Source organism: Papio anubis, chromosome 1 (assembly GCF_008728515.1).
Source record: "Papio anubis isolate 15944 chromosome 1, Panubis1.0, whole genome shotgun sequence".
Lineage (NCBI taxonomy): Eukaryota > Metazoa > Chordata > Mammalia > Primates > Cercopithecidae > Papio > Papio anubis.
Window position 1 is genome coordinate 26,105,359 of NC_044976.1, and position 121,896 is coordinate 26,227,254.

Here is a 121,896-nt window from a genome sequence, read left to right on the forward strand (position 1 = left end):
ATAAGTAAACTGTAAGTATATTCATATGAGGAAATACTAATCAGTAATAAAAAAAGACCAAACTACTGATATATGCAACATCATGGATAAATCTCAAAAACATTATCTTAATTGAAAAAAGCCAAAACTAAAGAATATAAAAAATATGAAGTCCAAGAGCAAACAAAGCTAATCTGTAGTGACAAAAATCAGGAAGTAAAGGCCGGGTGCAGTGGCTCACGCCTGTAATCCCAGCACTGAGAGGCTGAGGCAGGCGGATCATTTGAGAGGCCGAGGCAGGCGGATCATTCGAGACCAGCCTGACCACGGTGAAACCCTGTCTCTACTAAAAATACAAAAAAATTTTGTATTTTTACAAAAAACATGGTGGCGCATGCTTGTATTCCTTAGCTACTCGGGAGGCTGAGGCAGGAGAATCGCTTGAACCCAGAAGGTGGAGGTTGCAGTGAGCCGAGATCGTGCCACTGCACTCCAGCCTGGGTGACAAAGTGAGACTCCATCTCAAAAAAAAAAAAAAAAAAAATCAGTAAGTAACTTCCAGTGATGAGGGAAATGGATTAGAAAGGAGCATAAGTCAAGGAAACTTTCTGGGGTGATGATGAAAATGTTCTATCTCTTGGTTTGGGTGTGGAAGTAACATGGGTGTGTCAAAATCCATTGAGCTGAACACTTAATATCTGTGCATTTGATTGTATATCAATTATAACTCAATAACAATCAAATGTAAGGGCTGGGTGTCATAGCTCACTCCTGTAATCCCAGCACTTTGGGAGGCCGAGGTGGATGAATCGCTTGAGCCCAGGAGTTTGAGACTAGCCTGGGCAACATGGCAAGACCACATCTCTACCAAAAAAAAAAAATGAAAATTAGCCAAGTGTAGTGGTGCGTGCCTGTAGTCCCAGCTACTTGGAGGCCTGAGGTAGGAAGATGGCTTGAACTAGAGAGATTGAGTCTGCAGTGAGTTGAGATCATGCCACTGCACTCCAGCCTGTCTCAAAACAAACAAACAAACAAAAAAAGTAAATAAGTATAGAAAAATGCTGCTTGGTCCTAAAAATGCTCCTGTGGACTATACCTGGTTTTTGGAACACATATAGTTGGGTATATAGTTAGGAGTAGAATTGCTGGGTCATAAGGTGCATGGGAATCCTGGCTCTGTCACTTAACAGCTGTATGACATTAGGCAAGTACCCAGAATCTCCAGTTTCTTTATCTATACCAAGGAGCTAATATCACCTTGATGGGTGCAAACCCATGAAGACTATCTTCGTTAATTAACAAAAGTATGTAGTGCTAAGAGACATTTTCTCTAAAGCCATAGATTTTTAGAAAATTTGTTGCTCAAATTATCAAGAAGAATGGAATATACCACTCTTACCTGGAGGATCAGTTACTTTGATGCAGAAGAGCAGCCTCAATTTCTAACGCAGGTGCAGAGCTTCAGATAAGGCGTTTCCAGACACAACATTCCACATTTATCTTGGCATCATGGTTTCCAAGGAAACAGGATCTTGTTAGCTAGGGCCTGATGATAATCCCTTTACACATAGCCTGGTGTGTTTAGGGGCTATCAAAACACTGCTTCTTTAAAAATTTATCTACATTTCTTTCCCCCAAATCCTGGAATAACTCACTGTCTTCCTGTGTTTTGTGACACACTGCATGATTCCTTTGGCGTGCAGTTTCCCTTGCAGCAGCAAGTTAATAAACTTAACTTTTTCTGACTACAAGTGGTCTTTATCAGATGGGTTTTATCTTGGAGATTACTGATAATGTACACAAAATGTGTTCATACTGCCTGGCACCTAAGAAGCATTTAAGAAATGATAAAATTATTATTTTTATTATTCATGTGTTAATCCAACAAATGTTTGTTTGACATCCAGTATTTGCAAGGCACAGATTTACTGCTATGAGAGATGATCGCTACAACCTCCGCCTCCCAGGCTTAAGCTACACTCCTGCCTCAGGCTCCGGAGTAGCTGGGACTATAGGCTCAGGCCACTGTGCCCAGCTAATTTTTGCATTTTTGGTAGAGACATGCTTTCGCCATTTTGCCCAGGCTGGTCTCGAACTCCCGAGCTCAAGCAACAATCAGCCTGCCTCAGCCTCCCAAAGTGCTGGGATTCCAGTAGTGAGCCACCGCACCCAGCCTTAAAACGATTTTTATTGTACATGGAGAAAGAAAACAATATTTTTAATTCCTATAATTCCTTTACTGAACTTCACTTTAAATAGTGTGAAATGTAAATTTAAAAATTATCAGGACTATCATATAGGTTAAAAAGTGCAATTTACATGACTTGCTATAAGATTTGACATGAAACTACAGATTCTAAGAAACAGTAAGGTTGTATAATAATAACCAAAACAGGCCGGTGCGGTGGCTCACGCCTGTAATCCCAACACTTTGGGAGGCCGAGGCGGGTGGATCACCTGAGGTCAGGAATTCAAGACCAGCCTGACCAACATGGTGAAACCCCATCTCTACTGAAAATACAAAAATTAGCCAGGCTGTGGTGGTGCATGCCTGTAATCCCAGCTACTTGGGAGGCTGAGGCAGGAGAATTGCTTGAACCCAGGAAGCAGAAATTGCAGTGAGCCAAGACTGCGCCATTCGACTCCAGCCTGGGCAACACAGCAAGACTCCATTTCAAAAATAAAATAAAATAACCAAAACAAGAGCCCCCAGATGTCATCCATCTCTTTCTAGAGAGAGGGAAAAAAATGCTCTCAAATTCTCCAACGAAAAATAGAGATAGCCACCCTTAAAAAATCCTAAGGCTGGTGGGTGGATCACTTGAGCCCAGGAGTTCGAGACCAGCCTGGACAACATGGCCAAACCCCATCACTACAAAAAATATAAAAATTAGCTGGGCGTGGTGGCGCACGCCTGTAATCCCAACTACTCGGAGGCTGAGGTGGGAGGATCTCTTGAGCCCAGGAGAAGGAGGTTGCAGTGAGCGGAGATCGTGCCACTGCACTCCAACCTGTGTGACAGAGCGAAACCCTGTCTCAAAAAAAAAAAAATAAAATAAAGAAAAAACCCTAAGGCCAGATACAGGCTCATTCACTTGGGGTCTCCTTTCACCCAGGCAAGCAGCTTTCTGTCTTTGCATTTTCCAAAGACTGCAAAGCAGGCTGGGGTGGGGTGGGGTGGGGTGTAGAACACAGGAAACGCAGCCAGTTCCCCTTCACTTCTCACTATCTTGATCTCCTCCCAAACCAAAACCCTATGTCTTTCCTTTTAACATACGCTTACAGAAATGCAGTCTTCTGTAGGAAAATTGAGGTCATGCATTCCAAAGTATTTAAGGGTATGATTTTTAAATTTTAGGAATCTAGTTCTCCAAGAAATCCCGGTTTGGGATATAGATGAACGAGCTATTTGGGAGAGATTTCGATGAGAATGAATTTTAGAGAAGTAGCGAGGTGAGGAGAGAGTCAGCTTAGCGTTTGGGTTTTGCAGTCAAACTTCAGCAAGGCGAAGTAACCTCGCTGGTCTTAATTTTCTCATCGGTAATAGGGAAAATAATAATGCTAACATTGATGAGTTACTTTACTTCAATATTTAAAAAACCGACTCTCCGTTATCTATTCTAATGATAAAAATGTAGATAGAGCATCGTCCCTTGCTGTGAAAAATCTTATGAACAAGTGAATTGCGGTGAGGATTCACACATAGTATGTGCTTAATAAACATTATTATTTTATTGTTTAGATTAGAAGAGGGGTGGAGGGAGAAATGAAAGCGGTTTGGAAACCCCAAATACTACCAAAGCCCTGGGGATGGAAGTAGAGAGGAATTTCGGGTTACGATTTGGTTCCTGGTCTGAGTTTCAACGTTGAATACTCCCATATTTGGGCCTGAATTCTCAAAACAGAATAGGATGTAAGGGCTGAGATCATCTGGTACAGTTTTATGCAAATCGAAAATTCTTGCCTCTTGTCAATGTGCCCTGGCGAGAAACAACACCTCCACCCAAGCTCATCCAATCTCAGCCCCAACTAGGTGACGTCATCTCTCCGCCCCGCAACCCCCAAGCCCGCGGCAGTCCTGTCTCTAAACTACAGTCCCAGCCCCAGTCCCAGCGGCGCCTGCGCACTTTGAACCGGGGCGGGGAGGACGCGTGCGCGCTGCGTGGGGGCGGGACTAGTGCGCACGCAGCCTTAGCTTCTTCCCCGCCCTTGCTCTTCCCAGTTTCTCCGTCAGCCTGCGGGTCCCAGCTGGCGGCTGCTTCCGGTGGGAGAGTGGTGTAGGGCGAGCAGGTCTCAGCTCCTCGTCATGTCATACGGTCCCTTAGATATGTACCGGAACCCGGGGCCCTCGGGGCCCCAGCTCCGGGACTTCAGCAGCATCATCCAGACGTGCAGCAGCAACATCCAGCGGATCAGCCAAGCCAGTGAGCCGGGGTACCGAGCTGGGGGGCGGGAGCTGTCCCCGGGACAGGCCTGGGTGAGACTGCCGGGTCGCGGAGCCTGGCTGGGGCTACGGCCGAGGCCACACCTGGGGCTGTCTCGGGCTGTCCACCCTGGGGGCGGTGGGCTTGCCTCCCCCAGTCTGTCAGGCCCGTGCTGCCCGAGGGTCCCCGGCCCCAGCTGAAGCTTGAGCTGCTTCTCTGGAGTTCTGCCCCCACGGTGCTGGGACCAAAACAGCCCGAGGGTGGGAAGGGGAGTGTGTGTCATCTCGAGAGCTGTGAGTGCGTTGACTTGGCGCAGTGGTCAGCCGAGTTTCTCCTGTCATCCACCTTCCTCCCCACCCACCTCGCTTTCCTCTTAGGCCAGTTTGGATGGGGTTGTTTACTGATTTAGGCTTTAGGTTTACATTCTGCTCAGCCCCTGGCTCCTCGGAAATCAGCAACTTTCAATTAAGGGAAGTGGAGAGTGCATGTGTTTGGATGACTTCATACACAGTTCTTCCTGTAATGAATTCGGAAATCAGACACAATGACTGGTATTTGAGAGGTGGGAGGACTTCTGTTTTAATAAAGATAATTCACCAGCAACATTTCAACTTACATTATTTTGTCTTTTGTAACAAAGCATTGGGGTGTATTTTTGGATTTCAGGCAGATGAGGCTTTTGTTTTCCTTCCCTACTTAGCTGCTCTTGAACAAATCTGGTACACAGGGAAGCTAAGAGACTTAGCCACAACCACAGAGCAAGTAATGCATGGTAGAGTTGTTGGTGGAATTCAGAATGGTATTGCTTGTCTTAAAACTCCCTCCTCCCCATTAGGGTCTGAGTGAAACTGTAGCTGAATGAGTCAAATACAGGGTGTTTCTTGGGCTTGAAAATCATCTTGGAGCCTTATAAACAGGAGATCAGCAACAGCTTTACTTGGAAAGAATAGTGGTCATCATCCTTATTGTTTACTATTGTGTTTTGTGAGCTTGGTGTACTCTGTTAATAGGTAGAACTAGTTAGTCCTGAATTACAATTCTGTATTTTAAATAATATCACTTTGCTTTAGTTTTTAAACTTTAAAAAATTTTTCTTTTTTGTAGAGATGAAGTCTTGCTGTGTTGGCCAGGCTGGTCTCAAACCCCTGGGCACAAGCACTTCTCCCACCTCAGCCTCCCAAAGTGCTGGGATTACAGGCGTGAGCCACTGTGCCCAGCCTAATTTTTTTAATTTTAAAAAATTAAATATTTTAAATTTGTTTTTAAGAGACAGAGTCTAGCTCTGTCACCCAGGCAGAGTGCAGTGATCTGAGTGAAGTAGAGCGATCCTAGCTCACTATAACCTTGAATTCCTGATCAGCTTGCTGAGTCGCGAGGACTACAAGGATGCATCTACCATGCCAGGCTAATTTTTAAATTTTTTGTAGGAATGGGGTCTCACTATGTTGCCCAGGCTCACTTTGCTTTTAAATCTAAATGTATATTGTAGAGTTTGAGAAGTTTCTGATCAAAAGCAATTGAGACTCTGGAAGTGAAAGGAAGGGTATGTGACCTCTTAAAATCCAGAACTAAAAAAAAATAATATGACCACTGGTTAGAAAGTGTAGTACTTTTTGTTCCAGTTTCCTTTTGTGAAGGAGCTGTAATACAGGTTAGATCAGAAAATTCTAGTTCAAGGCTGAAATTTTCTTGTTGAAGCTAAATCTGATTTTAATATCTATTTGCAAAATATTCATTCAACATGTATTCAATGTTATATATATCATATATATTTAATATATAATATACACATGAAGATGGATAGATGGATACATGTTGAATGAATATTATATACATGCTGATATATATATGTATATAAAAAATCAGAATACTCCCAAAGGTAGATCCGACATACATTTTTAAATTTACATTTAAATTTTTATTTTGAGACAGGGTCTCACTCTATCACCCAGGCTGGAGTGCAGTGGCATGATCTCAGCTCACTGCAGCCTCAACTTCCCTGGCTCAAGCAGTCCTCCTGTCTCAGCCCTACAAGTAGCTGGGACTACAGGTGTGCACCACCATGCCCGGCTAATTTTTTTTTTTTTTTTTGAAATGGAGTCTTGCTGTGTCGCCCAGGCTGGAGTGCAGTGGCACAATCTCCGCTCACTGCAAGCCCCGCCTCCTGGATTCACACCATTCTCCTGCCTCAGCCTCCTGAGTAGCTGGGACTACAGGCGCCCACCACCACACCCGGCTAATTTTTTGTATTTTTAGTGGAGACGGGGTTTCACCGTATTAGCCAGGATGGTCTCGATCTCCTGACCTCGTGATTCGCCTGCCTTGGCCTCCCAAAGTGCTGGGAATACAGGCATGAGCCACTGCGCCTGGCCCATGCCTGGCTAATTTTTATATTTTTTGTAGAGATGGAGTTTCACCATGTTGTCCAGGCTGGTCCTGAACTCCTGTTCTCAAGTGATCCACCCACCTTGGCCTCCCAATAGGCCAGGATTACACATATGAGCCCCAATGCCTAGCCTTCAACATACATTTATTTGAGTATGTAGTAAGTGTAAGAACTGGCATGGATCTTTCAACAGAGAACCTGCAGAGTACATAAACAAAATATAAAGTTAAAAGGGATTGGTGCTATAAAAGACATATAAATAACATGAAGGTATTCTGGGGAGAGAGAGATTGTTTTTAATTGAGAAGGCATTATGGCATTTCAGTTATGTCTGGAAAGAGGATGGAAAGATTTGGACCTTTGAAGGTAAAGAGAAGAGCATTCCAGGAGGGAATAAAATGAACAGGCATCATAGTGGGGAAGCATAGGGTATATCTAGAAGAGTAGTTTAATTTGGCTAGAGTGGTGGATTCCAGAAAGTAGTGGGAAAAAAAGGATTGAAAGGTAAATTGGGGCCCAAACATGAAGGACGTTAAATGCTAAGCTAAGGGGCTTGGATTTAATTCTTTAGGAAAGTGTGAGTTGAATTCAAAGGGAGAGAGACTGGAATCAGAGATACCAGTTAGGGCTGTGAACATGAAGAGAAAGGAAACGATAGGAGAGGTTTCCTTGGTGATAGAATTGGTAAGATTTAGCTATTGATTGGGCATTGGCCCCAAGGGGATCATTTAAGTCAACTGTTAGTAATATTAATAGCTAACGTTTGAGTACATACTGTGTTCCAGGCAGTATGAAAAGTGCTTTATATGCATTATCTTATAACAACTCTGAAGCACCAGGATCATTTCCATGTTATGTATTAGGAAACAAACTATAAAGGTTAAGTAATTGCCCTGCTAACAAATGACAATATCTGAATTTGAAACTAGGTCTGTCTCTTATGACCAGCAATTTGTCTTTTATAACTTTTTATTAATATTACAGTTCTGGGCTGTGCTCAGTGGCTCACACCTGTAATCCCAGCACTTTAGGAGGCCGAGGAGGGAGGATTACTTGAGGCCAGGAGTTTGAGATTAGCTTGGACAATATAGCGAGACCTCATCTCTAAAAAAAAATTTTTTTAATTAGCCAGATGTGGTAGCATGTGCCTGTAGTCCTAGCTACTTAGGAGGCTGAGGCTGGAGACTCTCTTGAGCCCAGGATTTGGAGGCTGCAGTGAGCTGTGATTATGCCACTGTACTCCAGCCTGGGTGACAGAGTAATATTTTGTCTCTAAATAAATAAATAAAATTAAAAATAAATAAATCAATAACAGTGCTATAGCAGTTAACACTTCAGGTTTACAAGTATGCAAATAACTTGTTTTTTCACTCTCCAGAGGACACTCTGTGAGGGAAATAGCTGAAGCCGTGGTGCTTTCTCTTCTTGTGGTGTGTTCATCTCCTCCATCAGTTTGTTAGCTCCTTTGAGTCAAGGGGCATGACTTATTCATCTTTGTATTTCCAGTACTTATCTCAGTCCCAAACATATGAAAGATTCATTGATCCACTATGCAACAAATATTCCTGGAACTCCTGCTATGTGCTGGGGTAAAGCAATGAACAAGAGGTAAAATCCCTTCCCTCATTGCATATGTATGTGTATTTGTGTGTGGAGGGGTATGTATACACACATATGTACACACACATATAAATAATGTCAAGTAATAATAAATGCTATGAAGAAAAAGCAGGGTAAGTAGATAGAGAGTCAGGGAAGAGGGAGGGTGGGTGCACTATTTTAGTTGATCAAGGAAGACCTCTCTGAGGAGGTAACATTTGACTGAGTAGACATGTGAATGAAGTGAGCGAGAGAGCTGTGTGAGTAGTTGGGAAAGGCGTTCTAGGTATAGGGCAAGAGCAAATACTTTGATGTGTTCAAAGAAGAGCAAGGAGGCTCGTGTGGCTGGAGCACAGTTAGAAAAAGGAGGCAGAATAGGGAAAGAGGCCAGAAAGGTAACCAGGGATCATATTTTATAGGATCTTGATGCACAATAAATTGTATCAAATTGATTTGAATGAATGAGGCATTTCTACCATTTTGGAACTCTTCCTGCCTCTTTCCCCTTGTACTGTGTGGTACATACCATATCGTGTGACCCTAGGCAGTGTGAGCTGAAATTCTTCCAGGCCAAGCATGGTGGCTCACGCCTGTAATCCCAGCACTTTGGGAGACTGAGGCAGGCGGATCACAAGGAGTTTGAGGCCAGCCTGGCCAACATTGTGAAACCCTGTTTCTATTAAAAATACAAAAAAATTAGCCAGGCGTGGTGATGCATGCCTGTAATCCCAGCTACTCGGGAGGCTGAAGCTGGAGAATTGCTTGAAGCCAGGAGGCGGAGGTTGCAGTGAGCCAAGATCGTGCCACTGCACTCAGGTCTGGATGACAGAGCAAGACTCCCGTCTCAAAAAAAAAAAAAAGGAATTCTTCCCTTGGAATTGTTTGGGGAGAAATGGGATGTCCGAAATTGATGGGATGACATTGCATCTACTCAGTTATCAAGCTAGTACCTATCCCCAAACCTTGCCAAGAGACCAGCACACCCAAATATACCCTTAGAATGTGAGCTCACAGACATACATATACCCACACCCCCTTACAGTCCTGCAAGGACTTGTACCCATTAAAAGTTTGAGAGAACAGTTATTCTTTTTTCTAAACTGTTGAGCCACAGATGTGGGGTTGGAATTGCTGAGCACCTCCAGCCTGAGATAAGGCAGCTCACTGCGTGGGTTGTTACAGGTACAGCTAAGGGTGGCTGCCTGGTACAAGTGGTGGTTATCAGTATGCGTTGGGTACAGAGGAAAAATACTTGACTTACTGTGGAACGAAGTGTCTGGGCGAGTATTGCTGAGGCAGATATAGCTAAAAACCTATTAACCTCAAAGTTAACTCTGAAGGGATTGAAGAACAGCATTTCTGGCCGGGCGCGGTGTCTCACGCCTGTAATCCCAGCACTTTGGGAGGCCGAGGCAGTCGGATCACCTGAGGTCGGGCATTCGAGACCGGCCTGGCCAACATGACAAAACCCCGCCTCTACTAAAAATCAAAAGGTTAGCCGGGCGTGATGGTGGGCGCCTGTAGTCCCAGCTACCCGGGAGGCCCAGGCAGGAGAATTGCTTGAACCGGGGAGGCAGAGGTTGCAGTGAGCCAAGACCAAGATCGCTCTATTGCACTCCAGCCTGGGCGACAGAGTGAGATTCCATCTCAGAAAAAAACAAAACAACAACAACAACAAAAAACCCAGCAGCATTTCTGTTGTTTATGTTGCTATCGATGTGATCTTGTTTACTAACAGAATAAGAAGAGTGGAGGTCTCACCGTGTCACCCAGGCTGGAATGCAGTGGTGCAGTCGTAGCCCACTGTAACCTCAAACTCTTGGGCTTCAGCGATCCGCCTACTTGAGTCTCCCAAGTAGCTAGGACTACAGGCATGTGGCACTGCGCCTGACAAGTTGTAAAAGTTTTTTAGAGACAGGGGTCTCGCTCTGTTGCCCAGGCTGGTCTTGAATTCCTGACCTCAAGCCATCCTCCTACCTCAGTCTCCCAAAGCAAGAAGAGTTTAACTTTTAAATTGATTATTATGAAATCCTTGGGGTTCTACTTTCAAAGTTATTTTCATGTTTGCCCCTTACTTTTTATGTTTCTTTGCCGTCCTCGTAAGTCTTCATCAGCTCAACATCTGTATTTCAGCAGCATATTCATAGTGTCTCTGATTATGGTCTCGCCCCATTCTAGTTTATACTGATAATGCTATCAGCACTATGTCTAAAGTCCTGTTTTTATTATACTGCTCACTTCCTCAAGAGCCTGAGGTGGCTCTCTGTTGTCTACTGAATCAGATGTTTTGTTTTGTGGTTTTTTTTTTTTTGAGCCAGAGTCTCACTTTGTCACCCAGGCTGGAGTGCCATGGTGTGATCTTGGCTCACTGTAACCTCCACCTCCTGGGTTCAAGCATTTCTCCTGCTTCAGCCTCCTGAGTAACTGGGATTACAGGCGCCTGCCACCACACCCAGCTAATTTTTGTATTTTTAGTAGAGACAGGGTTTCACCATGTTGGCCAGGCTGGTCTTGAACTCCTGACCTCAGGTGATCTGCCCATCTCGGCCTCCCAAAGTACTGGGATTACAGGTATGAACCACCACGCTCGGCCTGAATCAGATCTTAATATTCCACTTTGCTTTCACTCCCTGCGATCTTAACCCAAATTAGCCATATTTTCTACTCTTCCTTACTCTTTGCTAGGAAGGCTATTGTCTTTACGTCCTCAACTCTATCTTTCGGTTTATATTTTGCTCATTTGGTTCCTCCTTTTTTTTTTTTTTTTGAGATGGAGTTTAGCTGTTGTTAACAGCCGAGGCTGAAGTGCAGTGGTGCAATCTTGGCTCACCACAACCTCCGCCTCCCAGGTTCAAGCGATTCTCCTACCTCAGCCTCCCTAGTAGCTGGGATTATAGGAATGTGCCACGACGCCCAGCTAATTTTATATTTTTAGTAGAGACCAGGTTTCTCCATGTTGATCAGGCTGGTCTCGAACTCCCAACCTCAGGTGATCCGCCCACCTCAGCCACCCAAAGTGCTGGGATTACAGGCGTGAGCCACTGTGCCTGGCCTTTGGTTCCTCCTTTTTTTAGTATATTTTCTCTCCCTACCTCATTGGCTATCTAAATTATATAAATCCTCTCAGTTGTGCATAAGTCCTGCTCATAGCAACTAAGTTTTTCTTTGCATTTTTTTTTGAGATGGAGTCTTGCTCTGTTTCCCAGGCTCGAGTGCAGTGGGACGATCTTGGCTCACTGCAACTTCCGCCTCCTGGATTCAAGTGATTCTCCTGCCTCAGCCTCCCCAGTAGCTGGGATTATAGGCGTGCACTACCACGCCTGACTAATTTTGGTATTTTTAGTAGAGACAGGGTTTCACCATGTTGGCCAGGCTGGTCTTGAACTCCTGACCTCAGGTGATCTACCCGCCTTGGCCTCCCAGAGTGCTGGGATTACAGGCACCCAGCCTTCCTTTGCTTTTGAAAGATAAAGTGAAGTCAGAAAGATCATGGACTCTGCAGGGTGAGCACATCTGTGACTGAATCCCTCCTCTTCCGTGTATTAACCTCGAGCAGGTTATTTTCCCTTTCCGTGTCCGTGTGTAACACCATTTATAAAATGAGTGAAATTATTAAAAAGGGATGTTTGAGGCTGGGTGTAGTGGCTCACACCTGTAATCCCTGCACTTTGGGAGGCTGAGGCGAGTGGATCTCTTGAGCTCAGAAGTTTGAGACGAGCCTGGGTAACTTGGCGAAACCCTGGCTCTACCAAAAAGAAAAAATTAGCTGGGTCTGGTGGTGCACACCTGTAGTCACAGCTACTTGGGAGGGTGAGGTGGGCAGATCGCTTGAGCCTGGGAAGCAGAGGTAGCAGAGAGCCGAGATCACGTCACTGCGGAGGTTGCAGTGAGCTGAGATTGCGCCACTGCACTGCAGCCTGGGTGACAGAGTGAGACCCTGTCTCAGAAAAAAAAAGGGGGGGATGTTTGAAAGTGTCTAGTATACTACCTGGCACATAGTAGGCATTCAGTAAATGGTGACGTTATTATTTTTATTATTTTGAGATGGAGTCTCACTCTGTCGCCCAGGCTGGAGTGCAGTGGTGCAATCTCAGCTCACTGCAACCTCCGCCTCCCTGGGTTAAGCAATTCTCATGCCTCAGCCTCCTGAGTAGCTGGGATTACAGGCTCGTGCCACCACACCCAGCTAATTTTTGTCTTTTTAGTAGAGACAAGGTTTCACCATGTTGACCAAGCTGGTCTCGAACTCCTGACCTCAGGTGATTTGCCCACAGCAGCCTCCCAAAGTGCTGGGGTTACAGGTGTGAGCCACCATGCCCAGCCCCAATGGCGACATTATTAATACTTGTTGAATTCCTTGCCCCACTATAGTTTAATAGTTAGGTAGGCAGACTCAGGAGTCATATTGCCAGGATTTGAATCCTAGATCTGCTTCTTACTAGCTGTGTAAACACATTGCTTTACCTATTTCTGAGTTTCCTCATTGTTAAAATGGAGTTAATAATACCTATTTCATAGGGTTGTGATGATTAAATGAGATAATTCATGTACAGTACCTGCTACATAGTAAGTGCTTAAGAAATGTTAGCTCTCATTTTGGTGTTTTTCCTTTGAATCTATATTACAAGCAATTTTCCCTCACAGTTTAGCACTTATGTTATATATTTTTTAATTAATTCAAGCTTTTTGACATTGTCACCCCAAGCAGAGAGATCACAGTTAGTTTTGTGGAGACCGTGCATTATACATTTATCTTTTTTTTTTTTTTTTTTTTTTTTGAGACGGAGTCTCGCTCTGTCGCCCAGGCTGGAGTGCAGTGGCCGGATCTCAGCTCACTGCAAGCTCCGCCTCCTGGGTTTACGCCATTCTCCTGCCTCAGCCTCCCAAGTAGCTGGGACTACAGGCGCCCGCCACCTCGCCCGGCTAGTTTTTTTGTATTTTTTAGTAGAGACGGGGTTTCACCGTGTTAGCCAGGATGGTCTCGATCTCCTGACCTCGTGATCCGCCCGTCTCGGCCTCCCAAAGTGCTGGGATTACAGGCTTGAGCCACCGCGCCCGGCCCTATACATTTATCTTTAGCCACAGTGCCTGGAACAACATTGGATATATAGTTGGCATTCAATATGTACTTAATTGATTTTATCACTGCTAAGTACATTTTTCTTGGTCTTGCGTTTGATAATAATAGCTATCTTTAATTGAGTGCTTTTATGTGCAAGACATTGTTCTAAATTTAGCTTCGTATCATCTCATTTCATCCTCACAATGACCATATGAAGATTCTCTTATTATTTTCATTTTTTAGGCAAGGAAACTAAGGCATAGAGGAATGGAGCCTTTTACTCAAGATCACTCTGCCAGGAAGTAGCGGGACCAGGACAAGCATAGACATAAGCAGTGTTTTTGTTTGTTTGTTTGCTTTTTGTTTTTTGTTTTTTGTTTTTTGAGACAGGGTCTTGCTCTGTCACCCAGGATGTGCCAGTAGTACAGTGGTGCCATCATAGGTCACTGCAACCTTGAACTCAAGGGATCCCCCCACCTCCACCTTCCAAGTAGCTAGGACTACAGGCATGCACCACCACATCCAAGTAATTTTTAAATTTTTTATAGAGACTGGCTCACTTTGTTGCCCAGGCTGGTGTCAAACTCCTGGGTTCAAGTGATCCTCCCACCTTGGCCTCCCAAAGTGCTGGGATTACAGGCATGAACCACCATGCCTGGCCATATAGGCAGTCTTAATTCAGAGCTATGCTGTTAACCGTTGAATATTCTGAAACTGGTATGATTAAAGGGAAATTATACCTTTGATATTTAGTATCCATTTTCACTTTAGTCTAGAACTTTACTGTTATAGTACAGTGGCTATTTTTTTTTTTTTTTTTTTTTTTGAGACGGAGTCTTGCTCTGTCGCCCAGGCTGGAGTGCAGTGGCGCGATCTCGGCTCACTGCAAGCTCCACCTCCCGGGTTCACGCCATTCTCCCGCCTCAGCCTCCGAGTAGCTGGGACTACAGGCGCCCGCCACCACGCCCGGCTAGTTTTTTGTATTTTTAGTAGAGATGGGGTTTCACCATGTTAGCCAGGATGGTCTCGATCTCCTGACCTCGTGATCCACCCGCCTCGGCCTCCCAAAGTGCTGGGATTACAGGCTTGAGCCACCGCGCCCGGCACAGTGGCTATTTTTTAAAGTCAGGTTGAGGGACACGGTGACTCACACCTGTAATTCCAGCACTTTGGGAGGCCAAGGTGGGCGGATCACCTGAGGTCAGGAGATTGAGACCAGCCTGACCAACATGGTGAAACCCTGTCTCCACTAAGAATACAAAAATTAGCAGGGCATGGTGGTGGGCATCTGTAATCCCAGCTACTTGGGAGGCTGAGACAGGAGAATCGCTTGAACCCGGGAGGCGGAGGTTGCAGTGAGCTGAGACTGCACCATTGTACTCCAGCCTGGGCAACAACAGCAAAACTCTGTCTCAAAAAAACAAAACATTTTTTTAAAAAGGTAATTTTCACTGTAGTGATATAAAAGCAGAATGTAGGCTGGGCACGGTGGCTCAAGCCTGTAATCCCAGCACTTTGGGAGGCCAAGACAGGCAGATCACGAGGTTAGGAGATTGAGACCATCCTGGCTAACACGGTGAAACCACATCTCTATTAAAAAATACAAAAAACTAGCCGGGCGAGGTGGCGGGCGCCTGTAGTCCCAGCTACTTGGGAGGCTGAGGCAGGAGAATGGCGTAAACCTGGGAGGCAGAGTTTGCAGTGAGCTGAGATCTGGCCACTGCACTCCAGCCTGGGCGACAGAGCGAGACTCCATCTCAAAAAAAAAAAAAAAAAAAAAACAGAATGTAAACACAATTTTCAGAGTAAAACACCGAGATGACTTCATTTTATAATCACCACATCGGCTATCGTTTTCTCATTTGGTGTAAATAATGTTTTTTTGTTGTTGAATTTGTTTGTTTTTTAAAATACTGAATTAGAGCATTAGATCCTGTTAAATGAAGAGAAATCTTTTTCCAACCTCTGATGATAGTTACTTTCAATATAATTTGACTTTGCTTTGACTTTGCTTTGGATGAAGGTTCATTTGGAGATTCAGATTCTCCCAATATCAGCTAAAAGCAATAAGGAGTTTTCAGTTTAGAGTAGTTCCTAGTGTGGATGTTAGCTGTAATGTATAACAAATTGATTTGCTTCATACTCTTTTAAAAGTTTTAGCCAGGATATGCTTTTTTAAAATGAGAGGTCAGTGATAGGAGAAATTGAGTCCTAGTTGTTTTTTTGTTTTATTTTGTTTTGTTTTTGAGATGTCACGCTCTGTTACCAAGGCTGGAGTGCAGTGGCATGATCTCAGCTTAGTGCAACCTCCGCTCCCGGGTTCAAGCGATTCTCCTGCCTCAGCCTCCTGAGTAGCTGAGACTACAGGCATGTGCCACCATGCCTGGCTAATTTTTGCATTTGTAGTAAAGACAGGGTTTTGCCACGTTGGCCAGCCTGGTCTCAAAACTCCTGACCTCAGGTGATCTGCCCACCTTGACCTCCCAAAGTGCTGGAATTACAGGCGTGAGCCACCATGCCCAGCAGAGTCCTAGTTTTATAAAGAACAAAATTGCTTACACAGAACTGAAGGACTTGTCTTTACCTTTGGCCTAGTCATCTGGTTTCTAGGATTATGTAACATTTCATAGGAAAAAACCAATTATTTTCCTCCAAAAAGTTATAGCACATCGATCTAACATAAAACCTTCATTTACTAGGATGCTTGGAAAAGGAGTTTTCTCATTAACCAAGTTAGCCAGAAGATTCAACTCATCCTGGTAAAAATATTTCCAAAAAGCATCACTTGACCAAGCACAGTGGCCTATAATCCCAGCACTTTGGGAGGCTGAGGCAGGTGGATCACCTGAGGTCAGGAGTTTGAGACTAGGCTGACCAACAAGGAGAAACCCCATCTCTACTAAAAATACAAAAAGTTAGCCAGGCGTCGTGGCACATACCTCTAATCCCAGCTACTCGGGAAGGTGAGGCAGGAGAATCACTTGAACCTGGGAGGCAGAGGTTGTGGTGAGCTGAGATCGCACCATTGCACTCCAGCCTGGGCAACAAGAGCGAAACTCTGTCTCAAAAGAAAAAAATGTCACTTTACTTTTTAAATTTTTATTCATTTGTCTATTTTTTGAGACAGAGTCTTGCTCTGTCACTTAGGCTGGAGTGCAGAGGCATGATCATAGCTCACTGCAGCCTCAAACTCCTGGGCTAGAGTGATCCTCCTCTCTCAGCCTCTTGAGTAACCAGGACTACAGGCATGCGCCACCATGCTTGGCTAATTTTTAAATTTTTTGTAGAGGCAGTTCTCACTATGTTGCCTAGGTTGGTCTTGAACCCCTGGCCTCAAGTGATCTGCCCACCTTGGCCTCCCAAAGTGTTGGGATTGTAAGTGTGAGCCACTTTGCCTGGCCTCACTTTTCTTTTGATATTTTAAGTATGCTCAAGGGCAAATAAATGTATGTGTAAACATATTATTCCTTTGTGTACTTTAGGTTTACTGAAGGATACATCTCTTAGATGTACAATACATGAGTCACTGAGTTACTAGTTTTGAACAAATCCCTGGTGTTGGTGATTATAGAGGGCAATATACAAAAAGGTCTGCTTCTCTGGGTTCCAGTAAACTATGACACTGTTGTCCTTATGATTTGAGTTTTTTAGGGTGTCTGATACCTGAGTCTTGCTCAAAAATTTAAAGAAAATATCTTAATATTTAGGAATTTAGAAAGTGTTAAGGCTTAGATTCGTTCTGGTGCTTAGCTAGCAAATGACCCTATAATGTCCCCAACACCCCCACTTCCTCAACCCCTCCCTATCTCTACCCCCCAAATTCAGGTCATCCCAACAAAGGAAATCAGAAAAGTCTAGATGAAGAAGAGTTCTCCACTGAGATACACACAGAACAGCTGATTATTAATTGATTTTTTTCATATTCTATAAAATTCCCATAGCTCTGTAGCTTATTTAATAAATTTTGATAGATGATTAATAACTTTAGCATACTTCTAAAGTTTCCAAGGAATGCTCTACTTTTTAAAGACAGTCAGTAAGACGAGACCTATTTCCTTGACTTTTTTTGTCAGGTCTACCTTTATGTGTCATCATATATTCAACTATTTTCTGGATGGGTGTGTGTGTGTTGGGAGGAGTTATACATACACAAAAATGAGTAGAATGCGGTCCCTGCCTTCTAGAGGCATATAGTCAGTCCAGTCCTGTTTGTACCTTGCATTTACAAAGTTAAGAAAGTCACAGGTGGAACCTTTCTAAGCCAAACCTCTGGGTTGCAAAAGTACTCATTGGTTACACAGCATAATTCTGCGACTGGAGCTATTTCACTGTTACTGAATTTTGGAATTGAGCAGTGGTGGGAGTACTTAGAGATCATTTAGTTCTCACATAGTTGTAAGGATTTAATGAGAGAAAATAAAAACCTTACACAAATGGTTTAAGTATTCAGTAAATGTCAGTGAAATCTGAATATCATCTATAATTGGTGAAAAAGAGACCCAGTCAAAAGAAATGACTTGCTTAGTGACATGCATCTAGTTAGTCGTCAAGTCTGGCTTAGATTTCAGGCCTCATTATTCCTAGCTTATATTCTTCATTCATATCTTCTGCCTCAAAGAGCTTGCCAGAATGTAAAAGGGAGGCTAATTCAATTAATCAATAATTAATTATGTATCACCTGGGTGCCTGGCACTCTGCTGGACTCTAGTGAGTACGGAGGAGTATTCCCATAGGTACCAGGGAGCTGGAGAAGGGAGCAGGTTAGATGAAGGACATCAGCCTATCTGGAGCAGAGAGCTATTAAGTTAGGGAGGTATCAGATAAGTAGGGTGGGGCTAAGTGGAACACTGGGAAATCTATGACTGCCCTGTGTGACTACATTCTTTTTCCTGTAAGAGTCAGCCTTTTGAGAGAATGTAATGTGGCACATTCCACTGGAGTTAGCCCTGGGTTTGAATTCTGCTTGTAATGACACTCTGCTCAAAACTTACCAGTGATTTCCCATTTCATTAAAATTCAAAGTCCTCATAATTGTTTGCAAGGCCCTATACAATCTGGGTCCCTACTACCTTCTTGGCCACCTCTTTACTGTCTCTTGCTTACTCTACTCTAGCCACCCTGGCCTCCATCACATCAAGCACCCTTGCTTTGGGGACTTTGTACTGATTACTCTCTTCTCCTAGAATGCTTCTCCCCAAGATAGCTGTGTGGCTTGATCTTTCACTTTGGATCTCTGCTCAGTGTCACCTTATCAGAGAGGTCTCTCTGACCACCGTATATAACTAGTATCCTCTACTCACCACTGTCACTTCAACCCTTACCTGAATTTATTTCTCTTTATACTCTGACCACTCTGTATAACTAGTATGCCCACCGCTGTCACTTCAGCCCTTACCTGAATTTATTTCTCTTTATATAACTTATCACTACCTGATATGTTTATTGCCTATCTCTTTTCCTTAGAAGACTCTCGAAGGCAAGTGTCTTCTAGGACATGGAATAGCGTAGAGTAGGTCCTCTACTCTGAATGAATGACTGACTGAATGAGTTCTGTTAACTCTCACGAGCCTCATTGTGCTCATAAGCAACGATGGAATAATAATGCTTACTTAAAGGATTGTTGGAGTCAAATAAGTTAATGCTTGTCAAACCCAGTGTCTAGTACATCATAGTAGATGCTCAGTAAATGAAAATCCATGCCCTCTTTCATACATTATTTTTATGGCTGTCCAGTTAATAGCTTTAGTGGTATCCTGATTCCTATTTGACTTAGATAGGAAGGACATACCACATGTTAGTGATGAAGAAAAGTGGTTGTCACACATAATGCTATCTTAGCAGAATGCAATAATTATAGTGCTTATAATTAGAACCATGGAACCACTGAGCTATAGGTAACCCTCACTTAGTAAAACAGATATCTTTTAGAGAAGTCTTGTCAAAAGGCAAATTTTGAATTAAGTGAATCCTATATTTCTGTTATAAAATGGGAATTACATTTTTGTTAGGAAAACATGGTCTCAAAATAAGATGAAATCATAATCTGAAGTGCTACCACCCTATATATACTTGACTCTGGAAATGTTTGCTTTGTATCTCCAACAATGCAGTAATTTTGGCTAGGGAGAAATAGCTTGTATTTACTACTAAGGACTGAGTTGTTCCATTTCTGTTTAGGAATAGAAGCACCCATCAATCAGTTAGAAGATTTTTGCCTAATCGTTGCTTCTTATCAGATTTAGGGACTATTAGCATGTCATTAGTATTGTAAGGTAACTGGTACTTAATAAATTTTAGCTTACTTTTTTACTAATCTTGGTGACCAAATTGGGGACAAGATTATGACTGTGTCCCCCAAATATTTTTAAAGAGTACCATTACCAAAAAGTGAATTTGGAACAATTAATTTTTAAATTTCAAAATTCTAGTAAGTGAGGGTTCTTTCTTGTTGGACATGGGAGCATTATATGTATACTGTTTCTATAATATTCACAAATTATACAATATACATCGGTTTCCTCATTTTCTTCCACTGACCGAGTCATTTAGCAGGCTGATGTTTCACAAGTGAAACTGGCATTAATCCAGAGAGGATAGAAAGGGCTCTCACAAAGAAGGCTGAATGGCTGGAAGAGCCATTATGTTATGTTATTTCTTGAAGTTCTATTGAAACTTGATGGTAAGTGTGTTACTTCTGGGCAGTGAGTACTCTATTCCTATGTTCTGTACTCCAGTTACTTGTAATAGAAGACAGTGAATGCTCTTGGAAAGCAAGGAAGCAAACAAGAAATCATGTAACAAACTTCCAACCTCTGTGAATGAATAAATCTCCCCATCCTCACCAGCAACCAGAAAAAGCAAATAGAAAGTAAGGCATAAAAGAAATGAAGGGCTCTATTGTTGTTGCAGAAATCAGTAAGGGACAGGAGTGTTCAGAGTCCCAGGTAGGCTGGTATTAGAGTATTCCTCCTTTTTGATAGATGATCAGTTCCTCTGGACCTCTGCTTTCTTGGTTTAGGATAGGAGTTAAACATCCAGGATTCAAACATTACCATTCCTAGTCTTAGCAAATATCTAGGAAAAGGTAGAGAAGGCTGAACAAAACCATATATTTGACCGTATGATGGATAGACAGCACAGTTGAAAGAACATAACCATTGGAATCTGATGTACTGGGCACTGAATTTTTGCTCTGCTACTTATTAATTGTATATACTTGTATAAGGTACTCAACCTCTCTAAATACACTTCCTTACCTGCAAAATGAAAGTATATCTATTAAGGGTGGCTCACGCCTATAATCCCAGGACTTTGGGAGGCCGAGGCGGGTGGATCACAAGGTCAGGAGATCGAGACCATCCTGGCTAACATGGTGAAACCCCGTCTCTACTAAAAATAAAAAAAAAATTAGCCGGGCGTGGTGGCGGGCGCCTGTAGTCCCAACTACTCAGGAGGCCGAGGCAGGAGAATAGCATGAACCCCAGAGGTGGAGCTTACAGTGAGCCAAGATCGTGCCACTGCACTCCAGCCTGGGTGACAGAGCGAGATTCTGTCTCAGGAAAGAAAAAAAAAAAAAAAAAAAAGTATATCTACTTGAGATTGCTGTTGTGAAAATTAAAAACAGAATGTATACAAAGCTCTTAGTATATAGTGCCTGGCACTTAGAGGTGCTCAATTGGTGGCAACCCATTATTAGTAATAAGTATACATTGTCTTTCCAAAAATATTTGCTATAGAAAAATTATTGTATTTGATTTGATTTTTTTTTTATTGTTGCAAATTGATATCTGGCCTAGAGGCCCTGCTAAAGGTGTTGAAATTTTTAACCATTGCAATAGGAGATCTAGGAAAACAACAAATTTTGGGGGGATGATAAACAAAACCACCACCTTCTACTTAGTGACATAGTTACTCTATAGGAGAAAGGTGAACCTTATAATTAGTTTTTGGAGGAATGTGTGTGTCAAGGTTTTGATCATAGTGTGGTCTCTGTTAGTTGCATGTATTAATACTTATTCTGAATGTGAAGAGACCAGGGATCTTAGAAGTAGGGTACTCATGATGAATGTATTTTTCTTTTAAATAAATCTTTTTCTTCCTATCTCCCCAGCTGCTCAGATAAAGAATTTGATGAGCCAGCTAGGAACTAAGCAGGACTCAAGCAAGCTACAGGAAAATCTGTGAGTAACTTCCTGACAAGGTTGGGTTTTGTGAGGGCCATTTGAGGACACAGCATCCTTGCTGCACGGCAGCTTAGGTTTCACGTCTGGGAAGTCAGAATGAGAGGCGGTGGGTCATGAGATAATAGTTGGATCTAAAAGAGGGGCAACAAAGTATATTAATGGATTGTGATTTCCACTGCCTTTCAAAGTCCTTGAACTCTGGTTCTTTCTCCTCTTGGGCAGTTTAGCAGAACAATTTAAGGAAGTAGAAAAGGGAATTTGTACCGCTATTAAACTATATTCTGCTCACAACTCTGCCTAAATGAGCTTCCTCGTTGGCGTAGGACTCCGCATGATCTAGTCTAACTGGATTTCCAACTACAGTCAGCCTTCCATATCCGTAGGTTCTGCACCTGTGGGTTCAACCAACCACAGATAGAAAATATTCAGAAAAAAGGTCTCTACTGAAGATGTACAGACTTTTTTCCTTGTCATTACTGAAACAGTATAGTATAGCAATTATTTACCTCGTATTTACATTGTATTGTGTCCAGAGGTGGTTCCTTCTGGTGGGTGTTTGGTCTTGCTGACTTCAACAATGAAGCCGCAGACCTTCGCAGTGAGTGTTACAGCTCTTAAAGGTGGTGTGGACCCAAAGACTGAGCAGCAGCAAGATTTATTGTAAAAAGCAAAACACAGCTTCCACAAGATGGAAGGGGATCTGAGCAGGTTGCTGCTGCTGGCTGGTGTGGCCAGCTTTTATTCCCTTATTTGTTCCCACCCATGTCCTGCTGATTGGTCCATTTTACAGAGTGCTGATTGGTCCATTTTGCAGAGGGCTAATTGGTCCATTTTACAAACCTCTAGCTAGCCACAGAGAGCTGATTGGTGCATTTTACAGTCCTAGCTGCAGAGTGCTGATTGGTGCATTTTACAGTCCTCTTGTAAGACAGAAAATTTCTCAGAGTTCCCACAATCCAGAAGTCCAACTGGCTTCACCTCTCAGTATTAGGTAGTGTAATCTAGAGATGATTTAAAGTATATGGAAGGGGGTGCCAGGTGCAGTGGCTCACGCCTGTAATCCCAGCACTTTGGGAGGCTGAGGAAGGTCAGGAGTTCAAGACCAGCCTGGCCAACATGATGAAACCCCGTTTCTACTAATAATACAAAAATCAGCTGCTCGTGGTGGCAGGCACCTGTAATCCCAGCTACTCAGGAGGCTGAGGCAGGAAAATAGCTTGAACCCAGGAGGCAGAGGTTGCAGTGAGCCGAGATTGCACCATTGCACTCCAGCCTGGGCAACAAGAGTGAAACTCTGTCTCAAAAAAATAAAAAATAAAGTATACAGGCCGGGTGTGGTGGCTCATACCTGTAATTCTAGCACTCTGGGAGGCCGAGGTGGGTAGATCAACCAAGGTTGGAAGTTCAAGACCAGCCTGACGAACATGGTGAAACCCCATCTCTACTAAAAATACAAAAATTAGCTTGGCATGGTGGCACATGCCTGTAATCCCAGCTACTCAGGAGGCTGAGGTAGGAGAATCACTTGAACCTGGGAGGCAGAGGTTGCAGTGAGCTGATATCGCGCCATTGCACTCCCAGCCTGGGTGACAAGAGTGAAACTCCGTCTCAAATAAATAAATAAATAAATAAATAAAGTATATGGAAGGGTATAGGTTCTATGCAAATGTTTTGCAATTTTATATCAAGGATTTGGCGGGAGGAGGCCCTGGAACCTGTCCCCCATGGATACTGAGGGACTACTGCATATATATTATTAGCAAAATGTAATCAGAATGGCCCAAGGGGAGCCTGAGGGAGAGAATAGTAGACTGATAGTAGGGACTCCTGATTCTTTTTATCACATCCTCTTCTGCACCATTTCTGCTTTTAGTGCTGTTCTTCATCTTTAAAATGTACTGAGCAAGCTGGGAGCAGTGACTCACACCTGTAATCCCAGCACTTTGGGAGGCCGAGGCGCGTGGATCACGAGGTCAGGTGATCGAGACCATCCTGGCTAACATGGTGAAACCCCATCTCTACTAAAAATACAAAAAATTAGCCGGGCATGGTGGCACGTGCCTGTAGTCCCAGCTACTTGGGAGGCTAAGGCAGGGGAATCGCTTGAACCTGGGAGGCGGAGGTTGCAGTGAGCTAAGATCACGTCACTACACTCCAGCCTGGGTGACAGAGCAAGACTCTGTCTCAAAAAAAATATATACAAAAATTAGCTGGGTGTGGTGGTACGCACCTGTAGTCACAGCTGCTTAGGAGGCTGAGGCAGGAGAATTGCTTGAACCCGGGAGGCAGAGGTTGGAGTGAGCCAAGATCGTGCCACCGCCCTCCAGCCTGGCGACAGAGCAAGACTCCGTCTCAAAAAAAAAAAAAAAAAAATATATATATATATATATATGTATAAAAAATATACATATAAAATAATATATATAAATGTATACATATATAAATATAAAATATATATCTATGTATATATCTATATATGTATGTATCTATATATGTATGTACATATATATGTGTATATATATATCGAGCATTATTTTTTGTTTCCTACCCTAGACAATGTGAGGTGAGAGAATGACTATTATTTGTGAGCTTTTTCCAGGGAAATGTGAAATATCTCTGGGTATTTTAGCACTACCTGGGATATTCAAGCCACTGATTGAGTCCCTCTTGCTTTTGACTCCTTTTTTTTAAATCCTAGAGGCCCATTTGCAGTACAGAAAAAACATTAATAATTAGTAGTGTGGTGTGTTAGCCCATTTGCGCTACTATAACAAAACACCATAAACTGAGTAGTTTAGAAACAACAACTTTGTTTCTCATAGTTCTGGAGGCTGGGAAATCCAATGTCAAGGTGCTGGCAGATACAGTCAGGTGAGAGCCCACCTTTTCATAGGTGGTGCCTTCCTCTTGTGTCCTCACTTGGTGGAAGAGGCAGGGCAGCTCTTTGGGGCCTTTTTCGTAAGGACACCAATTCTGTTCATGGGGGCACCACTCATGATCTAATCACCCTCCAAAGGACCCCATCTCCTAATATTATCACCTTGGGAATTAGGATTTCAACATATGAATTTTGCAGGGACACTAACATTCAGATCATAGCATGTGGTTTCACTGTTGTCCCAGAAAGCCTTTGTAGAAATGGCTGGATACTAGAGGAAACCACAAATGAAAGGAGTACTTTTTGTATTTCTACTACTTTCAGTTCCACTTAATGTATTACATATTCTTTCCTCTTCAATTCCTCTTCCTCCTTACTCCTTTTGTATTTTTAACAGGTAGGGCTTCTTTGTTTTGGAGGGAAGAGCCAGAAAGTTAGGTATAAAGAGCAGGTAGGAAGCCAAGGATAAGGCTAGAAAAGAGCCAGCTTTTTAAAGCAAGACCATGGGATTAGCTCTTTGGAGGTTGTTCCCTAGGGTAGGTAGGAAGCTATGCTTTTAATACACATTTCATCTAATTGTCTGTGCCTAGATTCTAGCCAGCGGACTATGGCAATAATAAGAGAGTTCAGTATGTTTAAACTACTTGATGTAGGTGTGGGCGGCAATTGTTCTTTTTATATTTTTATGAGAACTGCTGATAGCTTTTCTTCTCTTCCCAAAGAGTTAAAATTCCTAATCTGTGCTTTCTTCAGCAGGTTATTAAAGCAGGTTGTTTCTGCTCAGTGAAGGTACCTTGAAGTGGGTTTGCCTGGGTAATATTTCTGGAATTTTGTTGTGAACCTGGGCATCTAGGGACTCATTTCTTCAAATGGCCCTTCATTCCCTACATTATGAGACACTTTGAGAACAAAGTGGTTCTGAGTATAACCCTCTCAAGAAGTGACAACATCCTGAAACATATCTTTTCTCTCTTAGGCAACAGTTACAACACTCTACAAATCAGCTCGCCAAGGAAACAAATGAATTGCTGAAAGAATTAGGGTCCTTGCCCCTTCCCTTATCTACTTCAGAACAGGTTGGTATTTTCTGTTTTGTTTATTAATAGGAAAGGACTTTGTGTTAGTAGAAAGGCAGTATGTAGAACAACAACAACAACAAAAAAGTTGGCCTTTGGTGCTAGATTGATAGATGTCCTCTGCACCTTAGTTTCTTATCCATAAAGTGGGGGATATGTGACTGTTGGGGCAATAGAAAGAATGTATGCACCATATGTGGCAAAGTGCCTGCGTTTAGTAGGTAATCAATATGTGGTGGCTGCTGCTATTATTAATAACATATTATTAATATATTAATAAAATAGAGTTAACTGAAGAGGAATCTCAACGTTTACATCTCTTTGGGGTTTGGCTAGCAGTTTTATGTTTGTAGGCTTGCTCCTTTCTCCTAGGTTTTTTTTTTTTTAATTATTATTTTTATGTTGTTGTTGTTGTTTTAGAAACAGGGTCTCCCTCTGTCACCCAGGCTAGAGCGCAGTGGTGCAATCATAGCTCACTGCAGCCTCCCACTTCTGGGCTCAAGCAATCCCGTCCCCTCAGCCTCCTGAGTAGCTGTGACTACAGGCATGTGGCAATGTGCCACCACACCCAGCTAATTTTAACAATATTTTTGTACAGACAGCATCTTTGTTTCCCAGGGTAACTTGTGGTTTCAAGCAATCCTCCCGCCTCTGCCTCCCAAAGTGTTGAGATTACAGGCGTGAGCCACCATGCCTAGCCTTCCTAGTTTGTTTTGTATCCATTATCTATAAATTTTAATGAAACATCTTTCTTTCATGTTTTGCAGTTACCTTCAGGTTCTGTCATGAGTTATTCACAGGTCTCACTCAGGTTAAGGAACTGCTCAGGGAAAAAGGGTTCTCTTTTCAAGTCATTTTCTTCAGTGGCCATTTAAATCCTTTAGAAACACACAATTTTTACTGAGATTTATTGTTCCCTAAATATGCCACATTCCTGAAGTCAGATGTGTCCCTTCTTCATCATGGCTTGACTTGTCATTCATGATGTACCTCAGGTCTCCAGTAAAAAAAAACTTTCTGCATCTACCTTCCTATTATGATTCTGTTTTGTTTTTAGCTTCTATACCATTTGTGGTGGCACTTAACTTTTATTGCTTTTTTAGTTTTATTTTATTTTTGAGATAGGGTATTACTGTGTCACCCGGGCTGAGTGCAGTGGCAATCGTAGCTCACTGCAACCTTGAACTCCTGGGCTCAAGGGTTCCTCCCACCTCAGCCTCCTGAGTAGCTGGAACCACAAGTGTGCACCACCACACCTAGCTAAATTTTTAAATTTTTTGTAGAGATGGGGTCTTGCTATGTTTTCCAGGCTAGTCTCAAACTCCTGAGCTCAAGTGATCCTCCTGCCTTGGCCTTCCAAAGTACTGGGATTACAGACATGAGCCACTGTGCTTGGCCTTTATATTGCTTTTTATTACTGAACTTTTAAAATGATAATGCCATATATCTGATGGCTCTGAAGACAAAGCCTTTCAACTTCCCTGTCCTGGGTTGTTTTTCAAAGTATGGGTTGTGGGTAGTGGAACATGAAGTCATTTTAGTGTATTGAGATGAGCATTTAAAAAAACTTAAATGGAGTAGAAGTATCAGAGTCTATACTATGTACTAATGGTAAATATTGTTATATGAGACTTTTGTTTCATACATACATATGTGTATGTATGTATGGATCATGATGTCAAATTCTTTTTTTTCTTTTGAGACGGAGTCTTGCTCTGTTGCCCAGGCTGGAATGCAGTAGCACAATCTTGGCTTACTGCAACCTTCGCCTCCCAGGTTCAAGTGATTCTCCTGCCTCAGCTTCCCAAGTAGCTGGGATTGCAGGCACCCACCACCACGCCTGGCTAATTTTTGTATTTTTAATAGAGACAGGGTTTTGCCATGTTGGTCAGGCTGATTTCGAACTCCTGACCTCAGGTGATCGGCCCAGCTAGGCCTCCCAAAGTGCTGGGATTACAGGCGTGAGCCACCATGCCTGGCCCATGATGTCAAATTCTTATTGTAAATCTCTAAAAAAAAATTGAAAATCACTAATTTAACCTAATAAACTGTTCCATGTAGCATATCTGGAGTTTTGGCCCCAACTTGCAGAAAAGAGAGGAGGACAAGATGCTTTGTCATCCTGCTACAAAGTAGTTACCCTTTGGTTGTCTATATATATTATTCTAATTGTTACTCATGCTGATGTTTCAGTTATGGGCCATTTCTCCCTTGCCATCCGATATCTCCAAACTGCTGCCAGGTTACCCATTTCTTCCTCCTAACCATGCACTTAGGGAATACACACTTGTAGATAGTTTTCATAGTAACAAAAAAGGAATCGAAGGGTCTAATGCAGAGTAGTGGAAGTATTTAAGAGTTAAGTAGTAGCCTAAGCAAAATATAAATAGAAAATCAAATATGCTACCAAAACAAAATTCATCAAATGTCTTCCAAAACCAAATAGAAGTTATTTTTGGATTATGCATGCTGTTGTTCCTTTCCATTATCTTGGATCGTTAAGAACATGAAATAGATCTACAGACATACTCTCCTGGTGAAATATAATTCCTTGATTCCCCTCTTGTTACGCTCAGTATCCTTTTGTTTTTCTTCTCTTTTCTCATCTAATTAATCTTAGTCCCATCACCCATCTTTTCACTACTGTTTTATACATCAAACCATACTCCTACTTTCAGTTTTTTTCCATACTTATATACTTTCATCAGTGATCGAGTTACCCAGTCCCGTGGCTTTTTAGGTTTTTTGTTTGTTTGTTTGAGACAGGATTTCACTCAGTTATCTGGGCTGAGGCGCAGTGGAGTGGCACAGTCATGGCTCACTGTATCACTATAGCCTCAACCTCCCAGGCTCAAGTGATCCTCCCACCTTAGCTTCCCGAGTAGCTAGGACCACAGGCATGTGCCACCACACCCAGCTGCTTTTTAAATGTTTTATAGAGACAGGGTCTTGCTATATTGCCCAGGCTGGTCTCAAACTCCTGGGCTCAAGCAATCCTCCCTCCTTGTCCTCCGGAAGTGCTGGAATTATAGGCATGAACTACCACACCTGGCCCTTTGTAGAGTTTTTTTTTGTTTTTTTTTTTTTTGGAGACGGAGTTTTACTCTTGTTGCCCAGGCTGGAGTGCAAATGGCGCAATCTCAGCTCACCACAACCTCCACCTCCCGGGTTCAAGTGATTCTCCTGCCTCAGCCTCCCAAGTAGCTGGGATTATAGGCATGCGCCTCCACGCCCAGCTAATTTTGTATTTTTAGTAGAGATGGGGTTTCTCCATGTTGGTCAGGCTGGTCTCGAACTCCCGACCTCAGGTGATCTGCCCGCCTTGGCCTCCCAAAGTGCTGGGATTACAGGCATGAGACACCGCACCTGGCCATAAAGAGTTTTTATTCACTTTTTTTTTGAGACACAGTTTCACTGTGTCACCCAGGCTGGAGTGCAGTGGCGTGATCTTGGCTCACTGAAACCTCTGCCTCCCATGTTAGAGCGATTCTCCTGACTCAGACTCCCAAGTAGCAGGGACTAGAGGTGCACACTACTACGCTAATTTTTGTATTATTAGTAGAGACAGGGTTTCGCCATGTTGGCCAGGTTGGTCTTGAACTGCTGACCTCAAGTGATCTGCCTGCCTCGGCCTTCCAAAGTTCTGGGATTACAGGCGTGAGCTACCGTGCCTGGCCTGTTCACTTTTTTTCTGTTTCCTTTGATCCTCTTGCCGATCCCATCTGCCTTGAAACTTTCCTCTTGCCATGACTGTCTTTCATTCTGTCCCCCAACTCTGGAGATCCCCAAGTTGAGTCAGCCTCCTTCCTGGACTCCATATCCTCCTAAGAGTGGGCATGCCCCAAGGTTGTGCCATTGATCCTCGAATTATTTCACTCTATGCTTTCTCCTTAGCAGTCACCTGCTTTTATGACCTCCCTTTCAACTTTGTGATCATGACCTCCAGATCTTTTTCCAGTCTAACCCTTTCACCTCTGAGTGCTTGGCCCATATCTTCAATTCATGTTCTGACATCTCCTCTTGAAATAAACTACCTTCATATAAAACTTGTCTTATACTGAGTTTCTCATGTTTCACCCAAACCCCTTAACTAAGTTCATTGACAATACTTAACATCACAGAAAAGTTTGTGCCTTTTGACTTAATATTCTCAGTCATGCTAATTAGCCCTAAGGGAAAAAAAAAATCTGAAGGTAAACACACACACACACGTGCGCACGCGCACACACACACACAGTCTATATACTCTGGAGCCAAATTTCCTGAATTTAAATCCATCTTTGTCACTTACTGTGTGATCCTGGGCAAATTACATAGCTTCTGTGGTGCTTTGGTTTTCTGAAGTGTAAAGTTGGGACTATAATAATGCCTAATTTATAGGTCATTGTATAGATAAATGAATTATTATGTAAAGCACTTACAGTAGTACTGGTACAATGTAAGCACTATATAAATACTAGCTATTACATTGGAGCTCACTTTAACTTTATAATATTTAATAACTGTGAAAAATCTAGAAGGAATATTTACATAAAATATAGGTCAACTTGATGGAATATATGAAAGCGATTAAAGATCATGGCCAGGCACAGTGGTTCACACCTGTAATCCCAGCACTTTGGGAGGCTAATGCGGGTGGATTGCTTGAGTACAGGAGTTTGAGACCCAGCCTGGGCAACATCTCTACAAAAATTAGCTGGGCATGGTGGCTCATGCCTGTAATCCCAGCACTTTGGGAGGCCGAGGCGGGCGGATCACCTGAGGTCAGGAGTTCGAGACCAGCCTGACCAACATGGCAAAACCCCATCTCTACTAAAAATACAAAAATTAGGTGGGCGTGGTAGTGGGCACCTATAATCCCAACTACTCAGGAGACTGAGGCAGGAGAATCGCTGGAACCCAGGAGGCAGAGTTTGCAGTGAGCTAAGATTGTGCCATTGCACTCCAGCCTGGGTGACAGAGCGAGACTCCATCTCAAAAAAAAAAAAAAAAAAAAAAAAAATTAGCCAGGCATCGTGGTACACATCTGTAGTCCCAGCTAGTCAGGTGGCTGAGGTGAGAGGATCATTTGAGTCTGGAAGGTCGAGGCTGCAGTGAGCTGAGATCACATCACTGCACCCCAGCTTGGGTGACAGAGCAAGACCCTGTCTCAAAAACAAACAAACAAAACATAATTGTAAAGTGTATGGTAACATGGAAAATGTTTATGGTGTACTTAAAAGTTATGATAATATTTTGCATGGTGAGGTTAGGGAATGATATCCTCCCTGTTATTGTTAAAATTTTGTTTATGCAAAAATAAAAATCTCAGAAAAAAAGGTTGCTCATCTAAATTTGCTTTTAATATTACCATCACTCTTCCAGGTTTGAAATTTCAGTTGTTCTTGACATTATCTCTCTTTCCCCACCACCAGTCAAAATGTTTCTTAAATTCGTTTCTTTATGATTTTATTACTGATACTGTGTCCTCCTAACCTTCAACCTAGACTATTGAATTAGTGATCTGTTTGACTTGTTTCTTTTTTCCATTCCACCTTTTACACCATCACAGACTAATTTTTTTAAGTTACTATTTTGTACCCATGATGTTTCTTGCTCAAAAATCTTCATTGCTCTTTGTTCTTTAGAGGTTGAACCCCAAACTTATTAGCTTGACTTTTTTTTTTTTTTTTTCCCCCTGAGAGGGAGCCTGGGTCTTTCACTCAGTCTGGAGTGCAGTGACGCGATCTCAGCTCACTGCAACCTCCACCTTCCAGGTTTAAGCAGTTCTCCTGCCTCAACCTCCCACGTGGCTGGGACTACAGGTGTGCACCACCACGCCCGGCTAATTTTTTGTATTTTCAGTAGAGACACAGTTTCACCATGTTACACAGACGGTCTCCATCTCCTGACCTCATGATCTGCCCACCTCAGCCTCCCAATAGCTTGGCGTTTTGTTTCGTTTTTTGAGACCGAGTTTCGCACGTGTTGCCCAGGCTGGAGTGCAATGGTGCGATCTCAGCTCACTGCAACCTCCACCTCCTGGTTCAAGCAATTCTCCTGCCTCAGCCTCCCAAGTAGCTGGGATGACAGGTGCCTGCCACCATGTCCAGGTAATTTTTTCTATTTTTAGTAGAGACGAGGTTTCACCATGTTGGCCAGGATGGTCTTGAACTCCTGCCCTCAAGTGATCCACCCACCTTGGCCTCCCAGAGTGCTGGGATTACAGGCGCGAGCTACTGTGCCTGGCCTAGCTTGGCATTTAAAACCTGCTACAGTTGGCCCCTTTCTTACCTTTCCAATTTTGTATTTTAGCTACTCTCATTACTAAACCTGTAGTTCCAACCAAACGGTCTGCCTAGAGATCCTCTTCAAGTTCTGCCACCATGCCTTTGCTCACACTATTCTCTTGCTTGGATTTGCCTTACCCCTTCTTTCTGCTGATTCATTCCTTCCTCTTACTTCACTGTCCACCTTCTCTTGAGGCCTTTCTTGAGTTCTTACTGAGTATTCCTGCCTCTGAACTCCTGTAGTAGTAATTGGATATAGCAGTTATTTATAAATGACTTTGTTACATGTCTGTCTATATCCTTTATTTACAAATAGATGGTAAGCTGTTTGACGTCAGGGGTGAGTTTTCACTTCTGTGTTCTTAGAACAGGACAGTGCTGTCAGTATATGGTGTATGTGTGTGTGTTTTGTTTTGTTTTGTTTTGTTTTGAGACAGGGTTTCACTCTGTTGCTCAGGCTGGAGTACCTGGCATGATTTCAGCTCACTGCAGCCTCAACCTTCCAGGCTCAAAAGATCCTCCTGCCCCAGCCTTCTGAGTAGCTGATGTGTACCACCACAACTGGCTATTTTTTTTTATTTTTTGTAGAGATAGGATTTTGTCATGTTGCTCAGGCTGGTCTTGAACTCCTGGGCTCAAGTGATCCTCCTGCCTTAGCCTCCCAAAATACTAGGACTACAGGTATAAGCCACTGTGCCCAATCTCAGTATATGTTTTTTGAGACACAGAAGTAACAAGTTTAGTAGAGGTAGTCTGTAGATAAACAAAGTATTTATCAAGTCTCAAAGATTTTAAACCTCACTAAAACCTGTGAAATCCTTCTATAGTTTACGGGGAAGCTGTGAATTCATTATAGATGGATAGGGTTTTAACATTTTAGCTAAAACCCATCTCTATTTGGGTTCAATTGTAGTCCAGAGGTATTTATTCTCTTTTATATTCTCCAGGGCACCAAAATTCTGAATTGCAGTTCTTTGGAGATTACTTTAGAAGTTAAATATGGGCTGGGCACAGTGACTCACACCTGTAATCCCGGCACTTTGAGAGGCCAGGGCAGGCAGATCACCTGAGGTCAGGAGTTCTACAATAGCCTGGCCAACATGGCAAAATCCCATCTGTACTAAAAATACAATAAAAAAATTAGCCGGGCATGGTGGCGGACACCTGTAATCCCAGCTCCTCAGGAGGCTGAGGCACAAGAATCGCTTGAACACGGGCGGCAGAGGTTGGCAGTGAGCTGAGATCACGCCACTGCACTCCAGCCGGGGCGACAGAGCGAGACTCCGTCTCAATAAAAAGGAAAGAAAGAAAAAAAAGAGGAAGAAGTTAAATGCAACCCAGTTCCCAGGTTTGTCAGAATGAAAGAAGAAAAATTCTGACTTGGTCTATAAGTATTAATGAGGGACTTGAGCTAGCAAAGAGCACATTTATTAATTTAAAGAAGAGACTATTTCATAATAATGTTCCTAGTTGGAAATCTTTAAGGGGTATAATTTTGCTTTTAAGGTAAATTAAAACCAAATGATTCTGGGTTAATATGAAATCTCAAGTTCTTGCTTGATTTCCTTAGCGCCAGCAGAGACTTCAGAAGGAACGCCTCATGAATGACTTCTCTGCAGCCTTAAACAATTTCCAGGCTGTGCAGAGAAGGGTATCCGAAAAGGAAAAGGAGAGTATTGCCAGAGCAAGAGCTGGATCTCGTCTTTCTGTAAGTTGATTCCCAAAAGACCTTTGCAATATCAGAATGTTCTTTCCCAAGTTTGTGTTTTTTTTTTCTTTTTCTCTTAGACCAATAAACATATAAGTTAACTGCTGTGAAAATGGCAGGTTGGTGTAACCTATGTAAAAAATATGTATGCTTGTGATCAAAGCCTAGACAGGAATCTGAATGAGGGTTAAGAGATATAGGAGGAAGAACTATGTCTAATTTTCTTTTTTATTTTGATATGTTGGTTTTAACGTTAAAAACTTGAAAATAAAAATAATGAATCTGTGGCCGGGCGCGGTGGCTCAAGCCTGTAATCCCAGCACTTTGGGAGGCCGAGGAGCGAGTGAGGATCGAGGTCAAGTGAGACCATCCTGGCTAATGCAGGGAGGTGAAACCCACGTCTCTACTAAAAATAAAAAAATTAGCCCAGGCGAGGTGGTGGGCGTAGCCTGTAGTCCCAGCTACTCGGGAGGCTAGAGGCAGAAGAATGGCCCGGGAACCGGAAGCGGAGCTTGCGGTGAGCTGAGATCGGCCACACACTCCAGCCAGGCTGACAGAGAAAGAGACTCCGTCTCAAAACAAAAAAAAAAAAATAATGAATCCTTGTCCCTGGAATATAATGAGCCCAGTTTATTTGGACTAGCCCTCTGTTTTTGAAAGGGACTGATCCAAGGCGGTAGCGGTGGCTCCAAGCCTGTAATCCCAGCACTTTGGGGAGGCGAGGCGGAGGAGGCCGAATCCGCGAGATCCAGGAGATCAAGACCATGTCCTGGCTGTGGCCACGGGTGAAACCCGTCTACTAAAAAATACAAAAAAAAACTTAGCCGGGGCCCGAGGTGGGGAAAGCCTGTAGTCAGCTACTGGGAGGCTGAGGGGCAGAGAATGAAACAAACCCAGGAGGTGGAGCTTGCAGTGAGCTGAGATCCAGCCACTGCACTCCAGCCTGGGCAACAGAGCGAGACTCCATCTCAAAAAAAAAAAAAAAAGAAAAGGATGATCAAATACTGGATTTTAAAATCCGAAAGCTTCACAAGAAAAAGTATATCAAAGATTTATACTTAAATATTAAGATAAAGCCTGAGGTGTAGAACTTGAAACTGCTACTTTTTTGCATTGAGTGTCTTTACTGAAGGCAAACTTGAACTTCAGTTTTGATATCCTCATGGCATGAGGAGGATAAAAGTCAAAGCCAAAGGTCCATGCAAGATGGAGAATATAAAAGAAGGTACAACTCAAATTGAACTGGGCCATAAGAGACTATATCCTTAGAATATTAAGTCAAAAGTAAGCTCTCCTATCCCCCAGCAGGTTGCAAAAAGATTGCATTAGCACTGAACTGAGCAGATGGAGGAAGAGGGCATGAGGGAGGAGAAATCCAGACAAGATTACCACAAAGTAACCTTCTTCAGGCAGATTTTCTGCTCAAATTAATCCTACCTGAATGGTTCAGTGGTCCTGGACTGGTACAGTCACCTATGTGCAGGGTAGAAGCAAACACAAATTCCTTCTGTAGAAAGACGCCTCTATCCTAGCCCTGAAATAATATTCTCAAATAATTTTTCTAGGGCAGTAAGTACCAGTCACTAGAAATAACCATGTGTGCAAAGAAACAAATTACTCTGAACAAGAATTAGTAGAAACAACAGTGAAGTGAAATATACCTACAAAGACTTTGTATATTAGAATTATAAGACAACTATACTTACTGTGTTTAGAGACATAAAAAGCTGAAAACCTCTGCAGGAAACTACACAAAGCTTTGAAAAAGTGTCAAAAGAATTTCTAAAATGGAAAGATATAATACAGAAATTTAAAAACTTAGTGGATGGGTGGTTTAACTAGAAAATTGGTTAGAAGATATTATCCAGCATGTAGCATAGGGGGTTAAGAGGTTAAATATGGAAGAAAGATTATAAGAAATGGAGAATGGAGAGAAAAGATCTAGTGTAGTTTTAACTGGAGTTATAGAATGAGAATAGGGCAAATATAGAACAGAGGTGATATCTGAAGAAATAATTACTGATAATATTCCAGAACTGATTAAAAACACTAGCCTACAGTTTCAAGAAGACTGACAAATCCCAAGCAGGATAAATAAAATCTCCAATGTAGATACATCAAAGACAAACTTCAAACCAGAGACAAAGAGAAAAGTCACAAAGATAGCTGGAGAAACATTAGAATACCTTCAGAGATACAACAGTTAGATTGACAGTTGACTTCTCAACAACAGTGGAAGCCAGTAGAGTGCTATCTTGAATGTTGATGAAGGACAATAACTGCCAACCTAGGATTCTAAATCCAGTGAAAATATATGTCAAGAATGAGGGCTAATTAAAGACATTTTCAATCAAAAGAGAGTTTTCTATCAGCACCTTATTGAAGGAAATTCTAAAGAATGTATTTCAGGTGGAAGGAAAGTGATCACAGATGGAAAGTCTGAAACAAGCAGAAAGAAATGAACAAAAAAAGTGGTAAATATGTGAAAAGACAAGTCACAGACAGGAAGAAGACATTGCTGTATGTTTAATAGCAAAGGACTAGCATTTAGAATATATAAAGAATTCGGCCAGGCGTGGTGGCTCACGCCTGTAATCCTAGCACTTTGGGAGGCCGAGGCGGGCAGATCACGAGGTCAGGAGTTCAAGACCAGCCTGGCCAACATGGTGAAACCCTGTCTCTACTAAAAATACAAAATTATCTGGGCGTGGTGGTGCATGCCTGTAATCCCAGCTACTCTGGAGGCTGAGGCAGGAGAATCGCTTGAACCCGGGAGACAGAGGTTGCAGTGAGCTGAGATTGTGCCACTGCGCTCCAGCCTGGGGGACAGAACAAGACTGCATCTCAAAAAAACAAAAAACAAAAAACAGAATTCCCATGAATCAATATGAAAAAGAAAGATACAACTCAATAGAACAAAAGTTATCAAACTTTTGATCTCAGGAACCCATTACACTATTAAAAATCATTAAATTCTCTGGCCGGGTGCAGTGGCTCACACCTGTAATCCGGCAGTTTGGGAGGCCGAGGCGGGTGGATCACCTGAGGTCAGGGGTTCGAGACCAGCCTGGCCAACATGGTGAAACCCTGTCTCTACTAAAAAATACAAAATTAGCTGGACGTGGTGGCCAGTGCCTGTAATCCCAGCTACTCGGGAGGCTGAGGCAGGAGAATCGCTTGAACCCAGGAGGCGGAGGTTGCCGTGAGCTGAGACCACGCCGCTGCACTCCAGCCTGGGCAACAGAGTGAGATTCCATCTCAAAAAAAGAGAATGAGTGCTGAGAGAAGGGTGAAGCCCTTTATAAAACCATCAGATATTGTGAGAACTCACTCACTATCACGAGAACAACATGGGGAAAACTGTCCCTATGCTTCAGTTTTCTCCATCTGGTCTCACCCTTGACCATTGACCATCTCACCTTGGATTATTACAATTCAAGGTAAGATTTGGGTGGGGACACAGAGCCAAACCATATCAGACCCCAAAGAAATTTTGTTTATATGAGTCATATCTATTGATGTATACTGTATTAGAAATTAAAACTGATAAAAATTTTAGATGTTTATTCATTTACAAATAATATACTTATTATGTATTAACATGAATATAAATTAGATTTTTTTATGCACATGGGGAAAGAAGGAATTAGATTTTTAATTAAAAACAAATTGTTTTTCCAAGAAAAATATTAGTGGGCATAGTAGCATTGTTTTCATTTTTGCAAATTTTTTTTTTTAATGTCTGACTTACCAGAAGGCAGCTAGATATTCATAGCTGCTTTTGTTTTTTAACCTCCATACTAAAGATGTAAGTGATTTATATACCACCATTATAGTATTAGAATATTCTGAATTTGACTATTTACTTATTTTTACCAGTGAATGTTATACTTTCATATGTTCTCATGTTACTAATTATTACGCTTTTCATTCAGCTTGAAGAACTCCCTTTAGCATTTCTTATGAGGCAGGTCTAGTGGTGATGAACTGTCTCAGCTTTTTTCGTCTAGGATTATATCTGCTTCTATATTCAGTTTATTGTGATAGGTTGTTCTGGTTGAAGTATCTGAAGAAAATACAAGCTGGCAGAAATATACAATTGAAAAAGGAATATTTTTATAACCTTTTCAGATCATTTTTGATACTCTTCGTTGATACTACATCAAAACTTGACAAAAGTTAGTTGCATTGTAGAATCTAAAACCATTATACTGACTTCATACTCTGTTACATTAACATCTGTTGGTCTATGTTATACTTTGATTGGATCTTTTATCCAGGCATGATTTTTATAGCATCATGCATTTATCATTTGGATAGTATTGGTTCCCTGAGTTAGGCAGCTCTTCCAAATATCGATACATTTCATTTTACAATGTTAAAAAAAAATACACATTTCCATCAGTTTCTCCAGAAAAGTCTTTAAATATTCGGAAACTCTTACAGTGGTAGATACAAGTCTTCCAAAATTCTATTTTTATTTTTACTTGAAAGCTACATTTTTATCATTGGCAACAAACACCCTCTGTTGTTTTCCTTGAAGTGACAGGCTCATGTTATTTTCAACAAGTTGTCTGCCAAATACCCATCTGAAAAGTTTATATGTTTACATTTATAAAAGTTATAAAGCGTTTAAATAAGTTTTTAGTAAGTTCTTATAAAACTATATTGAATAAGTAAAAATGGTATTCCCTAAAAAAAGTGGCTAGTTCAGCCTGCAGTTCCATTACACAAGTGCTTTTCCTAGAGACAAACATTGTATTTCTTTATGCAGCAGAAGTACTTTATGTGCACTTCCCATTTCACAATATAGAATAGTAGAAAGATGTGTATTGAGGGGTCAAGGTTTAATTAATAATTTGTATGGCTTCGAGGACACATTGACTTTTAAAATACTGTGTGTGGTGATGAAGAATACAATAATACTAGGCAATTCGGTGCCACTGCCTTGAGCCATTTTATCTACGTGTAGTAGGCCATTTTCACACTGCTGTAAAGGTACTACCTGAGACTGGATACTTTGTAAATAAAAGAGGTTTAATTGACTCACAGTTCTGCATGGCTGGATAGGCCTCAGGAATCTTACAACCATGGTAGAAAGCCAAGGGGAAGCAAGGCATGTCTTACATGGTGGCAGGAGAGAGAGAAAGAGAGTGCAGGGGAAATACCAGACACTTAACAAACAACCGGATTTCATGAGAACTCCCTCACTATCATGTGAACAGCATGGGAGAACCACCCCCATGATCCAGTCACTTCCCACCAGGTCCCTCCCTCTGCACAGATTACAATTTGAGACAAGATTTGGGTGGGGACATAGAGCCAAACCACATTACTACCATTGCCTTTTTTTAATTTTTAATTTTTGTGGGCACATGGTAGGTGTATATATTTATGAGGTATATGAGATACTTTCATACAGTCATGTAATGTATAATAATTACACCATGATAAATGGGGTATCTGTCCCGTCAAGCATTTATCCTTTATGTTACAGACAATTAAATTATACTCTTTTAGTTATTTTTGAATATATAATGAATTATTATTGACTATAGTCACCCTGTTGTGCTATCAAATACTAGGTCTTATTCATTCTTCCTATTTTTTGTGCCCATTAACCATCCCCACTTCCCCGCCACCAGTCCCCCACCATTGCTTTTGCTCCATCCTGTTGATATTTACACTCATGGAGCAAATAAACACATTAGTATTATTTTGAGTAATGGTCAAATGAAAAGGTACTCAGCTTCTTTAGTAATGGTGAAATTACAGATTAAAATAACAATGAAATACTATTTCATGCCCACAAGGAGGGCAGAAGTTTAAAATTCTGTGAACACTGGGAGTTGTCGTTATGGATATGATGCAACGGGAACTTTTTTATCTGGCCAGTGGTATAAATTAGAACAACTACTTTGGAAAACATTTTGGCTGTTTTTGGCTGTATCTTCAGAACACATGCAGACTTTGTGATCCAGCAATTCTACCCTAGAAAAACCTGTATGTGTTATACCAGGATGTATGTACAAGAATGTGCATAGCAGCATTGTTTGTAGTAGTCAAAAATTGGAAACATCCAGATGTCTGTCAACAGTTGAATGGATAAATTGTGATATGTTCATACACTGTAATATCATACAGCAAAGAAAATGATTGAACCACAGTTACATTCAGTATCAGAGATGGATCTGGTATAATCTGAAATGATTCAAAAAAAGCACTAAAGAATATAAACAGTATAATTCCATTTATGTAAAGTTCAAAAACAGGCAAAATGATACTGAATAAGGATATATCTCACTATTCTTAAAATGCAAGAAGATGATTTTCACAAAGTCAGGATAATAGATACTTTAAAAGGGAGGGATGGAGTTGTGATTGGAGAAGGGCACATGGGTGGGCTTTTAGGACTCTGGCAGTGTTATTTCTTGATCTGGGGAAAAGGTAAAGTAAAAAGAAAAAAAAAAACCCAAAAACCCACAGTGTTCCTCTGAGTGGATAGAAATTTGAAATTCTCTTCATTTTGCTTGTCCTGTATTGCTATTATAAAAGGGGTAAGCTTTTTAAAAATGAAAATACGTTGATTTTTACCATTTTTGCTTTGTTTTATTTTAATTTTATTTATTTATTTTTTCTTAGAGGGAGTCTCGCTCTGTCGCTCAGGCTGGAGTGCGGTGGCATGATCTTGGCTCACTGCAGTGTCTGCCTTCTAGGTTCAAGCAGTTCTCCTGCCTTAGCCTCCTGAGTAGCTGGGATTACAGGCACCTGCCATCATGCCTGGCTAATTTTTGTATTTTAGTAGAGATGGGGTTTCACCATGTTGGCCAGGCTGGTCACAAACTCCTGACCTCAAAGTGATCTGCCCACCTCGGCCCCCCAAAGTGCTGGGGTTGGGATTACAGGTGTGAGCTACCACATCTGGCCTGTTTTTAAAGTATAAAAGTAATACATTCATTAGACTGGTTTTTTAATAATAATGATATTTATTCTTATAGCTTGATTAGAAAGCATACTTTTTCCTCATCAAACAGTAACACCTGAAAGACTCTATTGCTAGTCTTTCACCAAATGCCAAAAATCCTGGTAAATTCCCTTTTAAAGTAACATTATGTGCTTGCCTAACTTTCTTAATTCAATAGTATTAGATAAATTACCATTGGAAAGACTATTTTTCAAAAAATGTTATTATGTGCCAAAGAGGAGACTATGATAAATCAGAGTTATTGTAAGAATTAAACAAAATAATGTACAGAATAATAAGTTCTCAATAAATTCTGTTAAGTCAAAATCTGCCACGATTTGAAGCAGCCTTCTTGAAAATAAAGGTTAGTGGGCTGGGCACTGTGGCTCATGCCTGTAATCCCAACACTTTGGGAGGCCGAGGTGGGCAGATCATGAGGTCAGGAGTTTGAGACCAGCCTGGTCAATACGGCGAAACCCCGTCTCTACTAAAAATACAAAAATCGCCAGGCATGGGGGCATGCACCTGTAGTCCCAGCTACTCAGAAGGCTGAGGCAGAAGAATCACTTGAAGCTGGGAGGCAGAGGTTGCAGTGAGCCAAGATTGCACCACTGCACTCCAGTCTGGGTGACAGAGTAAGATTCCGTCTCAAAAAAAGAAAAGAAAAGAAAGGTTAGTTTATGTGTGTTTATGCCAAATCCCATGTCTTCAGAGTTTAATATATATTGATGATAGATTGATTAGCAACTTTCTCAAAGATCTCATATACTCTTTTTGTTTTCTTTTTTTTTTTTTTGAGACAGTCTTGTTCTGTTGTCCAGGCCGGAGTGCAGTGGCGCAGTCTCAGCTCACTGCAACCTCTGCCTCCCGGATTCAATTTTCCTACCTCAGCCTCCTGAGTAGCTGGGACTACAGGTGCCCGCCACCATGCCCGGCTAATTTTTTTGGTATTTTTAGTAGAGATGGGGTTTCACCATGTTGGCCAGGCTGGTCTTGAACTCCTGACCTTGTGATCTGCCCGCCTCGGCCTCCCAAAGTGCTGGGATTACAGGTGTGAGCCACTGTGCCTGGCCAGATCTCATATACTCTAGACCACACATCAGTAAAAATCAAAAAACCTTAGGAGAAAAAAAGGTAACACCATTTACATTAGACTGATTTTTGAGGTGAGTCTGCTTTAGTGCCTAATATGCTCTGTCCATTTAAAAAATTTTTACATGTTCTGAAATTTTGTTTTCTTGCAACTTTTCAACTTCTCTTAATCTACCTCCCCCCAAATTTTAAAATATTTTGTTGTTATTTTTATTGTTAGCCCTCTCTCCTACCCTTAGTATTCTCTACCTTGTTCAGTATGGTTTCTGTTCAGGACTCAAACTGGAATGCAGATTTTCTTCAACCACTTTACACCCACTTCTTAGTTGAGACAGATTGCCAGAGTCCTATGTAATCTTACAGATTCTGTGGGTGTCAAAGGATATTGCTTCTTTATACTATGCTAAGGAAGCCCTTGTTTTGTGTGTCTGTGACGTGTTTCTGGATGACAGCAGCAATAATGCCATCTACTTTCTAGGCAGAAGAGAGGCAAAGAGAGGAGCAGCTGGTCTCATTTGACAGGTAATAGAATTATTTATACAACATGCTGGATAGTTGAAATGGGACTCTTACCTTGTTATATTTCTTTTAATTGTAAAAATCAATGAAAAAAAATAGAGGACAAAAATAAGGGGGTACCTGGGGTAGATAACATAATCCGCAGAATAAAATTAAAAAGTCAAAACCATGGGCTTTTCCAAGTTTTTTGAGTTATGGAAGGAATAATTTCAAGATGAATAAAAAATTCCAAGAAACCATTGATGTCTGTGTGTTAAGCAGAGAGCTTGACTCCCTAGTAATAAGTATGAACCCACATGTCTACAGATTAGGAGGTCTAAGTCATCTTACCTCTAATTCAGATTTAAACCTATCAGAGTTCTTGGGTCTCTGTTTACTCATTTATAAAATGGAAGCAACTCATCCTTCTAGGAGTATTAAGAGGGAAACCAGACAATTTGCATCTGAATGATGTTCTTAACTTCTCCAGAGTAATCCCATGGAGGTGTATTTGTGGTATTAGTACAGAACTTGATATGTTTTAGCATAGATACACATCCATTCCTCCCCACAACACTATGAGCACCTCAAAGGCCTGGGGACTCTGTCTTACTTAGTTTTGTATCTCTAGCATGTAGAGGACGTTAGTTAAACATTGTAGAGGTGAAGTATGATTTATGATACTGTTGGGGAAATGTATAAAAATGGAATTTCAAAGTCTTTTATATCTAGTATAATAAGTAATATGTTTTCCTTTTAAATGCTTGAAAATAAAGAGGCGGTGGGTCATGGTGGCTCAAGCCTATAATCCCAGCGCTTTGGGAGGCTGAGGCGGGTGGATCACCTGAGGTTCAAGGAGTTCAAGACCAGCCTAGCCAACGTGGCGAAACCCCATCTCTACTAAAAATACAAAAATTAGCTGGGCATAGAGGCAGGCGCCTATAATCCCAGCTGCTCTTGAGGCTGAGGCAGGAGAATCGCTTGAACCCAGGGGCCGGAGTGAAGTGAGCGCCACTTCACTCCGGCCTGGACGAAAAAGCGAAACTCCATCTCAAAAAAAAAAAAAAAAAAGAGGGCAGGCATGGTAGCTCAAGCCTGTAATCACAGCATTTTGGTAGGTTGAGGGAGGAGGATAGCTTGAGGCCAGGAGTTTGAGACCACCCTGGGCAACAAAGCAAGACCCCTGTTTCTAAAAAAAATAAAAAGAAAAAAAGAGTTATAACATTTCACTAGCTTTCTGTTAAGAAGGTTTTTTTAGGCCGGGCGCGGTGGCTCACGCCTGTAATCCCAGCACTTTGGGAGGCCGAGGCGGGTGGATCACAAGGTCAGGAGATCGAGACCATGGTGAAACCCCGTCTCTACTAAAAATAGAAAAAATTAGCCAGGCGCAGCGGCGGGCGCCTGTAGTCCCAGCTACTCGGGAGGCTGAGGCAGGAGAATGGCGTGAACCCGGGAGGCGGAGCTTGCAGTGAGCCGAGATTGCGCCACTGCACTCCAGCCTGGGCAACAGAGCAAGACTCCGTCTCAAAAAAAAAAAAAAAAAAAAAAAAGAAGGTTTTTTTATGGGTTTTTTTTTTTAATAGAGATGAGGTTTGTGCTATATTAGCCAGGTTGGTCTTGAACTCCTGGCCTCAAGGAGTCCTCCTGCCTCAGCCTTCCAGAGTGCTAGGATTATAGGCAGGAGCCTCCATGCCTGGCCTGTTAAGAGGTATTTAGCCGAAAGCATAACCTCAAGGAAGTTTCTGAAAACCAGGAGATGTGATTCTGTTGAACTAACTGGCAAAGCACTGATAGGTCACTTAGCTTGCTCTTCTCCACCCACTTGGTACTGAAGGTACCAATGCAGCTTGCACTTTGAGAGTGCTCTGGAAGATGATGGGGCAACATAATTCAATGAGTTCAAATCTCTGGCTACTTTCCTTGTCTGGCAAGCCCCAGTGAGATTACAGAGTATACCCCTAAATGGAAGCAGCCAGGAGTCCCATCCCTGATAATTCTGCTACATGTCAGCTTTGTCCATGGAAGCTGAGTCTTTGTTTTCCTGGTATAATCAGTTCTTTGCTTCCGGATACGAAGAATGTGGCCCTCCAGTACTTTATTGATAGCAGAGGAGTGAAGCCCTGGTAATGTCTTTGCATAGGTTCTGCTGGCAGTAGAGATGCTGGCAGTAGAGATGTCTTGTTATGCCTTTGAGAGGAGAAATCACCTAGTGTGCTTGTCTCCCTGCAGCCATGAGGAGTGGAACCAGATGCAGAGCCAGGAGGATGAGGTGGCCATCACTGAGCAGGATTTGGAACTTATTAAAGAAAGAGAGACGGCAATTCGGCAGCTGGAGGTGAGAGCCAGGTCATGTTTTTTGTTTGACTCAGTGTATCTGCAGGTATCTGGACTCGTTAGTTCACTTTAATTCTCTTAGTGATTATGAAAAAGCATAAAATGTGTCATTGTGTGATTTGTATTTTTTCTGTCTCTGTGTAATCATGGTGGGTTTCAACTACTGTTTTTTTGTTTTGTTTTGTTTTGTTTTGTTTTGTTTTCTTGGACGGAATTTCGCTCATCGCCCAGGCTGGAGTGCAATGGTGCAATCTTGGCTCACCGCAACCTCTGCCTCCTGGGTTCAAGCGATTCTCCTGCCTCAGCCTCCTGAGTAGCTGGGATTACAGGCATGCGCCACCACGCCCAGCTAATTTTGTATTTTTAGTAGAGATGGGGTTTCTCCAGGTTGGTCAGGCTGGTCTCGAACTCCCGACCTCAGATGATCCACCCACATCAGCCTCCCAAAGTGCTGGGATTACAGGCGTGAGCCACTGCACCCGGCATGAACTACTGTTATAACGGTATTGGCTTTGGTGCCCAGGAGTACTCAAATCCTTTCTTCAATCACCACGTCTTATATGGATCACCACATCTTATTTCTCCTGGAGAGATGTACATGGAGAACAGAACAAGGCAGACAGATATTTTATTGCTCATTAGAACTTTGACCTCAAATCTCAGTGCCAACCTCCGGTTTAGGCAGGACTCCATGGAGAGCCCCTTTGCTTAGTCTGAAGAGCCCAGAATAAAGGCAGGCCAAAAGTCTTGCTCCATTTTTATGTATCCTAAAGTCTAATCCCAAGTTGTAAATCTTATCCCTTCAGTGGGTCAGAGAAATAGGAACAGTTTTTGAGGTGGAGGTTGAGGGAGAAGTCTGTAGGCCTTTCTTACCTAACTGAGCTTTCAACTTTAATTTTGCACAGTGACTAATAAAATATCCTTTTTTTTTTTCCAAACTGAGTCTCGCTCTGTCACCCAGGCAGGAGTGCAGTGGCGCTATCTCAGCTCACTGCAGCCTCCCCCTCCTGGGTTCAAGCGATTCTCCTGCCTCAGCCTTCTGAATAGCTGAGACTACAAGTACGCGCCACCACACCCAGCTAGTTTTTGTATTTTTAGTAGAGACAGGGTTTTGCCGTGTTGACCAGGCTGGTCTTGAACTTCTGACCTCAAGTGATCTGCCTGCTTCAGCCTCCCAAAGTGCTGGGATTACTGGCATGAACCACTGTGCCCAGCTAAAATATCCTTAACCCTGAGTTTTCTCCAGTTTAGTTTTCTCTGAAGGTAGAAGGCTGCCATTGCTGGGATTGGGGGAGGAGAAAAGGAGAGAGGGAAATTTTGAGCAGTGGTTCTGAATGGTGACTGCATGTGAGGATCACCTGGAGAAGATTTTTTTTTAATGCCCAGCTCTCATCTAGCACTAATTATTTGATGGAATAATGTGAAATTCCTGTTTATTATATGTTAAACATGGGCAAATATCCATTATTTTATATGGTTCAAACTAATAAATCATAATTTCTGGGCATGAGGCCCTGGGCATGGGTGTTTTTTTAAAAAGTTCCCCCAGGTGATTATAATGTGCAGCCAGGGTTGAGACCCACTGTCCTAGAGGCCATCAATGTCTGTTTTAATTTATTTATTATTTATTTTTTGAGTCAGAGTCTTACTCTGTCACCCAGGCTAGAGTACGGTGGCGCATTCTTGGCTCACTGCAACCTCTGCCTCCTGGGTTCAAGCGATTCTCCTGCCTCAGCCTCCCAAGTAGCAGGGATTATAAGTGCCTGCCACCATGCCTGGCTAATTTTTGTATTTTTAGTAGAGATGGGGTTTTGCCATTTTGGCCAGGTTGGTCGTGTCTGTTTTTAGATGGGATAGTTTATCCTTAAGTTATGATTATTTTATTGCCTTCAAAAATGTCATATCTTTACTCTTTTTCACCTGCTGCTACTACTAATTGAATTAATTGTCTAACATTAGAAATATGGCTAAGTGCAATGGCTCATGCCTGTAATCCCAGCAAGTTGGAGGCTGAGGCAGGATGATTGCTTGAGCCCAGGAATTCAAGACCAGCCTGGGCAATGTAGCAAGACCTTACCGCTACATAAAATAAAAAATTAACTGGGTGCTGTAACATGTACCTGTGGTCCCAGCTACTCAGGAGCCTGAGGTAGAAGGATCACTTGAGCCCAGGAGATCAAGGCTGCAGTGAGCCACGATCATGCCACTGCAATCCAGCCTGGGCAACAGAGCAAGACTCTGTCTCAAATAATAATAATAATCCTTCCTTTAAAAAAAAATTACTGGCTAGGTGCAGTGGCTCATGCCTGTAATCCCAGCACTTTGGGAGGCTGAGGTGGGTGGATCACTTGAGGTCAGGAGTTCAAGACCAGCCTGACCAACATGGTGAAACCCCATCTCTACTAAAAATACAAAAAATTAGCCGGGTGTGATGGTGCATGCCTGTAATCCCAACTACTTGGGAGGCTGAGGCAGGAGAATCGCTTGAACCCGGGAGGCAGAGGTTGCAGTGAGCAATTGCACTCCAGCCTGGCAACAGAGCGAGACTCTATCTCAAAAAAAAAAGAAAAAATACAGTCAGCCCCTCGATATATGCAGGTTTTGCATCCTCAGACTCAAGCAGCCTTGGATAGAAAATATTTTTTTTAAAAAAGTAAACTAAATAACAATACAACAATAAAAAATAATACAAATGTAAAAATACAGTGTAACAGTATTTTACATAACACATTGTATTAGTTCAGCACATTACTAATACAATGTAAGCGCTATGTAAAATAGTAATATAATATAGTAATGTAACATTATGTAAGTAATATAGAGATGATTTAGAATATAGGAGAGAATGGGCATAAGTTATATGCAAATACTATGCCATTTTGTATCAGGGACTTAGAGGGAGGGAGTCCTGGAACTAATCCCCTGTGAATACCAACGGATGAATGTACTGTTATAGCAGAGTGGAGTGAGACATATGGAGCTAAGGAAAGAAATGTAATGGATACCAGGGTATAACGGATCACTTCATATTCAGCAGAGGAAAGTCCAAATTTCTTAGCCTAGGTTCAATTTTCATATCTAGTAATTTCCAAACTCTGACATACAAATTCTACGTTATGGCAAAGCTAGGTTATTTCTCTTTAACTGAGTTGCCTTTCTGTTTATATGACCTCTCCTTTGCTTCACGGCACGACTCATATCCTACCTCTTCTGCAAAGTCTTCCTTTACTCCACACCTTTCTATACCATTAATTCAGTAATTTCCTATACAGTACTCTTTCTTCTTATTTTATTGTGCACTTATTCCCCACCTCCACCCCAGTTAGCTGTATTCACAGCAACTAGTGGACTGCCTCAACTATGGTAGACTCTTAGCAAGTGACTGAAATGCTGACAAGACTTGCTTTAGCAGATAGTCCACTATAGTAGACTCTTAGCAAGTGATTGAAATGCTTGCCAAGTTATGATTCCAATTACCCTTCAAACTTGGAAGGGAATTGCCCTCAAATTTCCATAGGGTCATGCCCCATATGAGCATCCCTTTAATAAGACAGGTTTCCATTGTCTTTCCTTTTTTTTTTTTTTTTGAGATGGAGTCTCGCTCTGTTGCCCAGGCTGGAGTGCAGTGGCCGGATCTCAGCTCACTGCAAGCTCCGCCTCCCGGGTTTATGCCATTCTCCCGCCTCAGCCTCCCGAGTAGCTGGGACTACAGGCGCCCACCACCTTGCCCGGCTAGTTTTTTTTTTTTGTATTTTTTTTTTTTAGTAGAGACGGGGTTTCACCGTGTTAGCCAGGGTGGTCTCGATCTCCTGACCTCGTGATCCGCCCATCTCTGCCTCCCAAAGTGCTGGGATTACAGGCTTGAGCCACGGCGCCCGGCCTCCATTGTCTTTCTTCTGCCTGATGATGAGTCAGAAAAACTCAAATATAGGCCAGACGTGGTGGCTCACACCTGTAATCCCAGCACTTTGGGAGGCCAAGGCAGGCAGATCAGTTGAGGTCAGGAGTTCGAGACCAGCCTGGCCAACATGGTGAAACCCCATCTCTACCAAAAATACAAAAATTAGGGCTGGGCACAGTGGCTCACGCCTGTAATCCCAGCACTTTGGGAGGCCAAAGCAGGTGGATCACTTGAGGTCAGGAGTTCGAGACCAGCCTGACCAACATGGTGAAACCCCATCTCTATTAAATATAAAAACTTAGCCAGGCATGGTGCTGCATCCTGTAATCCCAGGTACCTGGGAGGCTGAGGCAGGAGAATTGCTTGAACCCAGGAGGCGGAGGTTGCAGTGAGCCGAGATTGCACCATTGTACTCCAACCTAGCAACAAGAACGAAACTTCACCTCAAAAACAAAAAAAAAATAGCCGGGCGTGGTGGTGCATGCCTGTAATCCCAGCTACTGGGGAGGCCAAGGTAGGAGAATCACTCAAACCCAGGAGTTGGAGGTTGCAGGGAGCTGAGATTGTGCCACTGCATTCCAGCCTGGATGACAGAGTAAGACTCTGTCTCAAAAAAACAAGTAAAAAATAAAAATAAATTAAGAAAAGAAAAGGAAGGAAGGAAAGAGGGAGGGAGGGAAGGAGGGAGGGAGGGAGGAAGGGAGGGAGGGAGGGAGGAAGGAAGGGAGGAAGGGAGAGATAGAGAAGAGAGGGAAGGGAGGAGGCAGTGGCTCATGCCTATAATCCCAGCACTTTGGGAGGCTGAGGTGGGAGATAAGGAAGGAATGGAGGAAGGGAGGGAGGGAGGGAAGCTGGGCATGGTGGATCATGCCTGTAATCCCAGCACTTTGGGAGGCCAGGGTGGTGGATCACAATGTCAGGAGATCAGCCTGGCCAACATGGTGAAACCTTGTCTCTACTAAAAATACAAAACTTATCTGGGCGTGGTGGCACGCGCCTATAATCCCAGCTACTCAGGAGGCTGAGGCAGGTGAATTGCTTGAATCTGGGAGGTGGAGATTGCAGTGAGATGAGATTGCGCCACTGCACTGCAGCCTGGGTGACAGAGTAAAACTCCACCTCAAAAAAAAAAAAGAGAGAAAAGGAAAGAAGGAAGGAAAGAAAGAGAGAAAGGAAGGAAGGAAAGAAGAGAAAGAAGGAAGGGAAGGAGGGAGGGAAAAAAGGAAGGAAGGGAAGGAGGGAGGGAAGGAAAGGGAAGGGAGAGGGAGAGAAGGAAGGAAAGAGAGGGAGGGGGGAAGGAAGAAAAGAAGAGGAAGAAAAAAGGAAGGGAGGGAGAGAGGGAGGGAAAGAAGGAAGGAGGGAGGGAGGGAGAAAGACCCAAATATAGGGGATTTTGCCAATGTTAAATTCTTTCACTGCTGTTAGGAAAATAAGCTGCAGTTCAGCCCACCGAGCTGATTTGTTTTTCCCTTCTTTGATCACAGTAGTAAATAGGATGTAGTCCATTCACTTTGGAAATGCTATCCACAAACCATCAGCTTTTTGTCAGTCAGCTGGGAGTTACTATAGAGCATTGTCCAGTGATGATAGAATCCAGCAGCTCCTCACACAGTTCCAGAGACAATCCCAGGGGAAAAGAGGCTCCTTGCATTCCTTAGATAGCATGATCTTGTATAAACATTTAAATTCTGTAGTCCAAAGTCCCAGTGGTTGTCGTCAGGAGGCACTCACAGGCTTTTGTCACAAGGCCTAGCAGTCTCCGCATAGGGCTGTCACACCAAGAATTTGTCCATATCAGCACTCCAGCCTTCTGCTGTACTGTTTCGACTTGGGCACTCTTACTGGTTCCCATGTAGCATGTCTAATTAATGTTGCTTGAAGGGTGAGTTTATGTGCCTTCTGTTTTACAATATTGGGTAGGCAGCAATAGATTATTTTTTGTTTATGGAGAAAGCATGCTTTATACAGCCTTAAAAACACACATGTGAATAGATAAAACTAGGTATGTAAGGGAAACAAATCTTCTAACATGTTGCTTAATGTTAGTTAATTGTTTTTTGTCTTCCTTAGGCTGACATTTTGGATGTCAATCAGATATTTAAAGATTTGGCCATGATGATCCATGACCAGGGTGATCTGATTGGTATGTATTATTGATACCTTTAACCTCAAGGTGAGTGGATAGTATTTGGCATGCATCTGTAATCCCAGCTACTCAGAACGCTGAGGCTCAAGCACCGTCTAGGAGTTTGAGGCCAACCTGGGCAACATAATGAGAATTTGTCTCTTTAAAAAAAAAAAAAAGAAAAGAAAGAGAAAGGAGTTCGGCTGGGCGTGGTGGCTCACACCTGTAATCCCAGCACTTTGGGAGGCCAAGGCGGGCAGATCACGAGGTCAGGAGATTGAGACCATCCTGACTAACACTTGGTGAAACCCGTCTCTACTAAAAATACAAAAAATTAGCTGGGCCTGGTGGCACGCACCTGTAGTCCCAGCTACTCGGGAGGCTGAGGCAGGAGAATTGCTTGAACCTGGGAGGCGGAGGTTGCAGTGAGCCGAGATCGCGCCACTGTACTCCAGCCTGGGTGACAGAGTGAGACATCGTCTCAATAAAAAAAAAAAAAAGGAGTTAGTCATATCAGCTATAGAATTAAAGTACATTTAGGAATGCCATTTTTAAAATTACCAACTTTATTTTTCTTAGCAATATTCTTATGTTATCAAATATAGAAATTAAATGAGGCCTCATGAATACTCAGTCCCACTGACTTCTCTGTAAGTCTTTGTTTAGAGAAATAGCTCTCAGCTTCTCAGCTCTTATCTCTATAAACTTGCAAAATTATGGGGTTAGTAACTCTTTTTTTTTTTTTTTTGAGACAGAGTTTTGCTGTTGTTGCCCAGGCTGGAATGCAATGGTGCGATCTTGGCTCACCACAACCTCCGCCTCTTGGGTTCAAATGATTCTGCAGCCTCAGCCTCCCAAGTAGCTGGGATTACAGGCATGTGCCACCACACCTGGTTAATTTTGTATTTTTAGTAGACAGGGTTTCTCCATGTTGGTCAGGCTGGTCTTGAACTCTTGACCTCAGGTGATCTGCCCACCTTGGCCTCCCAGGTGCTGGGATTACAGGCGTGAGCCACCACGCCCGGCCAGCAACTCTTTTTTTAAAGCTTTCTATATGGAAATAATTTCAAGTTTATTAAAAGTTGCAAAAATAGGCTGGGCATGGTCGCTTACACCTGTAATCCCAGCACTTTGGGAGTCTGAGGTGGGAGGATCACTTGAAGCCAGGAGTTCAAGACTAGCCTGGGCAACATAGTGAGACCCTGTCTTTGCAAAAAAAATTAGCCAGGAATAGTAACATGCACCTGTAGTCCTAGCTACTCAGGAGGCTGAGGTGGGAAGATCACTTGAGCCCAGGAGTTGGAGGCTACAGTGAGCTATTACTGTGCCACTGCACTCTAGCCTAGGCGACAGAGTGAGATTTCGTCTTTTAAAAAAAAAAAAAAAGTAGCAAAAATAAAAATATCACAAGGACCTTCTTTATACCCTTTACCCAGATTTGCCTCTTGTTAACATTCTACCCCATTTGCTTTATTATGTATTGTTTCTCTCTTTATGTGTATATACATAATTTTTTATGAATCATTTATGGGTAAGTTAAATACTTCATAACCCCCCAAAATTTATTGTTTTTTCCCCAAAGAATAGGGCTAGTCTCTTATCAAGGTAGTAACTCGATTTCATGGCTGGATAGTTTGGATAGTGGTAGTGAAACCAGAATCCATAACATCAGAAATCTGTTCAATTTGCAGTCTTGAAACATCTGGTTGTGTTAAAACCTCTGTCCTTCCTTTTGCAGATAGCATAGAAGCCAATGTGGAAAGCTCAGAGGTGCACGTTGAAAGAGCCACTGAACAGTTACAGCGAGCTGCTTACTATCAGGTAAAAGTGGGTACCAAAGAAAGTCACTCTGTGTTGCAGACTTTTTAGGCCATCAGAGTACATTGACATATTGAGAACAGCTACAACCTTTTGCTTAGGTTTAAGCTAAAGGAAAGTAGTCATAATTGCAGTTCCAGTTCTATTTTTAGTATTTTCCTTTGCAGATAGATCTACAAGAGAAAATCACAGCTTGAATAAACTTACCAGAAGCCTAGTAACTGCAAAGCTAACCCTATAAACTAATATGATACCTAAATCTGCTATGAGGCGATTTTATATCCCGAACAGCTGAATGTATTTCAATTAGGATAGTAAGAAGTGCAGTTCAAGTAGAAGACTTCATAGATACTTTATGTTGACTGTTGCCATAGAGCATGGACATAGAATCAACTTCGACTGCTATTTATATATGAATAAATAGGGGTAATCATTCTGGAACTATTCCTGTAAAGTGAAATCCTTCTATATGTTAGTCGAAACTCTGTTTTTTTTCACTTATCCAGATCTTTATCTCAGTGTACAAATAGTGTGAATGAAGTCCTTCTTACTTACCTTCAATTTGGTGTCACATGGCTTTTTAGAAATAAATAGCATTTCAGTTATTGTCTGTGTTCCTGGGATAGCTGTGTTTTACCTGGGAGTGCTCATAAAGAAATTTGTATTTAATAATAGTGTTTCCTTTAAAAACTATGTGATTGGGCCGGGCGTGGTGGCTCAGTGCGCCTGTAATCCCAGCACTTTGGGAGGCGGAGGCAGGCGGATCACGAGGTCAGGAGATCGAGACCATCCTGACAAACACGGTGAAACCCCGTCTCTATTAAAAATACAAAAAATTAGCCGGGCACGGTGGCGGCCGCCTGTAGTCCCAGCTATTCAGGAGGCTGAGGCAGGAGAATGGCATGAACCCGGGAGGCGGAGCTTGCAGTGAGCCGAGATCACGCCACTGCACTCTAGCCTGGGCAACAGAGCGAGACTCTGTCTCAAAAAAAAAAAAAAAAAAAAAAAAACTATGTGATTAATTTAGTGTCCAACAGTAAAGGAATAATTAAGTAAATTATATATATCCACTCATTGCATATGAGAATTAAGAGATGTTATGAAGAGTTTATAACAGAAAAATGTTTATACTAAACATTAAGTGGAGAAAAACATCAAACATCATACAGTGTGATCCCAGTTAGGTCAAATAATATACATAGATAACAAATCAGAAAGAAATACAATCAAAGTGTTAACAGTGTTATCTATGGGTGATTTTTTTCTCCCTCTGCTTGATGTATTTTTTTTTTACAATGAACATGACAGTTTTATACGTATTATAAAATGTTATTAAAATACACATGTACAAATAACTTATTTTATTGCAAATAATGCCTGGCAGCACAGGTATAGCTCCTTTGCAAAATTGTATGTGGGGACTTGGAATTAAAACTTTAAAACCTGCACTACTCAGCTGGGTGCGGTGGCTCACACCTGTAATCCCAGCCCTTTGGGAAGCCAAGGCAGGTGGATCACTTGAGGTCAGGAGTTCGAGATCAGCCTGGCCAACACTGGCGAAACCCTGTCTCTACTAAAAATACAAAAACTAGCTGGGCATAGTGGCACATGCTATAATTCCAGCTGCTCAGGAGGCTGAGACATGAGAATCACTTGAACCTGGAAGGCGGAGGTTTCAGTTAGCCAAGATCACACCACAGCACTCCAGCCTGGGTGACTCCAGCCTGGGTGACGGAGTGAGACTCTCTCAAAAAAAAAAAAAAAAACACCAAACAAAAAACATGTGCACTACTACCTAATGCTGCTGACGTAAGATTTCTGGGAAAGCCTCTGCATAATTTTGCATGGATAGAGTTAATCTTTAATTACAAGGAGACAGATTTATGAAGCATTCTTGGAGTCTTACACATAAAAATTTTGTTTCACGAGTGTCTTGTTTACATATTTCTTTCCTCAGAAAAAATCTCGCAAGAAGATGTGTATCCTGGTGCTTGTCCTGTCAGTGGTTATTGTAATCTTGGGACTTATTATCTGGCTAGTTTATAGAACGAAGTGATTGCCTCCGATTGTTCTCCCGCTGAGCTGTTTTCAAGGGCAAGTGCTTGGTGAAGTCTTGCCAGAACAAACTGATCACAAGAAGACAGCATACACCAGAACGTCCTGTAATCATTTAGTTAGAAACTAACTACTAACTAGTCTTTGGAATTAGTGACCTATGGAGACAGTATTTATCAATTTATTGATTCTATTGATTTCTCAAATTAGGAATTAACTTATGTGGATTTTGCTTCTCTTGTATTCTGATTGCCCTTCATCCCAAGTGTTTACTGAAAATTCCATTCTAGATATTCTTGTTTTGACAAATGACACTACAGTCTCGTAATATTGTCTTTTATGTATATACAAAATTTACCTTTTTACTAGCAACTGAGATAGAGTTACTTTCTGGCACCCAATATATTGGAGTCTGTCAGAAACTGTATAATAGGCCACCAGTTTTTATTATTTAACATTTTAATTTGAATTTCTAAGAAGCCTATTCTCTATTTGGAAAGATTCTGGCACTATATTTAATTGGAAGTTAAAAAAATTGTACATGTGATCCAGAGTAAATGAGAAGTCTCTATCTGAGCTGGTCAGTTACTGGAGTACATGTTACTAATCTGGGTTTAAAGTTTACTTCATTATCTGCTAGTGTCATCCACAGCAGTTCATCCTCATCCACACTAAGCCATCTTGTTAGCTTTTAAAAGAAATTAATTTAATTAACATTAATACACTCTATGGGCTCCCTCTCCCACCTGTCTGCAGAGAAAGGCAGAATTAGACATAGCATGCTTTGGAAAAGCAAATAGGAATGGTTGGGAATGATTTAATCTTGTTGTTGTTGTTGTTCACTTGTGGTTCTACATTCCTGGTGAATGATGAATGTTGCTGTCAAAGGGCTGCCCCCTACCTTATAAGGGTTGCTGGGCATTTGAAGGCAGGAAGATTTTTAAAGATAGATTGAGGTTGGTTTAAAATTATTCCTGTGAAACAACAATAAAGCAAATAAGAGGTTCATTTTTGTAAATAATACTGGTTTCAAATAGTGATGTTAGACTTAACCTAATTTATAAACGAGATTAATATCTCCATGCATAGTTTTAGACAAAAAAAGGTGTTTCAATAAAATGACTGTCTTGTAATATAAATGTTGTCCACTTCCCTTTTCCACAGGCCTAGAACAGTTAAAGGGAACATAGTTTGTTTAGGCTCCCACATAAATGTGAATCTGGCCAACAACTTTGGTTCACCCTGAAGTGAATTAAGAGGATTTGGCTACCCTGAGTATATTTATATTCATTTCTTCCATTCTCCTTCTGTTATTATACTTAATCTTCTAAACTAAACTAATGTGAACAGTAGGGAAACAAGGGCCCAAATGCATAAGTTTCTTTGCACTCTTGCACTTACTTAATACAAATAAATGTTTTTTAAAGCTTTTGTAGTATGTTTTTATGAGTTAACATTCTAATGAGGTAGGTATTAAGTAATGTGCTGTCATGAGAAAAATTGAGACTTCCAAGAAAACTGGAGACCAATTGTGGGTTGGTTTGGGGATGGAATAGGTGTAGCTGCCTTTCCTTGAAAAACAGTGTAGAGATGGCTGGGCGCAATGGCTCACACTTGTAATCCCAACACTTTGGAAGGCTGAGGCAGGAGGGTCAGTATATCGGTATGTCTGAGCCCAAGAGTTCAAGACCAGCCTGGGCAATATAGCAAGACCCCATCTTCATTTTTTTTTTTTAATGATTTTTTAATTTTAAAAAAGTACAGGATAGAGCTGTTGGGGTGGCACAGTGGCCCAAAGAGCAGCTTCAGAGATAATTCCTTGGTTCTATGATCACTTTTCAACTCCAAATTACAGTCAGACTTGGACATATCATTTGTAACATTATAGGAAAGAAAAAAGTCTTGGTTGTGAAAAACTATTGCATTTGGGTAAAATAAAGTGACCATGCTTCTGTTCTGTAATACTATGTGATCCGTGGTTGTTGTAATGGTGATCATGGAGAGCAAATATGAACTTGGCCTAGATTTTAAATGCCCTAGAATTTGTGGTAGTTGTCAAAGACGTTCTCCTAGGTGGTCTTAATAAACCTATTCACAGAATTCTCCTTATCTGTGCCTTGATTATCATTGGGAGCATCATGATCTAGGACAGCAGTTCTTAACATGGCTTCACATTAGAAACTAAACAATATATAGTGCCCACTTTGGCAGCACATATATAAACTGGGAACAATACAGAGAAGATTAGTATGGCCCCTGCACCAGGATGACATGCAAATTCTCTCTCTCTCTCTCTCTGTGTGTATATATATATATACCTTTTTTTTTTCTTTTTTTTTTTTTGAGACAAGGTCTCACTCTGTCGCCCAGGCTGGAGTGCAGTGGCACAATCTCAGCTCACTGCAACCTCCACCTCCTGGGTTTAAGCAATTCTCATGCCTCAGCCTCCCGAGTATCTGGGATTACAGGTGCTCACCACGATGCCCGACTCATTTTATTTATTTATATATATACACATGTGTGTATATATATATATATATATATATATTTTTTTTTTTTAGTAGAGATGGGGTTTCCCCATGTTGGCCAGGCTGGTCTGGAACTCCTGACCTCAAATGATCCGCCAACCTCGGCCTCCCAAAGTGCTGCAGTTACAGGTGTGAGCCACTGGCGCCTGGCCAAAGTGCTCTATATTTAAAAAAAAAAGATTCACAGCCAGGTGCAGTGGCTCACGCCTGTAATCCCAGCACCTTGGGAGGCCGAGGCAGGTGGATCACAAGGTCAGGAGATCAACACCATCTCTGGCTACCATGGTGAAACCCCATCTCTACTAAAAATATTTAAAAATTAGCTGGGCGTGGTGGCGGGCACCTGTAGTCCCAGCTACTCGGGAGGCTGAGGCAGGAGAATGGCGTGAACCCAGGAGGCAGAGCTTGCAGTGAGCCAAGATCGTGCCATTGAACTCCAGCTCTGGCCAACAAAGCAAGACTCCATCTCAGGGGGGAAAAAAAGAAAGAAAAAAGAAAAAGTAACTTAACCTTTAGGCCCCAAGTTTTCTCGGTAGCTCTTTTCCAGCTACAAAAGTATCTGATTATAAGGACCCTGGCAGTTTAGTGTGAACATACAAATTGTATTTTTGTCTCTGTCTTCCTTTCATTTTCTCACCCCTTTTCTACTTCTTTTATGGAATATCCCAGGAGTACTGAGTAGATCTAGCATTCTCTCTTCCAATGAATTATTAATAAAACTATGGGCTGGGCGCAGTGGCTCACGGCTGTAATCCCAGCACTTTGGGAGGTTCGGTGGATGGATCACTTGAGGCCAGGAGTTCAAGACCAGCCTGGACAACATGGTGAAACTCTGCCTCTACTAAAATTACAAAAATTAGCCAGGCATGGTGGCGCACGCCTGTAATCTCAGCTACTTGGGAGGCTGAGGCATGAGCTTTGCTTGAACCTGGGAGGTGGAGGTTGCATTGAGCCACGATCGCACCACTGCACTCCAGCCTGGGCAACAGCAAGACTCTGTCTCAAACAAAAAAAAGAAAAAAAAACTATGGTACTGTATAAGGTATAAGGTAAAGTAGAAATGTGACTGTGGCTACTTAATCTGGGAATGTTCCAGAATAACAGCTTGCTAAATGCTAGATAGATACTCCCAGGGGAGCGTGTGTGTGCGCGTGCACGCTCGTGTGTGTGTGTGTGCGCGTGCGTGCGTGTGTTCGTTTTGCTAAGGGATAAGGATGGGAGTGTTCACCCACTGCAGTGCAAAATATCAAAATGAAATTACCGTTCAGTCTATGCAAAGTAAAACATTCTGAGCCACCTCTATTCAATATTTTTTTTCTATTCAGTAACTGTCCTCAGTCATGGGAATGCAGCTTTTGCTTTTGGTCACTAATTGCAGACCAGAGCCCAACTCAGATCTCAGTCCATCCTGTTCCCTAAGGCTGGGAATCACCTGCTGCTTCCCTACTTTTCAAAGCATAGTTAGGGCCGGGCACAGTGACTCATGCCTGTAATCCCAGCACTTGGGGAGACTGAGGCGGGTGGATCACCTGAGGTCAGGAGTTCGAGACCAGCCTGGCCAATGTGGTGAAACCCTGTCTCTACTAACAATACAAAAACTAGGCCGGGTTTGGTGGTTCGTGCCTATAATCCCAGCATAATCCCAGCACTTTGGGAGGCCGAGGTGGATGGATCACCTGAGGTCAGGAGTTCGAGACCAACCTGGCCAACATGGTGAAACCCCGTCTCTACTAAAAATACAAAAATTAGCTGGGCATGGTAGCAGGCACCTGTAATCCCAGCTTCTCGGGAGGCTGAGGCAGGAGAATCACTTAAACCCGAGAGGTGGAGGTTGCAGTGAGCCAAGTTTGTGCCATTGCACTCCAGCCTGGGCAACAAGAGCGAAACTCCATCTCAAAAAGAAAAAAATAATAAAATAATAAATAAGAATACAAAAATTAGGTGTGGTGGTGTGTCCCTGTAATCCCAGCTACTCAGGAGGCTGAGGCAGGAGAATCGCCTGAACCTGGGAGGCGGAGGTTGCATTGAGCTGAGATCACACCATCGCACTCCAGCCTGGGAGATGAAAGCAAGACTCCATCTCAAAAAAAAAAAAAGTTTTTAAAAAGTTTTCTGGGCTGGGCGCGGTGGCTCAAGCCTGTAATCCCAGCACTTTGGGAGGCCGAGACGGGCGGATCATGAGGTCAGGAGATCGAGACCATCCTGGCTAACACGGTGAAACCCCGTCTCTACCAAAAAATACAAAAAACTAGCCGGGCGAGGTGGCGGGCACCTGTAGTCCCAGCTACTCGGGAGGCCGAGGCAGGAGAATGGGCTAAACCCGGGAGGCGGAGCTTGCAGTGAGCTGAGATCCGGCCACTGCACTCCAGCCTGGGAGACAGAGCAAGACTCCGTCTCAAAAAAAAAAAAAAGTTTTCTGGCAGGGCATGGTACCTCACACCTGTAATCCCAGCACTTTGGGAAGCTGAGGCAGGTGGATCACCTGAAGTTGGGAGTTTGAGACCAGCCTCATCAACATGGTGCAACCCCAGGTGTGTGGTGGCACATGCCTATAATCCCAGCTACTTGGGAAGGTGAGACAGGAGAATTACTTAGACCTGGGAGGTGGAGGTTGCAGTGAGCTGAAATCCTGCCACTGCACTCCAGCCTAGGTGACAGAGTAAGATTCCATCTCAAAACATAATAATAAAAAAATTTTAAAAAGTTTTCTGACCTCAATATGCTCCTAATGTCTTTAGATCTTATTCTAAGGAAATCTATCAAAGGCCAAGATACTAATCTCTTTATTGAGATACCAAAATCCAAAGGCAGCTAGTGTGTCAGTCTATTTTAAAAGGTTAAGGACCTAGATTGCTGTCCTCTAGTTTGCTGGTCTATACTGACATCATTGGTGCCCAAACAAAGAGCATTTTGCTTTATGAGGGCCTAGGTAAGCATAAGGTGCCATGTGTGAATATCTACTGTGCTAGAAACAGAACATGGCCAAGGAGTAAAGAATTAGAAGGGTAAGATGTAGCTTTTAGGTTTCCTGGGTCTATAGTCAGCAATAGAAGGATCACACAAGCTGAGAAGTTGAAAGACAAAGTTGCCATAAGATGCTATCAGGTCACTGCTAACTAGGAATGGCTTCAATACCATGTTATGCCTAAAAGGAGCATAGAACCTCAAAAGGCTCACACGATTTCTGTAAATGAAAGTATCTTGTTCTTTTCTGTTAGACTCAAAAGCTTTTGGGACTAATTCCTTCTCAAAAATCATGCCCTGTATTCAAAAGAGGGGGACATAGGATTGTTTCTGTTTTCTTGAAACCAAGTTTAGAATTTGAATTTTTCCAGTCAGCCTAGTCTTACTTTGGAATCACAAGGCTGAAAAGGAGGATATTAACAGGCCATTTGATAAGTGATCTGATTAGTCACCATCCTTGCTGGATAAGTTTATCGTGCTTTAAAGGCCAGAGGAAAAGGGGTTTCTCCAATCTACCTAAGAGTTGATCATCTTCAAATCCAAGTTAATGTTATATTGCTGTTACTTTTTGGATCATCTTGCTCCTTCTAAGTTATATTGCAGTTACATTTTGAGGGCTGGAGACTTCATCAAGGGCAAAAAATCTTTTGAATAGGCTGATTTTCTACAGAACCAGTGGCATGGAAGCAAGAAAAGAACTACTTTCATCATAGATTCCTTAACTTGCTGAGCAGTGCCTCTTTCTGGATGACAGGAACTTAGCAATTGATTTATTTAAAAAAGGAAAAACCAGTCAGATAATCCTCCCAAGGCGTCTACAGAAGTGAAGAAGAGGGGCATCAGTTGCATGCTAATAATAAACATAATTATACCAACATCAAAGTGTGAGAGAGAATAGTGATTCATGAGCATGGCCTTTGGCATCATACAGGTTTAGGTTTTTTTATCCCACTCACCACTTGTTCTAGGGTGAGGCTGGGCAACTCAATCTCTCTGAGCCTCTCCTCTGGAATTATAATAGTACCTAACTCAAGAGCCTTGTCAGGATTAAATGAGATGATCCATATAAAATACATACTTGCCAAGGTAAGTGCTCAACAGACAATGCCATTACAACCAGAGGCCCTGCTAATGGTCTCTTTCAGTCATCTGGTGATCTAGGGCAAGCCAGCAATCCTAATGCTTCCTTGCACTATAACCAAAAGCAAAAAATCCTTTTTTAAAAAATTAACCATTTGAGCCAAGCACAGTGATGATTTGGACCCCTGCTTTCTTTTTTTTTTTTTTTTTTTGAGACGGAGTGTCGCTGTGTCTCCCAGGCTGGAGTGCAGTGGCGTGATCTCGGCTCACTGCAAGCTCCGCCTCCCGGGTTCACGCCATTCTCCCGCCTCAGCCTCCCAAGTAGCTGAGACTACCGGCGCCCGCCACCACGCCCGGCTAGTTTTTTGTATTTTTAGTAGAGACGGGGTTTCACCATGTTAGCCAGGATAGTCTCGATCTCCTGACCTCGTGATCCACCCGCCTCGGCCTCCCAAAGTGCTGGGATTACAGGCTTGAGCCACCGCGCCCGGCAAGGACCCCTGCTTTCTGACTGGACCTGCTCCTGGCTCCAGCTTGTCCAGAGTTTTCATAAACAGACCAGGTGACCCCTAATGCAGATTCCCTGATAATCTACAGGCCTAGACGTGGATTAGGAAAAAAGTGAGTAAAGTGCCACTTTTTGGAGAAGGGCTGGATAAGTAGAAACAATAATCACTCCAGTCTCCAAGTTTTGCCCTTTAGCTTCTCTGCTTTGAGGGCAAAAGGCTGACGGTCTTAACCTAAACGTTGGAGGAGGATGCAGTCCCCAGATTTTTTCCTTCTCTTTCTTTTTTTTTTTTTGAGACGGAGTCTCGCTCTGTTGCCCTGGCTGGAGTACAATGGCGCGATCTCGGCTCACTGCAACCTCCGCCTCCCGGGTGCAAGCGATTCTCCTGCCTCAGTCTCCCAAGTAGCTGGGATTACAGGCATGTGCCACTACCCCCGACTAATTTTTGTATTTTTAGTAGAGACGGGGGTTTCACCATGTTGGCAAGGCTGGTCTCGAACCCCTGACCTCAAGTGATCCGCCCGCCTCAGCCTCCGAAAGTGCTGGGATTACAGGCGTGAGCCATCGCGCCCGGCTTAGTCCCAAGATTTTAGAGCCCAGAAGCGTTTGCAGGAGGACGCAGGGAGAGACTGACTCCCCTCCCTACAAAGTCGCTTTTCCTTTGATACCTCCTGGCCAAGGAAAACCATACACTGGAGAGTTCCAGAGACAGCCAACTCGCACAAACGGTGGAAAAAAAAAAATCCCAAAACCTACACTGTCCCCACTAGAAGCACCGCCCCCCGTACGCGCGTGCGTGCGTGAGCGTGCGTACGCACAGGCTGCTGGGATGCCGCTTTTCCCTTTTCGGTCTTCCACTTTCCCGGCGTGCTTCGGGCCCGCCAAATGGGAGGGGGAGACGCAAGATGGCGGCAGCCGCGAACTCCGGCTCCAGCCTCCCGCTGTTCGACTGCCCAACCTGGTGAGTGGCGGGGCGGCCAGGGCTAGAGTGGCCTGGCCGGAGCTAGCCTGGGCTGGAAGGGCGGCTCTTTTTTTAACTTTTCTACTGCGAGCCGAACGGCTCAGAAACCCTGGAATGGTTGAGGAAAAACTGTTCGCTGCACCGGGCCGGGCGACGTGTTGAAGAACCGAGAGCCTGGAGCCCAGGCCCAGGAACGGAAGAAACACGGGGTTGGGGGCTCAAAGGCGCTCACTTAGGCAGCCCCTTTGAGCGATTAGCCAGTCGCTGGAGCGCTTTGAGGCCTTTGCCCGAACTTACGCCCAACTCCTGACTGAGTGCCTGGTGCTCTCATGGAGCATCGTACCTGGCCCCTTCCTGTACGTCCCGAGCGCTCTCGAGCCAGCCCCTGCCCCAACCCTACGTCTGAGCCCCGCATCCCTCTTTGGTTGCTGCATCCCTCGTGCGGCACTTTTCTGTCTGCCACAGAGAACACGAGGGTAGGTTAGCGCCCTCCCTGCCCTCAGGGAGCTCCCAGTCTGTGGCACGAGTAGGCATTAGTAATGGCTGGCATGAACCCTTTTTATCCCTTCGAAAGTTCTTGGGAATAATGAAATAATTTGGCCTTTGAGTAGGGTACAAGTTGAATAAATATGGATTACCTTAAAAGGAAACGCTTCTGAAATTAAGAGTTTTTTTCTGCTGTAGCTCATCGCAGTGTATTGTTTGTTACTTGTCTCTGTCTCCCGTTGTATTGCCATCCTCAAGGGCAAAGACTGCATCTTTGTATTCCCAGCTCCAAGGCCTGAGTCAGGCACATACAGAAAGTATATTTTGGATGTAACATTCCTCCTTTTTCGTGGACAAAATGGCCTTTTGTCCGGTGCACTGTCCTTTCCATAGAGGAGGGGTTGGGGCAGGATTGTTTGAGATGACTGTGTTGCATCTTCAGTTAGCTAGACAAGGATACGTTTTTTTCGTGTGCAAATCTAGAGGTTCTAGTGAGGTGGTTCTTTTTTCTAACTTCAAATTAGCAAACCCAAAAAGCAAGCAAATGTGTGGCTATTTTCTGGATCGCTTTGCACTTTTGTAATTGTTGCTTCAGTCTACAAATTCTATATCCGTTTTGATCCCTCGCTGTATTGATTTCAAACTTGGACCAATACAGCAAACGTAGTTAGAAAGCACTGCTTTGAGATCACCTACCCTTTCCTTAGGGTCTGGTAGGTACCAGGCACTGTTAGGTGCTTTGACATATGTGAGTCTCCCTTGAATGATATGGCTGTAGGAGTATAGAGGAAACTTCCCTTAATCATGCTGTTGTAGAAAGACCTGTTCAAGGGTAACATATTCATTTGGTACCTGGTTTCATGGGGCATGATTTTGAATTGCCCTAGTTCCCTAATTATGCACCTCTGATTTGGTCTCAGAGCTCAGGACAGTACTCTGCTTACTCTGTAATGAGACTAATCTTGATCAGCCCCAAACAGCAACTAATTTATTCGATCTTTATATGATATTGGAGTAGGGGTAAATTTCAGATTCAAACTCCAGGTGACCAGACCACTCCAGCTATCGTACTTACACTCTCTATGCAGCTCTTTCTCTGAGGTGAAGATCCAGTGTTAAAATATAGGTTTCTTGGTGCTGCTCTAAATACAGATCCACTAAAATCTGTTTCAGAGCAGTTGAATCACTAGGGAAGTAAGTGTCAAACGTAGAATGGAGCTGTAATAACAGTGAAGTGGATGACATTTCTGCTTGAACATGAACTAATTATAGGCTGGCTGGTAGGAGAGCTGCAATGTTGAATGGGACAATGATTGTAAATTGCATTTATAAACTCATCCTGAAAATGCTTTTTTCTATTTTTATTTTTCAGGGCAGGTAAGCCCCCTCCGGGTTTACATCTGGATGTAGTCAAAGGAGACAAACTAATTGAGGTATGGAAATACATGTCTTCCTTTTTTGCCCACCACACTAAAGATTTTTGCCAGTGACTCACTTTTCCACCCCCTCTCCTGTGCTTTGTTTTCCAGCAATGCTACTTTCTTTCATCCTGATTTTTTTTTCTGTTAAAAGCACATGGTGACATCACACACTTAAAGCTTGTATCTACCACAGACACTCACTTTTTTGTGACTTCTCTCAAATGAATGGTTTTAATAGGTCATGGGTCCTGTGGGCCCCAGTCAAACTGGAAGCCCTGTTAGCTTGGTTAATTCCCTCTTCCTGAGTACATGGAGTTGTGTAAACCGTGCAAGGTATGCAGTAACTGAAGAAAGTGAATGATATATATTGAGTTTAACTTTTAAGTTAATTTTAAGAGATTCAGGCCCAACTCCTTATAAGAAATATGGTAAACTAAGAATCTGACACTTACTCAAAAAGATAATGGAATTGTGGTGAAATTCATTAATTGATTCTTTGAAAACATGTATTGAGTGTTTACTATGTGCCAGTTACAGTGCTTGGCTTACAGATTGCAGCAGTAAGCGAAACCAACATGATTTCTCTCCTCAAGTCGTCCAGTGGAAGAGACAGAATCACACCAAAAAATTACATAGTTATATTTGAATTAAGTACTATAAAAGTTTAGCAGAATTCCAGCTTTTATACAAGCCTCTAGAGAGAACACCACATAGGAGTTCAAGAGAACATGAGTTTTTATTAGCTATTAGTTTGCGTAAATTTTTTATAATCCTTATGGTATTATTTATTTACCAAGAGATGGATATTAAGCCCACCATGACCATGTAGCTGTGAGTCTCCCTGTATTATATTTGCTTGCTCAGCTAGAATTTAGGTTCAAGGCCCCATTATTGAATGCAGTTTTTTCCTTGTGGTTTTTTGGTATTTAATAAAAATGTTGCAGTTCCATGGTTGCTAGATTGAAAAGCTATCTGAGATCTTTTGAAGGTTACTCTGTAAATATATTGTTGTCACTTTTGGGATTTTGTAGAGATGACCAGGTATTTTGCAAAGTATTAAGGCATGCATGAGTTTTAATGATTTCTCCTGTTATGAATACATCATGGACTTAGCCAGTCACAGAGAGCCGCTTTGTCATGGGTTCTTCAATCTTAAAGATTTAAAACTTCAAGATTATTCAAAGAAATAATTTAGCTAAAATATCTGTAAAACTTTTTTTTACTACGGATTGTTCCACAGTTAAAAAATATTTGTTGCTAAATAGCACAAAGCTTGAAGACATATAGAGATTTGTTTTATTACTAGAATTTAGCAAATCTTTAGTTTGCAACAGGAAGAAACAGACAGGGTTGCCTAGTCTTAATGATAACATCACATTCCTTTGTGGAATAATTGGTATTATATTTTCAAAACACTCTAACTTGCTAGACACTCCCCTGATCATTGGTTTCTATTAGCTGATAACGTTCTCTTTCGGTGTTGTTAAGTGTGCTGAGTTGCCACAAACTTGTCAAGTTACAATCCTCAGACATCACTGTATTCTTGAGAGGTGTAGACCTGAGATGTGCTTATTTTTAGATTTAAGCTTAATCAGCACTTGATACTAACCTAGCTATCTATATCCTAGCTTTGTATCAAAGGCTTGTGATGTGTTGTGATAGCTGGGTTTAAGAAGTGCAACATTAAAACAAAAGCCATGAGTCTTTTAAGCCCAGTGTGTAAAGATACACTCTGAGTTATAACTCAGAGGCACAACTGAATAGCGGTACTGGCCATAGCTAGTCAAGAAGCTATGGCTTTAGTGACTGTTGAAAGCCAGTGCATTATTTCACTCACTTGGACAGAAGCAGCACATTGTTCAACATCTGACACATTTCCTTGGTTCTGAGACATACTGTTTTCTGTTAAAATTCCGTTCATTTTGGCCAGGCTCAGTGGCGGCTCACGCCTGGCCTCCCAGCACTTTGGGAGGCCGAGGCGGGCAGATCACCTGAGGTCAGGAGTTCAAGACCAGCCTGGCCAGCATGGCAAAACCCCGTCTCTACTAAAAATTTAAAAATTAGCCAGATGCAGTGGCACGCACCTATAATACCAGCTACTTGGGAGGCTGAGGCAGGAGAATCACTTGAACCCAGGAGGCAGAGGTTGCAGTGAATGGAGATTGCACCACTGCCTTGAGCCTGGGCGACAAAGCAAGACTCCATCTCAGGAAAAAAAAAAATTCATTTTAACATTTCTGTAATTGGGATGCCGGCCGGGCGTGGTGGCTCAAGCCTGTAATCCCAGCACTTTGGGAGGCCGAGACGGGCGCATCATGAGGTCAGGAGATCGAGACCATCCTGGCTAACAAGGTGAAACCCCATCTCTACTAAAAATACAAAAAATTAGCCGGGCGTGATGGCAGGTGCCTGTAGTCCCAGCTACTCAGGAGGCTGAGGCAGGAGAATGGCGTGAACCCGGGAGGCGGAGCTTGCAGTGAGCTGAGATCGCGCCACTGCACTCCAGCCTGGGCCACAGAGCCAGACTCGGTCTCAAAAAAAAAAAAAAAAAAAAAAAAATTGGGATGCCTTTAATACTGAATGTGTACATTTAATTTGGAGGCCCTCTCTTTTTTCCTCTCAAATCCCTAAATCTCTAGTATGTCTATTGGCACCCTAGATTCATAGAAATTTAGTCATTGTTATTTTAGAGCCCAAGAGCTGGTGGTCTTTCATGTTCCTTCAGCCCAATCTGTGAGCACTGTGGTTAGCAAATTTAAGTTTGTGACAGCATAATCCATGTGCATATAAATATGAATGAGAAGTGCAATGAGATTCAGCTCGAATAGCTATTAGAACAAGTTGTTGAAATTTCTGGGCTCTCTCTTAATCCTGAAATAATGTCTTATTTTTAACTCAAGTCTTAAAAACCTTGGGTCAAAGCAGAGATGAAGGGGACTGACTGATCTCCTGTCAGGCTGTTGTTAAATCTTGGTTCCCCATAGTAGTATGGGCCCAGAACAAGCTCTTCCAGCAGCAGATGGGCACTGTTAGATAGGGTTTCCCAGAGGTGACCCACATATCCAAGCTAGCCTGAATTAATTGAACCTTAAGGCTGAACTTGAAAGAAACTGGCTAAGTGATTGTTTAAGGAAAGAGTGTGACCCACAGTACTTATTCTCTTCTTAAAATATTCCTTGCCATATGGTGCATTTTTTGATGTAAGCAGAATGAAGAAAATATATAATGTAGTGGTTAAAACAGCTTAGACTCTGAAGCCAGACAAATCTGAATTTCTAACCCAGCCCACAAGTATCTAACTGTGTGAACTTGAGTATGTTAATTTCTTTATGCTTCAATTTTGTCATTTATAAAAATAGGAAGAGAATAGTGTTACCCACCTCATAGGGTGGTTGTGAGGATGAAATGATATAACGTCAAACTCATAGCGTAGTGTGTGGCATAGAAGCGCCTAGCAGTTGTTACTATAATCAGTGTTGAAAGTGTGCTTGCATGAGGTGTATCTTTTGGTTTTATAAGGGGAGAATAGTAGCCCATTGTGAGTTAAAGGACTTAGCCAGGAATGAAATACAAGCTTCTTGATTCCCAGCCTGGTACTAACTTGACTATACTCTACTTAGCTTTGTGCCATATTTTCTCAGGAATTTTAGGAGTATAGTGTGAAATGTGAACTAGAGTTTAATGAGACCTCATATTTAAAGGAAAAACACAGCATACTCAAATGACAGTTATTCCTCAAGTGCTCACACTGGATTACTAGACCACTAGCAGTGGAAGAAGCGTTAGCAATAATTCATCTAGAGTCCTTCATCTATAACAGTCCAGTTTATAAACCGATCTGTGGCAAAGGCTTTACAGATCCAGGATTAAAAGAAATATAAGGACAGGTATAGCAAGTTTTTTATTTTTGAGACGGAGTCTTGCTCTGTGCCCCAGGCTGGAGTGCAGTGGCGCGATCTCGGCTCCCTGCAAGCTCCGCCTCCCGGGTTCACGCCATTCTCCTGCCTCAGCCTCCCGAGTAGCTGGGACTACAGGCGCCCGCCACCTCGCCCGGCTAATTTTCTTGTATTTTTAGTAGAGACGGGGTTTCACCGTGTTAGCCAGGATGGTCTCGATCTCCTGACCTCATGATCCGCCCGTCTCGGCCTCCCAAAGTGCTGGGATTACAGGCTTGAGCCACCGCGCCCGGCCTAGCAAGTTTTTTATTTTTATTTTATTGTTTGCTTGTTTTTGCTTGTGAGACAGGGTCTCGCTCTGTCGCCCAGGCTGGAGTGCAGATCTTGACTCTCTGCAAGCTCCGCCTCCCGGGCTCATGCCATTCTCCTGCCTCAGCCTCCCGAGTAGCTGGGACTACAGGCACCTGCCACCACGCCTAATTTTTTTGTGTGTGTGTTTTTTTTGTATTTTTAGTAGAGACGGGGTTTCACCATGTTGGCCAGGATGGTTTTGATCTCCTGACCTCGTGATCCGCCCGCCTCAGCCTCCCAAAGTGCTGGGATTGCAGACGTGAGCCACTGCGCCTGGCCAGCAAGTTTTTTATAAAGCTAAATTCAGCTCAGGTGTAGCACAGTGGCTAACACCTGTAATCCCAGCACTTTGGGAGGTTGAGGCTGTCAGTTCACCTGAGGTCAGGAGTTCGAGACCAGCCTGGTTTCACATGGTGAAACCCCATCTCTACTAAAAATGCAAAAATTAGTCGGGTGTGGTGGTGGGCGCCATTAATCTCAGCTACTCAGGAGGCTGAGGTAGGAGAAACGCTTGAACCTGGGAGGTGGAGGCTGCAGTGAGCTGAGATTGCACCAGTGCACTCCAGCTTGGATGACAGAATAAGACTGTCTCAAAAACAAACAAAAATACTTTGGGGCTATAGCAGCATGATTAGAATAGAAATAGGTGTTTACGCTTCATTCCTTTCCCAAATACACATTTGAATATTTTCTGAGAAGCAATCTTATTACATTTTTTTCGGTTTCACTAGGCTAAAAGCAATCTTGTTCCTTTATAGACATGCATTGTGCTTCTTGTTTCCTAATTGATCTAAAATTAAGATCCAACAGAACCTTTTTTCAGAAGCCAGCCACTCTTAATTCAATTGTCGATCTCAGGCCAGGCACAATTCAATTGTTGATCTCAGGCCGGGCGCGGTGGCTCACCCCTGTAATCCCAGCACTTTGGGAGGCTGAGGCGGGCGGATCATGAGGTCAGGAGATCAGTACCATTCTGGCTAACACAATGAAACCCTGTCTTTACTAAAAATACAAAAAATTAGCTAGGCGTGGTGGTACGTGCCTGTAGTCCCAGCTACTCGGGAGGCAGGAGAATTGCCTAAACCTGGGAGGCAGAGGTTGCAGTGAGCCAAGGTCACGCCATTGCACTCCAGACTGGGCGACAGAGCGAGATTTTGTCTCAAAAAAAAATAAAGTTGGCCGACCACGGTGGCTTACACCTGTAATCCCAGCACTTTAGGAGGCTGAGGTGGGCAGATCACGAGGTCAGGAGTTCAAGACCAACCTGGCCAGTATGATGAAACCCCGTCTCTACTAAAAATACAAAAATTAGGCTGGGCTCAGTGGCTCACGCCTGTAATCCCAGCCCTTTGGGAGGCCGAGATGGGCAGATCATAAGGTCAGGAGTTCGAGACCAGCCTGGCCAACATGGTAAAACCCACATCTCTACTAAAAATACAAAAAATTAGCCGAGCATGGTGTCATGCACCTGTAATCCCAGCTGCTTGGGAGGCTGAGGCAGGAGAATTGCTTGAACCCAGAAGGTGGAGGTTGCAGTGAGCCGAGATTACACCATTGTACTCCAGCCTGGGTGACAGGGTGGGACTCTGTCTCAAAAAAAAAAAAAAAAAAAAAAATTAGCTGAACTTGGTGGTGCACGCCTGTAGTCCCAGCTACTTGGGAGGCTAAGGCAGGAGAATTGTTTGAACCCAGGAAGCAGAGGTTGCAGCGAGCCGAGATCGTGCGACTGCACTCCAGCCTGGGCAACAGAGCGAGACTCCATCTCAGAAACAAAAAAGAGAAAGAGAAGTTATTTTCATACCAACACTAGACAATTAAACACTATATTGAGGAGATGAATTACCATCCATTACCATCCATTCTCCAAAAAAATGTTATTTTAGTAAATTATTCTGAGTGCTTTATGTTGAAGAATAACGGGAGATATTTTTTTCTCCTTGGAATGATTTTCCTTTTTTTGATACAAGGAGATGGAGTTATTACTCAAATCAATCTAATGGAAAGGAATTTTATCAAGATTCTCTATTTGATTGGAAGAGTTTTTGGTAAATGCTGTTGAAACAAGATTTAAGTAATATTTAATTTAATATTTATTTAGAAACTGATTATTGATGAGAAGAAGTATTACTTATTTGGGAGAAACCCTGATTTGTGTGACTTTACCATTGACCACCAGTCTTGCTCTCGGGTCCATGCTGCACTTGTCTACCACAAGCATCTGAAGAGAGTTTTCCTGATAGATCTCAACAGTAGTAAGTAACTCCCTCCCAATTCACATGTTATCTTTGGGCAATATGAAAATGCTCTTTGGGTTCTTTAGTTTGGAAATTATGTTTTATGGAAAAAGTTAATATTTGGTTTTTAAATCCACCCTTCTCTATTTCTGTGATTTTTCTGTTTTCCTGAGATAATTGATAACTGACTGTGGAGAGGAGAGGGGTTTGGGGAGCTGTCCTGGGGGCATCAATAAGCAAATATGAGCTGGGTGTGGGGGCGCACACCTGTAGCTACTCAGGAAGCTGAGGCGGGAGGATCACTAGAGCCCAGGAGTTCAAGACTGCAGTGAGCTGTGATCACACCACTGCACTCCAGTCCGGGTGACAGAACAAGACCCCATCTCTCAAAAACAAAGAAACAGGCCAGGCGCGGTGGCTCACGCCTGTAATCCTAGCACTTTGGGAGGCTGAGGTGGGCGGATCACGAGGTCAGGAGATCGAAACCATCCTGGCTAACACGGTGAAACCCCGTCTCTACTAAAAATACAAAAAAATTAGCTGGGCTTGGTGGCGGGTGCCTGTAGTCCCAGCTGCTCGGGAGGCTGAGTCAGGAGAATGGTGTGAACCCGGGAGGCAGAGCTTGCAGTGAGCCGAGATCGCGCCACTGCACTCCAGCCTGGGTGACAGAGCAAGACTCTCTCAAAAAACAAACAAACAAACAAAAAAGAGCTGGGTGCAGTGGCTCACTCCTATAAATAATCCCAGCACTTTGGGAGGCCAAGGTGGGCGGATCACCTAAGGCCAGGAGTTTGAGACCAGCCTGGCCAATATGGTGAAACCTTGCCTCTACCAAAAATACAAAAATTAGCTGGGGGTGGCGGCGGGTGCCTGTAATTCCAGCTTCTCAGGAGGCTGAGGCAGGAGAATCGCTTGAACCCAAGGGGTGAAGGTTTCAATGAGCCGAGATCGCACCACTGCACTCTGGCCTCGGCAACACAGCAAGATTCTGTCTCAAAAAAAAAAAAAAAGAAAAGGAAAAAGGCACCCAGGCACTATCGACCATGCATGTTCAAGTGTTTATAGAACCATAATAAATTGTGATTCCGTTTAAGCAGAAGCTATGATTAGCTCCATTAATGTAATAGAGCAGCAATATAGGGCATTTTAAGAATGCTTATCTTGAGGAAAATTTCATTATTCTGGTTCTTTATTCCGTCTCTGTTTTGTTTTGACTATGAATAATACCAGTTTTAATTCCATAAGCAAGGCCAGGCATGGTGACTTACACCTGTAATCCCAGCACTTTGGGAGGCTGATGTCAGTGAATCTCTCAAGCCCAGGAGTTCAAGACCAGCATGAGCAATGTAACGAGACCCCCGTCTCTACAAAAAATACAAAAAATTAGCCCTGTATTGTGGAGTGCGCTTATGGTCCCAGCTGCTTGGGAGGCTTAAGTGGGAGGATTGTTTGAGCTCAGGAGGTGGAGGTTGCAGTGAGCCATTGTAGCACGACTGTACTCCAGTCTGGGTGACGGAGTAAGCCCTGCCTCAAAAAATAAAAATAATCCATAAGTATTAATTAATTGGAGTATCCATAAGCATACACCAATTAATAAGAGTTTAAACTTCGCGTAGATAATCCACAGAAATGCAATTGAGCTTTAACTGCATGGGGCCCTGAAATTTGTTCATTTTGCCCATGTGTGAATACAGTGTAAAATGTAAAGGGTCCTGCTTCCTGGGAATATCATGTTGGATTCCACCACTCTCCTACTACCACACACAAACATACACTCGCACATCACCCTCATCTGCTTGTGTAACGGTCTTGGAGAGCTTTGTCTCGCAAATACTTATCTTTTCTCTCCCATTTTATAACATGCAGAATGCCAACAGGGGAAAATATTCAGAATCTATAGTAGGATTTTGGCTTGCTTTGGCATTGATATTGCACCTGTTTCAGCCAAGCTCTTTCTTGTCCTGGGGAAAACCTAAGCATAACTGCCACCAGGCCAGCAGTTTCTCTATTCCTTTGACTTGGGGCTGGAGAGGGAAAACTACAGTGAAGCCCAGCTCCTGCTTTGGGAGGCATGGCTTCTGCTGGGTTGGAGCCATTCTTGTTTGACCTAGAATGGAGCCAAGCCTGTGTGGCAGCAGAGAACGGGCAGTGGTATTTGTTATTTGGGGGAACAACAGGTCTGAGGATATAAGAAACCCACTGAGGAGATTCAAGGCTCAGTGAAGGAGTTTCCTTCTCACTGTAACACATGATGGATGTGGTGGACCCGGTGCCATTTTCGTTTTTTAAAAAGCTGGAGTTTTCTGACCACGATCCTGACTATGGCATTTTTAAAATAAATTAAAAACAGACAAAAAGGCAAAACTGATGTGCTGGGGGGAAGCTGACCTCATAAGAGAGTTGGCGATCATACTCTCCCTTCTAAAACTCGGGTTGTTTTTGTTTTCCCCCTTACGTTTCTGATTTGGTTGTTCCCAGCACACGGCACTTTCTTGGGTCACATTCGGTTGGAACCTCACAAGCCTCAGCAAATTCCCATCGATTCCACGGTCTCATTTGGCGCATCCACAAGGGCATACACTCTGCGCGAGAAGCCTCAGACATTGCCATCGGCTGTGAAAGGAGATGAGAAGATGGGTGGAGAGGATGATGAACTCAAGGGCTTACTGGGGCTTCCAGAGGAGGAAACTGAGCTTGATGTAATTCCCTGTTTATGTCATTGTTTTGTCTTTGGGGACCCTGGTTTTTGGAGTATATAGCTGTTCTATGTAGCTGGAAATGCCATTGACTTAGCAGCAGGGGTTCTCTTGAGTCCAGTAATGGGCCTTTGGCAATCTGATGTGGCCAGGTGTGACACCTCTCAGAGAGCCACATTGTATGGATTTGGTTGTGTATCACCAGGCCTAACAAGGAGGCTGGGTCACAGCCACTAGACCTCTTGAGCTGTTTTGTGCACTTTCACTGGCTGTTACAAGCTAAGACTAGAAGCTACATTTCTCTGTCCCTTGACTGCTTAGAGCTAATGCTGACAAATATTGTTAGTGGCTACTAACAATATTTCAAGTATTATATAGTCACATAAGGCTAGTGGCTGCCGTGTTGCGTAGTGTAAAGAGAGAATGTTTTCATCCTCACCAAAAGTTCTGTCAGACAGCACTGGCTTGGAGAGACTGACACTTTCATTCATTTATATAGCTTTTTTTGGTGCTATCTGAACAGCTCAGGAATCTTCTGAATAGAACCAGACTGCTTTTGTTCTTATGGGCCTCGCTGTCCTGAGGGCCATGAATTTTATAAGATTTAATTTTAAGGTGGTGGAAGTTTTCCTTTTTTGAGGCTGACCCCAGTAGTTTGGTGTGGCTATAGTCCTTTACATGTCTGTCACTGCACTGGTGTGATTGGTCTGTTCAGATAGACCAAATGCAATCATGTCCTTAACCACCGACCCGCATTTACTATTCCTGTACACCAAGGCAGTTTCCTAGCTCTTAGGAAGAAAAGCACAATAGAAATTCTACAATTTAGGCTGGGCACAGTGGCTCACGCCTATAATCCCAGCACTTTGGGAGGCTGAGGTGGGCGGATCACCTGAGGTCAGGAGTTCGAGACCAGCCTGAGTGACATGGAGAAACCCTGTCTCCACTAAAAATACAAAAAAGTAACTGGGTGTGGTGGCGCATGCCTGTAATCCCAGCTACTCGGGAGGCTGAGGAGGAGAATCGCTTGAACCCAGGAGGTGGAGGTTGTGGTGAGCCAAGATTGTGCCATTGCATTCCAGCCTGGGCAACAAGAGTGATACTCCATCTCCAAAAAAAAAAAAAAAGAAATTGTACAATTAAGAAGTCGTTTTGTTTTGAAGAAGTGGCTTCATAGCCAGGGACCTTGCTGGCAGTCACTGTTGCCCATTTCCCCTTGTGGCTGCCTCTATCCAGGCTGCTGCTGTGCTTCCATGGCTTTTAGTTCAGTATGTTAGGTACTCCCTGGATCTTCATTCTTAAGACATTTAGAATATCTCAAACTGGTGGTTTGTACCAGAAAGGAATAATTTCAGTGGATTGGGAAGAGGCAAGCACCAGAGCTAAGGTCAAGTTAATTATTGAGATAGTTATTTATAGAACTGGGACCAGACACAGGATGGGGAATGACAAAATATTAACGCCAAAAATTAAGTGCACTAGCAGTGTCCTTAATTTTAAAGGAGAAAGCTACTAGAAAAGAAACAGCCAATTGTCCTTTTTCATCTCAATTTTGTTACTTAAAAACAATTCTTGGCGTTCCTCCCAGCCACATTTCCTTTTAATTCTCAGCTGCTTGTGGGCATGAAGACATGATAGCCTTTCTTCAACAACAGCAACAAAACACAATTCAAGGGTATTTGCACAGATGGCCTGTTCTCAGCTCAAGGCCCTTTACCTTCTTTTGAATATCACTGCCCAACTAGTCAATGAGGATGTCCCACATTCTTTCTAATGAGACTTGAGACTTGTTAGTATTAGTAGTCTCAGGACAGTATAATCTTCTCTAAATGCAGAAGAGTCTCAACTCCCTTTGGAGGTCAAGATTAGCCCCTCACGTCTTCCTGAGCTTTATTTAGTATGATTTTCTCCATCAGATTCCCTTTGTACTGACTGCTGTCTTTCCTGTATGAACCCTGGCTTAGAACCTGACAGAGTTCAACACTGCCCACAACAAGCGGATTTCTACCCTTACCATTGAGGAGGGAAATCTGGACATTCAAAGACCAAAGAGGAAGAGGAAGAACTCACGGGTGACATTCAGTGAGGATGATGAGATCATCAATCCAGGTGAGGTATCTTCCTAGTTTATTCTGATGAAAAAGCTGTGGTTGGCCCGGGCGCAGTAGCTCATGCCTGTAATCCCAGCACTTTGGGATGCCGAGGAGGGTGGATCACTTAAGGCCAGGAGTTCAAGACTAGCCTGGACAACAAGGTGAAACCCCATCTCTACTTAAAAAAATACAAAAATTAGCTGGGCTTGGTGGTGCTCGCCTGTAGTCCCAGCTACTTGGGAGGTTAAGGCAAGAGAATTGCTTGAACCCAGGAGGCAGAAGCTGCAGTGAGCTGGGATTGCACCATTGCACTCCAGCCTAGGTGACAAAAAGAAAAAGAAAAAGCTGTGGTTGGTCAGGCGTAGTGGTTCATGCCTATAATCCCAGCACTTTGGGAGGCTGAAGTTGGTGAATTGCTTGAGGCCAGGATTTCGAGACCAGGGTGGCCAACGTGGCAGAACCCTGTCTCTACAAAAATACAAAAATCAGCCAGGCATGATGGCACATACCTGTAGTCTAAGCTACTCGGGAAGCTGAGGTGGGAAAATCGCTTGAACCTGGGAGGCAGAGCTTGCAATGAGCCAAGATCGTGCCACTGCACTCCCACCTGGGTGACAGAGTGAGGCTGTCTCCAAAAAAGAGTTTCCAGGGTTGGACCTAGAAATGTATGTGTTTTTTAGTTTTTCTTTGGTGTGTGTGTAAGAGACAAGATCTCATTTTGTCGCCCAGGCTAGAGTGCAGTGGCACAGTCATGGCTCACTACAGCCTTGACCACCCAGGCACAGGTGATCCTCCCACCTCAACCTCCTGAGTATCTGGGACAACAGGTGCATACCACCACGCTCAGCTAATTGTGATATGTTTTGTAGAAATGGGGTTTCATCATGTTGCCCTGGCTGGTCTTGAACTCCTGAGCTTAAGTGATCCTCCTGCTTCAGTCTCCCAAAGTACTGGGATTATAGGCATGAGCCCCCGTGCCTGGTTGAAATTTTTATTTTTTATTTTTTATTTTTATGTATTTATTTTTCGAGACGGAGTCTCATTCTGTCACCTAGGCTGGAGTGCAGTGGCGCAACCTCGGCTCACTGCAACCTCCGCCTCCTGGGTTCAAGCGATTCTTCTGCCTCAGCCTCCCAAGTAGCTGGGATTATAGGCGCCTGCCACCACGCCTGGCTAATTTTTTTGTATTTTTAGTAGAGACAGGGTTTCACCATGTTGGCCAGGCTGGTTTTGAACTCCTGACCTCAAGTGATCTGCCCTCGACCTCCCAAAGTGCTAGGATTACAGGCGTGAGCCACCATGCCCAGCCCAAAATTTATACTTTTTAATGAGCTCCTGTTTGTACAACAGCCAGCAATTTGGGAACCACTGGACTAGACAAATTTCTTAAGTCTCTTTCAGGAGTGAGGATCTGATCTGCTCTGTTTTTCTCATTGAAAATTAGTGCCCTCAAGCTTTCTTAGGGAATTGTGTTCAGTCAATATAGCATAGTGGTTAAGAGCACAGGCTCTGAAACCAGAGGGGCCATGAGAGAAGATTGGGATACCTTTTTAGAGACGTTGTCTCTTTCTTTTTTGAGGCCAGATCTTGCTCCTGTCATGGGCTGGAGTCTTGGTGGAGTGTGATCTCAGCTCACTGCAAGGCGCGGCTCCGCCTCCTGGGATTCATGCCATTCTCCTGCCTCAGCCTCCCAGTAGCTGGGACTACAGGCACCGCCACCGTGCCCAGCTAATTTTTTTCGTATTTTATTTTTATTTTTATTTTTATTTTTTTTATTTTTTTATTTATTTTTTTTTTTTTTTTGCAAGGATGGAGTCTGGCTCTGTCCTTGCCCAGGCTGCAGAGTGCAGTGGTGGATCTCAGCTCCTGCAAGCTTCCATGCCTCGGGTTCGCCATTCTCCTGCCTCAGCCTCCCGGTAGCTGGGACTACAGAGGCGCCACACCTCGCCCGGCTAGTTTTTTTTTTTTGTATTTTTACCCCAGAAGAGGCCCGGGGTTTCACGGTGGTGGCCAGGATGGTCTCGATCTCCTGACCTGTTGATCCCAGCCCGCGTCGGCCTCCCAAAGTGCACTGGAATTGGAAGCTGAGCCCACGCGCCCGGCCAATTTTTGTATTTTTAGTAGAGCCGGGGGTTTCACGTGTGTGTGCTCCAGGATGGTCTTGATCTCCTGACTTTGTGATCCGCCCGCCTCAGCCTCCCGAGTAGCTGGGACTACAGAGCCACGCCACCTGCAGCCGGCTGTTTTGTATTTCTTAATGAGGCGGGGAACTTTTCTACGTGTGTTAGCCGGATACCGATCTCTGACCTGAAGTGATCCAGCCCGTCGGCCTCCCCAGAGATGCTGGGATTACAGGCCCATTCCATTAAATTCTCTTCATGTGGAATCCATTCCAGGTTTCCATCCTTCCATTCCTCCGCTCCATTCTTTTGTCTTCAAGGGATTTCTAAGTCCTTCCTTTCTTTCCTTCCTTCCTTCCTTCCTTCCTTCCTCCCTCCCTTCCTTCCCTTCCTTCCTTCCTCTTTTCCTTTCCTCTTTCTTTCCTTCCTCCTTCCCTTCCCTCCCTCCTTCCCTCCCTCCTCCCTCCTCCTTTCCTCCATTCCTTCCTTCTTCCTTCCATTTCTTCCTTCCTTCCTTCCTTTCTTTTCTTTTTTCTTTCTTTTCTTTCTTTCTTGTTGCTTTTTCTTTCTTTCTTTTCTTTCTTTCTTTCTTTCTTTTACAACACCAGTGGAGTCTGGCTCCTGCGCCCAGGCTGGGTGCAGTGCAAGGCAAATCTGACTCACTGCAAAGGCTGCCTCTGCAGGTTCATGCCAGGTCTCTGCATCGGCTTCCAAGTAGCTGGGACTACAGGTGCCCGCCACCATGCCTGGCTAATTTTTAGTATTTTTTAGTAGAGACAGGGTTTCACCGTGTTAGCCAGGATGGTCTCAATCTCCTGACCTCATGATCCGCCTGCCTCAGCCTCCCAAAGTGCTGGGATTACAGGCGTGAGCCACCGTGCCCGGCTGGGAGTGTTTCTTTCAATAACAAGCAACCTCATAGAAAATAAGGTTACGATACCTATTAGGGAAGCGATTCCTTCTCTATCGCTATATTAAGTTAACTGGGGCTTGGAGTAGTTTTCTCTAGTAGTGGTACATAAGTTGGTGCCTCTGCCTGTTTCCACACATTCACCCTTCAATGAGAAAACTTCACGATCTTTGGCGATCCAGCCTAGTCATCCCCTCTGCTCCAGAAACACTGTTGTGTACTTCTCTTGAAGCACCTTTGTGTGTTGTAGCCTATCTGGCTCTGTAACTGTGAGTTCATCAAAGATGGGACAGCATCTTGCTCTTTATTTCCTGTGTAGACGGGGGTATCAGAGCCTTTAGTGTAAGTCTTGCTTATATGCAGTTCAGGCCATTCAAGTCAAAAGGCCAGGTTCAGTTGGAAGCCCTGGCTTTGAATCCAAAATCTTTTTTTTTTTTTTGCTAATAAGCAGGCATTAGCAAGGCATTTGATATGTAACCTCTTGACATGTCATTGTTTTGTCACTGATACGGAACTGATAATGTCTACTCTTTTTTTCTTTCCCCTCAAAAGAGGGAAGTATAAAGAATGGGAAAGAACTTGGGGGAAGGCAGCACAGCACAGTGGTGTAGATCACAGGCCTGATTCGAAGTACTTGGACTCAAGTCCTGGCTCCTGTCCTCTCCACCAGAGCAACTGGGCCAGTCACTTTACTCCTCCAAGCCTCAGTTTGCTTTCTCGTCTACTGAATGTTGATTGTGGTAGTACCTACGTCACAGGGTCTTTGTGAGGATTTAGCACAATGCCCAGCACCCAGGAAGCACTCTCTGTGTTTTACAATTTTAACATGAGTTGTTGTGATGGTTTGTTTGCGGTGACCCCTGTGCTCTTATTCCTCCCAGTAAAGTACCAACCCGACCCTGCCCTCTTCTCTTTTTGCAGAGGATGTGGATCCCTCAGTTGGTCGATTCAGGAACATGGTGCAAACTGCAGTGGTCCCAGTCAAGGTAGGAAGCACATGAAATGCCATACAGTCTGTGTTTAAAAACCTGCTCTTTAGGCCAGGCGCGTTGGCTCATGCCTGTAATCCGAGCACTTTGGGAGGCCGAGGCGGGCAGATCAAGAAGTCAAGAGATAGAGGCTGGGCACAGTGGCTCACACTTGTAATCCCAGCACTTTGGGAGGCCAAGGCAGGCGGATCACCTGAGGTCAGGAGGTCGAGACCAGCCTGGCCAACATGGTGAAACCCTGTCTCTACTAAAAATACAAAAATTAGCTGGGTGTGGTGGCATGTTCCTGTAGTCTCAGCTACTTGAGAGGTTGAGGCGGGAGAATCGCTGGAACGTGGGAGGCAGAAGTTGCAGTGAACTGAGATCGCGCCACTGCACTCCACTGCACTCCACCCTGGCAACCGAGGGAGACTCTGTCTCAAAAAAAAAAATAACCTGCTCTTCATGTGCTATTGAGTGAGTGCTTAATTTTAAAATACATACCATACTCCTCTCCCATTTCTCATTCTGTGGAAATGAAATCTATGTTTAGGGAATCCTGGAGTACCACAGAAAGGCTGTAGGTAACTAGCCAGCTTGATGTTTCATGTAAATCATGTGCAATGTGAAACTGTAAATTCATTTTCCAGAGGGGTGCAGAGAGAAGCCCACCTTTTTTTGTCCTTTCTCTTTGGCCTCAAAGTAAGCTGTTAGGTAGAGGAGATGCATTATTGCAATACCACACGGTTTGTCATGCCTTTATTTTATGAGTGGCAATGGCACAGATAGGAATGTCAGCCCAGATGTGGATTAAGTTTAAAGATCAAGTATATTGAAGAACCAAGAGGTAGAAGTTACGGAGATCTTCTAAGAGTTACTTCTAAGAAGTTACGGAGATCTTCTAAGATCTACCAAGAGGTAAAAGTTAGATCGTTCAACATGTGGAAGAACTACCAAATAGCAGAACAATCCAAACGGCAACACACTTCCCCTTAGAGTAGTGAGATCCCTGTTAATATTAAGAAGGTGATTAGAAGATGCTGGTTAGAGATGATATAGAAATTGTTTTACTTTTTATAAAAAAAAAAAAAACCTGTAGAATATATTAGACTAAAGAAGATCTGTCAGAGTTCCTGCTCAGACTTTGTTTAATCCCGAAGGCGTATAGGCGTGAGGAGGATGTTTCATGAGCTTTAGTCTAGTGTGGAAAAGTAGAAGATGTTTTTCTGTGGGACTCCATAATGCCCCTTGAGCTCTTTTTGTTGTTGTTTTTATTCCTTTGGAATATTTTCTTGTCATTAAAGTATAAAATCATCAGGTACATAGTTTTATGTCAATTTTATTGCAGTACAATTTACATATAGTAAAGTCTACACATTTAAGTGTATAGTTTTGGCAAATATATGTGTAACCGCCACCATAATTAAGATAGAGATTTTCCTCACTCCAAAAAGTTGCCTCGTGGCCCTTTGCAGCAGTCCACCCCTAGGCCCAGGCAGCCAGTAAATATTTTCTTCACTGTAGATTGGTTTTGCTCTCAGATTAATGTTTAAAAATTGGACACCAGGCCAGGTGCGGTGGCTCATGCCTGTAATCCCAGCACTTTGGGAGGCCGAGGCGGGTGGATCACCTGAGGTAGGGAGTTTGAGACCAGCCTGACCAACATGGAGAAAACCCCGTCTCTACTAAAAATACAAAATTAGCCAGGCATGGTGGCACATGCCTGTAATCCCAGCTACTCCAGAGGCTGAGGCAGGAGAATGGCTTGAACCCGGGAGGCGGAGGTTGCTGTGAGCTGAGATGGCACCATTACACTCCAGCCTGGGCAACAAGAGTGAAACTCTTGTCTCAAAAAAAAAATTGGACATCAAATATGAAGATACCAAATTTTTCCCCCTCAAAAAAAGGAAAAATATCTATTGCCATCTTTTATCGTTTCCATTTCCTAAAAGGGATTTTTTTTAAAAATGTTTTTTATTTTTGAGACAGTCTCACTCTGTCACCCAGGCTGGAGTGCAGTGGCACCATCTCAGCTCACTGCAACCTCTGCCTCAAGTGATTCTCGTCCCTCAGCCTCCCGAGTAGCTGTGATGACAGGAACCTGCCACCACGCCTGGCTAATTTTTGTATTTTTAGTAGAGATGGGGTTTTCCATGTTGGCCAGGCTGGTCTCGAACTCCTGATCTCATGTGTTCCTCCTAAAAGGTCATTTTAATATGAAAATAAGAAAGTGAGCTATGTGACTTCAGGGTAAAGTATAGTCATTAAAATTGATATGTTTTACTTTATGTAAAACTCACAGTACCATCCTTCTTGGCTGATATAGGATGGTGAAAACTTTGTTATGGAGCAGTGTTGGGAACCATCATAGATGACTGGGAAGGTCTCTTCAAACTGTAAGATTTTAACACCATGAAATAGGTTGTCCGTAAAGGAGAACAGGCTAGAAGTTAGGAACCTTTCCCAAAGCCATTTTTCTAAGGCTGGAATAGAAAAAGCTGACCACTCATGGGCCTCACCGCTTGTCTTCTCTCTCCAATCTCTCCCCTCTCCTCATCGTGAACTGTAGAAGAAGCGTGTGGAGGGCCCAGGCTCCCTGGGCCTGGAGGAATCAGGGAGCAGGCGCATGCAGAACTTTGCCTTCAGTGGAGGACTTTACGGGGGCCTGCCCCCCACACACAGTGAAGCAGGCTCCCAGCCGCATGGCATCCACGGGACAGCACTTATCGGTGGTTTGCCCATGCCATACCCAAACCTTGCCCCTGATGTGGACTTGACTCCTGTTGTGCCGTCAGCAGTGAACATGAACCCTGCACCAAACCCTGCAGTCTATAACCCTGAAGCTGTAAATGAACCCAAGAAGAAGAAGTATGCAAAAGAGGCTTGGCCAGGCAAGAAGCCCACACCTTCCTTACTGATTTGATATTTTTGGTCATGGAGAGGGGTGGGATTGGGTGGGAATGGGGTGGAAGGGTGATGGGGAGCTAATGAACTAGGGAGAAAAACTTTCCATGTGTGCGGTATCGTCTTTCAGAATGTCTCCTGGCATCCTAACCATGTAATATGAAAATTGGGGGTGGGGTTGAAATAGCCCATAAAGACCTGTCTTCACAACACTCGCAGTGTAAGAAAGGCTCCTTATATCCTTTTCAGTAGACTGCCCTGGCTCTTTCCTAGGCCTTCCACTACCTCCTTTCTCCCACTTTCCAGGATCATTTTTATGTAAAGTCACATATCCCAGGCCCTCAGGTTGAATCCAGAGCTGTCGAGGTTACAGTAGCATCACCAGCCTTGGGGGTCCAGCAGCCTGATTTATATTCACTACCTTTGCAAGTCCCAGGTAGCAGAAGGGTTGCCATGGGTCTCAAATTGATCAAAAAGAAGACTTAGAAGTCTGCAGTTAAGTTGAGGTTTAAACTAAAAAATGTTTCCTTGGGTCAGTGGTTTTGAGGTCCAATAGTTAGGCTTTTCTCTTTTGTCCTTCCTCTTTTGGAGTGAAAACAGTTCAATTTTCCTTCGTCTGTGACTGGTGCCATAGACACAGGTTTACAGTTTTAACTTACAGTATTGTTTGAACTCTACCTGTTTTTCTTGTCAAACCTGAGCACTCCACTTGCTGAAGTTTCTTATTTAATTCCAGAGTACTGTCCTCTACTCTAAGGCATTACTTTTAAGTGTATTATGAAGGCAATTTTCAAAGGATATAACCGGTTGGGGTAATTCAAAATAAAAAGGAAAAGATTTTTTTGCAAGTAACTGGTGTCTCTAAGAGGAATTTTTAGATGTCAGTTTGGAGGCTCTTTCCCCCCCAATTGAGAGCTCTTGTTATTGAGAGCTCTGAGACTAGACCTGGCTAACAAACATAGGAGACAAAGTTAGGAAACATTGATACAAGCTTTGTACAGAGATTTGTACATTTGTGTAATAGGCCTTTTCATGCTTTATGTGTAGCTTTTTACCTGTAACCTTTATTACATTGTAAATTAAACGTAACTTTTGTCATTTGGGTGCAGTCTGTGAATTTGTCTCTCAGTCACTGATTGCCACTGCTGTCGGGGAATGTTTGCTAAAGGCACGGTCACTGAGCTTGGGAGGCAATGCTCCATCCCCATTTTATTACAAATAAAGATGCCCCTAAATGAGTGTGGAAATTCTAACGAGAGAATCTAGTCCCCAGACTGAAGCATCACAAAGCAGCATCGGTTCGGAAGTGCTTGGTGCCCTTCATCAGGAGACCTCATGACAGGAGACCGGGCTTAGGGCATTTGCATAAGCCCTGTCACTCACCCTGCAGTCAGAGCTCTGTGCATTTGAGCCATAGCTTGGTGACACAGGAGCAAACGGAAGCTAAAGGTAAGTAAGTTTAGGAGGGATTTCAGCAAGAATTTGAATTGAAGGAATATGCCTGCATACAGAATCTGATTTGCAGTAAGTACAGTGTGTGTGTGAGACTTACATGTGGCTTTGGAATGAAGATGCCCACTAGGTTCCAGATCCTTGGGTCAAGTGCAGACTTGTAGCAGGAGCAGCCTTCTGAAGAACAGAAATTCATAACATCAGCTGTGCAAGAGTTGACTTCCCAGAGGGTCTGTAAAAATGAGGATCCTCATCAGGACAATACCTTCCTCTCATGATAGTGAAGATGGTACTGTTGGTAGTGCTGAACAATCACTGAGCACCTGCCTGCCTACCTACCGTGTAGGTAGGTACATTCACAGCATGTCATCTAGTTCTCATAGCCCCGAGAGGAATTCTATTTCTGTCTGCATTTTATAGATGAGAAAACTGAGACTCAGACAAAATAAACTTCCCTGTGAGCCCCCTGTACTGAAGACAGGATTGAAACTAGTCTGAATCCAGAGTTTAAGGTGGGGATGTGCTTGGTCCATGGGTGGCGCACCCTTTAATTTTCGTATTTTCAGTGGAGACGAGGTTTCACCATGTTGGCCAGGCTGGTCTCAAACTTCAGTCCTCAGGTGATCCAACTACCTTGGCCTCCCAGAGTGCTGGGATTCCAGGCGTGAGCCACCGAGTCCGGCCTGTTTTGTAGTTCTTTAAAAAATGTCCAAACTGGGCCGGGTGCAGTGGCTCATGCCTGTAATCCCAACACTTTGGAGAGATTCTCTGAGAGGGAGTGGATCACGGAGGTCGAGATCTGGACGGTCCTGACTGCACACGGGTGAAACCCCAGCATCTCTCACGCTGTAACACAAAAATGAAGCAAGGGTGGGCACTGTAGTCCTTAGCAGGCTGAGGCAGGAGGACGATTCGTGACCGAGGGTGAGTACTGGCAAGTGTGGAGGATTGCCACTGCACCCAGGCTTGGCATGTGCTTGCACTCCTGCCCCAAAAAAAAAGTTCCAAACTGACAAACCTACTTGGAAGTACATGTTAAAGTATGTTAGAAGTATGGTTTTAGGATAAACGTCCTTCCTGATGAGAAGGTTATGCCATGCTTTTTTGAGACTCTTTCTTTGTGGTGGTCTAGGCTTGGATGTGCGGGGTAATCTCGGCCCCTGCAACCTCTGCCTCCCACCGGCTAAGCAATTCTCCTGCCTCAGCCTCCTGAGTATTGGATTACAGGCGTCTGCCATCGTAAGCCATTGATTTTTTTTTTTTTTTTTTATGGTTGGGATGGGTTTCACCATGTTGGCCAGGCTGGTCTTGAACTCCTGCCCTCAGGTGATCCCCCCGCCCCGGTCTCTCAAAGTGCTAGGATTAAAGGCATGAGGCACCGTTTTTTTTGTTTGTTTGTTTATTATTTTGAGACAAAAGTCTCACTCTGTCCCCCAGACTGGAGTGCAGTGGTGTGATCTCAGCTCACTGCAACCTCTGCCTCCTGGGTTCAAGCGATTCTACTGCCTCAACCTCCCGAGTAGCTGGGACTACAGGCGCCAGCCACCATGCCCAGCTAATTTTTGTGTTTTTAGTAGAGGTGGGGTTTTGCCATGTTGACCAGTCTGGTCTCAAACTCCTGACCTCAGGTGATATTCCTTTCTCAGCCTCCCAAAGTGCTGGGAATTACAGGCATGAGCCACCGCCCCTGGCTGATATTTCGTGTACTTTAAGGGCCCAATTAAGCAGAAGCAGAACTGGGAAGGAGGCATGTATGTGTGGCAGCCTGGCTTAACTGGCGCCATGTTTCTGATTCCAATTATGTTTTATGTGCCCCTCAGAGATAAGCACCCCAAGATGGGGCTCACCTGCCTCTTACCCTAATCAGCTCTGGATGACAAACAAATGGATGAGCCCCTCCTGTCCGCTACCAGGATTGGCAGTGGCCTCACACTCAGGTGGGCACAGTGCTGCTGAGGGATGCAGCCTGTCCCCATCTTGGGACGCAAACCCACCCCGGATGGGAAGTGACTGCTGGTTTCCCCGAAATCCTGTGCCCATTGATGGGCCACCTGCTAAGGAGGGAAAGTAGACCCGTGTTCCCCTACCCGGGGCGGGTAAGGTGATGAATCCTGTGGAGAAAGACATGTACCGACAGAACAGCCCATTCCCCAGGGGATCCTGGCCCAGGATCAGCTGTTTGATGACCGTTTGCCTAAAATATGTTCACTACCACATATAGGTCAGAATTTCAGAGTCAAAAGACACCTGGGAGGTTCCGTCTAGACCCTTCATTTTGCAAATGAGCAAACTATGGCAGTGAGGACTTGCTTCATTCAACTTGCGTGGGTCAGACGTCCGTGACTTGGGCCTATGGAAGCGCACCACCCCTGCTACCCCAGCTACTACAAGAGGCTCACCTAGAGGGAGACAGCCACGCACTCATGATGCTGTCCAGACCCTTGACAGCTCGAGTGGAAAGATGGGGTGGGTGAGAATAGCAATTATTACCAGAGGCATGTGGACCATGGCTTTCCCAGCAGAGGGGCCACCATGAGAGGGGTCTGAAAAAAGGACATGGGATGGGGGTGGCTGGTGAGTGGGAGCAGGGAGGAGAGCCTGCCCTGTAAGCCTTGCTAGGGAATTACCAGGAAGGCACTGAAGGATATTTTTCTTTAAAAAAAAAAAAATATATATATATATATATATATACACACACACACACACACACACACATATATACATACATACATACACACACACACATATATGCTCAGGTAGATACTTTGGAAAATGCAGAGAAACTTACAACACACACCCTCACCCAGAGTAGGGGAGGCTTCCTTGGGAAGGTCTCAGGCACTGGCAGTGACTGGTCAGGTTCAGACGATAGAAAATCCATGGGGTAGCAGGTGAGTAAGGGAGTCCATGGCCTCTCATGAGTCTCTCCACACAAGGAGACAAGCAGGTGTTCTAGTGCTCTCTTTCTCACAGCTTAGCAAATCTAGAGAAAACACCAGGTGTTTCAAGAAGACTGAAGACGGCTGGGCTCACTGGCTCACACCTGTAATGCCAGCACTTTGGGAAGCTGAGCTGGGCGGATCACCTGAGGTTAGGAGTTCGAGACTAGCCTGGCCAACATGGCGAAACCCCCATCTCTACTAAAAATACAATAATTACCCGGGCATGGTGGCGCACACCTGTAATGCCAGCTACTTGGGAGGCAGAGGTTGCAGTGAGTGAGATTGTGCCACTGCACTCCAGCCTAGGTGACACTGTGAGACTATCACACACACAAAAAAAGACTGAAGAGAGAGTTCCCCGTTAGTTCTGCCTGTAGGAGGGGAGGGGGGCTTCAAAGAGCATGGCATTGGATATCTCCACGTGGTGGAGGGGAGGGCGCTCCATGCAGGGGCTACCGTGGGAGCACAAATGGGGCAGAGTGGACTAAAGTCTGGCATGTGCCGGGGTAGAGGGAAGGCCCTTGAATGCCTGTGGAGTTGGATGTTCTCTGTGGCGAGGGAATAAAACCATTGCCTGTTCCATGGAGGGAATTGGATGCTGAAGCTTCTACCTTTAACAGGGGCATGGGTGCAGTTCCAGCCTCTGCCAGCAGGCTGGGCCCTGTGCCCACTTTTGAAAGACCTCCAGGGCTGTGGGGCAGGAGATGAGAGAGGGAAGGAAGAGAATCTGGCTCACTGCCGGGCACTTTATGAGAGTTACCTCCTTAATTCCTTTCACAGCCCTGAGAGGAGGTTGGCCGTGTCCTCATTTTACAAATGGGGAGCTTGAGGCTCAGGGTACACAGTCCCAGGTCACAGCCCTGGCAAGCCACGCAGTGGGCGTTCTAGCCCGGCCCTGAGGTTTTGGAGCAGGGACAGTGCAGGGGACCCCCCAGCCCAGGCTGCCTCCCCTGCCCTTTCCACGTCTGTGATAGGCTCTGATTTTGTTCCCTTTCTGAGTTTTTTCCTTCTCGATTTCCTGTCCCCTATGTCTCTATCTCTGTCCCCTTTGTGGTATGTGGGGCTTCTTCAAGTACTACTGAGTCTCCACAACTGTGCCAGGTTGGGCCTGGGCAGCTCCCCATAGAGGCTGGCACCCATAGCCAGGGGCAGGGTTACCAGCAGGAAGTGCACCCCTGAGCCCCTCACCCCAGCTCCCAACCTGCCTGCCTCAGCGGCCCCACATCCCCACCTCCCCCATCAGGGCACCTGCTCCCACTGTGCCCCATCCTGCTGGCGGCAGTCCTCTCTCTCCTTTGGGTCACTGGCAGCAGCATCCAGGCTCACCATTACTGTCCTCTCCTTCATGGAAAATTAAGCAAATCCTCTTGATTCCACTCCCCGCCAGCTGCCCCAGACGCCCTCCCATTTCTCTGCTCCACTTGCTGTCCCCAGTTGCTCTCCTCCATCTGCTGTTGAACCCACTCCAGGCAGGCTCTTCCCCCAGCACTCATTCGCTCTGCAGTCGGTCATGTTTGCTTCTCTCCTCGCCCTGCCCTGCACACCCTCGCCCTCCCATCACCTCTCTGCTTCCCCCTGTTCGCGCCCCTATAGCCCATGGGCTTCTGGCTGCTCCTTCCACCCTCAGGTCACATGCCCGTCCTGCCCCTGTGACTGGACCTCTCTCCCAGGCATCAGCAGGGCTCCCTCGCTCCCTGTCCCTATGTTGAGAAAGAGAAAAGCAGGCCCTGACCTCCTGGAGCCAGCCTGGAGCCCAGCGGGGCTTCGGTATTCTCCAGCTGAACCTAAACGACTTCACAGGACATCAGCAGCAGACAAACCACCCTGTGACCATGATGGATCACAACACAAACAGGGCCACTCCACAATCATGTCTGAGCACAAATAAAACATGAACATTGTCCAAGCCACAAAAAGGACTAATCATCCCTGCAGTGGGTGTTGACTTGTAGGCTCTAAAACATTCATCCAGGACCTCAGAATGTCACAGTTGAAGTAGGATCTTTGCAAATGTAATGAAGGTAAAGATCTTCAGATGAGAACTTCCTGCATTAGGATTTGCTCTAATCCAGGAATGATCTAATAGGAGACAGAAAAGGAGGCCAGGAGTGGTGGCTCACATCTGTAATCCCAACACTTTGGGAGGCCAAGGCAAGTGGATCACGAGGTCAGGAGTTTGAGACCAGCCTGGCCAACATGGGGAAACTCCATCTCTACTAAAGATACAAAACAATCAGCTGGGCGTGCTGGTGTGCGCCTGTAAGCTACTTGGGAGGCTGATGCAAGAGAATCGCTTGAACCGAGAGGCAGAGGTTGCAGTGAGCCAAGATCGCACCATTGCACTCCAGCCTGGGTGAAAGGGCAAGACTCCATCTCAAAAAAAAAAAAAAAACAACAAAACAAACAAACAAACAAACAAAAAAAAAACGGAAAAGGAGAAGACAGGGACACAGAGGGGAAGGCCATGGGAAGATACGGAGGTTAGAATGATCGATCTACAAGCCAAGGAGCACAGGGATTGCCTCAGAGCTTTCAGAAGGAATCAACGCGGCAACACCTTGATGTCTGGCCTCTAGAACTGTGAGAAGATACATTTATGTCGCTTTAAGCTGCCAAGTTTGTAGTCATTTGTTACAGCGGACCCAGAAACAAATGCAACCCCCTGTCCTGGCTCATAGGAGAAGCTGTTGCTTCTTACTGATCACAGCTCTAGCCTTGGTCTAGTCTTGCCTCCCTCTAGATAAAATGTATTAATGTCCTCAGCCATAGAAATACCCTTGCTTCTGCACAGCATCCCATCCAGAGGGAAGCCCTGCTTGCTTTTTTCTTTTTCTTTTTTTCTTTGAGATGGAGTCTCACTCTGTCACCCAGGCTGAAGTGCAGTGACATGATTTCAGCTCACTGCAACCTCCACCTCTCGGGTTCCAGTAGTTCTCCTGCCTCAGCCTCTAGAGTAGCTGGGATTACAGGCACGTACCCCCATGCCCAGCTACTTTTTGTATTTTTAGTAGAGACAGGGTTTTACCATGTTGGTCAGGCTGGTCTTGAACTTCTGACCTCAAGTGATCCACCCTCCTTAGTCTCCCAAAGTGCTGGGATTACAGGCGTGAGCCACCACGCCGGGCCTGAAGCCCTGCTTTCTTAAGCACTCCAAAGTTATCTAACCCAAATTCTGTAAGTCCTTTCTAACACAGCTTACTGAGTTTCCCATGGCGTGTGCTATCCCTATGAGTCACAAACCCAACTTATTCAGATGTCCCTGTGTTCCTAGGAGTCTGTGGCTGGAGGGCATTGACAACGTCTTGGCCCCAAGGCCACCATCTCAATGAGGCCAACCCTCTTCACTCCCAACTCCTTATCCCTAACCTCCCCACTCGCTCCACTGTTCCCACAGCACCATCCCCTCTACCACATACCACCCCTGTGGTGGAATCCTTTACTTATTGACTGCATATTGTTTACAGTCTGCCTTCCCCTTCCCCTCGTTTGAGTGTAAGCTCCACTTAGGGGCAGGGGCTGTTGTCTGTTTTGATTCCCAGTGTATTCAAAATGGCTGGAACAGCCTAGCACATCGCTGCCACGCCATAAAAATTTGTTGAATGAATGAATCAATGTTGGGACAGCAGCAAACCATGGAAGTGCTTAACCAGCCTGGCCACCAGGAGGGCTTCGCTGGAAGAGGGCTGTCAGGGCTGGGATCTGAGGGATAAATAAAGGTTATCCAGGCACAAGAGTGGGGAGGAGAGGCTGGGCGCGGTGGCTCACACCTGTATCCCAGCACCTTGGAAGGCTGAGGTGGGTGGATCACTTGAGGTCAGAAGTTCAAGGCCAGACTGGCCAACATGGTGAAACCCCACCCCTACTAAAAATACAAAAAATAAATAAGAAAGAGTGGGAGGAGTATTCCAGCCATCTGCAAAAGGTTGGGGAAGCGAGGAGGGATTTCAGGATTGAGGAAATGCAAGTGATTTGATGCAGCCGGAGAGAATGTTCTGGAAGGGGAAGGCAATAGATGAGAATGGTATGTTGTCAGGGGCCAGGACACGAAGGACTATGTCATCAGGAGCTCAGACTTCACCTGAGGGTCATGGGGAGTCCTGGAAGTGTTGAAGCAGGAGGTGACATGTCAGAACTGCATTTAGGAAGAGCAGAGGGGCCAGGTGTGGTGGCTTACACCTGTATCCCAGCACTTTGGGAGGTTGAAGCAGGAGGACTGCTTGAATCCAGGAGTTCGAGACCAGCCTGGGCAACATGGCAAAACCCATCTCTACCAAAAATACAAAAATTAGCCAGTCTAATAACCCAGTCTCCAAATAAATAAATAAAAATATACAAATAAATAAATATGTATGTATTTTTTGTTTTAATAATAATTGTAATTTCCAATATGTTGTGCAAGGAGATTAGAGAGGAAAATCATATTAATTTGATATTTGTGGAAGAATTGTGCAAATCACATTTAATGTCACCACAATGTGAGGAGGAATTTTTTTTTTTAAGGAAGAGCAGATGGCGGGGGGGCAGTCCTGGGGAGGTGAGGCTGGAGGTTGGAAGACTAGCAGTGAGGTGGTCTCAGGGCAAGATGATGCGGCCTGGACCACGCTGGAGAGTCTAGGGAGAAGGAAGAAGACCTAGGGTGCTTCTGAGGACTCTGGCTGGGCATCCAGGGTTTACAGGTGTCATCCACTGTGGAGGGGAACACAGGAGACGGGCAGGTTATGGGGAAGGTGCTGAGATTGAGGCCCTTTATGCCATAGAAATCAGGGCAGATGTGTGCACACCTGGAGCTCAAGGCTAGCCTGGACACAGTCTTGGAAGCGGGACAGAGTAAGGCCACATCCCCCACATCGGGGAGGATGATTCTAAGGACTTCTACTTAGAAAACTGTAAGAAGAGGGGGCTTGCCCGGGCGCGGGGGCTCATGCCTGTAATCCCAGCACTTTGGGAGGCCAAGGCGGGTGGATCACAAGGTCAAGAGATCAAGACCATCCTGGCCAACATAGTGAAACCCTGTCTCTACTAAAAATACTAAAATTAGCCAGGCCTGGCGGCACATGCCTGTAATCTCAGCTACTCAGGAGGCTGAGGCAGGAGAATTGCCTGAACCCAGCAGGCGGAGGTTGCAGTGAGCCACTGCACTCCAGCCTGGCAACAGAGTGAGACTCTGCCTCAAAAAAAAAAAAAAAAAGAAGAAGAGGGGGCTCAGGTGGCAGGGTTTCAGGGAGGGGCAGAGGGTGACCCGCTCCCCACCTCTCCTCCTCTCTCTGTCCTCTGGGTGGTCTCTAGGTCTCCACTGGCCCCTGCAGCCCCCAGTGGCTGGAATCACTCCCTCGGACAGAGACCTCTTGTCTCTCCTAATAGCTCACTGCTCCAGGCTTCTTTAGAAAGCAGGGAGGAGGCCCCCCGCACAGATGGCTGCAGCAGTAGCCCCTCTGGAAGCCAGCACCCATCTGGAGGGGATGACAGCCTGGACCTGGCACTCAGGCCCTAGTTATTCTGGGAAGGCTCAGGACTGGGCTCCAGGCATGTCGTGGTGCACATGGTCTCAGCAGGGCTGCAAGCATGTCCAGCACAGCCTGGTGGGCTCCCTTCCCAGCACACGGCCCCTCAATGATCCCTACCTTGGACTCGGAGCAGAACGAGAAGCACCTTACCCAGACAGGAGAGATGAGCCCCTTCACCTAGACCCCACGGGCTTCGCCCCTCACTCCATTCTGCCTCCTACCTGCCTCTCCCCTCGGCCTTCCAGGCTGGGTTTCCATCCTCTCCTCTGAGCAACCTCACCAGCCTCCTAACTGCCCCTCCCTGCCCTGCCAAGCCATCTTCACACCTCAGTAGAGTCTTGCTAAAATGCAATTCACACCACATCCCTCATTTGAATCCATCAAGAACTCATCCCTAAAGACCAAACTCCTTACTGAGGCCTCTGGGGTCCTGCATGCCTGACTGCTGTCTGCCTCCTACTCTAAATCTCTTTCAGTTTCCCTGTATGCCCTCCTCTGTTCTTAGCTCCCCCTCTGTCTCCCACTCACCCTTGGCTCACCCATGACTTCCTCTGGGCACGCTTCCCTGGTCCTCAAGCTGTGGAAGGAAGATCTGCTTGAGCAGTCCTCACACACTGGATCCTCCCTGTGTGAGTGCTGGGAGGACACTCACCACTGTTGCCTGGCAACCCCACAATGTGCCCTAAACAGGCAGGCCAGCAATATGGACAGAGTTGAATTGAAATGCATTAAGATTAAGAAGCTCCTTCTTCCTTTCCTCTCCAGGTCCTTGGATCCTGCTCCATTAGGTGGGCAGGTATTATTACCCTCTGCTGAGGTTTGAATGTGTCCTGCAAATTTCAGGTGTTGGAAACTTAATCCCCATATTCTTATGTTAATGGCACTTGGAAGTGGAGCCTTTGGGAGGTATTTAGGATTAGATCAGGTCATCCGGGTGGGGACCTCATGGTGGTTCTGGTGGCTTTACAAGAAGAGGAAGAGATGCCTGAGTTGACATGCTCTTCCCTCTCACCCTGTGATGCCCTCTGCCATGTCACGACACAGCAAGAAGGTCCTCACAAGATGCAGCCCCTCAGCCTTGGACTTCCCAGCCTCCAAAACTGTAAGAAATTAAAAAAAAAAAAAAAAATTTTTTTTTTTTTTTAGAGACGGAGTTTCACTCTTGTTGCCCAGGCTGGAGTGCAATGGCACAATCTTGGCTCACTGCAACCTCTGTCTCCCGGGTTCAAGCAGTTCTCCTGCCTCAGCCTTCCGAGTAGCTGGGATTACAGGCACCTGCCACCACACCCAGCTAATTTTTGTATTTTTGGTAGAGACAGGGTTTCACCATGTTGACCAGGCTGGTCTCAAACTCCTGACTTCAGTTGATCCACCCACCTCGGCCTCTTAAAGTGCTGGGATTATAGGCATGAGCCACCATGCCAGCCAGAAATAAATTTATTTTCTTTATAAATTATCCAGTCAGCGGCATTCTATTATAGCAACAGGAAACAGACTAAGACACCCTCCACTTCCTCCCAGCTAGAAGGAGCAACCCAAGTCCAGAGGCTGTTCCTCCATCTGTGCTACCCACATGGTCTCAGCCTTGAATCCAGTGACTCAGTGGTACCACCAAACTGAAGTCATGTTTCAACAAAATTCTCAAACCCTTAGGGGAAGTAACAGCAGTAAGGAAATACAAGCAGGGAGTTCATATGGGGAGGGCTCCAGAGGCCCCATTAGAAAGGGAACTTCCCCAGGCCTTCCTGTTCTGAGGAGCACTGTGGGTGTCGGGTTCCACCTTGACTAAACCCAGGTTCAGCCTTTTCCTGGCTGGAGGACTTTGGGCACACAGTTTAACCTCTCTAGGTGGCAGTTTTCCTATACATAAAATGGAAAGAACCAGATAAACCCGCATTTCAGGGTTGCTATGAACTTAATGAGCCAACCAGTTACAGCTACCCTTCCCAGAGTCCCAGGCCTTCCCATTGCCTCTGCATGTGTGGAGATTCAACTCTGGGCTGGGCATAATGGCTCATACCTGTAATCTCAGCATTTTCAGAGGCTGAGGCAGGCGGATCACCTGAGGTCAGGAGTTCGAGACCAGCCTGGCCAACATGGTGAAACCCTGTCTTTACTAAAAATACAAACATTAGCTGGACATGGTGGTGTACACCTGTAGTCCCAGCTACTTGGGAGGCTGAGACAGGAGAATTGCTTGAACCTGGGAGGCGGAGGTTGCAGTGAGCTGAGATTGTGCCATTGCATTCTAGCCTGGGTGATAGAGCAAGACTCCATCTCAAAAAAAAAAAAAAAAAATCTAAAGATGAAAAAGTTAGCCAGGCAAGTGGGAGTGTGCATTCTATTCAGAGGCACTGGCATGTGCAGAAGCTCTGTGGTAGAAGACGCCCCAAATATGTCTTTTCAGGAAGGTGGAGTAGAGGCAGCTTTTTCCCATTTTCTTCTCCCAAATTACCCCCTCACAAGGAACGAGAAACAGAAACTCCATCTTCTAAGAAAATATTTCTGACGTTGAACTACAATATTGTAGAAAATTTCCAATGCTCCTGATTCCAATATGGTCAAGTCACAGAATTATCAAATAATTTTATCTTTTGTCTACTTTTAGAACTTGGCCTCCTCTGGGTGCAGTGGCTCACGCCTGTAATCCCAACACTTTGGGAGGCCGAGGCGGGCGGATCACCTGAGGTCGGGAGTTCAAGACCAGCCTGACCACCATGGAGAAACCCCGTCTCTACTAAAAATACAAAATTAGCCAGGTGTGGTGGCGCACGCCTGTAATCCCAGCTACTCAGGAGGCTGAGGCAGGAGAATCGCTTGAATCCGGGAGGCGGAGGTTACAGTGAGCCAAGATTTCGCCACTGCACTGCAGCCTGGGCAACAAGAGCAAAACTCTGTCAAAAAAAAAGAAAAAAAGAGAAAAAAACACTTGGCCTCCTCATACCAGCTCTTTATTTTTTAATTTTTTGAGACAGAGTCTCACTGTGTCACCCAGACTGGAGTACAAGGATGTGTCCTGGCCCACAGCAACCTCTGCCTCCTGGGTTCAAGCAATTTTCGTGCCTCAGCCTCCCGAATAGCTGATTACAGATGCACATCACGATGCCCGGCTAATTTTTTTTTTTTTTTTTTGACATGTAGTTTTGCTCTTGTTGCACAGGCCGAAGTGCAATGGCGCGATCTCAGCTCACTGCAACTTCTGCCTCCCGGGTTTAAATGATTCTCCTGCCACAGCCTCCCAAGTAGCTGGGATTACAGGTGTGTGCCACCATGCCCAGCTACTTTTGTATTTTTAATGGAGGCAGGGTTTCACCATGTTGGTCAGGCTGGTCTGGAACTCCTAACTTCAGGTGATCTACCCGCCTTGGCTTCCCAAAGTGCTGAGATTACAGGCGTGAGCCACAGTGCCCGGCCTTAATTTTTTAATTTTTAATAGAGATGGGGTTTCACCGTGTTGGCCAGGCTGGTCTTGAATTCCTGACCTCTCTGCCTGCCTCAGTCTCCCACAGTGCTGGGATTACAGGCATGAGCCACTGTGCCCGGCCAGGCCAGTTCTTTCTTTGAGTACTAACTGATGAAATTCTAATGCCTGGACCTTAGAATTAAACTCTTCCTAATAAACAAACTCTATGAAACAAGCCTCAGAAAGATGAAGAGGTATCCTTTCTCCCTTGAAGCTAAAAAAATCAGAAATACTTGCTATTCTCCATCATAAAAATGAGTTTAAGAATCAGACGTAATAGGGGTCAAAACAAGAACTTTTTTCCTTTTTGAGACACTGTCTGGATCTGTCACTCAGGCTGGAGTACAGTGGCACAATCTCAGCTCACTGCAACATCCGCCTCCCAGGTTCAAGCAATTCCCCTGCCTCAGTCTCTGGAGTAGGTAGGGTTACGGGCATGCACCACCACACCCGACTAATTTTTGTATTTTTAGTAGAGACGGGGTTTCACCATGTTGGCCAGGCTGGTCCCAAACTCCTGACCTCATTTGATCTGTCCGCCTCCTCCCAAAATGCTGGGATTACAGGTGTGACCCACCGCGCTCAGCCAAGTACTTTCATAAGAGCATCAATCTTGCCTTCCTGGCCAATGTGGGAATTTGTGGAACTATTCATAAAACAAGTTAGCTCTGTTAATAGAAATCTGTCCTGGAAAGAGTTGTTTGCACAAGAGTCTTGAAAGACAACCAGACCTCAGATGGTATGACCTCCTACGGAAGTAACTTGTAAATTCCAGAAATAAGTCTGGGAGGGCAATTGTTTATTTTGATCAACAATTTGAGTCATGATAATATGTTAAATTGACATTTCTTAAGTACTTCTAGGCTTTTTGTTTTTAGAGGGGTGGGTCAAAGCAGAAGATGCTCTTGTGGTAGGCTAGTTAAAAGAAACCTATGAAATCTCAACCGGGTGCTGTGGCTCACGCCTGTAATCCCAGCTCTTTGGGAGGACAAGGCGAGTGGATCACTTGAGGCCAGGAGTTCGAGACTAGTCTGGCCAACATGGCGAAACTCTGTCTCTACTAAAACTACAAAAATTAGCCGGGTGTGGTGGTACATGCCTGTAATCCCAGCTACTCGGGAGGCTGAGGTAGGAGAATCACTTGAATCCGGAAGGCAGAGGTTGCAGTGAGCCGAGATGGTGCCACTACACTCCAGCCTGGGTGACAGAGTGAGACTCCATCTCAAAAAAAAAAAAAAAGAAATCTCGAAAGTGGAACAAGAGGAAAGGAAATGAAGAATTGGTCTAGAAGATCCAACATCTGACTGAAAGCTGTTCCCCAAAGACAAAACCAACCAGACAGCCAAAAAACAACCAAGGAAGTTTCCAGAACTTACTCAGAATGAGTTTTTAAATTTAAACGATCCATAAAAGCCCAGAAGCAAGAATGTAAGACCCACATCTGGTTAAGCGTGTAGAATACTAGAGTACCAGGTCCAAGGGAGAAAGCTCCCAGCCCTCACATGCGAGGGGTCTGCAGTAAGAATGGCATCGGACTTCCCAACTTTAAAAATAGGACTGCAGCCTCTCAAGTAGCTGGGATTACAGGTGTGCACTACAGCTACTTGCGAGGCTGAGGCAGGAGAATCCCTTGAATCTGGGAGGCGGAGGTTGCGGTGAGCCGAGATTGCACCACTGCACTCCAGCCTGGGCAACAAGAGCGAAACTCCGTCTCAAAAAAAAAAAAAAAAAAAAAGGAAAAAGGACTGCAAGACCATGGAACCAATGCTTCCAAATTTGCGGGGAACATTGTTTCAACCAGGAACTCAATACCAGCCAGACCACAGATCACTGCTGAAGAATAAACAATGCTATGCTTTGGGTTTAGGGTTAGAAGCAGTCTTTAAAAAAAAAAAATGTGGTAAAATACACATAACATAAAATTTACCATCTTGACTGGGTGCAGTCGTTCACACCTGTAATCCCGGCACTTTGGGAGGCTGAGGCAGGCAGATCACCTGAGGTCAGGAGTTCAAGACCAGCCTGGCCAACATGGCAAGACCCCATCTCTACTAAAAATACAAAAAGTAGCTGGGTGTGGTGGCGTGCACCTGTAATCCCAGCTACTTTGGAGGCTGAGGTGGGGAGGATCACTTGAACCTGGGAGGCAGAGGTTGCAGTGAGCCGAGATCGCATCACTGCACTCCAGACTTGGTGACAGAGCGAGACTGTCTCAAAAAAAAAAAAAATTGCTATCTTAACCATTTAAAAAAAAAATCATGACACAGTCCTCAGGAGACCTTGAGAAATGTGCCCTTAATCATTTTTAAGTATACGGTTCAGTCGTGTTAAGTATGTTCACATTGTGCAACCAACCAATCTCTAGGATATTTGCATCTTGCAAAACTGAAACTCTTCACCCATTAAACAACAACTCCCAATTTCCCCCTTCCCCCAGTGGCTGGGGAAAAGCCACCCTTTGACTTTCTTCTTTTTTTTTTTTTTTTTTTTTTGTTGAGATGGAGTTTTTGCTGTGTCGCCCAGGCTGGAGTGAAGTGGCTTGATCTCAGCACATTGCAACCTCCACCTCCCAGGTTCAAGCGATTCTCCTGCCTCAGCCTCCCAAGTAGCTGAGATTACAGGCACCTGCTACTATGCCCAGCTAATTTTTGTATTTTTAATAGAGGCAGGGTTTCACCATGTTGACCAGGCTGATCTCGAACTCCTGACCTCAGGTGATCCACCTGCCTTGGCCTCCCAAAGTGTTGAGATTACAGGCGTGATCCACTGCAGCAGGCCTCCCTTTGACTTTCTATGAATTTCACGACTCTAGGTTCTTCATCTGAGTGGAATCATACAATATTTGTCATTTTGTGATAGGCTTATTTCACTGAGCATAATGTCCAGAAGTTTCCTCCATATTGTGGCATGTGTCATAATTTTATTCCTTTTGAAGGCTGAATAATATTTCATTGTATGGACCGGGCATGGTGGTTCATGCCTGTAATCCCAGCACTTTGAGGCTGGAGGATCGTTTAAGCCCAGGAGTTCAAGACCAGTCTGGGCAACATAGCAAGACTCTTTCTCTATTAAAAAAAAAGGTTTAAAAATTAGCTGGGCATGGGCCAGGCGCGGTGGCTCACGCCTCTAATCCTAGCACTTTGGGAGGCCAAGGCGGGCGGATCACGTGGTCAGGAGATCAAGACCATCCTGGCTAACATGGTGAAACCCTGTCTCCACTAAAAATACAAAAAAAAAAATATATATCAGCCAGGCATGGTGGTGGGCGCCTGTAGTCCCAGTTACTCGGGAGGCTGAGGCAGGAGAATGGCGTGAACCCAGGAGGCAGAGCTTGCACTGATCTGAGATCTCGACACTGCACTCCAGCCTGGGTGACAGAACAAAACTCTGTCTCGAAAAAAAAAAAAAAAAAAATTAGCTGGGCATGGTGGCACACACCAGGCTTAGGTGGGAGGATCGCTTAAGCCTGGGAGGTTGAGGCTGCAGTGAGCTGTGATTGCACTACTGCACTCCAGTCTGGGTAACAGTGTTGCTGGATTTTTAAGGAATCAGAGAGACTGGTGGGGTTCAGGAGGATATTTATTAATTATTTCGGTGAACTGGCCCAGTCAGATTAACATCCAAAGGACTGAACCCTGAACAAAGAGTTAAGTTACCTGTTAAGCATTTCATGGGGCAGGGGGAGATCTGTGCAGGGGGAAGCATACTACAGAAGCGAGAAACAAAGGCAATTATTTAATCAATTGAGACATGTATTACATCATTTCTTACTTTTAAAGGAAAAACATGTTTTGCAACTTGAGTTTATCTGTCTAGTGACCTTGCAGCTGCAATGTTTAGAGAAACAGCTCCTCACAATGCCTATGGAAAGGAGAGAGAGAACACTCACAGCCACAGAAAATAGGCAGTTAATTTTTTTTTTTTTTTTTGAGATGGAGTTTCACCTGTCACCTGAGCTGGCAGGCACCCGTCACGGTAAGCTCTGCCTCCCAGGTTCATGCCATTCTCCTGCCTCAGCCTCCTGAGTAGCTGGGACTACAGGCTCTCGCCACCATGCCTGGCTGATTTTTTAGTAGAGATGGGGTCTCACTGTGTTAGCCAGGATGGTCTCGATCTCCTGACCTTGTGATCCGTCTGCCTCGGCCTCCCAAAGAACAAGCAGTTAATTTTTAAAGGACTCCAGCTCTTTCTTTTCCTCAGGGGAATTAGGTTTTCTTACATATAACTGAATTTCTGCTTACACACTCCTTAAGTTTTTTAAATTCCTGTTCCAACAGAGCAAAACCCTCTCTAAAAAAACATTTTTTTCTTTTTTTGAGACGTAGTCTCGCCTGTCGCCCCAGCTGGAGTACAATGGCATGATCTTGGCTCGCTGTAACCTCTGCCTCTTGGGTTCAAGTAGTTCTCTACCTCAGCCTCCCAAGTAGCTGGGATTACAGGCGCCTGCCACCACGCTTGGCTAATTTTTGTATTTTTAGCAGAGATGGGGTTTCACCATCTTGGCCAGGCTGGTCTTGAATTCCTGACCTTGTCATCCACCTGCCTCGTCCTCCCAAAGTGCTGGGATTACAGGCATGAGCCACTGCACCAGGCAAAAAAAAAAAAATTAAAAAAAAAAAATAAACTGGGCTGGGCACAGTGGCTCACGCCTGTAGTTCCAGCACTTTGGGAGGCTGAGGCGGGCGGATCACCTGAGGTCAGAAGTTCAAGACCAGCCTGACCAACATGGAGAAACCCCATCTCTACTAAAAATACAAAATTCGCCAGGTATGGTGGCTCATGCCTGTAATCCCAATTACTCGGGAGGCTGAAGCAGAAAAATTGCTTGAGCCTGGGAGGCAGATGTTGCAGTGAACCAAGATTGCACCATTGCACTCCAGCCTGGGCAACAAGAGTGAAACTCCATCTCAAAAAAAGAAAAAAGAAAAGAAAAGAAAAGAAATAAAAGAAAAGACAAGACCAAGAGGGGAGTTGAACTAATCTTCCACCACACAGGAGCATGAGCCAGCCCTCTGAGGCTTTACAAGCAGACACACCTGCCTCCTTAAAGATACACTGAGCATTGGCCGGGTGCAGTGGCTCATGCCTGTAATCCCAGCATTTTGGGAGGCCAAGGCAGGTGGATCACCTGAGGTCAGGAGTTCGAGACCAGCCTCCCCAACATGGCAAAGTCCTGTCTCTACTAAAAATACAAAAAAGTAGCTGGGCGTGGTGGTGGGCGCCTGTAATTCCAGCTACTCTGGAGGCTGAGGCAGGAGAATCAGTTGAACCTGGGAGGCGGAGGTTGCAGTGAGCCGAGATAGTGCCAGTGCACTCCAGCCTGGGTGACAAAAGCGAGACTCAGTCTCAAAAAAAAAAAAAAAAAGATATGCTGAGCAACTTTTCGCAAAAGTGACCTATTTTACTTCCTGTGAAAACCTGCGATGGGGGAGAACCCCTCCCCCGTGATCTCCACAGTCGTCTCAGAGGGGCCATGCAGGGGCTGCTCATGTTGTTTTTGTTAATATAAAAGTAGTTCAAGGGTGGAGTGGGCAAAATAGCCAGACCCTGTCTCTAAAAAACATTCTAAAATTAAAAATAAGACAAGGCTCCAGACTGGAAGAAAAAAATTTCTTGTAAGTACTCAAACTGTGTTCTGGAAAATCCAGAAAACAGTTAAAAGACAAGACATGCCCTTTTGCCACCGTCATGCCTGGGACCTGTGAGCGCTTCTGCAGGAGGCCTGTGGGCTGCTGTGGTGCTGTCTTTGCACTGTGGTCATTGTGGAAGTGCACCATGAAGCCTCTAGGCAAGGGGGTGGATCTCATTCTCCCAGGGAGGGAGCAACTCGACAACTTCGGGACCCACAGGCCAGGCATGTATCTGCTCTGGTGGGCAGCCTAGGTGCATGGAGGATCATCGAGTGGCAAACTGCTTGACAGCATCACACGGTGGGGACACTGGTGACTTCCCTCCAGCATGCAGAGGGCTTCGAGCCCTTCTGCAGGCTCAGGGATGTGCTGGGCCTCCATCCCTCACCCTTAGAGCACAGGCATTCTCCCTGTCCCTGCCACACTGCCCTCGACCCTGCTAGCTGCTGGGATGTCTCCCACTGCTTTGGGCGAGCGGGCCACGCCAGTGGGAGTTGAAGTGGATGGCAGGACACTGTAACAACCGCCGACCGGTGCTGTGTCAGTGTTCGGCCCTTACCTTCCTCTACAGGGGGCGGAAACACGGGCGGAGAGGGAGGACCCCACCTCCTGCCTTGCAAGTTGCTGAAAAACACCAAGTCACGTGACACGCCAGGTACCAGAGTGTGTGGTGCCACGCAGCAGGCCCGGGTCTGACCCCTTCCTGTCACCCTGCTGCTGTGGCCAGCTGCCTCCTGCACTATCCATAGGAGGTCCTGAGCCATCCACCTTCAGACTCCAAAAGCTGACAGAGATGGGTTGCTGAAATGAGGAACTTCTCTTCCCAGTGGCTGGAGGCATCCTCCTCACAGCGGTGGGTGGATGGGGGGACTTCCTTTCTGCCCCTGCCCTGCTGTGGGAACCTGAGCTTCTTTCTCCGCACCATTCAGCTCTTGAGGAGCCAAGGAGCGATCCCCAGGCTGGTGCTCCCAACCTGGGGAAGTGAAAAGGGCTTGGGCCGTGACCACCTGCAGGCTCGGTTCAGATTTTAGTTCCTCCATTACATGGGCAGCCGCAAGGAAGTCAGGTTCCCATTGTCTTATTTCTTCAAATAGAAAGCAGAGTGTTTGGAGAAATAAAGAAGATGAGAACTAGTGTCAGAGGCACAGGAGGTCTTGGGAAAGAATGATATCATGTAATGATCGTAGATACGGGGCACTGGGCATGTTCCCATGTGCCTGGGTTACACTAACATTTTTACCAACACCTGGCCCCTGCCAGCCTTCGTTGTACAGACGGAGAGGAGACGGCGGCTCAGAGAGGGTATGGAACTTGCCCAAGGTCACACAGCTAAGAAGTAGTGGAGCCAGGGTTTGAGTCCAGCTCTATCTATCTCCAAAACCCATCCACTACTGAAATTCTAGACATAACTGGGCTGAGCCGAAATCCATCAAACTGCCACAATTTGCTTAAACACCCGGGAAAGAAATGAAGAACTGACATTTTCTCTGGCGTGCAGGAGGAGCCTAGCAGAGCCGGGTTAAAATCCCAGTGTCTCCACTTGGCATGACCTTAGGCAAGACCCTTTACTTTTGTGAAGCCTGAGCCAGGAGGTTGGGGGCTACAGTGAGCTGTGTGCGCACCACTGCACACCAGCCTGGGTGACAGAATGAGACCGCCCACCCGTCCCCCCCCCCCAAAAAAAAAACTAGAAAGAAACACAACAAAATGTTAGTGGTAAGTATTTTGGGTGGTGGGTAAAGACTGCTCGCTTTTTATTTATGAAATGTTCTTTAGTTAGAATGTATTCATTTTATTTTAAACGTTTGTTATTATCTCTGATTAAAAGTCTTCTGTTACTTTTATAGTGACAAAAAAACTAAATAAAGCGTTTTGCACAATACCTATATCATCTTATTCAGTCCTCACAATCTGCTGAGATATAATTCTTTCTCCTATTTTATTATTTTTTATTTTTTTAGAGACAGAGTCTCACTCTGTTGCCTAGGCTGGGGCTGGAGTGCAGTGGCATGATCACAGCTCACTGCAGCCCCTCCTGCCTCAGCCTCCTGAGTAGCTGAGATTGCAGATGCATGCCACCATGCCTAGATATTTTATTTATTTATTTATTTATTTATTTATTTATTTTGAGATGGAGTCTTGCTCTGTTGCCCAGGCTGGAGTAAAGTGGTGTGATTTCAGCTCACTGCAACCTCTGCCCCTCGGGTTCAAGCGAGTCTCCTGCCTCAGCCTCCCAAGTGGCTGGGATTACAGGCATGGACCACCATGCCCAGCTAGTTTTTTGTTGTTGTTGTTGTTGTTGTTGTTTTTCAGACGGAGTTTTGCTCTTGTTGCCCAGGCTGGAATGCAATGGTGCGATCTCGGCTCACCACAAACTCCCCATCTCGGGTTCAGGTGATTCTCCTGCCTCAGCCTCCCGAGTAGATGGGATTACAGGCATGTGCCACCACGCCCGGCTACTTTTGTATTTTTAGTAGAGACAGGGTTTCTCCCTGTTGGTCAGGCTGGTCTAGAACTCCCGACCTCAGGTGATCTGCCTGCCTCGGCCCCCCAAAGTGCTGGGATTACCAGTATGAGCCATCGTGCCCAGTAACTTTTTGTATTTTTAGTAGAGACAGGGTTTTGCCATATTGGCCAGGCTGGTCTTGAACTCCTGACCTCAGGAGATCTGCCCACCTCACCCTCCCAAAGTGTTGGGATTATAGGCGTGAGCCACCGTGCCTGGCCTTATTTTATTTCATTTTTTAAGAGACAGGGTCTTGCTAGGTTGCCCAGGGTGGTCTGGGACTCCTGGTCTCAAGTGATCCTCCTGCCTCGGTCTCCCAAAGTGCTGGGATTACAGGCGTGAACCACCACACCCAGCCTTTTCTCCCTGTTTTTTTGTTTTTGTTTTTGTTTTTTTGAGACAGAGTTTAGCTCTTGTTGCCCAAGCTAGGGTGCAATGGTACAATCTTGGCTCACTGAAACCTCTGCCTCCCAGGTTCAAACGATTCTCCTGCCTCAGCCTCCCGAGTAGCTGGGATTAGAGATGTGTGCCATCACGCCTGGCTAGTTTTTTGTATTGTTGTTGTTTTTTTTTTTTTGAGACGGAGTCTCGCTCTGTCGCCCAGGCTGGAGTGCAGTGGCCGGATCTCAGCTCACTGCAAGCTCCGCCTCCCGGGTTTGCGCCATTCTCCCGCCTCAGCCTCCCGAGAAGCTGGGACTACAGGCGCCCGCCACCTCGCCCAGCTATGTTTTTGTATTTTTTAGTAGAGACGGGGTTTCACTGTGTTAGCCAGGATGGTCTCGATCTCCTGACCTCGTGATCCGCCCATCTCGGCCTCCCAAAGTGCTGGGATTACAGGCTTGAGCCACCGCGCCCAGCCTAGTTTTTTGTATTTTTTGTAGAAACGGGATTTCACCATGTTAGCCAGGCTGATCTCAAACTCCTGACCTCAGGTGATCCACCCGCCTTGGCCTCCCAAAGTGTTGGGATTATAGGTGTGAGCCACCGCACCTGGCCCTCTTCTCTGCTTTAGAGAGTAGGAAACTGAGGTTCAGACAATCAAAGTGATTTGCCTAACGTCATATAACGAGCAAGAGGAGACCTGGGATTTGAACCTATGTTGCTCTGACTCCTGAGGGACAGGGAAATGGAAAAGGCTTATCCCGAGGCTGTGGGGTCAGGATAAGTGGTTGGTCCGGCTCCTAAGCAGATTTCTCTTTAGCTTTAGGAAGAATTTTTAACTAGAATTGGCGAGGCCTGGCGCGGTAGCTCACACCTGTGATCCCAGCACTTTGGGAGGCCGAAGTGGGAGGATCACTTGAGTCGACGAGTTTGAGGCCAACGTGGGCAATAATTATCGAAAGAGTTTGGGAGTTCTGGAGAGGTATTGAGTTCCGCTTCACCAGGAGGTTTCCGATAGAGGACCATGGAGTGTCCTGGAGGGACATTCGGGAGCTCTGACACTACATCTCCCTCCTCAAACCCAAAGGGCAGGGGCATGTCCCTCCTATGAGACGCAGAACAAGTCGGGCCGTGTCCCATTTTTCTAACTGGGAGCACTGCTGAGGGGGCGTCTGGGACTTCTTCATCTTCATCATCGCCCCTCCCCCATAGGGTACTGCAGGGGCAGGGGCGGGGCTTCGGCGGGGCGGGGCTTCTGCGGGGTCGAGCTGCGGGGCTCCCGCGGGCTGGCGGGGCGGGGCTTCGGCTTGCTGGGCGGGGCGTCGGTGGGGCGGGGCTGCAGGGCTCCCGAGGATCGCTCTCCGGCGCCTCAGTCTGCGCCCAGAGAGCCGTGGTGACCATGGAGCCGGTGCCGCTGCAGGACTTCGTGCGCGCCCTGGACCCCGAGACCCTCCCGCGCGTGCTGCGGGTCTGCTCGGGGGTCTACTTCGAGGGTGAGCGGGGGCTGGAACCCCTCCGAACACTCCCTCGGTGTGGGGCGGGGGCAGAGACCCCGAGAAGGCGTTAGCAAGCTGGGAAAACTGCCCCCGGGTTCAAATCCCGACGCTGCCACTGGCCAAGCTGTGTGATTTGGGGCCGCCCTCAACCTCTCTGGACCTCGGCTTTTGCTTTCGTGGAATGGGGACCGCTGACCTGCCCCGCAGGGTGGTGAAAAGTTAGTGGGTTCAGGCGCGGGAGGTGGATGCAGCTGGGCCACTCTGAGCCGGGCCACTCCGAGGTGGCCTCACGGTGCGCATGGGATGGAGCTCCGACTGCTGAGACGCAACATTAGGGCGCTGGTGGTCGTGGCTGCGTCTTGATTCTGAAGTGCAGGGTCAGTCTTCCCATCTGTGGCCTCCCACTCCTCCCCCTGGCCCTCCTCTACACTGCCTTCCTTCAGTCCCTGCGTCCACCTTGGCCCTCTGTTTGACCATGGGCAGTACTTGATTTGATCAACTCTTCAGTTCTCAGCTTAAATGGCCCTTCATCCCGGAAGCCTTCCCGGCTCTATGCTCCTTGCACGTCCCCGTACATCTGCTGCCTGCCTGCAGCGCCCTGGTTCACAGGGATGGGCACGCAGGAGGCGCACAGTCACTAGTCATTGCCTGAAGGAGCAAGAGGTGAGGCACTAACAGACAGTGGAAGGCAGGGGAGGACAGCACAGTGGATGGGTGGTCAGGGCTGTTCTGTGGGGAGGGAGGACCCGTGGGCCACCGAGCAGGGGAGATGGAGGTGGAGGTGAGAGAGGCTGTGTGGGGGTGCGGGTTCCTTCCTTAGAGAGCAAACTGAGGCTTGAGGCCTCATCCTGTTTCCTGGCTGCAGGAAAACGCTCTGTCTCAGCAGCTTCCAGCAGAGTGTTTTCGGTCCCAAGTGGGGTCCTAGACCAAGGAAGTCCCACATGGAGGGTCCTGCAGGGGGCCACCACCTCGCAGTGGGTCTCTCCAGGTCCTCTTGGGAATCTGGCAGATCTGGGTTCAAATTCTGACTCTACCTCCAGGGGCTTTCTGCAGGCAGGCACCTGGGATCTGTTTGCTCTTCCCCCAGCCCAGGACCAAGTGTCTCCGTCCTCCCAGCACCCCTTGCCTGCTGGTGTTACAACACCTGTTTCCTCATCCTGCCTGATACGGGGTGGTGGAAGTGGTGGAAGTCAGAGTGATAATGACTAGAGAAGGCCATGATAGGGTGTGGGTGTGTGGGTGGGGTGAGTGTAGAGGACAGATGGCCTTGCCAACAGGGGCCGGTGTCTGGCAGGGCACTCGGATGTGGTTGGCTGCGTGGTTAGGAGCACTGGCTCTGGAGGCAAACACCCTGGGTTCAACCTAGGTTTTTTTTTTTTTTTGAGACAGAGTCTGGCTCTGTTGCCCAGGCTGGAGTGCAGTGGCACGATACAGCTCACTGCAGCCTCGACCTCCTGGGCTCAAGTGATCCTCCCACCTCAGCTTCCTGAGAGGCTGGGACCACAGGCATGCACCACCACGTCCAGCTAATTTTTGTATTTTTTGTAAAGATAGGGTTTTGTCATGTTGCCCAGGTTGGTCTCAAACCCCTGGACTCAAGTGATCTGCCTGCCTCGGCCTCCCAAACTGTTGGGATTATGGGCATGAGCCACCACATCAGGCCCTGTTTTTTGTTTAATAGAACATAGGTTGTGTGTGATAGCTCATACTTGTAATCTCAACAATTTGGGAGGCCAAGGTGGGAGGATTGCTTGAGCCTAGGAGTTGGAAATCAGCCCTGGCAACATGGTGAGACCCCACGTCTACAAAAAATTTTAAAATAAAAAATTGCAGGGTGTGGTGGCTCATGCCTGTAATCCCAGGACTTTGGAAGGCTGAGGCAGGAGGATCACTTGAGCTCAGAGGTTCAAGACCAACCTGGGTAACATAGTGAGACTGTGTCTGTACACAAAATAAAAAAATTAGTCAGGTGTGATGGCACATGCCTGTAGTCTCAGCTACTCGGGAGGCTGAGGTGGGAAGATTGCTTGAGCCTGGGAGGTTGAGGCTGCAATCAACTGTGATTGCACCACTGCACTCCAGTCTGGGCGACAGTAAGACTCTGTCTCAAAAAAAAGGACAAGGCCTGTGTTGCCCAGGCTGGTCTTGAACTCCTGTCCTCAAGCAGTCCTCCCACTTTAGCCTCCCAAAGTGTTGGGATTACAAGCATGAGCCACCGCACCCAGCCATAACTTCTAGTTCTGCTTCCTATTACCTGATCATCATGTATAACCTACTCAACCCCTGCGAGGCTGTTTCTTTTTCTTTTTCTTTTTTGAGATGGTGTCTCCCTCTGTCACCCAGGCTGGAGTGCAGTAGCCTGATTTCAGCTCACTGCAACCTCTGCCTCCTGGGTTTAAGCAATTCTCCTGCCTCAGCCTCCCGAGTAGCTGGGATTACAGGCGCCTGCCACCACGCCGGGCTAATTTTTGTATTTTTAGTAGAGACGGAGTTTCACCATGTTGGCAAGGCTGGTCTCGAACTCCTGACCTCAGGTGATTCACCCGCCTTGGCCTCCCAAAGTGCTGGGATTACAGGCGTGAGTCACCACGCCCAGCCAGCCGTTTCATTATGTAGGAAATTGAAACTGCCTGTCTCCGCAAGAGCAGTCATGGGTCTTAAATACAGTGACGCATCAGTAGCCCTTGGCGTGGTGCTGGGTATCTGTAGCACCACAGTTGCTGTTCTCAGCAGTCTGGAAGGCCCACGCCCTGACATTGTAAACGGACTGTGATTTGTGACAGGGGGGTGTTTTCCTGGGGGTACATGGGGAGGTTTTCATCAGTTTCTCAGGACTGATGTTGGGGCTGCCCTGTGGGTGGGGCTGGGGTCAGGTGGCCTCAAGGTCCTGCCACGTAGTCTGTTGTCCTCCATTAGCTGGACGGAGAGACTGCACTCCGTGTACGCAGGAGAGATCTTTATTGAGCACCTTCTGTGTTCTCGACACCACTTACACACTTTAAACCAGGAAAGCAGAGCTTTGCCCACTGGCCTCACTGTCAGTGTCCCTCTATTTTCCAGAGTGCTAGGAGGGCTGGGTACCGGCTCTGGGCCTGGGTGATCTCCAGGGAGCCACTGACCCCTCTCTGAGCTTGCTTTTTCAGCTGTACACTAAGGGAATCCCAACTCCCTCAGGCTCAGAGAGGGTGATTCACTGAGTTGTTTATCGATTTGTAGACTTAACACATACTCAGAGGCCAAGCCCTGTGCTGGCTGCAGTGATGTTGAGATGGATCAGCCCTGCCTGGGAACTCAGTGAAGGAGGCACAGGGATGAAAAAGGCCAGAGAAGTATGCCCCAGTGGGGCGTACCGATGCTAGGAGGGGCAAGAACAGCTGAGGACGACTGAACCTGTGGGAATGAGGCAGGAACGACAGAGCAGGGCATGCCAGGCAGCAGCCACCATGTGCAAAGGCATGGCAGAGCACAGCTTCTTGGGCCCCGGGGCACAGGCTGCCCAGCGCTTGGCCCTTGTCCAGCGGGGAAACAGAGTCCCTGTCTCTGCAGGCTCCATCTATGAGATCTCTGGGAATGAGTGCTGCCTCTCCACAGGGGACCTGATCAAGGTCACCCAGGTTCGCCTCCAGAAGGTGGTCTGTGAGAACCCGAGGACCAGCCAGACCATGGAGCTCCCCTGCAACTTCCAGGGTAAGGTGGGCACCTCTGCCTCCCCACGTGCCCCGGCACCCTCCTGGCACATCTGCCAGCTGCTCGTGGGCTTGCCATGTCCAGCAGTCACTCCTTCCCCTCTGGGTTTGCTCCCAAGGCCCTCATATCCACCACAACCCAGCCTCAAGGGTGGGGATGTCCTCAGAGGGTCTGCAATGCCCTGGACTCAGAGAGGTTGCGCCCTCTCCCTCTCGGTCTCTGGTCACACCTGCCTCTGTTCCAAGCCCTGTCCAGGCGCCTGTCTCTGTGTTCACTCACACATTCACTCCCCAAACATTTGCAGACACCCATGTGTGCCAAGCTTTGTGTGGGGAGCTGTGGGTGTGGGGCTCAGGATGAACCAGGTGCCACCCTCTCCAGTGGGGAGCTTCCGGGATGACAGTGAGAGGAGGGCAACAGTAAAAGGAGGCATAAGCTTTAGAGAGGGCTCTGAGCAAGAGTAACCTGCCTCAGGGTCTGTGAGGGCTTCCTGGAGGAGGTGGCATCTGAACCAGAAGAAGGATCCCAGCCACAGGGAGTAGCACGTGCACATTTGGTGCTCAGGAGACCCCAAGGAGCTCAATTATTATTATTTATTTTTATTTTTTGGAGATGGAGTCTCGCTCTGTCACCCAAGCTGGAATGCAGTGGTGTGATCTGGGCTCACTGCAAGCTCCGCCTTCTGGATTCATGCTATTCTCCTGGATCAGCCTCCTGAGTAGCTGGGACTATAGGCGCCTGCCACGATGCCCAGCTAATTTTTTTTTTTTTTTTTAGTAGAGACAGGGTTTCACCATGTTAACCAGGACTGTCTCGATCTCCTGACCTTGTGATCTGCCCGTCTCAGCCTCCCAAAGTGCTGGGATTACAGGCGTGAGCCACTGCGCCTGGCCAGAGCTCAATTATTTTAAGAGGCAAGTAGTGTGGTGGGCCATGGCATGGACCCTGAAGCCAGCGGCCTGGAATTGAATCCCAGTGGCCTTGGGCAAGCTAGGCTAGTTCCTGGGACCTCTCCGGGCCTCAGTTTCCTCTTCTGTAATGAGGGTGATTAGGCTTGATATGAGGATGAAATGAGCTGATATGTATGTAGCACTTAGGGGCCTGGGACAGGCTGGGTGCGGTGACTGGTGGCTCATGCCTGTAATCCCAGCTCTTTGGGAGGCTGAGGCAGGTGGATCACCTGAGGTCAGGAGTTCAAGACCAGCCCGGCCAACATAGTGAAACTCTGTCTCTGCTAAAAATACAAAAATTAACTAGGTATGGTGGGGGCACCTATAATCCCAGCTATTCAGGAGGCTGAGGCACAAGAATCACTTGAACCTGGGAGGTGGAGGTTGCAGCCTGGGCAATAAGGCGAGACTCCGTCTCAAAAAAAAAAAAAAGAGGGGGGCACCTGGTACAAAGCAGGCACACTCTGAGGACTGGCTGTTATGTGACTGCCTGCCTGACGCCGGAGAGTGTGGCTTCTGGGTTAGGGGCACGTTGTGTGGGGAGCCGCAGGAGCCACACCACCTGGGGGCTATGTGGTGTGCTGACACTGTTCTTTATTTTGAAGGCACTGAAGAGCCAATGAAGTTTTTTTGTTTCTTGTTTTTAGTAGAGACAGGGTCTTGCTATGTTCTCCAGCCTGGTCTCAAACTCTTGGGTTCATGCGATCCTCCTGCCTCGACCTCCCAAAGTGTTGGGATTACAGGTGTGAGTCACCATGTCCGGCCCCAATGATGTTTTTAATATGGAAGTGATGTATTTTATATTTTGAGTTTTTTCTTTTTCTTTTGAAATAATTTTAAACTTACAGAACTAGAATTTGCTAGAACTCCTGTACATCCTTTATCCAGATTCATTAATTTCTTTTTTGAGACAGAGTCTTGTTCTGTCACCTAGGCTGGAGTGCAGTGGTGCAATCACGGCTCACTGCAACCTCTGCCTCCCTGTCTCAAGCGATCCTCCCACTTCAGCTTCCTGAGTAGCTGGGATTATAGGCCTGAGCCACCACGCTCAGCCAATTTTTTGTTTGCATTTTTATTTTTTTGAGACTTGCTCTGTTGCCCAGGCTGGAATGCAGTGGCATGATCTCAGCTCACTGCAACCTCCATCTCCTGGGCTCAAGCAATCCTCCTGCCTCAGCCTCCCAAGTAGCTGGGACTACAGGTCTGTGCCACTGTGCCCAGCTCATTTTGTTGTTGTTGTTTGTGGGTTTTTTTTTTTTTTGAGATGGAGTCTCGCTGTGTCACCCAGGCTGGAGTGCAGTGGCATGATCTCGGCTCACTGCAACCTCCACCTTCCAGGTTCAAGCAATTCTCCTGCCTCAGCCTCCCGAGTAGCTGGGATTACAGGCATGTGCCACCACACCCAGCTCATTGTTTTGTATTTTTAGAGTAGAGACAGGGTTTCACCATATTGGCCAGGCTGGTCTCAATTCCTGACCTTGTGATCCGCCCGCCTTGGCCTCCTAAAGTGCTGGGATTACAGGCCGGGTGCGGTGGCTCACGCCTGTAATCCCAGCACTTTGGGAGGCCAAGACGGGCAGATCACGAGGTCAGGAGATCGAGATGTCTCTACTAAAAATACAAAAAATTAGCTGGGTGTGGTGGCGGACGCCTGTGGTCCCAGCTGCTTGGGAGGCTGAGGCAGGAGAATGGCGTGAACCTGGGAGGCGGAACTTGCAGTGAGCCGAGATCACGCCACTGCACTCCAGCCTGGGTGACGGAGTGAGACGCTGTCTCAAAAAAAAAAAAAAAAAGTGGTGCTGGGATTACGGGTGTGAGCCACGGCGCCCGGCATTTTTTTCGTATTTTTGGTAGAGACAGTTTCACCATATTCCCTCGGGTGGTCTCCAACTCCTGAGCTCAAGCAATCTGCCCGCCTCAGCCTCCCAAGTGCTGGGATTACTGGTGTAAGCCAACGTGCCTGGCCAATTTTTAAATTTTTTGTAGAGATGAGGTCTCATTATATTGCCCAAGCTGGTCTGGAACTCCTGGGTTCAAGCAGTTCTCCTGCCTCAGCCTCCCAACGTGTTGGGATCATAGGTGTGAGCCAGTGTACCTGGCCAAAAACAGCCTCAGGTTTCCTTTTTTCTCCATCAAGTGTTAAACATTTGTTACATGTGTTTCTCTCTCTCCACACATACACACACACATATGAACGTATTACTATATGTGTATATATGGATATGTTTTTTCTGAACCATTTAAGAGCAAATTGCAGACATGATCCCTTTTACATCTATATATTACCCCTAAGTATTATAGTATCTCCCCAAAACAAGGACATTCATTCACATGGTTCAATGATCAAATTCAGGAAATTTAATTTTGGTGCAGTACTACTGCCTAATCCACAGTCTATATTTGAATTCCAGCAACTATCCTCATAATATGCTTTATAGCAGTTTTTCCCCTCAATCCAGAGTCTAGTCCTAGATCACACATCATATTCAATTGTCCTGTTTCTTCATTCTCCTTCAGACTGGAGCAGTTCCTCTGCCTTTGTCTTGACGTTGACATTTTGAAGCATCTAGACCAGTACTTGTGTAGAATATATCTCAGTCCTGGCTTGTGCGGTGTTTCCTCGATTAGCTTCAGGTTGTGGGTTTGGGGCAGGAAAAACCTGCTTCCCCAAAGAGGTATCATGTCCGGAAGCGAGGTGTTTAGGCCAGCTGGTGGTGGAATGGGTGGGGGCTGGAGGAAGGGAGTGAGGGGCAGTTGGGCAGTCAGTAGTGGCGGCCAGGATGCAGGGGTACAGTGGGTGGTCTGAGGTGGCTCTGGCCGGCAGCTCCTGGGATGTTAGTTTGGGAGAGAGGGATGGTAGGTTTTGGATGCGTGAGATCGGAGCTATGGGGAGGCCTCTGGAGGAAAGGCTAAGATGGCAGTTAGAGGCAGGTGGGGTCAGGAGCTAGGAGAGTGTGGAAGTCTAGTGTGTCTGTCAGGGAATGTGTCCCTCTTCCATTCTCTGTGTCTCTGGTGACAAGTCTCTCTCGATCCCTACTTCCTGTCTCTCCCTGTCCCTTCATGCACTGCCACTTTCTGTCCTGTGTCCCTCAGCCCTGCAGCCCAGATGTCCAGATGCAAATCCCTCATTGACACCTGTTCCCGGGGGATTCTGGCTGGGTCATCTGCAGGGCCAGACTGGGGTCCGGACTTGGCAAGGGCCTGCCCCACTCTGACACCCCACAATGACCCACCTGCTCTCTGCTGTCCCCCACAGGCTACTTCACTCCCCTCAACACCCCACAGAGCTACGAAACCCTGGAGGAGCTGGTCTCTGCCACAACTCAGAGCTCCAAGCAGCTGCCCACTTGCTTCATGTCGACCCACAGGATTGTCACAGAGGGCAGGGTGGTGACTGAGGACCAGCTCCTCATGCTTGAGGCTGTGGTGATGCACCTCGGGATCCGCTGTGCCCGCTGTGTCCTGGGCTTGGAGGGTCAACAGGTCATCCTGCACCTGCCCCTATCCCAGAAGGGGCCCTTCCGGAAATGGGAGCCCAGTGCCCCTCGAACTCTGCTCCAGGTCCTGCAGGATCCAGCCTTGAAGGACCTCGTCCTCACCTGCCCCACCCTGCCCTGGCATTCCCTGATCCTGCGGCCCCAGTATGAGATCCAAGCCATCATGCACAGTGAGTTGCCTGGGCAGGTGGATGGGGGCTGCTGGGGGAGAGAAAGAGGGGTGCCCCCGGGAGCTGCTCTGATGGAAGACACCCCCACCCCATCCCTGAGGATCAGCTGGAACTTCAGGTTGCTTCCTCTGTATTACACTGAAGTTATTCTTTTTTTTTGAGATGGAGTTTCGTTCTTGTTGCCCAAGCTGGAGTGCAATGGTGCGATCTTGGCTCACCGCAACCTCTGCCTCCCCGGTTCAAGTGATTCTCCTGCCTCAGCCTCCCGAGTAGCTGGGATTACAGGCATGCACCACCACACCCAGCTAATTGTTTGTATTTTTAGTAGAAACGGAGTGTCACCATGTTAGCTGGTCTCGAACTCCTGACCTCAGGTGATCCACCCGCCTCGGCCTCCCAAAGTGCTGGGATTACAGGTGTGCGCCACTGTGCCTGGCCAGTTATTCTTATTGATGCTCAAATTATCTCTGCTGGGCCAGGCGCAGTGGCTCACGCATGTAACACTAGCACTTTGGAGGATCGCTTGGTCTCAGGTGTTCCAGACCAGACTAGGCAACATAGCAAGATCCCCATCTCTACGAAGAATTTTTTTAAAAATTAGCTAGGCATAGTGCTTGTAGTAGTAGCTACTCGGGAGGCTGAGGCAAGAGGATCACTTGAGCCCAAGAGTTCAAGGTTGTGGTGAGCTATGATCACACTGCTGCACTCCAGCCTGGGCAACAGGGCGAGACCTCATCTCTTTCATTTTTTTCTGAAGCAGAATCTTGCTCTGTCACCCAGGCTGGAGTACAATGGTTGATCTCAGCTCACTGCAACTTCCATCTCCTGGGTTCAGGCGATTCTCCTGCCTCAGCCTCCCTACTAGCTGGGATTATAGGCGCCTGCCACCATGCCAAGATAATTTTTTTGTATTTTTAGTAGAGACAGGGTTTTGCCATATTGGCCAGGCTGGTCTGGAACTCCTGACCTCAGGTGATCCGCCCACCTCGGCCTCCCAAAGTGCCGGGATTACAGGCGTGAGCTACTGAGCCAGCCTAAAAATAATAATTTTAAAATTTGTTTTTATTTTTTCTTAATACTTGGAGGAAGAAAAAATAAAAAATTTTTAAAAAAGGATGGGGCCAGGCGCGGTGGCTCACGCCTGTAATTCCAGCACTTTAGGAGGCTGAGGTGGGCAGATCACGAGGTCGGGAGATTGAGACCATCCTGGCTAACACGGTGAAATCCCGTCTCTATTAAAAACACAGAAAAGTTAGCTGGGTGTGGTGGCGGGCACCTGTAGTCCCAGCTACTCGGGAGGCTGAAGCAGGAGAATGGTGTGAACCCCGGGTGTGGAGCTTGCAGTGAGCCAAGATCGCACCACTGCACTCCAGCGTGGGCGACAGAGCGAGACTCCGTCTCAAAAAAAAAAAAAAAAGAAGGTTGAAGGGAAAGCATATGTGGGAATGTGGCGTAAATTGGAAGATTCTGATTGGAAATAAAAGATGGCAGTGGGGGCCAGGCATGGTGGCTCACGCCTGTAATCTCAACACTTTGGGAGGCTGAGGCGGGAGGATCACCTGAGGACAGGAGATCGAGACCAACCTGGCCAACATGGTGAAACCCCATCTCTACTAAAACTACAAAAATTAGCTGGGCATGGTGGTGGGCGCCTGTAATCCCAGCTACTCGGGAGGCTGAGGTGGGAGAATTGCTTGAATCTGGGAGGCGGAGGTTGCAGTGAGCAGAGATCATGCCATCGCACTCCAGCCCGTGCGACAAGAGTGAAACTCCAGATCGAGCGAAACTCCATCTCAAAAAAAAAAACCAAATAAATAAAATAAATAAATGAATAAAAAGAAAGAAAAGAGGGCAGTGGGAAGGAGGCCAGCCGGCCCAGCCGATGCTCTATGCCTGGGGTGGGGACCACTCCTGGGGTGGCATGCAGTGCCACTGAGCTGCCCCTCTCCACAGTGCGCAGGACCATTGTCAAGATCCCTTCCACCCTGGAGGTCGACGTGGAGGACGTCACTGCCTCCTCCCAGCATGTCCACTTCATCAAACCGCTGCTGCTGAGCGAGGTCCTGGCCCGGCAAGGCCCTTTCCCCCTGTCCACGGAGATCCTGGAGGTTCCTGAGCGCCGTCCCATCTTCCTCAGCCCGTGGCTGGGCTCCTTGCAGAAAGGCCAGAGGCTTTGCATCTATGGCCTAGCCTCACCACCCTGGCGGGTCCTGGCCTCAAGCAAGGGCCGCAAGGTGCCCAGGCACTTCCTGGTGTCAGGGGCCTACCAGGGCAAGCTGCGGCGGCGGCCAAGGGAGTTCCCCACGGCCTATGACCTTCTAGGTGCTTTCCAGCCAGGCCAGCCACTCCGGGTGGTGGCCACTAAGGACTGTGAGGGTGAGAGGGAGGAGAATCCCGAGTTCACATCCCTGGCTGTGGGTGACCGGCTGGAGGTGCTGGGGCCTGGCCAGGCCCATGGGGCCCAGGGCAATGACATGGACGTCTTGGTTTGCCAGCGGCTGAGTGACCAGGCTGGGGAGGATGAGGAGGAAGAGTGTGAAGAGGAGACAGAGAGCCCAGAGCGGGTCCTGCTGCCCCTCCACTTCCCTGGCAGCTTCGTGGAGGAGATGAGTGACAGTCGGCGCTACAGCCTGGCGGATCTGACTGCCCAGTTCTCACTGCCTTGTGAGGTCAAGGTGGTAGCCAAGGACAGCAGCCATCCCACTGACCCTCTGACCTCCTTCCTGGGCCTGCGGCTGGAGGAGAAGATCACAGAGCCATTCTTGGTGGTGAGCCTGGACTCTGAGCCTGGGATGTGCTTTGAGATCCCTCCCCGGTGGCTGGACCTGACTGTTGTGGAGGCCAGGGGGCAGCCAGACTGGCCAGAGGGGTCTCTCCCCATGGCTACAGTGGAGGAGCTGACAGACACCTTCTATTATCGTCTTCGGAAGTTACCAGCCTGTGAGATCCAAGCCCCCCCACCCAGGCCCCCTAAAAGTCAGGGCCTCAGCAAGCAGAGGAGACACAGCACCCAGGAGGGAGGCGTCAAGGTACCAATATAATCCCAGAGGGCAGGGAGGGGTCACCTATTGGGATCACTGCTTCTTTGTCACATCTGTCATGTTTCTCTTGCAAATGTGTAAACTTGTAGTTTATAAACTTGCACACTTTGCACCCATTATTCTCATTCCACCTCACAATTAATCCCGAGGTTGGCGTGATTATCAGTATCTTACGATTGAGAAAACGAGGACTCGGAGACCCTGAGACTCGACCAGGGTCCCTGTTAATAAGTGGGAGGACTGAACTTGGCCATGGACAGTCCAACTCCAAGTTCATGGTGCTTTCCTCTCTCCACTACTGCTGCCTTCACTTCCTAGTTCGAGCCTCATCATTCTTCTCCTAAACTGCTTCAGCAGCCTCTTAAAGCTGTCAGAAAGGCCTTCTAACTCCTTTCTTAGTCACTGATGGGCCACAGCTCCATCTTCTGGAACCTTCTGTGGCTGCCTATCATCGTGGGATGATGCAAACCCCTTAACATGGCATCCAGGGTCCTTTATAAGCTGACTTGTCGCACCGCCCCTGACCCATCTTCCTCCACTCACTCTGCTGTCCACGCTGCAGCGAGAGAAGTGCCCGCAGCTCCCCCATGGCACTGGGACTCCTGCTTCACAGCCCCACACCCGGGCCTTCTGCCAACAGTGTTCTTCCTCCTTCAGGCTCACAGGCAAGGCAGGACTCGATTTCCCACTCAGCAGCGGTGGTCCTGCCTCCTCTTCTGTACTCCCACTGCACGCTCTGCGTAGCTCAGAACACACTTTTAGTGAGTCCTACCTGAGTCTCTGACTGGAAAGAGTTCTGTGGGGGCAGGGACCTTCCCTGCTCCAAGGCCAGAGAGTACCTGCTAAACGGGCCAAAGACAATCACAGATGAGCGGGAAAGAGCCAGGCATGGGGTCAGAAAGACCAAGTTTATATTCTGGTTCCCTTACTCTGTGCCTGTGCTGGGTACTCCTCCGAGCGTCCTTTTTCTTGCCAGTAGACCTGGGATAGATACCCTCTGCAGCTGCTGTTGTGCTAGCTGCTTTCTGTGACTTGCTTACTCTGTGGCAGGCCCCTGATACGCTTTGTCCCAACCAATTCTCACAGTGCTTCTGAGTTACACACCGGTGTCTTGCTTCACAGTTGAGAAGGTGAGAGGCACAGAGAGGTAAAGTAGTTTACCTGAAATCACACAGCCAGCAAGTGGCAGGGCCAGGGCTTGCAGTTGGGTCTGACCACACAGCCTGAGCTTCTAACTACTGTGGTCTGCTGAGAACGGGAGGGGATGAGACAGATCAAACATCCTTTACTATCACCAGCTCTTGTTTTGGGATCTTGGGTGACTGTATTTAGTCATGTGTGGTAGGCAGCAGGTGGCAGTGGAAGTTACAAGATGACTCCTGAGTGGTCTCAGCCCCAGAAGAGGCTTTTATCTGTGGGGTGAGCATGGGAAGTCATTTTCTGACAATGGCTGGACTGAGACATCCAAAACACAGGCCTTGTGCCAGTGCTGAAAAGGGTACTCTCCAAAACCCACAGACTTCAGCCCGCGTCTTGGCTCCCGATGGAGGGACTCTGGGCCCGGTCACTGCTGTCACCCTGGAACAACTTTTCCCCTCTGTGTGTCGAAATCTTGGTGCTGATCAGGGAGCTGTGCCACACGCTCTGTAAAGCATGGTGTGGCGCCAAGACCGCTGCCTTTACAGGTCACAGGCGTGGCCCTGGGTCCAAACCTTGGCCCTGCTGTGGATCCCTGTGTGACCTTTGACAAGGCACACTTTCTCTCCTACATAAACTGGGAATTGAAACCAGAGGGTGACTTGAGGATGAAAGGGCAGACGTCACGTAGCATCTGGCACATGGGGGAGCGCAGTGGCAGGCCTCTTCCTTCTGGGCCTCCTCAGCTCAGGCGCCGTCATGAGGCTTTGCGGCTGCTTTCTTAAGGCATCCCCACTATGCTCTTTTCCCCTTCAGCAAGAGAATTAAAGGACATTGACCGAATTCCTAAGTGGGGAATCCCAGGAACACCCTGTCTCCAGCCCCCAACCCTATCCTCATTTTCTACCCTGATCCCTTTCTCCCTTGCCAGAGAATATTTCATATGCGTGTAGCAAAAACACCAGGGGTCTCGAGAGGTCATAGCCTGAAAAGGAAGTAGAGAGAGAAGCAGAGGAAGTGACACTTAACGTAAATGACCGTTTTTCGTGGACTCTGCTTCCCCATTTCTTGAGACCCTGCTGATTTCTGCTTTTTGCCCCAAAGTCTTCTCAAGTCTTAGGATTGCAGCAACACGCTCTGCTGCCCAAACCCAAGGTGAAGACCTTGCCAGCGTTCACCAAGGATGGCTCCAGTACGTACAGCAAGATTCCTGCCCACAGGAAGGGCCACAGGCCCGCTAAGCCCCAAAGGCAGGATCCAGGTGAGTCCCTGTGGGCGCTGCTCACCCTTGTCCTTGTGTCTCCCTTCCCTACATTGCTGCTTCCTTTACCTCTGATGGCCCTGCCCGGGGATAGACCCTTCTATGGTCCCAGTTTGATGGACAGGCCTCTATGGGGTGGGCTCGGGTAGAAAGGTTCCTACTGTCTTTCCCATGGGTTCTAGGGCTTTGGCAAGGAAAATGAGTTCAGTCCCCAACAGACTACCCTCCCTGCGGCATACAAGAAAATGAAAGGGTTGCAAAGTGTTGAGACAGAACAAATTGTGGTTTCTAGGCTAGCAAAGACCGCAGAGCATTCAGGCCAACTCTTACCCTGAACAGCTGAGGAAACTGCCCTACAGAAGGGAAGGAACTTGCCTAATGCTAAAGATCCTCATTGACTCGGACTCTTTTGCAGATGATGATGAACATGATTATGAAGAAATACTTGAGCACTTTCAGAAAACCATCTAAGTGCTGGAGGAACCATGCTTCCTAACTGCTGCTTCTCAGGGAATCCGACGGCAGCCAACCGTTTTCAGCCTCTAAAAGACCTCGGGCAAGGTCTCACAGAAACTGAGCTGCAGACGGGGAGTAGCTTTGTGGAAACTGATTTGATGGACACTGCAATAGCTTCCTTCAGGTTCTAGATTCTTGCTACTTAGGGCGGGCTGGTTTGGACCTAACATCTCCCACGTGACTCCCTCAGTCTCAGAGCCTTGGGATGCAGAGCGGTCGGCAGGGTTCCTCTCAATCCTGCAACGCCAGCTGTCCCACCGGTGGGTGCAGAGGGGAATCCAAGGCCATCAACCTTGGTGATAGCAGCTCCGTGCCAATGCCTCTCAGTGAAGGGATTCCATCCTGATCACACTGCATGGGAGATTTTGTTAACATCTGCCACCCCCACTTTCACCCCCAAACTCTAAGCCCCCGGGAGGCCCGGACTGTCTTCCTCATCTCTGTAGCACCTAGCCTGATAGATCTGCACGTGGTAAACAGGGGTGATATGGATTACTGTGAGAACTTGGCTTCAAGAGCACAATCTTAGGACCTTGGGCCCCAAAAGCTGGTGGTGAAATGAGAGGAGCCAATTTAAGAAGAACTTTATGGAGACCTGAGGCTACAGAAAACTGGCAGGTTTCATCAGGTGGTTAAAGTCGTCAAAGTTGTAAGTGACTATCCAAGATTATTTCATTTTAAAACTATAGAATAAAAATGACACCTGAACTTCTATACAAATGAGAACGGTATCATTTATTAAGTTCTCACTGTGTGCCAGGCACTTACAAATCATATCCAAATCCTCAACTTTCTAGAATGGCCTGATTTTAAAGATTAGGGAACAGGCTACGTGGTCAAGTACCTTAGGACGCTGACCAGTTGCAGTTAAGGGTGAGGACCTGGAAAGTATAAGACTGGGTTAGGATCCCAGCTTGCTATGTACCAGCCAGGGCTGAGTTATTTTAACCTGAGTTTCAGTTTTTTGACATGTCAAATAAACTATAGTTACTACCTCAGAAGATTGACTGTTTTAAGGATCAAATGAGTTAATCTTTGTAAAGCATTTAGTACAGTGCCTGGCACATAGTAAACATTCAACAAACATGTATCATTATTGAGCAAGATTGTGTAGCTGTCCTGCTTCTAAAGTCTATACTCTTTCCACCCCTCCACAATGTTTCCTAGTCATAGAATACATCCCGGTGTTAAAAATATACCATATCCCTAGACTGTGGAGATAAGAGTATAGTGACTGGTTGACGGGCCTCCTTTTCTTTAGTGGAGATAATACAAGCCTTTGTCCATGTAGAGACTAACTCAGTTTTCAGAGGCAGTCAAGGCCTGTTCAGGGAGACAAGACCACAGGCCACATTTCCTCTTAAGTGGTGGGACTTTGGTTTATGGACTGATGCAGTTGCAGACAGCGAAGACAGGAGACAAAGAGGTGATCTGAGACTCCAGCGGAGATGGGAACTTAGAGGGTGAGGTGCCCACTTCCTGGTTTCTAGGGAATTGCCCCTGGGTGTGTCCTTCCTTTGCGTAACATCTCGCTGAGCTGTCTGGACTCACTGGCACTTTCTAGGCCTCCGGGCCTCCATACTCCAGCGTGGAGTTCTCCAGGTGACTACTGAGTGGCTCCTACAGGCTGCTGGGCCAGTCCCCAGCGTCTGACACCCTATCCTCATCTGCTCATCAGCTCCCATGCCCTTCTCCAGAGAGGTCAACCTGCACTGCAAAGGAGGACCCTGAGGAAGAGAGCACTGTAGGGAAAAGCAACGGGCAAGAAAGTCAGACAGAAAGTTCCTCCTTG

The 121,896-nt window shown here is 45.7% G+C and overlaps 3 protein-coding genes, 1 non-coding gene and 1 pseudogene across 11 annotated transcripts; all 5 read left to right on the forward strand.

Annotated features, from left to right (window-relative positions):
* Positions 1-4,137: 4,137 nt before the first annotated feature.
* Positions 4,138-55,839, forward strand: STX12 (syntaxin 12). Of its 3 annotated transcripts, none has more exons than XM_003891426.4 (9): positions 4,138-4,403; positions 21,561-21,630; positions 25,488-25,587; positions 33,427-33,564; positions 42,099-42,142; positions 44,348-44,453; positions 50,424-50,496; positions 52,217-52,299; positions 54,254-55,839. In XM_003891426.4, exons 1-9 carry the CDS (start codon positions 4,286-4,288, stop codon positions 54,350-54,352), a joined length of 831 nt encoding a protein of 276 aa, XP_003891475.2. In that variant the 5' UTR covers positions 4,138-4,285; the 3' UTR covers positions 54,353-55,839. The 3 variants fall into 3 exon arrangements, with proteins under 3 accessions (XP_003891475.2, XP_009201253.2, XP_031521941.1); XM_009202989.3 differs by lacking the exon at positions 54,254-55,839 and adding an exon at positions 52,464-52,901; XM_031666081.1 differs by lacking the exon at positions 21,561-21,630 and having other exon boundaries at positions 4,302-4,403; positions 54,254-54,967.
* A 707-nt stretch (positions 55,840-56,546) lies between these two features.
* On the forward strand, positions 56,547-56,647 carry LOC116272044 (annotated as a pseudogene).
* A 5,595-nt stretch (positions 56,648-62,242) lies between these two features.
* PPP1R8 (protein phosphatase 1 regulatory subunit 8) lies at positions 62,243-83,579 on the forward strand. Of its 2 annotated transcripts, XM_003891429.2 has the most exons (7): positions 62,243-62,392; positions 64,251-64,311; positions 70,645-70,798; positions 73,259-73,479; positions 75,441-75,585; positions 79,521-79,585; positions 82,137-83,579. In XM_003891429.2, the coding sequence occupies exons 1-7, from the start codon at positions 62,337-62,339 to the stop codon at positions 82,488-82,490; spliced, it is 1,056 nt and encodes a 351-aa protein (XP_003891478.1). In that variant the 5' UTR covers positions 62,243-62,336; the 3' UTR covers positions 82,491-83,579. The 2 variants fall into 2 exon arrangements, with proteins under 2 accessions (XP_003891478.1, XP_009201260.1); XM_009202996.2 differs by lacking the exon at positions 73,259-73,479 and having other exon boundaries at positions 62,320-62,392.
* Positions 65,892-66,057, forward strand: LOC116272359. The gene has a single exon (XR_004181069.1).
* A 22,121-nt stretch (positions 83,580-105,700) lies between the features above and the next one.
* Positions 105,701-120,820, forward strand: THEMIS2 (thymocyte selection associated family member 2). Of its 5 annotated transcripts, XM_021938309.2 has the most exons (7): positions 105,729-105,842; positions 106,353-106,508; positions 109,392-109,532; positions 113,739-114,149; positions 116,103-117,178; positions 119,432-119,588; positions 120,004-120,820. In XM_021938309.2, exons 3-7 carry the CDS (start codon positions 109,508-109,510, stop codon positions 120,057-120,059), a joined length of 1,725 nt encoding a protein of 574 aa, XP_021794001.1. In that variant the 5' UTR covers positions 105,729-105,842; positions 106,353-106,508; positions 109,392-109,507; the 3' UTR covers positions 120,060-120,820. The 5 variants fall into 5 exon arrangements, with proteins under 5 accessions (XP_021794003.1, XP_021794000.1, XP_003891477.2 ...); XM_003891428.4 differs by lacking the exon at positions 106,353-106,508 and having other exon boundaries at positions 105,704-105,842; XM_021938310.2 differs by lacking the exon at positions 106,353-106,508 and having other exon boundaries at positions 105,704-105,842; positions 116,103-116,917.
* Positions 120,821-121,896: the final 1,076 nt, after the last annotated feature.

Excerpts from the sequence above, each read along its gene's own strand:
- STX12 (XM_003891426.4), top strand. The coding sequence starts at position 4,286 with ATGTCATACGGTCCCTTAGATATGTACCGGAACCCGGGGCCCTCGGGG. Across the intron at positions 25,588-33,426 it reads CCTTATCTACTTCAGAACAG|CGCCAGCAGAGACTTCAGAA; the intron begins GTTGGTATTTTC and ends TGATTTCCTTAG. Across the intron at positions 52,300-54,253 it reads AGCGAGCTGCTTACTATCAG|AAAAAATCTCGCAAGAAGAT; the intron begins GTAAAAGTGGGT and ends TTCTTTCCTCAG.
- PPP1R8 (XM_003891429.2), top strand. The coding sequence starts at position 62,337 with ATGGCGGCAGCCGCGAACTCCGGCTCCAGCCTCCCGCTGTTCGACTGC. Across the intron at positions 73,480-75,440 it reads AGGAGGAAACTGAGCTTGAT|AACCTGACAGAGTTCAACAC; the intron begins GTAATTCCCTGT and ends ACCCTGGCTTAG. Across the intron at positions 75,586-79,520 it reads TGATGAGATCATCAATCCAG|AGGATGTGGATCCCTCAGTT; the intron begins GTGAGGTATCTT and ends CTCTTTTTGCAG.
- THEMIS2 (XM_003891428.4), top strand. The coding sequence starts at position 105,749 with ATGGAGCCGGTGCCGCTGCAGGACTTCGTGCGCGCCCTGGACCCCGAG. Across the intron at positions 109,533-113,738 it reads GCTCCCCTGCAACTTCCAGG|GCTACTTCACTCCCCTCAAC; the intron begins GTAAGGTGGGCA and ends TGTCCCCCACAG. Across the intron at positions 117,179-119,431 it reads CCCAGGAGGGAGGCGTCAAG|TCTTCTCAAGTCTTAGGATT; the intron begins GTACCAATATAA and ends TTTGCCCCAAAG.